The 122,263-nt window shown below is 41.6% G+C and overlaps 4 protein-coding genes across 8 annotated transcripts in view; 2 read left to right on the top strand and 2 right to left on the bottom strand.

The window, feature by feature from the left end:
• Nucleotides 1–7,745: 7,745 nt before the first annotated feature.
• Nucleotides 7,746–104,815, bottom strand: LOC126390101 (transcription initiation factor TFIID subunit 4-like). Of its 2 annotated transcripts, XM_050044233.1 has the most exons (15): nt 103,444–104,815; nt 100,937–101,097; nt 90,902–91,051; nt 89,375–89,527; nt 88,485–88,607; nt 86,441–86,530; nt 85,193–85,402; nt 79,937–80,012; nt 78,679–78,793; nt 71,087–71,256; nt 64,478–64,608; nt 59,133–59,258; nt 53,887–53,943; nt 38,461–38,583; nt 7,746–10,780 (listed from the first exon to the last, which is right to left on the bottom strand). In XM_050044233.1, exons 1-15 carry the CDS (start codon nt 104,813–104,815, stop codon nt 10,607–10,609), a joined length of 3,231 nt encoding a protein of 1,076 aa, XP_049900190.1. In that variant the 3' UTR covers nt 7,746–10,606. The 2 variants fall into 2 exon arrangements, with proteins under 2 accessions (XP_049900190.1, XP_049900199.1); XM_050044242.1 differs by lacking the exon at nt 90,902–91,051.
• Nucleotides 104,816–106,185: 1,370 nt separating this feature from the next.
• On the top strand, nt 106,186–117,121 carry lsm14ab (LSM14A mRNA processing body assembly factor b). Of its 2 annotated transcripts, none has more exons than XM_050044308.1 (10): nt 106,186–106,542; nt 107,414–107,577; nt 109,041–109,191; nt 110,095–110,289; nt 110,381–110,461; nt 110,724–110,900; nt 111,428–111,581; nt 114,112–114,138; nt 114,686–114,926; nt 115,052–117,121. In XM_050044308.1, exons 1-10 carry the CDS (start codon nt 106,419–106,421, stop codon nt 115,070–115,072), a joined length of 1,335 nt encoding a protein of 444 aa, XP_049900265.1. In that variant the 5' UTR covers nt 106,186–106,418; the 3' UTR covers nt 115,073–117,121. The 2 variants fall into 2 exon arrangements, with proteins under 2 accessions (XP_049900265.1, XP_049900256.1); XM_050044299.1 differs by having other exon boundaries at nt 106,188–106,542; nt 115,049–117,121.
• A 1,321-nt stretch (nt 117,122–118,442) lies between these two features.
• On the top strand, nt 118,443–119,602 carry ss18l2 (ss18, like 2). Its single transcript, XM_050044348.1, has 4 exons — nt 118,443–118,629; nt 118,893–118,969; nt 119,159–119,243; nt 119,325–119,602. The coding sequence occupies exons 1-4, from the start codon at nt 118,561–118,563 to the stop codon at nt 119,382–119,384; spliced, it is 291 nt and encodes a 96-aa protein (XP_049900305.1). The 5' UTR covers nt 118,443–118,560; the 3' UTR covers nt 119,385–119,602.
• A 148-nt stretch (nt 119,603–119,750) lies between these two features.
• The window catches only part of LOC126390084 (granule associated Rac and RHOG effector protein 1-like), a 37,001-nt gene continuing 34,488 nt past the window's right edge, over nt 119,751–122,263 (bottom strand). For all 3 annotated transcript variants that reach the window (XM_050044213.1, XM_050044220.1, XM_050044204.1), the window contains exons 13-14: nt 122,116–122,191; nt 119,751–121,818 (exon numbers count right to left, since the gene is read on the bottom strand). In XM_050044213.1, coding sequence (XP_049900170.1) covers nt 121,471–121,818; nt 122,116–122,191 — 424 coding nt within the window. In that variant the 3' untranslated portion in view covers nt 119,751–121,470. The remainder of the gene's footprint in view (nt 121,819–122,115; nt 122,192–122,263) is intronic.

Here is a 122,263-nt window from a genome sequence, read left to right as displayed (position 1 = left end):
TGCCATGAGGAGCAAATGTCTTCCAGCGCCTCCTGAGAGGTGATGCGAGTATATGCACTCCGGTGGCCATCAATATTGCATCGCGCTCCGGTTTTCAGCCCTCATCCACTTTGATTCCTGCCCTGCCATCTTCCCTGTGTTGGAATTATATACAGTGCTGTGAGGTTAGAGGAGTGAGGCTGATATATCCCCTCCTCATCCCATTGCGACCCTAGATTGAGTGGCAGCTCAGTGAGATGGTTATATGCTGAATGGTGCACGTGTGTTTTGGGGGCAGATCCCTGTGCAGCCAAGTCGACCTCGTAACAGTGAGAATGGTTTATTATGTCTCAAATGTACAGGGATCACTGGAGATGAAGAGAGATTCTTTTATTCAGCTCTCTGCTCCGTTCACACACAAGACAAGAAGGCAAGAAGAAGCGCTTAAGTTCAGAGTAGAACGAGCAAACTTTGGTTAAGTATTGTCACATCTGCTGTACTTCCTGTTCTGAAAACAGTAAGGTAGTGACATACTTCAAGCACGGTCACAGCAATACCAAAACTCTACCAAAGGTCTTCTCTAAGTTCAAAGAAGTGCACATGAAAAGGAATAATTAGCTGTAATTCCATTTCATCCAAATCATCATGCTCGGAATGAAACTTCGACCAATTGGATCGTTCACACGCAACTCGCTGTTGGAGTATTTTGCTATGGTTTCGCTCAAGTGAGGCAGGAAAGTAAGCAGAGAAATCTGCATAAGTTCAACATAAGCTGGGATCTGAGAGCCTGCAGTCACAAGTATGTTGTGCTGAACTGAGCCACCAGGACATGTTTTAGCTTTTTAAGAGGGTGCTTTACTCTCTGTCGTCAGCTGGGACTGATTTCAGGACATCGTCCTGTGGACATCGAAACCTTTTGCTTGGATACATCTTAATTATTCAGTGTATTGTTTATTCCCCCACGGCACTAATTCACTGTGTCAAACTCAATGTGAAGTTTTTATTTTTAATGGCTTCTTATAGTCATTACAGTATCCTTGAATCAGTTAGCTATCTATAATAATATCCTTAAGTCTTTTGTGTTGCCATGCATTAATGATAAAAGTGTTTTCAGACTATCTTTATTGATCAGGCCATTCTCCTCTGTGACCAAATTCATTGCCGAACATGACAGTCCCACATGCGTTAAGAGATGATGGGGGAAAATGCAATGTGATGCAATGATCAAAGAAGGCTATGTAATATCATTTCCATAATCGTTAGGCTCCTCCGTCGTCTGTCATGGATTTGGGAGTGTTTGATGCTTGGGCAGGTCTCTTAATTAGCCATCCTCACCATCAGCTGTCTGCCGCCCCTTCTGTCTCACAAATTACAGAGTTTGTCGTCGTCGTATGGCCAGAGGACGAAAAAGGAGGGGTGGGGGAGGGGGGGTAACTTTTCCAAGTGGTCCTTTCTGCTTACAAGCAGCATGTCAGCCCACATTTTAGTTTAATCAGGAAGTGGGAGGGGGGGTTCAGGTCTGTTCAACAAGTTTGTGTGTGTATATGTGTGTTATGATTTGCATTTTTAAGTTTGCGTTCTTGCTCACATATCATCTCTGTGCATTTGTGATTTATCTGCTCTCTTCTGTTGTGCTAATCCCCAGTCAGGGGAGGCTGCAGCCCCTCGACCTGGAGGCCTAAATGCCCCACTTTACCCCTCCGATGGGGCCCTTGCTCCTGTAATTAGAGGGGTCACCCTGTGCCATGAGTGTATGTGTCAGTGTGTGTGTTTGGGCATCTGAAGAAGCTGATCTATTTTGTGTGAACTTCTCTGGCTCTGTATCTGGCAGGAGGGGTTAGCCTTCGGCGAGACCTTTCATTTCCATGCGCTGCACACTCCATTAAAAAGGACGGGGGGGATAAGTAAATACACAGCACTCCTCGCACTGGGATTTAGATATACCCCCTCCAAAAAAAAAAAAAACATCCCACAAGGATTACAGCAGATGAGGAGAGAAAAGTGATTTTGGAGTTCACGTGTTTGTGTCTGAGCAAATCTGCATTTGGACTAGTGTGTGTATCAATGCCCAGACTCGAGGGATAACATGCATCCCTGTCTCCTGTTCTCTCCCTGCAGCTCCAACACTTTGTCCTCACACGGATCACCCATAACTCCCTATCCTCATTCCCCACACGTCGCATTCTCCTTCGCTCACGGACCTCACTTCTCCTCTCACCCCGGCCTCATTACTCAAATTAGGAGCTCCAGTAATCACTGCGCTGAGCTCCACTCAGCCCCTTAACACACCTCACTCACACTCTGCTCTCCTCATCCCTTTGAGCTCATGCCCTCGGTTCAGTAGCCAATCCAGCACAAGCACCATGAATATTGCAGAGGTGGTGTGATGTCGGAGTGCCCTGTGGTTTTATTCCATCACTATGTGTGATTGGAGGAGGGAGAGGTTAATGACACATGGTGTATGTTGTGACTGATGAAGATCGGAGTGTGAAGTGAGTATGGATGGTGATGGTGCAGTGGTACCTATCCAAGACTCACTCAGATTTGCTGCTGATATTCCATCGTTGAAAATGCATCTGAAACTTTTAAAATTCTGGTAAAGAAATGTTGTTAAACTTTCCTATAAGTCACCATTAGTTTTATGGAGGAAACATCTGACTGTGGTGTGATTCTGTTTTAAAGGCACACATTTCAAGCAGAAACACATTTATCGCAATAAAAATTACAGACTTTTAACTACCCACAGGAGAAATAAACACGTAAGAGTCTGCCCATTCTTGATTAAAAGCTTTGTTTTCCCTGTCTACATTTCTCTCTTTAGAATACCCATCTGTCTATATTCTGTAAACGCTTACCTTCATAAGGTTGGTAGAAAGGCTGAAGCCAATCCTAGCTGACAATTGGTGAGAGTTGGGGTACACCCCAGACAGGTCGCCATATTATCAGAGGGCTGACAGGTAGAGACAGACAGCAAACACATTCACACCTATGGGAAATTAAAAGTCAACTACAAGTCTTTGGACTGTGGGAGGAAGCTTGTAACCCGGAGAAAACCCACTAGAACCCATAGTAGAACATGCAAACGCCACAAAGAAGAGCCCCTATCCTGGGTTCCATCCCTCTCCATCTCTTCCCCTGAGGTCACTAATAGGCAGGCCGCAGTCCGAGACCAGAGCCAGACACTGTCCTTTAGAACACACCATGTGAAACTTTACGATTCACTTTTTTCTCCAACTGTTGTCTCTCATCTTGTCTCTCCCCTGTGTGTCTATGCTTGTGTCTCACTCAGTGAATTGAGTTGCAATGCTTATTGGAATGCAAAGATTTGATTGGCTTGGCTTGATTGAAACTCTCTATCAGTAATACTTCTCAGTTCGATTTAGCTCTATTGACATGACAAATATATTATAAATGCCCTTGTCTTAAATTTCCTCCTCTCTCTTCCCTCTGTCTTCAGGTTCTGGAGCGTCTTTTCCAGAAAGGTTTCAGCGTGGCGGCGTCATGCGGAGGTGGCGTGGACTCATCCCAGTTCAGCGAGTACGTGTTGTGTCGCGAGGACCGGCGGAGTCTTTCCATCAACACGCCCATCAGGATAAAACAGGAACCCCTGGACTAGAGCATTTTGGGAAGAGGGACAGCGAACCCCCCCAATACTCCTGTCATCTTCTCACACCACCCCACCCAGCCTACCCCTGCCCCCTCCCTGCCCCAACAGGACCACAACCACCCCCAACATACCTAAGTATTAGCAGAGGCTTGTTAACCTTGCCAGCTCTGCAGAACTCTAAGGGGAATGTAGTACCAAACAAAGGAAAAAAAGCATCAGCAGCAAAAGCTTTTGATTATGTTAAATAACGCCCAAAGAATCTGGGACTGTGATGAAAACAACAATGACGACGACAAATAGACTCAACAGCAGCTCACTTGCACCATTTTAGCACCGTGACTGGTTGATTTCTCCCTCTTCTTCTTATGAAAAAGGTGTCCTGACCCTTTTGGAGTGGTACAACTGCCCCCTCCTATAATCCCAATTCATTCCACTCCCCAAAACACACACACAAACACACACCCTTCTAACCCTCTTTCATTGGTGTATCATCCGGTTCTGTCTCTGTATGAGGACCAATGTCTGGCCTGCTGTGGGACAAGAAAACGTTGGCAGACAGGACGCTGTTAAGGATGACAGGAAGAGGACATAATCCCATCTCACGAGTCCCCGAAAAGGCCCCAGTCCCGGTGACCCTCCGACCCTCCAACCCCATCCCATCTCACTCCACAGGGCCTTGCTACAGACGGCGGGGGCCCTCGCTGAAAACAGCATCGTTTGCCAAACTGATTGTTTATTACAATTTTCATTGTTGTTTCTAAAGTATGTTCTTCTTGCTCCTTTTGCTGTTCTTATCATGACATGGTGTAAACAATTATTATTAATAGGATTATTTTTAATGTCTCTTTTTTCCTTTCTCCAATATGAAGGATGTATGAACGTTGTATTCATTAGGCTTTGAGAGCTTGTGAGGGAGCGTTTCTTGGCAGTAGCTGCAGAAACTCAGATGTCTGCAGGCTATGTGGCTAAAGCGATCTGGCTGGCAATGCATTCAGAGCCGGAAAAAGTCCCATTGTTCAAACGGGGATGGAAGAGAACCTGGATCTTTCAAAATTGTTTATAGTCAAATGTGTAGCACACATAAAAAAGTGCTCTGGAATTTCTGCTTATTAGCTCTAAAACATATCTCGGGTCTGTGATCACATTCTCTCTCCCGGGCACAAACCTTTGCTCCTTTTTAGCAGAAGTTTAAGAAAGTCCGACAATTTTAAATTCAGGTTTGACTTGCACAAGCTCCAAGTGTATTGCAGTTTTGATGAGCTAGAATGTTAAGGACTTGAGGACCAATGTGGACTTTACCAGTATGTCTCATGATCAGCACGAGATGTACTCTAAATGCTTAATGTTTCTTTGCACTTAAACATTTCCTACAGAGCTGCCCTGCCTTGTTTCCACACTTGTTTGAACCCAATGACCAGTGCCAAGTCAAGCTGTTTATCTTCTCAGAACATTAAAACATTAAAAACAAGCAAAAGTTACAACAGAACCAATACCGTAGCTACCAAAGGAGACAAGGTGCCTATGTTGTTGATTGTACAAACAAAAAGGCATCATCATCGTCATCATTGCGTCGTTTTTAGCTAGACACTGTAAGTGTCTAGCTAAAAACGACGCAATGCATTAGAAAAAACTGTGTGAAGGGTACCAACATTTGTTCCCCAGGCCTCCAGTCTTCACAGTTTTGTTAAGAATAGCTCACAGTACCTTCAGACAAAGTTTGAGAGACAAAGTCTCTGTTTGTTTCAATATTGTCACTTCTAAGCCAAGATTATTTCGATGGTTCTTCACATGTATGTATGGCAGAACCCAAAGTGAACTGTACTCCCAGCATCAGCGTCTTATTCACAAAGAGGCGAGTGGGCGGCATTTACTCTATCCTGCTCTCATTCTTTTGGTCTTATTCTCAACATTTCTGGATCAAAGATAGAAACAAGAAAGGCCAAGTTTTCATGCTTTGTATTTGTGTGTAACTTACAGATGCTGTTTCTTCTATTCTAAAAGACTGATAAAAAAAGAAGAAGTCCATTCTGATCTTTGTGAGCTCTGGCATTTGTTTGAGTTAAACTGGGGTTGTTTTTGTAAACTGGTTGTTCATTAAAAATGGGTGGTAGTTCTTCTGACCATGTTGTCCTAATATCTGCTCTCTCCGGATGGCCGCTGATTAAACAAGGCCAATGAGTGGATAAAGATGAGCTCGGTGTAAGTGTAGCTCCCAGTCCAGCGCACTCCACCCCGGGGGTCTCTCTCACAATCAAGCCCATCTTTGTTCTGACCTGCCAGTGGCCTGCGCCTTTGCATCCAGTCGCCTCAAAGGGAATGGTCAACCAGGCCTTTCATGTGCCGAGGCATGTTGGGCTCTTCACAGCGCTCCTCACCCCCCTCCGCCTCCCCAAAGGCTCCCAGCTCAGTGGTGCCAGTAGAAACTCGGGTTGCACCCCCTGCTGCTGTGTCATCCCCATGCCCTGGTTTTTCAAAACCTCTCCTACACTGTGGCTTGCTGGACCACACTGCAACAAACCAAACTGATGAGTCAAATCTGAGCATACTCAGAACTTACTGACTTGACTCTGCTGCTGATTCCCAGATCTTTGATCCAGTTGTTACGAGGTGTGGAAACTCATCTGGGTCAGTTCTTGAGGAAACAGGGGTAAAAAACAATCAGTGTTGTACTAAAACCACACATCTGCAAGATTCACTGTTTTTTTCAGGGAGGAAGGAAAGAAGGCATATTTTCTCACTGATGTGGCATTTGGAAATCATAGAATGGGCTTTTATCAGCTTTAAAGAGCTTAGGGGTCATGCACATTAGGATAAAAACATAAATTGCTATTCAAACCTGCACATACAGTGAGACAAAGAAACAAAAATTGCAGTTTGGGGTTTCTATCTGCAATAACTAAACCTGAGATGCCCCTTTCGACTCAACAGGTTAACTCCAAAGCCAGACAAACTTGACAAGACTGAAAACTTCACAGACATGTTCACACATGCAACTCTTTTAGATGAAGTGCTGGTCAGTGTTTCAGCCAGTTCACATGGCATTCACTCCACCTCTGAGGCGGGTCAGTTGTACAGTTATTGTATATTGAATTATCAGGACTCTGGGTTTTACGGGGACCCTCGTGTTTTTATGAGACCTCTTAGTCCTCTTCACAAAAAAGAATGAAAAGAATTCAAAGCATTACATTATGTACATATGGATTAAAACATTTCAAAGGGTATAATAAGGTGCAAATGTATATTATTTAAAGTGTTTAAAACAATTAGACTGTGGTATTAAAGGGCATGTGTTCATTTACAGTGTCTCCATTTGACTTTTCTTGCATATTTGCGATAATAAAAAGATGTACTGATGTATATCTGACGTGGGTCTCATGTTCTTCTATTGACCTTAAAGGGACAGTTCACCCCAAAATCAAAAACACATACTTTTTCTTTTACCTGTGGTGCTATCTATCAATCTAGATTGTTTTGCTGTAAGTTGCTGAGTGTTGGAGATACCGGCAGTAGAAATGTCTGCCCTCTCACGCATATAATGGAACTAGATGGCACTCAGCTTGTGGTGCTCAAAGTGCCAAAAAATATATTTGAAAAACTCAACAGTAATGTCTCTCCAAAAACCATGACCTGGTTACTCAAGATAATCCACAGACCTTGTTGTGAGCAGTTTCATGTAGGAACTATTTTCTTTCAACTGAACTACACCCACTAACAGTATCACTGCACAGATGACAGCATGCATCTACCACTAGCTCACCTAGCACCACTGAGCTAGCTAACATTACAGCTCAGCTGAGGATGATGCCATTAATGCTTACATCTCGCACTATCACCAGCACGAGCCTCTTGTCCGTGAGTAAAGGCATGCTTTCTTCTGTGCAGTGATACGATTGGCAGGTGTAGTTTGGTAGGAAGAAAAGAGTTACTTCATGAAACTGCTCACAACAAGGTCTGTGGATTATCTTGAATTATCGGGTCATGATTTCTGAAAAGAGAGTTTTTCAAATACATTTTTTGGCGCTTTGACTACCACAAGCTAAGTGCCATCTAGATCCATTATATGCAAAAGAAGGCAGACATTTCTACTGCCGATATCTCCAACACTCAGAAACTTGCAGCAAAACTATCTACATTCATAAAAGGCACTACAGGTACAAAGAAAATATGTATTTTTGATTTTGGAGTAAACTGCCCTTTTAAAAAAAAAGGAAAATAAGGTTTAGTTTAGCAGTCACCTCTGTCACGATCTAGAGATGCATTTATTACAGATGATGGCAGCATTTATGTGGTTGCTGTACTCAGCTTGTCGACCTCTGTGTCCTTTAATTGAACTGATAAAACTCTGAGAAATCTTTCCAGTCTACTGTACCCAAGCATATGCGAGCTCCCTGTTAATTTTTGCAAAGCAGGAAGGTCGTCTTCAGGGCTGAATCCAGATCAGTCTGCAGCTCCAGAGGGACTGAGGAATAGGCCGAGATCTTGAAAAAACCAATATGCTCCCAAACTCCAATATTTTGCACTGAGTTAAACAGTTTGGTCTTTTCAAAAATGCTTCTGCTTAATTAGCAGCAGAAACCTAGGGGGACTTTTCATAGTTGAGCAGCAGCGCTTGACTCAGTTTGTACTTAGCATGTGCAATGTTAGAAATGGAAATGAAGCAGGCTGAATTAGTCGTTGACTTTGGTAAAAAACATAACAGCTTATTTTTCCTTTTAAAGAGTAAGGAATGAAGAGAGGGGGGGGGGTATTGCTTAGTTATTAAGTCATTTCAAAGAAAAAAAATTCACATTTTCTTTATCCCTGTTAAGACTTCAACAGTATCTACCGACATCCTGATGTGTACACTGTTAGAGTAAAAGAAGGAATGCACAAAGTCAGCATCTGCTCAGTTTAGTAAACAGCTTATTTATTCCTTTACAAAATAGGTACAAATACATAAGTATTGTTTTTTCACACAAACAGGAAATTTTCAAGATATGTACAAGAGTTTACCAAAAATAACGTGGTTCTAATAAACACATAGTTTTGTAAACAATATTTACAAATCATCCTTACACTGAAATGTTATTTCCCCGTCTGTTTACATCAGTAATATTGTCCTAATATTTTGGCTAAAAAGCTGTAGTAGTAATAGAAATATCCTCCTGTGAAACCACCAGAAACCATAGAAATCACTAATAAAACCATTTGAAATCATCACAATCGATATTGTTGTGCTTGTTTTTAAAACATGGTATTTTGGAGATAAAATTTATGAAAATGTGTTAAGCATAAAAGCCAATCCAAAAAAAAAAAACGAAAAGAAAATATATTAATTGTTAAAAATAACTGTCTTTTGACAGAAGGTGGCAATACCGTTTACTACTTAAAAGATTCATTTCTTTGCTATAATACAGTGACAGCTTTCAGTTGTCAGGTAAAATAGATATAAAAAAAAGTGCTGTCAAAATGTACAATGCACAACAATTGTTCCAAATGTCACCAATATTTAAATAAATTTCAATATGACAAGAAAAGCTGCATAGAGGCCAAGATATTTAGTTAAATAGAAAAAAACAAACAAAAATACATAATGGACAATATTACATAATACAATAAGGATTTGTAAAAAACCCAAAACAAACAAACAAAAAAAATAAAAAGAGGCAACAATGCAGTACGACATGTAAAAAGCAGGCGTTTTATCCCATTCCTCTCTTCAGTCAGTAATACAAAAACAGAAACAAAATGGGAGGAAGTAGAAATCATTTTTAGGCTGCTTCATTCTATAGTTTAACATGACTCTACAGCTGTGATTCTTAATCGTGAATCAAAATACAAACGAATAAGTGCTTTTGTCATTCAGCCATTACCAATGTAGGCTGGCGCTGAAGGGGCTCACCAGCACAATTGAGATTTTGAAACTTATTTTTTTCAAACATCAATAATGTGCAGATAGGACAGTGAGAGGAAAAGATGAAGGAATGTCTGTTTTGATCCGAGTTTTCACTCTCCCACATCACGGCCCCACCTACAGTACAGTAACACCAAAACCTTCTATACCAGGTAGGTTTTTGAAGAAGTGAGCATGATAGTACACAATGTACAAAAATCTAGTCATAAAATCAAAGTTCACATTGGGGTGGGTTAAAAAATAAAATAAACACTGACACTGGGTGGCCAATCAGAAACTAGTGTTTCTAGGTGCGACCATGATTTTGTCTAATGACCTTTTGCAGAAGGGTCATGGGGACTCTGCCTTATAACAAATACTCTACAGGTGAACAGAATAAACTGTCTAATTTTGACTCATTCAAAGCACATGGTTTTACAAAACATCAGGTTTCATAATATTGACACATGGGTTATTCTTTTTCTTACAAAGCTTACATGTGATAAAAATATACATGCTGTAAAATAATTCAATACGAACTATTTACACATACAGTGAGGAAATTGAATGTGATGCTGTTATTTGGAATCCTAATGTTTCAAAACGATGTCTCGGGATAGAAACCAGTAAAGTCTCTGATTTATTGTGTTCAGCTAAACTACATTCATTGAACTACGTTCAACAAATAGCTCATGGAGAATATCGTAGGCTGTATCGAGGTGTGAGCATAATTCTCTTTGCCCAAAATAATCCTTGCTTTGAGGTGGTTCATTGAAGCTACTGCCGACAACGTCAAATAAACAGCTACCTGACATACATGGAACAAGTTCTGGGTCAAGTCCAGCGACACCAAAACCACTTTGTTCCTTTAAAAAAATCCAACGTCAACACAAAGAATTTGATATGGCCTTTAAACTTAATGATCTCACCACAAACCGTGAATCTAAACTGAGAAGAAACAGAACAACAGTTTTATTTTTGTATGTTTTTCTCTCTCTCTCTCTATCTCTCTCTCTTCTTATTAAAAGCTACATCAAACGTCACTACAGTACATATGGAGACACAGAGCTGAAACATTTAGACCTGATCTGAAGGCACGTGGTTGGGAAGGAGGAGGAGGTTGAGGTGGGCGCTGAGCGGAGCAGAGGCTACTTGAGCAGGGCACGGTAAAGGAGGAGGGAGTGGGCGGTCTCTCTCTCCTGCTCCATGTAGAAAATTAAGTCCCTGAGGTTGACGCGAGTGATGCGTTGCCGTGTGTACTGGCGCGATGAGGTGGACGGGGTGGAGGAGCTGGCCAGGGAGCCCGCCGTGCTGCCTGAAACCTGAAAACGAAGGAGAGGTCAAAAGGTGAGATCTGGGACTTCACACTGGTTCCTTAACATTTTATATTTAAGTCCATAGTTGTCAAGGATTAATATTGACTTAAATGTAGCTTGACAGTGATTCAACCAATATTCAGTCTGTTTCCAACGCTGTGCTTGGAATAAACAGAACAACCAGGTAGCCATTGTGAACAGGGATGTTTTTAAGTAGGTGGAACATACAAATGAAACTTGTCCAATGTCCGAAAAAAAAAAAGAGACATAAAACTGGTTGATTGACAAGAAACTACTGTTAAGTTAAATGCAGAAACACAGCAGCAAAGATTCCTGCTGAATACAATTTTGAAAAATGGCCTCATGTAGTTCACTGTGCTTACAGGTGGTACTTGTTCAGTTCTACAGCTGTGTGTAATTTTTCATGTAATCAACAAATATAACAAAATGACAACACTTCTAGTCATGCATAAAGGGACCTAGCAACACTCAGACATACTAGTGGCATGGCTCTAGGGTTATGAATGTTGGTCAGGACAACATATGAATTTTATTGACTTAAGTGATCAACTGACTTTTCCTCTAGCTCCAACATGAGGTTGACACAAGTTAGATGGATTACCCTAAAATTTGAAGCAGACATTCATGTCATTCATGTCCCCCTCAGGATGAACCTTGAAGTTTGGTGATCAGTTAAGATTTCATTTAGCGCCATAATCAGGTCAAATTTTTAATTTGTCCGATATTGTGATTTACAACCAAATACCTGCAGAGCTTGCTATGCTCTGTATTTAGTGCTTAATATTGTGTTAACATGCTAACAAGAAAAACTAAGATGGCGAGCATGGGGACACCTGTACCTGCTTAGCATCAGCCAGTTAGCACTTTCACTGTGAGCATATTAGCATGCTGATGTTAGCATATAGCTCAAAGCACTGCTGTCCAGTTCCAAACTTCTTTCAAACACGAACTGATTACACTTGTCCAAAATTGTGTAGAAACCCTGAAACTTATCAGGGGACATATTCCAGCTTTGAGCTTTCAACCTGCGAAAGGGCTTGATGTTAATCAACAGTGGCCATCATCACTGCTCTAGTGACTTTCGGCGACACATTGATTCAACGACACTCAATTGCTTGAGTGTGCCGACTTCATTGAGGAAGTGCTTTTATGTGTCATGCTTTTTCTGCATATGAGTTTTCAGGGCCAGCTGAAAATGAAATGATTGTGCTCTTTATCAGAAACATCAAATGACTGTGTATTTCATTAACTTTATTTTCTCCTTTACAGATGTGTGTTTTGCACTTTCTCTTTCAGGCAATTTGTTCCCACTTTGCCTTCAGTGAGGTAAAAGATCTATGTGTGTGTGTGTGTGTGTGTGTGTGTGTGTGTGGCGTAGCCAAAGGGATAGTTTCCATGGTGAAACATAGTAACAGTTCAGAATTAAAACAATACTATGTTTCTCATTTCCCAGTGAAGTAATCATTGCTGAATGGCTAACACATTGACGGTATCAATAGTAAGGAATGTTGTGGCCTCTAAGCAAGTATACACCTTCAATTAAGAAAAGTAATCCCTCTTGCAGAACATGAATGAGATCAAACAGATGCACTAATAACGTCCAGATATTCAGGTGCAGCAGTGTTTGGAGATTTTTTTCCCTCAACTAGCTGAACACAAGGCCGAGAAAAAAACATTGGCGACGTTCTCCGACAGCAAGGGAAACTATCATTTTTAGTTAAGCGTGTTCTATGGCTCTTTGCATCGCCATGAATATGAAAAGATTTTCCCTCTAAATGAACAACGCTGCTGACATAGATCTGAGCTGACGTCCCACTCTGAAATGGAGCTCTTCTTGTTTGTATTTGATCCAGGAAAAATGAGAACGATAAAAAAGGGAGTGTATACAGAGGCTGATACAAATCAAGGGATGCATTTACATTTGGAAATGAGAAACACTGGGGAAACAAATCCAGCAAGTGCCCACTTGAACCCAGGCAGAGAGAAATAAGACAGACATTTCAGTCAGGAACACCCTCTCACAATTACATTGATTGCACCACTCTGTAAACACACAGTACAGACAGGCCTTAATTGCAAACATATGATGGGTATGGATTTACAAGAACCAAACCAAAGTCCCTCCAGCACCCGCCCCCTCATATGCTTGTCTTTGTGTTCACTGTATGACGGTGCTTTCAAATTTCCCTCAGTACACTCTCTGACCCCTGGACGCTGGATGATGAGTGAGGGTAGCCAGGCCACTGTTCCCGCCAATTTACCTCAACCACATCTACCATCTCTGACAGGCCCTGACTGGCCTTCAGGAGCATCGGGAGAATTCCCTGCCTGACAGGCTGATTGGCCCAGAGTGTCGGGTCAGTGTTAAAGAGGAACTACACACAAAAGATGGCAACAGCCAAAATGCCAAACTTGAGGCTTCGAATGGGGAGTGCACAAACCAATGGGTGATGTCACGGTGGTTAGCATTAGCAAGACTGTGTGGCAAGTGCCAGCAGAAAACACGAGATTGGGCATATTTGTTTCACTGCAGTGACATTAAACACAACACACGGGTCCGACGATAAATGTACTGTATTCAGAGATTAAAAATATATTTAGAGTCTATGAACAGCAACATTACTTAATGAACAACATGGCTATGGCTATGTACTGACCCACACACACAGGGGAGCCTCTCATAGCTGAGCCATTAGCCAAGCTACAACACAGGTACCCAGACAGTGACTTTCCTCAAGTGTCATATATATGCTTTTAGTGACTGTCAAAGCTCCATCTGACTCCCTGTCTGTCTAGTGGAGAAACAGGGAGTGTGACTGTAGCTACTCATGGCCGGCTAGCTCTGACTAGAAGCTCTTCACCGCTGTCTGTAGCATGTAGTGGTTAGTCAGTATCCCCTGACCATCTGCGTCATACACTACAAAAAGGAAGGAGAAAACCCCTGCAGGAAAATGATGTAAAAGCCACAAAATCACAGATATGTTCACAAGCAATGGACGTGGTTACTGTTTTTCCATGCTAGCAGGGATGCCCTGAGCATGTCATAATTTCACAGCTACTCTTTGATTCTGTGTTTTTTTAAAACTTTCAACATAAAGGTTACATTACATGTGGTGTTGTTAATGTGTCAAGATTGGACTGGGCTCATGTCAAATTCCAGGGTCTCTGGTCAGTAATGCTGACATGTTTTGGGGGGGACAGGGCTCCTCGCCCCTCTGGGCACACCAGACCCTCACTTTGGGGAGTGACCCCAGCCTAATCAGCTCAATCATGGCTGACCACATGTGAAAGATGGGCCTGCCTACTGCCATGCCAATTACTGCCACTCACAAGTAAGCCTCGTGACAGGGCCACAGATTTTACCAATCAAAGCCATCCATCCACCTGGACGGATGGGCAGTGGTCGCCACAGGCAGTCAGTGCTGGGGTGGTGTCGTCCCTGCAGTGGTTGATGGTGGGGAGGAGACAGACAGTGTGTAAAGCCAGATATTGGTGCTCAGGTAGTGCGCCACAGCTCCCAGAATGCCTCATTCCCTTCAGTGACAGGGGCGGCCTTAAGTGATCCGAATCCAGGCAGAAAGGTCAGCGCTCGTCCAGGAATTCACTCAATGTAGCCTCTCCTCTCCTCTTCCCTCCGTCTTTATATGCCCTCCACATGCCAGCAACCCAAACACGGGTATGTTGTTGTCGGTATCTATGGAGACCAATCCCTCTCGCCAGCACACGCAGAAAATCATGTTGTGGAGGAGGGAGTGGGGATGGGAGGGGTAAACACCAACGCTAAACAAAGCAGATGGCTGAGTGTCAGTTAAAAAGGAAAGCGAGACATCAACAACCACGCTTTCCCTGTCGCCAGCAATTACACAGTAATTGTGTCTGAAATTCAATGAAAAACAAAATGGCAGGCTTTGTAAGGTCACAGTGGATAAAAAGAAAAAGTGAGAAGAAGAGAAAAAGCAGGAGAGCAGAGGCACAGGGAGAGAGAGAGAGGGGGGAGAGGGAAACTGAAAGTCTCAAAATCAGCTTGGCCAAGAAAGATCCATGAGGCAAAAAACAGCATCTGTCATTTTATCTGTGATGGGCGCTTGGAGGCATTATGTCATATGACATATCCATCGTACAGAACGCGCAGGGATACTTCGATACATCTCTTCAGACATTTGACTTGTTTGGAGCGGGGGACAGAGAGAAAAACAGAGAGGGAGAGAGCGCAGTGGATAAAACCTGAGGAGAGGAGAAGAGAGGAGAGGAGAGGAGAGGAGAGGAGAGGAGAGGAGAGGAGAGGAGGCTTGTTTGTAATAAGGCCTCCTTACTGGCTCTTGTCTTCAGCCATGTTCTGCTGACATACATGACAACGTGCCAATGGGCCAGACACATTACTTTGCACTATTTCACCCTTCCATGGTTTCCCACACACACATGTTCATGCACACAAGGGCAGCAAGAGGAAGCCTGAGTGTGGTTGTGGAGCTGACAATTAGTATAATAAACTGCACTATGACAGACTAAATGAAAAACAGAAATACATACCAAATTTTGCCCATACCCACTCTGACATGGGAACCTGGGCAAACAAACAAACAAAAAAAACACCAGATATTCTAATAATTCAAATGTATTAGTAAATATTAATAAATGCTCCAATCATGACTCAAGAGTATTGGAGTCATGATATAAATAAATGTATTAGGGTTACTTATAAATGATGCAACTTGCCAATATTCAGAGAGGTTATCCACAAGACATGATGAATAAAAACGATAAGGGTAGTGACTCCAAAACCACCAAACCCATGAGTTCCTACTGAAAATGCTACTCTGCTACTGCTAACAAATACAAAATACCTAAAAAGTAAATACCTTAAAACAACTCGGGACTGTAGTTTATAGTAAATGGTACTCAAACAGGAACAAAAGTGTATTTATGGGGCCTCTGTTCTCCCAGGGATTAATACACATTTTGTTTCATAGCATTATATGAAGCACAATTCCAGTGAAATGTAATCTTCAGTTTGTGCATTGCCTATTTGTCCCTTTTAGTCACCTTCATGGCTCTTCTTACATTGTAGACTGCTGCTTTATACTTGTCCATGTTTCCAGACTGGCTGCAGCAAAGGTGTTTATGGCATCCTGCATTGGTTCTGGTAAAATGGTTCCTGGTTGTTGAATAACTAAACAGTAGTTTTAGGCACATTTGCTTCTGTTGTTTTACAAATTAAATCCACCATAGACAGCGAATCCATTGATGTCATCTGTGACGTAGGGCAGTGGTTCCCAACCTTTTTACCTTAAGAAACCCCTTTTCTATCAGTAGACTGACGGCCCCTGACATATTTTGTGGATATTTCATATAATATTAAAAGCATAAAAACAGTACAGAAGACCTGATAAACTGTTTGATAACTGTAACAATAACTGCAGGAAGTTTGTGTAAATTGAGTGATTTGTAAGAATTTTGAGCAGATTATTTCTTGTGAATATTGCACAAGAGATGAGTTTTCCTGATATTTTTGGAAACTTTGTGTACAACTTTCTGTCTGTATTATGTATTTTTTATTTTTAACAATCATACATACTTAATAGGCTTCTATTTAGTCAAATTCAATGTTTTCTTCTCCCCGACTGGCTATTGTACTATTAGCTCTTTGGTTGTTTGATCTGTGTACTTCTCTAATGTGGAATGAGGCTGTTAAGCAGATAGTGAAAGCTCTGTGAATATAGTTTGTGCTCAGGTCTTCACCATGCCCTTATCATCTGAGATTTTTTTTTAAGTTTATATCTTCCATAATGATCTAAACTTTGAAAATAACAATTTCATTTTATATCTTTAAAAAAGTATTCTTGCAACCCTAAAATCAAGAAGGCCTCACGACCCCCCGTGAAGCTAGTGGGGGTCTGGATCCCCAGGTTGGGAACCGGTGACGTAGACAGCGGTGTCCTGGAATGTGCTGCAGACTGCATCATGTAGTACAGACTGTAGGGGGGCCTCTGATTGGCCTGACCTCTCATGTCACTGGGGGCAATCTAGTTTGTTTACATATTTGACCTCAGCAAGATGGGCGTTCTTTCTGAAAGCAGACAGCTACTCATGAACAGCATGTAGCAGTGATCCAGAGTGTCCATTCCCGTTGTGGTAGAGGGTCTGTGGGACATGACAGCATTTCAATATTCCTACTGTCACAACAGTCTTTATTCACCATAAAGCACATGCCTCCTCTGTCTTCTTGCCAGAGTCCTCCGTTTGGTCAGATCAATATATAGAAAAAGAGACACCTGGGTCAATGGTGCTGTCTGGTGTCTGAGGATCTAGCCAATTTTCAGTGAAATAAGAGATATAACAAATTCTGATATCCCGTTTGAAATTGATGCAGGCATAGAGGTCATCCGGTTTATCAACTAACCAGCTTGCACATTGGCTTGACGGAAGCTTGGCAGAGAGGATCCACGTGGCTGAGATTGCAGCTGGTGTTTAATTTCTCCACATTTGCCATGGTGACTCCTCCAGTGGAGGGAGATGGATGCAGAGATGGTGTTGCTTGTCCATGTGGTTGAAATTCATAGCTGGCGCCCATCTCCTCCTCCCTTTCTTCAATGTTTATTTTTGTTTACATTCGAAAACCTTGATCGGCCAAGTGGCAGAGTCGGCAGGAGGAGAATGGAGAGTTGATTTCCCATCCTGATGAGTGACCCCTAGCCATATGCTGAGCATTTGTTACTGAAATGACTGGGGGGCCATCCATTGTTTAATACATCTATGATACTAAGTTACAGGGAAAATCTGAATCTCTTAGTTGAGGGTCAAAGTCAGCAGGTCACACTACCATGTTTTGGCCCTCCAATGACCGGCGCCATTCACCTCAAGAGAACTAAAATTAATTCCTGTTTTGTTAAATTTACTTTCTATTAATAATGTATGTTTTTGCCTCTCTCTCTTTTTCACTCTCTTTCTCTGCTTTTGACTCCCTGTCTCCAATTGTGCAGCGGCAGCAGCGATGCTTGTAGGTGTCTTGAGGAATTTACATTCAGTCCTTTATTGTTTGAGAAGGGAAAGGGGGTTGGGGCAGGAGCGGTGGTGGGGTTCTTGCTGATCTGTGGCTTTGAACCCTGAGTGGCACCTGTGCCTTGATGCGGGAGCCAATATTGGATTTGGCCCAGGTCACACCTTAGGGCGGTGGGTTAATGGCCCACTTTGCCAGGCACACAGAGCTGCTCGGCCCCGCGCAGGCCAACCTGCTGTCTCAGCACTCCACTCCTCACAGCAGAAGTTGCAGACGGGCTGCATGGTAAGAGACTACACACTCACACGTGTACTGTATGTACCGGTATGTTACAACACCCTGGCTAACATACCGTGTTAAATAAAACTGGGGAGGGGGGGACATTGCTCAGCATTCATGTTGAAGGATAAAGACTAGCCCCATGTTGGTTGAGAAATAGATAAGCTGTTCATGATGCAACATTACTCTTTTGTTGTTATTACTTTGATGCTGAAAAATCCGTTTAAACTCTAAAGTCTATGCTCCAGGCAAGGAGGACATATATAGCACAACAGAGACAGACTGTTGACAAGCTAAACAAAGAAGTGAAGCAAAAGCTGAACCAGGTGGTGTTTTTTTAAAAAGTTGAAGCCAGCGTGGAAATTGGCAGCAGCCACTAGTAAAATACTGATGAATTCTGTGTATGACGCTGGCCACCGTGGCACGTCGCCAGCCGTGATTCGGTGGTCTGGTTGTGTTAGTGCAACTGGCTGGTAGAACCTTTAAAGATGCTTGCAGGTGCTCCTGATGGGCCTCCTCTCACCAGCAGTACCTGACTGACTGACAAACTTATTTACATGCCGGCTGACTGAAGGACTCGCTGACTTGCTGACTGACGGACCAACTGAAGAACTTGCTGTTTGGCTGACTGGCTGAGGGCCTGACTGACTCACTGACTGGCTGACTAATTTACTGACTGAGGGACTGACTGACTGGTTGACTGACTATGTGCCAGGAAGCAAAGCTTTCCCACATGTTCTCCTCCACGCCGCATTTCAGTTGGGGAACGCCGCCTCGTCCCTTCACAGTGTTTACAGTGTGGAGCCCAGCCGTGGGAGTGCGGCCCCGCTTCATCTCCACATTCGGCCTGAAACGCCTCTCCTACGGCCGCCATTAATCAGCAACAGAGACTTTCTCTCTCCCTCTCTCGCCTCTCCTTTTTCTCGCTCCTCTACGCCCACAGACATGCTGGATGAGGCCATTTTGAAAGAGTTAACAGATGTCGGCTGATTTGCCCCGGGCTTTCTGACATTGCCCGAGTGATGTATTTGATGTGGAGTTTATTCAGCTCTAATAAACGTATAAAGAATTAGAATAATAATTCACAGATGTACATACCCAGATTATATGCTGGAGCCTCTCTTTGAAGCAAACAAGGCAGCCAAGATTAACAGAACCAGGGGAAAGGATGAAAAGGGTTTTGGTTCAGCACACTGATAATCAGGGAGGTCAGGATGGACTAATACCACAGCTTTATGTTCATGCAACGACACAGACGGCCTTTGTTCCCATCACAGGTTCCTTTTCTGTGCAAAGCCTAAACACGAGGCTGCCATTGTCACTGTGCTTTTTTTTTTCTCAAAAAGGAGGAGAGTGAAACACATTTGCTATATCTGTTTTTTCTTGTCTCATACATGCTTCTGTTAATTTGTCATTTTGTGAACAGCAGAAAGAATAAAGGGAAAAATACAAAGGGATAAGAGTGAGGTCTAGCATTCTGATCATGGCAAAAAAATGAGGGAATTACTTTCAAAACAAACAACTTCCATTTGCTTCACAGCTAAAGAACAACAAATCTCAAAAATGGCCAGTTGCAGAGCATCTTAATACCCACATAAACCATAAAAACAGCTACACAGCTCCATGGCAATGCATAGCAACCGTGCAGAATTTCAGTCAAGGAGAAAGAAGGCAAAAAAACACCTTATTACTTCTAACTCCTGCAAGCCATTTTGGTCTCCAAAGGTTTTAGAGCGCCGCAGGCCATGTGTCTGCAGTGTTTCGGGAAATGACTTGCCTTCGCACGAACACTGCTATGTTCTGCAGCACTGCTGCCCCCAGCATCCCCGCTCAATTTCTGTTTAACCCCTTCCTGCCTTCCCTCACACTGACTCACTGCAACAGAGAGCTCACACCCAGCACAATACTGTCACATTGTTCAGCCTCCCACAAACCAAGGCAAATCAGACCAGCTTTTTCACAAACTAACACATTAACTCCACGTCTAATTTGGCTACTTAAGCATGAGATGGCTCTTAACAAACATGGTGCAGGAGAGGCGTAAGGTTATATGGGGCAGAGAAAGACGGAGCAAAAAAGCCCCTTCACCATTCCACTTGATCTACTACAACGTGCGACACAGTTTGCACACTTGAGTGTGTATCAACGGTGGATTAAATCTGCAAACTCGTTGACACAACACATAATTAAAACATCTTGCTCGAGGTCAGGAATTTTCTAATTAGTAGTGTACTGACAAAGCTGCAATTCCATCGCCCTGAGTTTCAAAGTCCACAGGTTACTGCTAAGATGAAAGCTGACCCTGGAGCACTATTCTGCAGGGCTGCTCATACAATTCCTCAGAAGACAGTCACAGGGTCACCAAGCTAAACAGTGTGCTGCACCCGGAACCTCGCTTCCAAACAAAGAACTTCAAACTTTCCTGCCTGGAAACACAATGTTGGCTTTTTTTCCCTCCCTCTCTTTCTTTCTTTTCAACCTGAGAGAAACAAAAGATTGTGTGAAGGCAACCAGATGAAGAAACCATAACATTGTTTTTAATCTGTTTAATTAAAATGCTCTAAGCCTGGCTAGCTGAACAACTTGTTAAACACTACAAAGGCTTTTCTAGCTGGGTCTTTGTAGCGTAGGTTGGCAGCAGCATGTAGGATGTGGGGTAATAACATTTTGTTCACATATTGGTTATAATCATCTATTAGATGAATAAATGATCATAAAATCCAGTTGTCTACAATCAGTACAGTACAACAGCAGTACAGCAGCTAATAAAACAACAATGCAGAAGATGCTTTTGTCGATGTTGTTATTTATAAATCAGCTTTATTTGTGTGAGGATCCTGATGCAATCAATAACCCACCAAACGATGTGTTCAGTGTCTTTCCTCTCTGGTTTTCTACAGGGAGAGCAAAAGCAGCTGAGAAATCGCTAACAGCTTGCCTGATAACCTGGACAATTAACGCAGGCCAAGTATCTTTGGCTACATAAAGTATCAGAAGTAGAACTTTTTCAACATTAAATATTCAAGGCGTTTCATATATAAAATGAACCCAATTAGAGTTAAAATAGGAGAAGTGTAATGAGTCTCAAGTCAGAATGCTTGTCTTCAGAACTATTCACTAATGAGCCCTTGTTGGTTTTGCACACTTTACTTTCAATGGTGTGGCACTGTCATTTCTGCTGGTTTTTAATTTTTAATTCAAGTTGAATGAGAGGGTGGTGACTGAGTTAATAATCAAGGCACCGGGGTGTTTTGCAGCCGATGGATAGCTGGGAGAAGTTGCCAAATGAGGCTTGTGGTCCGCCCTTTGATGTCTTTGCGAAACATTCCAAATAGGAACAACCAGTTAACAAAAGCATATCAGTTCAGAGTGGTATCGAACATAAATGACCACACTAAGGGGAACGCATCCTGCAAATGGCCTAATTAGGGAAAAGAGTAGGCTAACAAAATAGCATAGCACTAAATAACACAGAATCTAAGCATTATCAGACACTGACTTGAGAATGAGATAAGAGACCAAAAGGCGGCACTGCGGATCCCGCCGCTCTGCAGACATGTTCTGTGAGCCGAACTGTCAGTCTTCGCATAAATCCTCATATGAGCAGTGACAATTTTCACTTACAAGAAAAGGAACGCACCAAGGGGCCACAGTGGATATGCAGATGGAGGAGGTTAGAAAGCACATTTACAGTGGAGGTTCGCACTATGAATTGGCCCTTGATCTCAAATTGACATAAATGGGGCCATTTTTGACATCATTTAGCCATCACAGGCTCCGTTCCGGCGCCGCTGTCTCTGGTCCCCATGCACCTGATGTGACGCCTGCTAAGTATAAGAGGCAGGAAAACGGCTGTCTGAAGAGCAGGTCTGATTAAAATCCAGGCTCTTCTGGGGAAAGAGTAGAGCTTCATGTTTTATATAGATGGCCCAGAAAGACGAACCAAAACTTTACTGGAGGATTTTTTAAATAGAGTGCCTCTGTGAGCACTTGTGACCCCCAGTGTCATTGTTTTTCATCCAACAAGCTGCCAGGGTGAGAGGCTGACAGAGTTTTTATAGATACTCAGAAATAAATGTTTCCTTTTACCATTTGCAGCTTTTGGATATGTCAATTAAACTTTAACAGATAACAATATATAGTATACTGCTTATACTACTACTACCACCACTAGGATTACTATGACTACTACCAGCAGCAGTTCTGCTGATAAATATGAGAAAGACATAGAAATCTAATGATTCCACAGTATGATACATTTGGCACTGCAATGTCAATATTAAAGTCATATAATACACTGTCAATTAGTAGTCTAGGTGGTTTGGGGATGAGGGTGGGAGGAGGGGGAGGGTAATAATGGCAGGCAGCATCACAAAATTTGGACTCAGCTAAAGAGTTCCTCATTACAGTTTTTCTGGCACTTTCCTGGAGGCCTCATTCCTCCCATCAGGTTCCTCTTCCACAGGCCCAGAAGGCTTCCTTCTTACCTGCACAGCATTTTGGCAACCTGCTTTATTGTACCACATACAACAGCATCATTTTCCAGGCAGCTGTGTGTGTGTGTGTATAACGCTTATCTACATATTGACTCGGTTTAAATCCACACTCTTGTCTGCCATAATAATTACACATTTTGTAAAAGGAAGTACTCAGTTCTTCCTGCACCTGAGGCGGGCAGCTGCAGGACTTGCCCACCGGCGCCCAGCAAACACACCTCCGGCACTGCCTGGTATCCAAACAGCTTCAGCATACACCCAAAGCCATTGCCTTCCATGGCGTAATGGCGCCTTTCTGTTACAACTCCAACTGAACAGAAAGCGCCAACGCAAGCACTGTGAAATGTGTTTCTATGTATCGCAGGGAACAAAGCAGTTGGGATAGGCCCGACAGGTAATAAAGACAGCGGGGGCCTGTTTTATAGTTGTCAACGAGTCAGACCACACACACGCATAACTGCACACACTTCAATACACACACATACACAAACACACAACAAAGCAGGAGTGTGTAGTGACACAGGCCAGCCCAGGAGGTATGTTTACATTTTGTGGCTCTCTGGACCTTGTTGTATAAAAATTGCTCCAAAAGGCCAGGCAGGTCTTTTTCCAGCCAAACCACATCTTGCTCAGAACTGCCATGACACGTAATCAGAACACTGATGCGGGTGATAGAGGCCATAGCCAGCTATTCACAACTCTCCCAAAGTTCTATCAGTGGAGGGCGTTCATTAGTCCAAAAAATACATAATTTATGCAATCTAAAAAATACATGTGATCATGAATCAAAATGGGAATGAGAGACACAGAAACACTGAGGTTCTCTGGTGATGCCAATTCTTTGTTTCAGGAAAAGCGAATAGAGGTCAAGTGCTGGGCAGATGCCCTGCCAAACATCGGCAACCGCAACATGGTTGCTCTGCTGCTTAGAGGCCAGACAAGAGCCGAACCTGGTGACACGCTGCTGCAAAAAAGGCAGCAATCTGTGTTTATTACAGTTCTTTTTCTCTGAGACTACACTGCAGTATTTCAGAGTCTATTGCTTCCTCTATTATCCATGCAATGCTTTAGTACATTAAACAGCAGTCATGTCAAATGTAACCTATTGTTTAATTGTACTAAATTCACAGTAAGGCATCAAATACGTGGATTTTAGTGGACATATACAGACTTGAGAGACATTATTTTAAACTGCAGGCTAACTGACATGAACAGCACACCACTGGGAGCACACACACATTTTCAGCAACACAAGCGAGCATCTAAAACAGCACCGGAGCCAACAGCCTTTATCCTCTCTCCATTCAGGACTGATAACATTCATGTGCATGGTGATGTCTGAATTCTGCTGAGATTATTTGTCAAAAATGCCTGAATTTCACAGTTAATTGGCCTCCCTAATTAGCACAGGATGTCTAATTCCCATTGCAGTCAGTGTGCTAAATGGTAAAGCTTTAGCAAGCGGATGCCATTCCTTTTCGTTTGAGCAGAGAGAGTCCCCGTGCAAGCCGAGCTACACCGTACATTACACACTCAATGATCGATTCTAAATCTTAATTAGGGAAAGGACAAACAAGCAAGGGGACTTAATGAACTGTGTACCTTGTCAAACAGCTGGCTGATTATATTTATTGAAATATATGTTAAATTTAATGATTTGGGCAATTAACTGTAGACCTCGCTGTAATCTCTGAGGGACATGAGGGGGCCAGGGAGGCGAGCACCGGGGCCACGGACCTAATGGAAAGCAGCTGACAAATATTTGTCATCCCCAGAGTGCTGAGACAGGCATCAGTGCCTCAGAAGACCTTGTGCTCAGGAATAAAGATATCATACAAATTTCACTCCCTTGTGTGCCTCAGTCCCAGTCATTTATATGGCCCCGGTTTACACTGCTCTGATGCTGTAATAAGACATGTTTCAGGCACTCTCTGCTTTGCTGGGACCTCATCCCATTTAATGATCTGAGATGTTCTGCAAAAACAATACAGAAACATAACAAAAGATATCTAAAAGTGGGCACAGTCTTTATTATCAGCGCCTTTTTTTTTCATGGCCATCCATTTCTAACTTTTTTTCTAAATTGGTCAAATGGAAAGCAGTGAAAAGCGAGGAAAAAAAAATTAAGCCGAGCCGAAAAGTGCGACTTGGATTTAATATTTTATAATTGCCAAGGGACATTCTAAGATCAATGAATTTTTGCCCGGGACGCACATCAGAAAGAGATGTACTTCAGTCTTTTTAGGGAACATTGGTCTATTTAATTCCAGTGTCTGATGCATGTGAAATATGCCTTCCATGGCCTCCTTCTTCTTCCCCAGGCACTGCTGCAGGCAGACATTACCACTTTTAATGGGCCGCCATGAGAAGAGGCAAGCCAGCCAATAACCCATCCTCACTAATGGATCGCCTTGTTTGTTCTCTTTCACCATTTTCTGAAGCTAATTTTAGACGTTCTGTTTTTCTGTTATAAGACAAAATAGAGGACACTGTATCACAACAATATTTTAGCACAAAACAATTAAATAAATGGTCCTTAGACTAAAGGACAGACAAGAACTGTGTTATTTGGGCAATTCATTTGCATGGACCATCTCTGTCGAGTTAAGTAGCTGGTGGTTGGTCCAGGTTATGAGGGGTAGTTCAAGTGTAACTGGAAGCTTAAACAGGGCCTCTCCCAGTGGGAGGCTAAGAGAAACAGGCGCTTCTGGGCGGTGTAGTAAAAAGCTTAAAGTGGAATAAAGGGGGTAGTTAACAGCAGCAGTTTTAAGGGTGGGAATGATCAACTCACTGATTGAGTTATCACCAGCTGCTGAACCAGTCAAAAATATATATTCACTGTTCATACTTTGAATTTGACCTTAATAATCCAAAAACTCCTCATGATTTATTAAACAAATATACATTCGCAATTACAATTCCTGCCATACAGGAATTAAGTTGTCAGGTTACGTGGAGTTGCTATATATTTTTGATAAACACAATAAATATTGTTCTTTCATACATCATCATTCAACGAACATTTGAAATACTCACTGCATTTGTTAAAAGGGTGTCTGTGGCACTGCAGCCTTTTTCATGTAGCAATGGCACTTTGCATCACTTAAACATACCATGGTCAGCTGGTGTGCAGTTTTACTGAAATATTAGGAATTCACCACCAATGATATCCCCACATACATTATTAAAAAGACATCAAGGTTATGAGTGAAGAGAATCAACCACTGTGTAGTATATCATACAATCCTGCTTTTGACAACAATAACAAAAAAATTAGAGAACTACTAGAGATAAGTTACAATGCAGTAAATTTAAGGATGGTGCCCTACTGTTTAGTATTGAGTTTTAAGCAGAAAGCTGCTGCTCACAGGATGCATAATGTACACCTCCACAATGAAAAGTCCTGATTCAGATTCTGAAAACTCAAAGTACTCTCTATGTTGGCATTTCTGCCAACCAGTTGTAGTATTTTGCCTACTCCGTACATATTACCACCTCCCCCTCCGCCCTCCTTGGCATTCTTCTGCCCCCCCTGCCAGCACCTAATGAAAGATCTTTTCCAGCTTTTTCTCCTTTCTTTCCCCAGGCTCAAACCTTGACAGCTGACAATGGAGCTGACACAAAACTTACAGTCAAAGGAAAACAAACTTAAATACATAGCGACAAGAAAACGCAGTGTTCCCTGGTAGTGCCACGGTGCCGTTCTGCACAAAGCAATCAGGGTTAAATCTAGGAGCATCACAGGAGGTCCTATAAAAAACGACAGTAAGTCACACAAAGACACAGGAGTTTCTTAAGTGAGCCATAACAGAAAAAAACTCTCTGGGCTCTCCAGGGCTCCACCATGCAAGTTTCAGAGGCTCCGTGTTGACAACTTCATTAGCAGCGCCCGCGCTCTAAAACTCTCAAGCCATTCAACGACATTATCACATGTTAAGAATCTGGAGGCCCAGAGTCTCCATCTCCTCCAGGATGGAGGAAACACAAGCAGGCGCAGAATGGCAAAGCAGTGATTGAGGCGTTTTCTCTGCCTATCCCTGTGAGTGGTGCAGGCGTAGGATGAGGAGAGTGGGTTTGCACAGTGCGGTATAGCACAGCATGGGGCCCAGGATGTTAGGCTGTCCCCATGTCCCTGGCCAGCAGGCTAGCTAGAGAGCCAGCCATTATCGGCTCGCCTCCATAGCAGCGAGGCGGAGACGGGAAAAAAGGCAGCAAATTTCATTCTTCAGAAATTTAATTATATCAAGATTAACAAGGGAGGTAATTAATTTCTTTAAGATGGGTATCTTTTAAGTGCCTGGGGCTCAACTTTGTTGTCAAAACTGTATATTTAACCATTATTTCAGGGCAAAGTTTTAAAGGCAGAAATGAGGGGGATCACTACTTCGTCATGAATATGGATACATAGGAGGCTCTTATCTAAATAAGAAGATTACAGTGTTAACACTAATGTGTACATTTATGTACATGTATAAATACAAGGTCCGTTTAAGAATTTTCAAAAATGAATCATTAAAATTGGGTTGCATTAATTACATTTAAATAATTTTCTAAATTTATAGTCACGACAGACTGTTTTTAGCTTCGACTAAGCTTTTATATCCTCAGCCTGTTTCTTAGTCAGAGCTTGAGGTTAAAATCATAGAACAGTGTGGACCATGAGCCCAACCTGGTCTTGGGTTTGAGGCTTTAGTGTAAGTGTGAACTGTTTTCTCTCCTTTGGGGGACTCGAGATTTATTGTTGTAGTGCAGATTGATTTATTAATTTCCATGAAGCACTGTCAGCTAAATATAGTTAATCTATATCCACTGATGTATTACAGATATTATAATACTATATTATATCTATGCAATCAGTGAATTCTATATTTTCTTGTATGGTCTGGTTGGTTTATGGTCAATCTACCTTTGATATGTAGGAATCCTCTCTCTTTCTCTGTGAATGTTTAATTACTGTCTTATTTCTTTAAGTGTGACTAACTAGAAAATTTAACCTAAATGAGTGGTGGAACGTGGAGAGCCCGTGTGTGTGTGTGTGTGTGTGTGTGTGTGTGTGTGTGTGTGTGTGTGTGTGTGTGTGTGTATTACTGATCTTGGAGACTCTTTAAGCCCCTTCCACGAATGAAGACATTAAAGCCAGTGATGCTGAGTCAAGTTGACAGTTACCATATATTCAAGACCCAACAGACAATCATGGCTGCTACAGTATCTCTTCTGCTCTCTCATTCTATACATATTTCGATTCATGTGCAAAGAGCAAGATACAAACATGTCAGAAAGTAAATTATTCTCTTTATGCCTCACGTCCGCTTTACAGTGGAGAAACATCAGTCTAAGCCACACACACATAAACTGACTGGTTAAGAGAACAGAGACAGTGGAACAAACAGGCTATTCAGAGATTCTGTTAAATACAAAAACACAACTCCATTTGTTTAAGTCTTGGGCCTATTCCATCATGTCAATGAATTTATGTGGTAAACAATGTGAAAATGTCTGGTTGTGTTAACAAAACATCTGAATTTTTTCTGTCAAACTAAAAAACATCGATGTTTAGGATGTAAAGAACTATGTTTTTTTAAGCTGCCCACTATCTTTATGACATATTTTGCTTTTAAGTCATGCCAGCAGTGTGGATCTATGGATGGCAATGTCAGTTGGTCAGTTATTCTCTCCACCACCGTGGTCCAGACTAAAATATCTCCACAAGATCTGGATGGAGGAAAAGTTGTATAGGCATTCATACTCCCCATAGGTTGAATCATAATAATTTTGGTGTTCCACTTACTTTCCCTTTTATGCCACCCTGAGATTGAGATTTAGTTTCTGGTTAAATATCTTGACAACCAATGGACAGGTTACCATAAAATTTGGTACAGATATTCATGGTGCCCAGAGGATGAATTTCAGTGACTTTGGTTATCCCAACTTTCCCTGTAGCATCCCCAGCAGGTCAAAGTTTTCACTTAACCTGTGAAATATCACAACATCTACAGGATAGATAGGCAAACATTTTGGCACAAATATTCAAGGTACCCAGAGGATGAAGCCTAATAGTGATCTCCTCACTTTTTCTAGTGTCACCATGGAGTTGAAATTTCGGGTTAAGAGTGAAATGTGTTGAAAACTACAAGACTAACCCATTTACCAAATTTAAGCATGCTCTTAGTTTAGCATGCTAACATGCTAAACTAAGATGGTGAACATGGTGCAACAAACCTTGCTAAACATGAACATTGTCATTGTGAGCATGCTGGTATGCTATCATTAGCATTTAGCTCAAAGCACTGCTGTGCCTGAGTACAGTATCATAGAGCCGCTAGTGTGGCTGTAGACTCTTAGTTTGTTCACAATGCGACTTCATATTCATGGCTAAATTGATAAACAGTCGTAACACCTTGTGTCACACTTTGTGTTGTAGCTGCAGTAAATTAAAATAATATGAAATAAATGCAATATGTGTATATATTTTTTTTAAGATTTTTTGGGGGGCAATTTGCCTTTTATTGGACAAGACAGATCTAGCATGAAAGGAGGAGAGAGAAAATGGATGACATGCAGCAAAGGGCCAAGCGCTACAATCGAACCAGCGGCTCCTGCAGCTAGGACATAGCCTTCGCTCTACCAGGGAAGCTAGTGGGTGCCCCATGCAATATATAACTTTAATGTATTGTAATCAGGGATGGAAATCAGCACCTATCAGTTGGTGAATGTGATCAACCTACCAGCCACAGTGGCAAGTAAAAAAGGGTATGTAACAAACAACTGAATTGTTCCATGCAAAGCTGGATTTGCACTAGTGTGTCAGCTCTATGCAGAGACTACGACATAGCCAATGCACATAGCCTACGCCAATGTGAGCATTTATACTTGTGCAGTGGTGTGTCTGTGTCACTCTGCAGTTACACCTCCAAAACACTTGTCGGTGGTGGGGTTTCTGTGCAGTGCTGTAAAGTTGAGTTGATTCAAAACACACTAAAGACACACATTAAACATTGTTTAAGAGAGACAATTTCAAACACAACTACACAAATCAGCTTCACTATAACTCGCATGATTCACAGACGAAGCACTTGTCTTTTGCGTGACACATTTTCTCCACAAACAAGACATGCTAATGTTTTTAGCAAAAGCCTATGGCATTTTACATTGTATAAATTAGCCTAGCAGCCTGTGGACTTTACCTCTACTCATGAGGCCCGGAATAACAGCAACATTTAACAAAGGTAATGTTACAAAATTCAGCTCCATAACAACTCACAAGGTTCACCAACAAAACAGAATCAACTCAATGGTCAGGTGCCCTACCTATTCAGTGTTGTTACTTACTAGCCTACAAGGTTGCAGTAAGGTAAAAGTTAACTAGATCTCCCATCTGCATCTTCTTGACCAATCAGGATAGCATTCTTCTTCTTCTTCTTTGTGTTTATTTGTGGAATGCAAACTTTTGCAAACTTTAAGGGTGCATACTGCCTCCTACATAAAGCCACTTTGGCTGGTGGAGGAAAAGTTTATTTCCAACACTGACTGTAACTATAATGTTCAGTTGAAACCAAGTCAATTTCAGGTATTTCAAATCATATGTAGTTCTATCTATAACACGTGTGTTCCATATTTTTCAATATAGAAGTAAGTATTTTCCCTAATGTGGATAACTGTATTCAACTTAAGGCAAGAAAAAACAAATGTATTTTTCTTTTCATGCTAATGCTATAGCTGCATTTTAAATGCTTTAACCCACAGACCATAGTGCAGTAACCACTGGTGGGTACTGCTGTGCTCTGCATTGTGCAGGGGAAAGGAAAGTTGGCAAAGTGCATTGTGTTAAAGCTCTAAGAACGCATGGCATCCGGCCAAGGAGCCCCCTGTAACCATTCTGAAGACTCGACTCCGTCTCCTTTGTGTCCTCGCTGGAAACACAGAATTGCCTTGAGACGTAAAGTCAAACTAATATTACAATCTTCTTGACATTATGAAACCAATAGCAGCCTCTCTGTGCCCTCTTTAATAATATTTATGTAGTATGTAGAGAAGGGGAACCCACACAGGAATCCGTATGCTTCATTACAGTCCGATATAAGTCACGCTAAAGTCACTGCATTTTACTTCACATCCCACCCCGCATTATTGTAGTGGTAAAATAAATTTTAAAAAACAACGGCTAATCGGGGGTTAATGTCAATGCACCCAGTGGAATTAAGAAGAGCCTCCATATTGTTTAGAGCAAAAGTGGAGCTCAACATGAAAACTGAAAAAAAGAAGGTCAAGTTAGCTGTCTTTTCCACTGAAAATTCCCCACTGTGTGTATCACTTGGATATGGAGAGGAGTAAGAAGAAAGTAAGAAAGAGCGATGATGTGGTGATAAAAACAGGAGGAGGACGCTGTGAGTACTTTATACTGCCACTTCTCCTACAAGCAGGCAAGACTTTTTAACCAAATACTATCTCTAGCAGCTTGTGAGCAGAAAGTGGAAAGAGATGGAAAGGAAGAAGAGACAGGGAGGAGGAGCAAGTGGTTTCCTCCACGCTGTCCCTTTCTACTAGCGTTCAGTTGGCCAGTCTCTTTCTTAACCAAACAGCCTGGTTGGTCCTAGTCCTCTGAGTCCTTACGCCCCCCCCTCTAGCTCCGGAACCCTCGTGCTCTGCAAGTTTCCTGTTTGTCTGGTTGAAGACCTGGCCGTTTTTACTCCCAGGCGGCACACTGGGAGGGACGCAGGAGAAGGAGAAGAAGAAAAGCACAAGAGAGAAGGACAGAGGGGAGGTTGGCGGGGAGAAGGCAAAGGGAGAGACACTGAACACTCCCGAGTTGGGATTGATTTACTTCATTAACCGAGATTACAAGTTTAACTTACAAACCAGAGGTCAAAATTTCTCATTAACAAGGGGACCGTGGAGAACCTCGGGGCTTGGAGACCACTCTTATTACTGACTACACATTTCAATCTGTCTTTGATGTTCCATGTCTGCCTTTCTACCCCCTCTTTCCCCCTCCTATTTTTTGGCAGCGAGGTTGATTTTAATTGTAGCTATAGAACAGAGCATAGTTTGCCTGTAAGCCAGCCTCCACATCTGTAGTGAGTGCAGCTTTAGTGATATTGGGTGCAGTCCATAGCTCGGGGCTAATTTTAATGGTCCCCCCCCCCTCCCTCCTTCATTGGAGACTCAGATTGTTTTCCACGTGATTCCTGTTAATTTAGCTGGAGGAAAGGGCATCAGTTTTCCTTGTGCTTTTCCCCCTCTCTCCCCATGCCTCTCACTCTATTGCCTCACTCCTTCTTTCTGATCTACAGCCTCAAAGAAAGAAGGTGAAATGAATTCAAATGGAAAAATAGACTGTGCTCACTATTAAATCGCTCGCCTACCTTTGTCCTTTGCATTGCGCCTGGTCGAGACAGATAGGAGGAAAGGCAGTGTGGCTGTACAAACTGGGGCAATTTAGCTGATATTGTTGCTTTTACGTCAACAAACAAAGCTCTTCCTTTGATGTGATAAATGGCCTGAGTGCCGGGATGATAACTCTGAGCTCATAAATGTGTCAAGGATGTTTCAAAGCTCTGAGCATGTTTAACACTGCAGGACATTGTGCGTCGAGGCACATTTTACATCGCAGAACCTTTAAAGCTAACCTTAGATGTACTGGAGGAGTCTCTATCTGTCTTTCATAAGCTAGCAACACAGAAGCCACGCAGTTTAGTTGAGATGAACCAAATAGGAAGAGAGGAGATCATAACACACAAAAATCGATGAGGGGAAATGAAACAGTAAAGTGTTCGAATAATGTTAAATGTGTGAAAGGACAGAATATAGAGGGCGTGATGGAATAATCATTGTCAATAAAGCTCCATTTGACAGACTGTCCTGTATCCCCAATTCAATGAACTAAAATCCATTTTTATCTCTTCTCTGTGTAATATACAAATACTGATGTGGCTATAGAGGAGCATGGAGCTGAACATAGAATACAGTCTAAATATGTATAAGCAGTTGCCACCTCCGGTATCGTTCAATGGCAGCAGCACTGTATAAATGCTAATACTTGAGCCGCAAAATGTATCCAGAGAATTAATAAAAATTCATCTTTTGGCAGCGATGAACATTTCGTGTGTATTTTCTTAACAGGTGTATGTCTTTCTGGTGCCTAATAAGGAAACATACACCAGGAATTAAGTTATCCCATTCAATAGCTCAACACTTTTTAATCAGGCATTAGAGTAATAGTGTCCACATCTTCAAGCTAATGTTTGGAGGGTATTTGAGTCTGCATCCCATTTCCATCCTCCTTCATCTGCCCTTTGTCACTGCACTTCATCCCTGTACCTTCTTAGACATAGCTCACCCTTGACTCTTGTGCTGAACTTCAAAAGCCTGTGTGTGCTGATTGGAGGGTCTGGGCTGTTGGATGAGGACTATTGAGCTGGAGGGGTGTGTGGGGTGTGTGTGCCTCTGCGGCCCCTGCCTGTGCAGTGACCCACCGCTGGGGCCACAGCAGGCCCTCTTCCAGCGAGCCAGCCAGCAGCCCCAGCCATTGGCTCCTTGGAACTAATCCACCCTGCGGAGCCCTGTAAGGCCCCCTTTGTTCCCTCCTGCAGACTAGATCAGGCTGGAGACAGACACTCCAGTCTTGACTGGCTATCAGTTTCACAGCCCATGGCGATCCACATCCAGGCACAGGCCCAAGCCCGGCCAAGCCACCATCAAATTAAAGGTGGGAGAATGGGGGCTGGGGGTTGGGTTGAGGGGGGAATGGAGCGAAATTGTGTCACCTGAATTCCGTCACAGTCCGAACATGGTGGAAAGGTGGTCTAATAAGGAAAAGAACAAGCAGGAGGGAAGGAATATTGAAGAGGAGGATTTCAACAGGAGCTCTGCCTCTCGGTGAACAGAGCAGGATCTCAACAAGGCCATTATCTGGCTCCTAATTTGAGCTCTGGCACAGCACTGAAGGGCTGCCTTTGTCTGGGATTAATGCGGAAAGCTCAGGATGCGATGTCAGAGGGAAATAATCAGCATGGGCCCTTCATAACGTTGCTGCTTGTGCTCCTGGCCAGGGCCCCCCGGCTCATTTCTGTGGAGATGAAATCTATGACAAGCCCCTCAGTGAAGCTAAGAGCAGGCAACAGTCCAGTAACACCCACAGGCCTCCAGGCATCCTGTGACCCCCTTAGAAAAGTCACATTCACTTTGCTCTGGAGAAGGGAAAGAGAACGCCGCAGGCGCTTCCAGCCCATGTGAAATGAAGAAATGTGAGGAGGTGAAAACGAAGTGAAAATAAGTTAAGATTCCTCCTCCGCCCCCTCTGCAATCACTCCAGAGGAGGGGCACGCTGTGACTTCACTTCATTATGCCCCTCTAATTAAACACGAACAGGACATTAAAAAAAGGGATAAAATGGAAAAAAAGACAACAACGCCAGCATAATGTATATTCATGTTTATGTTGTGTAACTGCATTTGGGAAAGCAGTTTGAGAAAGCAGCTTTTTTTTGAAAGCAGCAGAAGGTCGCGGGCTAATACCCATCAGGGTAAAACATTCTGAAAGAGGTTGGCACTGCACTCAAGGACCAGAAGTAATGCTTTTATTTTGTTATTTATGCTTTTTTACCGGGTGCATTACTATGCTCCTCTGCAGCATATTGCTGCTAAGCGAAGGATGTGAAGATGCAACTCGATAAGCAGGTTATTAAAATGACCACTTGACATTCAAAATTCAGGCTTATTTTAGATTCATCATATTTACAGATGAATATGTGGAATTTAAATGTTTTCCCTTCTGCCTCAAGGAAATGTGACTTGGTACAGCAATTGTGCACGACTTCATGTATGACCCTGTGCTGGAGAACTATGGTACTCAAGTCAATGCTTTTCCTCAAACAGGAGACGTTCCTTTATAAAAAACCACTGTTCAGCTTAATTAAGAACAGACTAGGAAAATCACATGGGAGTATGTCACCATGCTCCATGCAGAGACATTTCCTACCTTCTTCATCACCTACACCAACTTAAATGGTGGAGAGTCTGTTATTAGACAGATTCTTAAATTTGGCTAATGCTTAAAAGGTTAAACACGAAGAGGATGTGTGGTATTAGAAATACAAGGGTTCTCAAAACTAAAGTTGTGGGGGAAGGGAGAACAACTAAGAACCCTGTCCACAAAACAAACTCCAGCCCTGGTGCCCCCAGAAAGGTATTGGCTGACGACTCTAATCAGAGATCTCAGATTTGTTCATCTTCATCCATTTTGTAGATGAATAAACATGAGAACAATAGTTCAGAGGGCTGCCCACTGTGTCCCCAAACCACCAGTGCACTTCACAGCTCCCTGGTGGCTGCACACGATCAGCTCAATTCTACGGGAATAAGGACGCCAAAGTGGAAGTGAATTCTCACTGAATTGGTGATCTGTGGCCACTCAGCAAAATATAAACACGAACACATAATTATGTCATAAAATGAAGGCGAGGCATCTGCTTCATCTCATCTGAGTTGTGATCATTAATATGAATTATTTCACTCGGTCACATGGACAGTAAAATATTGTAATGCAGGATGTGGATAAGGACTGTGGCCTCTTATGGTTGTAATTCCAGGTGCAGCAGCTTATGCACTTTTCCCTACTATTTTCTGAAATTTTTGTTGTCTATGCTGATCTCTATTGTTGCTTCTCCATATTGTATTGGGGTGTTTAAATTGCAGTATATTACTATTTCCCCCCAGTATATCCATTGCCCTAAACCCATGTCTATTCTTCTGCTCAACCAATAACCAATATTGAATCTATTTACCATTGTTGCTGGAGTACAGAGAAAAAACCCCCCATTATCGTTTAGTTACAGTCATGATTTTTATCCTCTCTCATGTTCACCTCAGTTAACACTAGAGCGTATAAAACCAAACCGTCTGTGTTTTTTATATGACAACTGAATAGCCAGCCAGCAAGAGAAGACTGTGAGAGAGGTTAGGGTCAGACTCCCTCAAGGATTTTATTTGTAAATCCAATTTCCATTTTTACATCTTCTTACACATTCTGACATCTTGACTTCATTTCAAATATATTACATAACTTGAAAGAATTAAGCACTTACATTATGTGTTCAACTCTGAGACATTTAGCCTGTTTTTTCTCTGCACTATAAAAACTTGATCAAGTGACGAAATATAATTTGGGTTTGTTTAAAGGATTTTTGTATGTAAATTTACAATAACTTGAGAAAGCATTTAACCCTATGGGCCCGAACGACGCATAGTGCGTCCAAATTCACACCTGTTCTTCTCTATCGATTTTCTCCGTGACCGTCGTAGCGAGAAGCCACGCATATCACGTGAAACAGCTGAACCATAGCTTTCTGACAAGACCAAGCACTTGTCGGTAGTCCAATGTTTTCACAGCGAAAAAAAAAGATAAAGTTACATTAAAATTATGTATAACAGAGCTTTCATACAGCTTTGCACACACATTACTCTTGGATGGATTACTCGTGAATGCAGGCTTGCACAGAAATGCCACGCATATGACTTGAAAGTGCAGGAGCAGAGCTTTCCAGTGATACCACACACATCATTGTGCTGTCATCCCATCACGCTATAAATACAGATCAATTGTCTACAAAATGAAAACCTGACGAATTTCTTTACAATCCATTATACAGATCTTGTTATCAGTCACTTCATATAGTGAGGAATATCGTATCTTACCACGTCTTAGGCTTGCGTGTGTTTCTCCCTGTCTATCCACATTTGTAGTCCGGCTTTCAAGATGCAAATATCTCCATATTGTCCAGTTGACACTCCATCAAACTTTGTATGACAAGACCAGCCACTTCACCTTTGCGCATCCAGAAAACTGAGGCCTAATTATGCATGCATGACAGGGCAGTAGTCACCATTTACATTGAGATGTAAGAACTTAGTCACACGGATTTGTTTATATCATTAATATAAAAATTAATATAAAATCCATCAGGATTCCATATCAACTAATGTCCCCTTCAGTGTAATCTGAAAATCTTTGCTACTGCTTTCCATGACTTTTTTTATTTTTTTTTTATTTTTTTTTTACCTTTTGCCCATAGAGCTTAAGGTGTATTTCACTTAACTGCCATTAAGACAAAGCCAAGCTGGCTGCACTGAGACACTAAAATTTTTGTAGAATCAGGTAAACATGAAACGAGATGTGCTGATGAAACACTCATAAATAAGAATTTATGATAATAGCTTTTTGGTAGATGTATAAAACAAGGCAGAAAACAAGAGTAGGTAAGCAAGAGTGCAAACATAGTATACTAGTTTATTTATACTAAATTATCAGGGAGCAGCTGAGAACAATCATAGACGGTACAAAATAATGGACGATGCCACTGTGACATCAACCATTGGTTTGTGGACTCCTGTTTTGAAGCCCTGAGTTTGACATTTTGTCTGTCTCCATCTTGGATTTTTGGAGCCAGAAGTGAACATATTTGGACGACAGGGTGGAAATAACCTTAAAGCTAGCTGTTAGCTTGATTGGAACAAATCACTCACAGTTGGATAACTGTGATAGTGCTAATGCTAATTTTCACTAACAAAAAATAGGCTTAAAATCATTAAAACAAAATGACGTACTGGAAAAACTAAACATCTGATTCCTTAGTGGGTCTTTTAGTACAACCACACCCTAGGTGGTTGGCTTGAAGACTTTTTTTAGGTGACCAAAACAATACAATTCACTATGGCCTGACAACACACTGAAATAGTAACACCTATGACTATGCCTATACTCTGGGTGAATCTGGGGTTACACCATGGTTCCGTTAACTAACCAACATGGTCGCCATGGTAGTGACTTGTCAATGATTGGCACCCAAGCTGTCACTCAAAGCAGCTATGCCCTGGATTATCCATAACTTCAAGCCTTAATAAAATATACAGGTTATACAGTTATATAAAAATTCACCTCCTGTACAGTTGGGAAAATAAGCTACAGAGACCAAAACCAAGCTTTGTAACAGGTCGTAAACATGTTTATTTCTGCTGTAAAGCTGGACATTTTGAAATGGGGGGTCTATAAGGATGGATTCATGTCTGGAGCCAGCCTCAAGTGGCCATTAGAGGAACTGCAGTTTTTGGCCATTCCACATTATCTTTATTTTTAAGCCCTGGAGGTTGCCACTTGGGAACAACTAAACAAAAAGGAGATGGTCTGTACAGTGGCCTGCCACCAAATCTAACTGTGGTTTTACCTTACCTCTGACTACAATACCGCAGCCTATTGTAGATTATTCAATAACGTCCTATGAGAAATGAGCATCTGTATAAAGGGACTAATGTACAGCTTAAATCTCCTGACAAAAGCACAGTAATTAGATCCAGAAAAATATCCTGCATTAAAACAAAAGCTTCTAACAAATTTACAACCTTCAACATTCCAGCAGCTGGAAATGGAAACCACTGCTTTACCTGCAGTGATGGATTTCTATTTCTTATTCACTGTCTTAGAGATAGATATTCAATGACTCATTTTTTGCATATCTAGCAACCCTCTATGTTTGAACTTACTACAGTCAGGGATGACAGGGCCATGAAAATTACCATCGAAAGCTGTCTACACAAAAAATACACTGTAAGAAAAAAAAAAACCTTGGAAAATACATTATCTCAGGTTACAGTATCCTTTTTAGAAAGCCCAGTTGGAAGCAGTAGGGTGGAAAGGCAGCTGAGTCAAAGTCAGATAAAGTGAAGATAAAGCCAATATGTCATCATCATAAATGCACTTCAGAAAAACTTTCTGAAAGATTACCACAAACGTTACCTTACTGATGAAAATGGTGCTGTTGAAGGTAGGTATCAAGTCAACACTAGCAACTGGATAAGGACAAAAATTTGACAATATCGCCATTAAGTAGGTCTCGTTCTTACCTCGGTCCCTGATGGGGTGGCCCCTGGTGAGTCCACTTTACGTTTTTTGCGGGGTCCGATGGCGGCTAGTGCTGTAAGGTTGGCATCTCGCTGCCTCATCTGTGCCAGTTCCTGTTGTTGCATCTGGTGAAGACAACAGAAATATTAGAACATAACCTCTACATTATATGTGGTGTAGTGTTGCCCCAGTATCACATGCATTTGCTTGAGGTAGAAAGTACGTCATGCACCAAGTGTCAATACACACCACTGATCCAAGTGCCAACCTGACAACTTCAGTCTCTAAATAAGTGAATTTCAATATTTACAACCTTTGATCAATCTGATCATGTGAGACATGAGAAGGATTAAATGCAATAGTTAAAATACAGGAAAGGAGAAAGATATTCCTCTATTACTTTCTATCACTCTGTGTATTGTGTAAGCTTTCCAGAGCCAAACAAAATGGAAGCTTGTTGTCAGCCATTAACAGAGCTCCTGTCAAAGATCGAGAGAGAGTGTGTGTATGTGTGTGTGTGTGCAGTCACATGGTCCCATTGTGATTTTTGCAGTTTGTGATATATACGGGGGAGGTTGTGGGGAGGCACTGCCCAAGGTAATGTCATGTCTAGCCACAGGGCTGAGGGGGGAACCCAGCATCGCTGGGAGCTGCCCTTTCTATTGGGTGGATGTGTGAGGGCCTGGGGCCATGGCACAGAGGGTGTCAGCACTCCAACATGCAAACACATTATACACACATACACACATACACATACACACACACACACACACACACACACACACACGTGCCTATCAATCTTGGCCACAGCACAGGGAATGCCTACCCACCAGCTTGCCTGCGTGCCTGCCCGCTGGGGGGAGAGAGGCCTGGGTTGAAGCGAACAGGGACAATCAATGTGCTCTTTCATGTCTTTCATGTTCTTTTATGTTATCTCTCAGCATGTGTGCGCTGGGCACTGGTGTTTGTGTGAGGCACGTATGTTGTCTGATCGGGGGAAAATTTCATGTTACTTTCAGATGGCGCTCTGTAAAAGGTTGCTTTGGTGTATAAAGTCTGATCTAAAATGTGCATGCAGTTGCCTCTGATTTTTTCCTAAAACCCCCCTGGCAAGGCATGCCCTTTAGGGTGTTGCCACTTCACATTTAGCACGGCGGAACTGTTGAAAGATTCAAACACGCTGACAACACAAAGTAGGGGAAATAATAGCAGTAGTAGCAACCAGCTGAATATCTAAACCACATTTATTTGTCGAATTTTAAATGTATACGTTGTAGTTAAAACAAATACTAATTAGTGGCAACAGAACAGACGAGTCCATGAAGTGATATGAGGCAGTGTTGAGTCGGGAATCAGGCTCTCAACACTATGTAAATGAAGGCAGAGGGTATAACGGAGCCAGAAACTGCGTATCGTGGCTGGATGTGGGTGGAGATGATTATTGCCCCTGTCCACATGGCAAATGTAGCATTAATGTTATCAATGCTAACCCTATTAGGCTGTGCCACAAACAACACACAAATCTCTCCAGGCCTGACCTTAAAGAATCCTGCTGCAAAGTGAGTGGGGAGAGAGCGATACAGAGATAGAGATAGAGATAGAGATAGAGAGATAGCGAGAGAGAGCGAGAGAGAGAGAGAGAGTGAGTGAGAGAGAGAAAGAGAGAGAGAGAGAGAGAGAGAGAGAGAGAGAGAGAGAGAGAGGGAGAGGGAGAGAAAGAGAGAGGTCCGCTATCTCACTGATGGCACCAGGATGCCGGCATCTCTGCCTGGCAGTTGGCACCAGGCATGGGCTCCCAGCGCCCACAGCAACTGCCTGCATTTTCAGATTTATGACTGTATGATAAATGAAGACTTCATTTTACCATCTGCAACCCTCCAGTCTGCGTTTCCCGTCAGTAAAACGGCCGCCATGACACTAGGAGACTGATTTCTGATTTCAATCTGGTGCCACTATGCCGAGTCTACCTTCCTATAATGACTGCCAACTGATACAAGCCAGATTTGGGCCAGGCTTTGATATATTTGTTTCGCTTTAGGAGCTGTTTCGATTACCATTTAATTCAAACATTTACATAAAAGTATGGTCATTAAGACACACACAGGTGGACACATGCTATGAGGTAGTAGCCGTGGCTATAAAGGAATGTGGATACATGTTTCCTCCAATACAATTGCTCCATGCTACTGCAAGTGTTTTCGATACGTAGCCTTCACTACTACATGAGGCTACGTGTTAACATCAGGGAAACGTGTAATTTTGGTTAATGATGTTGTTAATTTCTCCTCCTCGATTCCGGATCAGATTCCTGATGGAACATGTCTGGTTGACTTTAGAAGCTTTTATTGGTGATTGTTAACAGGAGGATCTGCTGCTATACCGAGTCGTTATTGGTTACAAGTACATTGCTACATGTAGCTACATGCTAACGTCAGGGAAACATGTAATCTTGTTTTGCCGATGTTGTTAATTTTGCCCAAATGATGGGGCAGAGATGCCTAGATGCAAAAGACCCGGAAACGCTGACCAATCACAGCAGACTGCTTTTTCGGGAGGAGGCTTAAAGATACAGGTGGTTAACGGAGCATTTCAGATAGCGGGTGAATACAGGTGTTCTAGCACAAACAGTATGAGGAAAATAAAATGCTTTTTGACTATAAAAGTACATAAATATGTTCTAGTAGAAATCTTAAATACAAGTATAGACCTGAAAATTAAAAATAATAGGTCCTCCTTGTATATGATTTCAGAGTTTTGATAAGAAAATCAAAACTGTGATATACAAGTACAAGAACCTCTCTCTACCTTCTAGATGACCATGTTGGCAATGTTAAAACACAGTTACAATCAGTGCCAAAAACTGCAAAGGTCACCACAGAGATTTATCCCAGACTGGAAGAATAACCAACTGGCAGGGTGCATACATTTGCCAGGTCCGATCAATGGTACAGCATTAATATCTGCTGTTCCAGAGTCACTTAAATACCAGTGCTTCCAGTCTGCTCGTGTGCCCTTTTAAAGCAGGGAACTAGAACTTGTAAAGTCAAATTATTAGAAAAGGTCGCAAGATGTAGAACATTGTCAAGATGCACAACAGAATCAATCTGCAGTTTTGTTAGAAAGATGTTTCAGTCCTGATGCAAAAATGTCAGATGATGAAGTTGTGCTCAGTGTGGGGAAACTGGAAATATGTACACTTCTGGGGAAACACTTGTCGCAGTTGCACACAGCTCCTTTACAGATTTTGGGTGCCCTGCTAAGTGCGTATCAGTTAACACTATGATGGTGCAATATGTAAGTGCAAACACTGAAGCTCAGAATTTGATATTAATCAGATCAGGGTCTGTTTTCATCAAGGCTCTCAGAGTCACTCCTAATCTGCGCTGAAAATTTGATTACAGCTAAAAATACACTGTTTGATTAACACACACTCTGCAAGAAGTAGACGCTCTCCTTTGAGGATGAATGACATCACCCAATGTTTAATGCCAGTAAAAAAATAAAAATGAAAATAAAAAGACCCACAAAGCACTATCAAAATATCTTTTTTTAAAGTATGAATCTGAATTAAATATGCTTGATATGCTTGAAAAATCCAGATCAAAGCACATGTATTCATCAGATTAATCGTGCCATGGAGTTAAGTCCTGAAAGATTCTTCCAAAATCATATCTAAATAAGACTAAGACCTCTAGTTTGAGGGCAGTGGATGTTGTCATCACTGGATCAGTGAAAATGGATGGTTTGCAAGTTTAATACGCAGTTGCTGAATCAGCACAGCTGGTGATAACAAACTAAAAGGTTGGGCTTGGGCTAAGTAAACTAAACGTTGAATTACGTTTTACAACATTAGTGATGTTTTCATTACTACTACTACTCCAACCAGCTTGTCCATGATGTTGCATTGTTGCAATCACAACATATAACACAAATTCAACCAATCCCCTTGAATTCTGCGTGACCTACCAATTTTGTGTTTCAACAATCATAGCAGTCCTCTGAATAACGTCACCAGGCTCACTTTCTTCTGTGAAGACGCACACGTGCGACATGAATGTTTTACATTCACCAGCAAAAATGACTGCTTAAGACTGTGCAAGGCAGTTCCCTGATGCTCTGCACAAAAGCGTGGGTAAACTCGTTTGCATTATGTGCAATGTTGCCGTGGAACACAGAATGACATTGGGTGACACCACCCAGAGAATGGCTGAAATGCCTGGACAACAGACAAGACATATCACCAAGACAAAGGCTGTTGTACCTAGATCTATTGTATGTGCTAGAAGAATCAAGGTGAGTTAAATATGAATGGTTAGTGGTCATTTTTTAGAAAAGCTACTGTGAAATTAGGCATTTTAGGCTGCAGCAATCCCCCCCCAAAAAAGCCTGTGAAATCCTGGAGGGACTGTTCTACTCCTAATAATAATAACTGATAGTTTGGATGAAATCGTGATTTGATTGTATAGTAGCCTACGACACATCAGACTGTATTTTTTGGTTTTATTGCCATTCACATTATAACAGATACTTTAAACTGAAAAAAACATGCATGAATTGGACCACAAGTAACTGAAAATGATCGCATCCATTTGGCTATCTTTCTACTGCTCTTTTAGTTATCTGTCTCTCAGATCTTGAATTTTTACGAGTATAACTTTGAGCTCTGCACCCTAAATCAATTGGTGAAAATGTCCATCTGTACACAAAAGAATGAAAAGTATGTTCACTTATGATGCAAAAATGTCCAAAAGATGGCAAAAACCTTAGAGTGGTCTGATACGCTTGGAGTAAAAGGGAAGATGAGCTGCAGGAGCCATGATGGCCAACCTGCCGTTCTCCACCTCTGCTGTTTTTAACAAAGGCTTTTCACTCCATCCTCCCTCCCTCCCTTCTTTCCTCCCGCCTCCTGGCCTGAGGGGCTGCTCGCGGCCCCCCAGACGCTTACAGACAGATGTCCTTGGTAGAGCAGAACACGCTCTGCTTGACGTCACAAGCAGCTACGGGGCTGTGAAGGAAGCTACGGGGCTCTCTGCCCTGCAAAGACCACAGCATAAAAGCCAGACCATGGGTTTTGAGTTGGTCTGTCTCTTCCCCCCTCTCCCCCTAGAAAGCTCTGGTCCAACAGCACACAGCAGGGAGCCTCTCAGTATATAGACATAACATATGCCACTTTTATGTGAATGCTTTTTTTCCCCCCAAAGAGATTTGGTAGAGTGCATACATTTAAAACAAGGCTTCAGCTTCAATCAAATCTCTTATCATGGCCCTAACCATTGCGCTGTTATCGGTCCATCTACAACATAAAAGTGAAAGTGTTTATTGGAGTTTGTTGACAAAAATGAAGCTGCATCTACATCAAGTCATACATTAAATATGATTTTAGTATGTGGTAGAAAACCTGGATATTATCAATGTTATGGGGAGGCTCCTCAAGAGACATATTGTATACAAAGTACTAGAAGGTGCAGTGAATGCACTAAAGATGGTTACTGGATAAGTAAACCTTGCACTTCCTGCATTTTAACCAACCGAGTATATATTTGTATAATGGTGTGGAGATAGCTATTAATTAAATACAATGACATAATGCAATGTACTGTAAATGTATACTGTAAATGTACTGTATGAAAATGCTGAGACCAAAAACTTTGCATCTGCAAACAAAACAGTCTCATTAAATAATAGCTGTATTGAGATTTTAGTTTGATACACAGCAAACTATTCAAATGAACTCTGCTGGTATGGTTTATATACACACTAGCACAGTGTTAAAATAACACCAATAATAATGATATTCAGTGTCAGTAACAGTCACTCTATTCAAAACCTCAAATGTGAAAGATAAAAATCAGAGGCTTGACGAACAACCAGAAACCTTGAAAGGTTTGTCTGCTGTCAGGTATATAAGAGTCATTTGAGCAGGACAGACAGTTTTAGTGCCACTGGACATTGGCATCCCAACAGCTCCCCATAAGTCAGCATCAATGTCAAGGGACAGTCAAAACTGTTTCTGTTACCTACAGTAAAGTATGTTCATCTTGGTTGGTCCTGGTGGCTTAACGGTGTAAGACTCGTGTGATCACAGCAACAATGGTGTGAGTCCAACCCGCTACTTTATGGCATGTTGTCTTCTCTCATTTGCTATCACCTCTTGAGCAAATAAAGACAAAATTCTGCCCATTTTCAAACCGTGCACCTTCTCATATCTAAAACATATATTTTGGCAGTATGCAGATTGGTTGCGAGGACATGAGCAGATAAACAAATGTACGTCATGCAGGACCTTGAGCTATGCAAATGGACACAGAAATATTTTTATGATTTAAACCATTTTAAATGTATGTATGAATAAAACCAAAACCTGAAGTAGTAACTCTTTGGGAATGATTAATATCTTATTAGTTTTAGCCAAGATAGAGGCATGGTACTCGTAATGGCAATGTTGGTCTGTTCAGACTTTGGTCCAGACTAAAATATCTCAACAACTGTTCAATAGTTTGCCATGAATTTTGCACTGTTATTCATGGTACCCAGAGGATGAACCTCACATACCCTGGTGATGTCCTGATTTTCCTTTAATGCCACAGTAAGGTTCACATTTAGGATTTTGAGTGAAATGTCTCAAGTCCAGTCAATCAAACTTCTCTTGAAAACTATTAAGATAAGATAAGATAAGATAAGATAAGATAAGATAAGATAAGATTGGATTGTCATGAAATTTGGTACACAGACAGTCATGTTCCCCTCAGGATGCACTGTATTTAATAACTTTGATGACAACAGACTTGTCAGGCAGCACCATCACCAGGTCAAAATTTCAGTTTGTCCTACACCAGTCACCCTCAGCTGTATTTTATGTTTAGTGCTAATTATCAAATGTCAGCATGCTAACATGCTAAACTAAGATGGTGAACATTTTAAACATTTTACTTGCTTGACATCAGCTATACTTATTTTCATATTAATTGCTCTTTATTCACTGTTTACCGACATAGGCCTTGACACAAAACACAAAAACTAAAAAAATGTCTGCACATTGGTTATTACTGGTTGTAACTGCACAAAAAACACTGGTTCATCTAAAAAAAGTTGTTAGTTTGTGTTTTAGCACGAGTTCAGATCTGTGTGTACAATTTTTTCATGAATGAGGCCCAGTGGACTTTGTTGGGTGAAAGCAAAGATATTTCTTTTCCCAACTGCAATACTAATTTCAAATGCCCATATCTGAAAAACACCTTTTCTTGCGTGAGCTTCCCACTACATCACATAAGGTTGTGTGGACATTTCACGTATGTGTTTTATGCATGTCTGTAATCCATGGATCTCATTCACCTGACATCCACATGGCCGACATTACGTGAACATCTGGGAGTTGCATCTTGAGGCCTTTCTTCATGTGAAGTGCCTGGCAGTTAGTTTGCTGCAGGGAGAAAGGCCATTTGCAGGAACCAATCAGGTTTCACTACTCCATCTGCACTCAGACACTACAAAGCGTGGAGTTCAGTCCTGACCTGCTAATGTAGGCAAGTCTTTGTGTTATAACTGAATAGAGGCTTGTATGACATCTTCAGCAGAACTCAATAATTACACGTAGCAGTGTTCCTCAATAAAAAATATAGAATACTGTATTAAAATATGAAAATATACAGTATGTGTAATGTGTGCGTGATGTTAAGTGCTGTGCCGTGAGCTGTAATGTCTAGTTGCCTTTACTGTAGGTATGCAATATATACATTAGAGTCATATGCATACATTTAGTGCAGTATGTTGTTTTCATGCCACATGCACCAGTATTGACAATTATCGCAATGATCACTATATTTATCAGACACAGCACTTAAAACAATCTGTGTTTGCATTATTATGGTGACACCAATTACCTTGAATAACAGATAATAAATCAGCTGAGACTTAAAAGAAATCTGTCTTTTTAAACACACATAAATCTCCTTAAATATTCTGGTAAATCTGTTTGTGATTTTATTATTTTACCTATGTAGATTAATTCAAAATACATGCATGAGTTAATAGTCTTGGCTCAGAGTGTTCCATTTCCTCTGAAGCTGAGTATGTCAGAAGTGTTTCCAGGGCCAAGGACCAATTATTCAGAGCCCTCAGTCATCCCTGGAGCTAAGGTCATTATGTGAGTGTCACTATCATGACCCTACGGGTCCTCTTCATCTGCAACTTATTTGCAGGAATTAAACCATGAAGAGGGAGACTGTGTGAAATACATGGATAAATTGAAAGTGTCTAAACCACTCCATGCTTTTCCGTTGGAGTAAGTATTATTTTTATAAATAATAGCATTTGTGCTACACATTTTGCCAAGGAACAGTATTTAATGAAGAAGCCAGAAATCAGTGTTAAGCAGATTCTGACGGCCTTACACCAGAGTGTCGGGGGGAGAGTGGTGATCATTAAAAATACTGCTTATCTAAGGGAAAATTTCTGACTTTAAATGTTCTCTCGCTTTGTCTCATTCTATGCTGGCGTGCTTCGTCTAGCAGTCTTCTCTTTTCCTGTCTCTCTCTTTTTTTTAACATTTAGATTCGCCGCTCGTCACCTTCTATTGATCACGCCTAATTTGCATCCAGGAAAAGATGAGAACTCAGATATTCACACTCCGAGAGAGGACGATCTCAATGATTTATTCATTTCCAAATCAAAAAAAAAAGGAGTGAAAGGTAGATGAGAAGGGGAATCTTCATAGGCAGCAGGCGACTAGCAGGCTCTGAGGCTGGGCTCCTCTTCCCCACACCGCCCCCAGGCACATGGTGTGCAAGTCCTCCTAATTAACAAGGTGAATCATGCTGCCGCTCTCTAATTAGCCAACATGACAATCTAATGGAAACATGCAGGCCGAGCTGGCACACTTAGCATCACCTCACAAAGACCCCCGCTACTGTCCTTCCCATGTGAGTTCCACAAAAATGACACCTCAGATTTTAAATGGAAAGGAAGAGAAAAGGTGGAGCAGAGCGGTTCAGGGAAGTGTGTTTTTAGGAGAGGTCAGAAGGGAGAAGTTAGTTAGTGAGGGTGAGGTGTTTTTTTCCTTCGCTCCCATCCTCTGTGTGCGGTGTTTGTTGCCTAATTGAAACGTGTCCTGCCTCCTGCCTCCCTCTCACTTATATCCCAGGCACAGGAGGCTGGCACCTCGCCACCAGCGTAGCTCAGCATGCCCAATTCCCCTGTCGCTTGAGTCCCAAGGAGTGCTCTGGCGCACAAAGAGAAAAGTGAACCTACAGGCTTGTACAGCGAAGAGACGAGTCGCTATCTCCCTCTGAGGCAAAAAAAAAAAAAAAAAATCTCCTTTTTTTGTTGTTTTCCTTCTCATTACAGCACTTTGTAATATTCGAAAACACACAGGAACACCAAAGGTACTTTTAAAGCCTGCTTCTATTTTTTTCTTGTAACATGTCTTGAGGTGAAGAAGAAAACTGAAGTTGAGACTACCGGCAACAAAGCAACAAATAAAAATAGGGTTACAGTGTACTATTTAGTAGCCCGCACATCTTTAGGATCTGCAAAACAGACCTTTCTTATGTGATAATTTAATTATCCACATCAACCTTGTATGATCTTTACAAAAAAACACTGAAATGTAGTTGAAATTATGTCACATAAAAGGACACCTGCAGTAAATTCATAACCTGGTTTGTGAAAATGAAACAGGTTTAAAAACACATGATCTTTCCACTTGAGCAGAACATGTGCATAATGTTCCTCTACTTAACAATTCCACAAGCTGACCATGAATGCTGCTGCTCTGTTCCTATTAAGGTATTGTATATCTGTGAGGCTGGAAGACAAGAATATAACAACTATGAATTGGGACACACAAAACAGCAGGAATTCTCTTTGAAAGTCAGCACAGACAGGGAGAGAACATGGAGGAGGGTAAGCAGGCTTTTGCCCTGGGGCCTGCCCGGTGGGGGAGAGCGCCTCTTTGAGCAGAGCAGTTTGTGGAGGGCCAGAGGATGAGAGCCTATGAACTCACAGATATAACTGGCCCAATAAAAACTAAGGGGCTGCTATATTGTCCTCTGATACACAAGAGCCTCTCCTCTCTGGAGAAGTGTGAGGCTCTGGCTAACGGGGCTTTCAGTGTGGGTGGATTCCAGTCTCTCCATGACCTGGTCACTTGTGGAGGATGCCAGGTCAATCAAAAAACATGTATGTGCGCATTAAGGCCCGGTGCATACCAGCTGAGCAAAGGGTTATGATTTAAATACGATGCACGACAAAAACAGTTCTCTATTATGTGAGCTGTAAGGCTAAAAATGGTCAGTTTGACCACGGTTGTGCATATGTCACATAAGTCTAATCTGATTCACAGATTCTAACATACATGTTCGTACAGCAAATAAGGATGCATAACTGTGGACTTTTAATTGGAGTCATGCAAGGTTCAAAGTTGAGCTAGGGCGGAATTAATTCAGTAGAGTTCAAGACATTTCAAGCAATGCTGGTACGTCAAAATGGGCAAAATAAATCTCTGAATGCCTGAAGAAGAAAAATAGTTAAGGAAAATAATTCTAACAAAAACCTTTTAGATTCCTACTGGACAGCTCTCGGTTTCCCCTGGAATCACTCTAGAAGTGTCTTGCTTCAAGGGCATGGTAATATAGAAGACTGGAAAAACACCGATAGGTTATGACAGTTGAGTTCTTAACCAACTCATATTAACTATGCTATACAATGGAAATATTAGTGTTCTGAAAGAGCCCTAACAGCAGCTTTCGGACAGATTTTGGCCAGCTGTAGTAGCCAATTTGTCTTCCACCTCTTCCCTCGTCTCTCTTCGCCTGTCCTTGCTCCACTCCTCTTCTCCAGTTCACTCGTTTCCTGTGTCCAGTTGTGCCTGCAGACGCGGTTGCGATGATGAATCTGTGGCTGCAGTGTGTCTGTGTGTCTGACATCGTGATGTATCTCTACTGGCCTTAACTCCCTCTCTATCTCTCTCTCTGCACCCCCCCCCCCACCAAGTCTCCTTTTCTCTCCATCCCTTTGTCTCTGTCTCTCTGTCTCCTTCCCTCTCTCCCTCTCTCATTCTCTCACTCTCAGCGATTAGGCATTGCCTGGCCTCCCGCCTCAGTGATGGAACAGACAGAACACACAGACCCACCAATACCACCACCACCACCACCACCACCACCAACAACAAACAGGAGCTGAGCTCCACGATTTGCCCATTGATTTTCACTGGGGGCATTTTTGAAATAGCCCATCTGACCTTTCGGCCAAATGGTAGTGAATGGAGGAAACAGGGGCGCTAGACCGCTCTGCCTCTCTCTCACGCAAAAAACCTCTGCCAGCGTCTCTCTGAACAGCTTGGTCTGCTGGCGATGAGGTTTAGGGTTAAGTTGCTGTTGCAAACACAGAAACACAAATAGAGCCATAGATACATACATAAATATACAAGACTAAAATCCTAAAGCCCTGCTAGTGACACCTAGAGCCTAAAATGTTCATTACCCCTCAATACAAAGCTACTGGACATAAAACTCTGTGGTGTTTTGGGGTCTAAAATCACCATCAAGTTTCTCAGACCAGGTCTAAAAGACAGACTATGGAAATCAAAGGTTTTATCCTCTTGGGATCATAAATCTACTCTGTAAACTTCATGGCAAATTCATTTGCCTGTAGTATTATGAGTTTTGTTGTGTCTAAAGACTTTGAATGAGGGTGGCATAAGCAGAAAGCTAATGGATTTTCCACAATATAAAGGTTTCATCTGCTGGGGAGCATGAATGTGCCCCGTTAATGTCACTGCAAATCTACCTCTTTGATTCTGATAGTTCTTTTTTACAAGTAAATATTTGGGCCTGATAGCTGCACTAAAAGAAAGAACAAGGGATGACAAAAAAGGAGGTAGAGCAGGTCGTCCACTTATCAGAAGATCAGTGGTTCAATCCCTGGCTCCTCCAGTCTGCATGGGTGTCTGAGTGCGTATGAATGTTTAAAACTGATTGGCAGGGAGCACCCTATATGGTAGCCTCGGCCACCAGTGTGTGCTTCTGTGTGTGTATGGGTGAATGTGACTCCGTAGAGTAAAAGCACTTTTATTGGTCAGAAGTATAGAGAGGCGCTATACAAGTACGAGTCCATTTACCATCTTCTGGGGAATATGAACACCGAATTCATGGCAATCTGGCCAGTAGTGGTCAGAAAAGGCGGTGGATCCCATGGGTATATTGAATCAGAGTTCCACCAAACAACAAATTTTAGATTGTGAGGTAACAAGTGATCTAGTCTAAACTTTATTTTTTGTGTGTGTGTGTGTGTGTGTGTGTTTTTTTTTCTTTCTTAAATTAACCCGCCCTTACTGTAGGGCTGGGTATCGGTACTTGATCCCATTATGGTATTGACCAAAATAAGCTAGTGGCAAGTACAATCGAAACTTTGCCAGTCAAATGGTATTTGCATTTGATCCTGTTCACAGCTAATGTGGCCCACTGCTGTAGCAGCTACAGTCCAAGCAATCTGCGGTGTGGTGGATTCAAGCGCCACATATTTGAGAGTTGGAACTTTAGCATGTTGAGATGTCACCAAAACGTTAAAAAATTAGGCTATACTACACGCCTATGGTGTCTAGTGTTATTATACACAGCTGAATGCTTCCATTCACATGATGGGTATTGAATGAAGAATTCAAAAAAAGCTAACTAATGAAGTACTCTACTGTTATCGGCCTCACTGTAAAGGTACTGGTATTGGTACTGGTATCATTATTTTCAAATGATATCCAGCCCTTCCTTATTGTCAACATATTAACATTTATGGACTGTGAAAGGGTAACAACTAATAATTCTGTTATGCTGTCTGGCTAAAAGAGAGACTAAGAACATTGCTAGTGAGTTAACTGAAACCATTTAAGCACTTATTATGTGGCCTGTGTGCATCTACAGGGTGTAAGTGATATCACTTCATCAGACAAATTTATTATTTCACCTGTTAAAACCTGAGTACGACAACGGATCATGGACACACATCTGACAAGAGATCCCCACTGTTGCTCTTCTTGAGGTTTCTCCCTTTAATGTGGAGTTTTTCCTTCCTTTAAATCGAAGGTCTACAGATGGAGATTTTGCAAGTTGTGCAGACTGCAAAGCCCTTTGAGGCAATTCTGTGATTTTGGGATATGTAAATGAAATTGACTTGACTTGACTGGACATTAAAACTGAGAGTGACCTTTCAGACCACTCATTTGTTGGTCATGGATTAAAACCTGGTGGTTGGACTACACTCAGGCCTGCAACAGTAGTTTCACAACACACTACACCTGCTTTTTTAATAACAAATCATGTGCCAGTTCAGTTTACCTGCCAACACTTGGTTCAAGTATATAACACGCTGTAATTCCATCTCTCCAAAATGATGACAGTTTGGTGGTGGTGGTGGTTGGTTTGGGTGTGTGTGTGTGTGTATGCGTGATCAGGGAGAGGGGCTTTAAGAGAGGATGGCTCCTCTGCCCGTTGTCGCCTGGAAGAGTAGCACGGGCTCATTATCCTGATGAAATTTGCACAGATGTGTGAGCTGCCGACAGACTCTGCAGTGACACAAACAGCCAGCTCAGGTGATGAAAACCGGAGAGGCACGGGGACTGAGAAACGAGGACCATTAAGCAAAAAAGAAAGAGGTGAGGGAGGCTGGGAGAGGGGTGGTGTTGTGTGTGCCTGTTGGGGGGGTTCAGTTGGGGGGGCATCCGGAATCCTCCTCGTCTCTATCTTGCGGGAGAAAGCATTACATAAAGTAACAATTTCCAAACCACCTTCTTAAAATTCCACATGAAAATGAAAATGTGCATACGTGCACACGGCGTCTCCTCACGAGGCGCTAATCTGGCCGTATCCAGATGACGAGCGGACTGCCACTTAACAGGGAGGAGATCCACTTTGATCACATGGCCCCTGGGGCAAACCTATCGCGCTGCCTATTACGCTGCTTCATTTGCATATGTGGGGCTTATGGGTAGGCTGAGATGTAGTGTGAATGTTCTAAACTGCAGCAGGGCTCTCTGTTGCTAGAAAGAAATGTCCGGGAGAGATGAAGAGAAAAGACAGAGCACTGCCAGTAGCCAGAGGTAAGAGAAGTCCACTTGTCACTTCAAGGTCACAAGTTCAACACAACACACTGGCTAAGAAAATCCTAAAAATTAAATACTTCAAAAAACAATACTGAGTTGCCCTTGAGCAGGGCATTTATAGCTACCCCTAAATGTAAATGGCTGAGTGGCCAACATTAAAAGACAGCGACTGCACTGAGATGTCAGGTGGAAAATTGTAGAACTGTGCAAGTACAAATTTGGGTGTTAGTGAGAAAAGTGCATACGTGCTCAGTAAACTTTACTCGGATGAATAAAAGGCTTTTTGAAAAGAGCAACTTAGAAGAAACCACGTCTGCTGCTTAGGTTCTACATCAACAACAACAACAGGTGAGTGCTGCTTGTTTTATCCTCTTGCCTGCATGCTCAGACTACTCTATGGAAGCTCAAGACAACCCTCTTGATCCTTGTTAGCACACCAAGGACTGAAAGCACCCAGTGAAGTTATTCTGGAGTAAACAAAGTCAAAAACAAATGCAAACTTCCGCTGCGACAGAACTATTGCGTTTGCGTAAACAACATTAACCAACCACTGAAAGAAGAGTGGTCTACTTTCCGGGGTCCACTGGGAATTTTACGATATACAAAACCTGCACTTAAAATAAAGAGGATATAACAGCGTACTGCCAACAAAAGTGCACTACATCAGTAAAACATTCTCAATTTGCAACCGTACGTGTTGTGCTGTGGCATATTACTTGAAGAAGGAAATAACTCTTTATTCCTTTGTAGTAGTTAAAGTTAATGTAGAGCATGAATTGGTATAAAACCTCATCCACCATTCACTTGCTTTTCTTTTTATGCTCTTACCGAAAAACTGATGCAATTTGACATGGAATGGACATGGAAAAAAAGGTTTCTTTGCTCACTTTTAACTCATAATGTCGAAAGCAGGTTGAGAAGCAAACAACACAACAAAATGGAATTAATAAATTAAATAATAAGAGGACTGAGATGAGAAAATGCAGAATAAACCTACAAAGGCTACTACAGTTACCAATGTATATCCTTCCCCTGATAGCCCATTGACCAAAAAAGGCAGAGCTCAATGAAATGCAGTTAGTCAAAATTCAAAGCAGTGCAAGATGAAGCGGCTGAAATAGACGAAGAAGAGAAATAGAAGGGGGGGGTGGAGGAAGTGGAGGGTGTCTTTGGTGCGCAGAAAATCATTTTCCACACATGGGCATCAATCGGCGCGAATAATTCCTCAAACTTTTTTTAAGTCCGACTTTAAATGGCATTACATATGTAGTGAGGCATGAAAAATTAATACGCTGGAGTCGGGGAAATGTCAAGGGTAATGATCTCCGCAGCAGCTTACCTCCTTAGCTTTCTGTTTCAGTCGAGCTTGCTCTGGGTCCTCTTGCCTGGAGCGACTCTGTGGAGCAAAGGGGGGGAAAAACACAGGTTAACAGCTGGTTTAAGGAGCCCACGCCCCCCCCTCACTACTCATCTGTTGCTGCTGCAGCAAAAATAGTGCAAAATGGGAACAGGATACAGAGGTGTCAAGGACATCGTATTTGAATTCAGAGAAGTGCAATGGAGCGCCCCCCGGGGGGTGGTGGCCTTTAAACCCGCTCCAAATCCAGCCCTAAATAAGCCGCTGGAGGGGGATTCTAATCAAAAGAGGTTATTAAAAATTCTGCAGGAGCCAGCACACACACACACACACACACACACACACACACACACAGAGTCTCTCTCACACACACACACACACACACACACACACACACACACACAGGGCAAAGGATGTTGGTGAGTATCAGTGGCTGTGTGTGTGTCACTGTGAGCCAGTGTGGCTATCCGTTGCTGTGTGTGTGTGTGTGTGTGTGTGTGTGTGTGTGTGTGTGTGTGTGTGTGTCCCTGGCGTAACAACACAGCACTTCTATTTTAATCAGCAGCCAAGATCTGGGTGAATGTACTTGTCCCTGGGAATCCTTCACCACACAGCCAAATGTACATGTACGGCTGACCACTGCAGGCAATACGGGCAGATTATGGTTCTACACACTAACTGAGTGTTGTTACTGCTACACTGGATATAATCTGTGTGGTTTTATATTTGCAGGATTTGCCAAAATTAGGTCAGACCCAAGAAAAACCATTTACATTTTTGTGCAAACATATCTGTCTCTTATTGTCCAATATGTCTTTTGGCAAATAGTGTCAAAAGGTTTATCATGTCAGCAAGTGTCAAGGATAAAAGAGTAAAACGTCCCTTGACACACTCTATAGATCATAGAGCATTAATATCTATTTTGGTTTTATACTTAATTTCTCCTTCTAATACTGAATCAATCAGAGTAAGAGCTGGGCCTTCCTCCAACACCCCTACCTCCCCCTCCTCTCCTCATCCTCTCTACCTTATGGTTGGAGAGCTACTTCTCATAACCTTCCTGCTAATTGGCTTTAAATATATCAGGCGGTTCACGTACTGGTCGGTATCTCAACTAAGACTAATGTGTTTGGCCTGCGGTCAGCCTGAGCATCCCTCAAGACTTGAGTCATATTCTAAATGGACAGTGTAGAGGAGGGCAGGGCTTGTTGTGAAGGAAGGAGGAGAGAAGACGGGAGTGGGGGGGATTATTTTAGCGGGTTTCTTATTCAAGAGGTCAAATTAGCGGGCACTCGAGCAGGAGTGAGGCGGGTAAGCGGGGAGGTGGGTGGCGGAGAGGCAGAGGAGTGGGAGGGGTCAGTACAGATGGACTGTTTACAAAGGGCAGCGGTGCCACTGGCATGCTTTACATCTCCTCTGTCAGCTGCCCTGGTTTTCCCACTTACAGGAGAGAGCGGAGGGGAGAAGGGGAGAAGAGGACTGTGGAGTAGATGCTGACAAGCTCTGTTGGCTGAGTGGAATGTACTGTACTTAAATAATAAAGCAAAAACTCTACACCAATACAGTGTCCTGCAGTATATAATCAATCTGTGATGTTGATCATATTCCAGGAGTTATTTTGTGATGAATTTTCTTTTCCACCTCGACAAGTTTTGTCTACTTTTACTTTGCTGGTTGTCTTTCTATCGTTGCCCAGATGATTTCTGAAAAACCCCAGAGGGTTGTACTTGTTTTTATTTAGCTGTGGGTTGTATGTGGAAAGAGTAAAGTTAACTTGTTAGTGAATATTCTGTCAATATATTCTCCCAAATATTAAGTCCAGTGGGTGAAACTTTTATTCCTATCACTGCTCTTGCAGTAATCTCTGAAACATTTATTTATCTATGTGTTTTTTTTTTCTCATGTGCTTTACAGATGACTGACAGTGAAAGACATTATTATCCACCAAACAGCCAATAATCAATATCAAGCTTCACTTTATGTCTGTTTTTAAAATATGAGGCTAGTAGTGTTGTATGTAGAGAAAAAATGAGACGAGCCACTTACACAATATGTCTTCTGGCTGTATAACATTATGAAGTTTTCAGGTTTATGATGTATTCAGTGATGGATTCATCCTTGTATAACGGTCTAAACTGGAGAACACAAAAAAAGCCTCTTTTTTTGTCTTTTTATAGCTTTTTTCAAGAACTAATGCCAAAACATGACATTTATGGTTTGATGGTTATCACTGTGAGTAAGAAAGACTCACCTTTTCACAGTGTGTAAGTGTTTTAGGATGGATTTTCCCTGTTTCCTTTAAATCAGCCTGTCACATAGACTGCAGGGATCAGAGCTGGTGTTCTGATACAGCAGATGTGATACATATGTTTGTGTCCACACAATAACATGAATGATAAAGCAAACATGGACAAAGAGTAGAAACAATACTAGTATGTTACCAGGCTGTGTGGTGGTGTAATATATCACACAATCATTAGGCTCTCAAAACACTTCCTTGAACTGAAACGCCATGGCAACAGGGGCCAAAAAGCCACCGACATGGCTCGGAGGTGAAGTCAAACTATGCTAACAATGCTCGTGCAATCCACACAGCCCCGAGGTGCGCCCTTGCAACGAGAACTTGGCTAAATTTACAGAAGTTCCTCACTAATCCTGTTAATGAAGAGAATGCTTCACAGTGTAAAAAAAAAGTAAAGATTACACTGTTCAGCCATGTAGAACTGGGCACTGACAGAGGACATAAAAGTGTCACTATTCATTTTTTTAACAACACACTTCACAGTGTCGTTTTCCTGCTGAGGCAATGTCTTTTTTCACAACCAGGAGCGAGGCTATCTGGTTTCTCCTAAAAGAAAGAAACAGACAGGTCATGAGGTTTGGTGGCCAGTGTTCATCAACTAGAGGATTTTCTAATATCCTGCATGGCAGGACCGGAGCGTAATAATGCAATTAAGACGGTGAGGTGTGCTGCAATGAGAATCTTTACTGTGGGACATTTGCTCCATTCAAAATTAATTAAATTAACCTAGCTTTCTGCTAATGTTGCACCGCGAGGCATTTTCATTTGGAAAAGATTCTCTCTTTTTTTGGTCAGTGGTGATCTTTCCAAATTTGAAGACCTTTTTTTTAACTGATAAACAAATGTCTCTACATGCACAGGGCTGAAATGAGGATAGAGGGCTGATAAAAATGCAAGGACCCTTTAGGAAATAAGTACTTTTAATACATAAAAAAGTTGATGCAGATATTTCTGTTTCATATGTTTAACTGTTTCATGAGCAACAATTTTTGCTTGGCTGCAGCCTTATACCACAGCTAATCAAAATGCTAATATCATGTCACACGACTTACACTCAAATACTACTGGACTCAACTGCAAATTAATACAATCAGCTATGAGCATAAATAACAATGGACAGCAAGATGCTTGTGACATGGAGCCAAGAAAAAGAAGCCACTACATTTTCTGAGGTTTTTCTGAGGTGGTTTAAATTATTCTCTGCCTTGGCAGTAATGTAGGTGCTAGGAATTGGGAACTGTTGAAATATTGGTAGGCTATTAGGTTCCTGTTTATACTCATTACAGGTTCATGAATTAACCTTTATCATTATTCAAGATTCAGTGAAAAGTATCGCAGTTGGTTGGGACTGTGTTTGAAATGATTAGTGGAACAGTGAAAGGGAAACTTTTTTTTTTAAACCTGGACCCTATCTTTCCATGTTTTGTGTCTAGTGACTAATGGGAACAACAATTTTTTAAGATGGTCCAGGGTGCAATGTAACGTTAAAAGGCAATTGCATACCATCAATGTATGTCCACGGAGGTTAACCTTTTTGTTAAAGCGTAAGATCCTTTTTGTTTAGCAAGAAACACCCCCAAAAATTGTTTTCACTTTCCACCAGACTCAATTTAAATAAACAGTAATTTTATTATCTTAAAATTCACTTTATTCCAAGTCAAAGAAACAAAATAAAACTTGAAACTTGAAAAAAAACCCTCTTAATTCACCCAGTTACCGGTAGATGTGTAAATACGCTGGGTCTATACTTGCTAAAATTACTGTTGATTTCAATTAAGGATGGTGGGTTTGGCAAAAGCGATTTTGGTGCTTTTTCTGATAAAACAAAAAGGATTTTACTCTTAAACAACAAGGTTTACCCCTGTAGGGAACCTCTCCATAATGTTGTCAGGCACTTAAGCTGAGCCGGCCACTGACAGCACACTGAATGTAAATTGACGGTACACAAACGCCCCAAGTGGTTACATTGCAGCCTGTTTCGCTGCTGCTGTCTGCAGCACTCTCTCTCAATATTGGATCAATTTCAAAAGTTGTTGTTGCCATTAGTGACTGACACACAAAAACATGGGAAAATAAGGTTTAGGTTACCAAAGTAACTCTTTAAGACTTAGTGCACACTAGCCTGCCAAAACCAGAAAGAAAACCTGTGCAAACAATGCATGTTGATACATGGTAATCAGAGATAGTTTGGGAAAGGAAAAGTAGTGTGTGTTTAAGGTCTTTGGTACTAAATGGTTATTTCTGTAGTATATTTGTACCGTCTCTAAAGACCACCTCTGTATCATGCAGTGCAGCCAGTTTTATGAGGCTTTTTTGTTTTGTTCAAAAGGTTTAAACAAAGAAATGGTTATGGTTCATGGTTATGAATGCAATTTAATCCAAACAAAACACTATTAGTGCTGTTTGAAAACTGCAATACGTTATGTGCTGAAATACTGTATATACTGTATTGTAAGTTGAAAGATAGCTCGACAGAACAAAAACATGCTAGCTTCTCTGACACTCTGAGAAAACTGTCCTTTTTCATAAAACTGATGCTCTGTTTTACCTGAGCTGTCAAGGCTTGTGATAGAGGGATGTTTTGTGGTTTGTTCATGGGGGTGAGTGAGAGTGTGTGAGTGTGTGTGTCCCGGCTGCATGGTGCATGGGGGTTGCGTAGTGTACGAGGTACCCCCTCCCTCCTCACTGTGTCCGGTGAGGAAGAGCCAGGACAGAGGAGCCCTGGGGCCAGGAGCCTGGGAGGACGCAGGGAGGTCACTTCATCCACTGGTGTCACACTCTAATTCATCTGTCTGCGCAGGAGCAACATGCACGAGCATACACACAGCAGTACACAAAAACACACTGTTGCATAGGGACATAACAGCTCTCTCTCACTCACACACACACACACTCACAGAAGGATGGTGAGGTGACAATAACTTACTTTAGCGGCTTTCAACAGGATCTCTCTCTCCTGCTCGTCCTTCCTCTGCTTTTCCATTCTCTCCAGCTGCTCGAAGAAGCGCAGCTGAGAGCGAACGTCTGCAGACTGCTCGTAGCACTCATCATCCTGACAAGGAGATAGAGAGAAAATCACTGCGACGGCAACAGCTGAAAAAGGCTAAGAGTCCAAGTCAGTGGCTGCTTTGGAGGCTTTGGCCACACATTTCACAACTTCAGGGCAGCCCTCGGTTCATCCATGCATACTAAATTACCTCAAAACCAAAAATCCTTTACTGTAAATACGTTTCTAGTGTGCAAAGTAATGATGTAAAATGTCGGACACCAATAAAATAAATAAGGAAACTTGAACCAAACTCCTCACAATTTAGCAAAACAATTAGAGTCCTCTTCTAGTTGCAACATATCAATTATTGTCACACATTAAAGGTGAAATATACAGGTTTATTGCTTGAAACTATTATTGTGAAGTAAATGATGAATAATTTGTCTGTCACTGGGTACGATGTCAGGAAAATGAAGGCTCAATTTATGGCACAAAGGAAGTGCGTCAACCATTGTGCAACCAAATAAGGAAGAGGACAGCGCTTTTGTTTTCCCAGGTAGCTACTGCTAGCTATCCTCAGTCACAAAAGAGAATCAGTCTAAGTACACTGCAGTTACTTTCTCCAGTAGCCGAAATGGCGGACTGTGGAACAACTGCAGTAAATGTGGAAACTGTGGTAGTTTCTTGACTCTGAGGAAACAGAAAGTGATGTATTTGCGACAGCGGCACTGACAGTATTACCACTTGGAAACACTAGGGGGGAGAAAAATTGTCTGTTTGCACTTTAAGGGGGTCTTACAATATTAATAAATGAACGATAGTGCTGAGCAGCAGATAAATAATCAGCTCTGTAACTAATAATTATTTCCTTTATTGAATAATCCTTTAAATTTTTTGTTCGATTAATGAATTACTGTATTATGTGTCAGAAAACTGTGAATACCACACAAAGAGATCTGGCAGAGCCCACGGGGATGCCTTCAAATTCCTGCTTTTGCCTTGAAAACAGTCCAAAGCCCAAAGATATTCAATCTAAAATGATGAAGCAATTTCTTGACCATTTTACTTGAAAAATGAGCCCCGCCAAACAAAGAGTAATGGATTATAGATCAATTTTCTGTCGACTGATTCCTCTGTGAACATAAGTAATCGTATCACATTCTGTTTTGACAATACATGGAAACACTGTCTTACCATAGAAAAAGTGGTAATGAATAAATAATTCTGCATATTATGTGAGAAGATCTGAGAAGGTGGTAGTAAGTATGAGCTTTCTGCTATTTTCATGTGCTGCTTGAAGTTCGTAATTATTTTTGTTGTAAAGCTTTAATACATTTTTCTGATACCAAATTAATTAAAAGACTTTGTCCAGGTGTGATTTATTGTACGCATCAACTGTAACTGAGTTAGAAGTGCTTCCTGTATCCTTGCCAATTCATTAATTTAGCTCCCAAACAGGAAAAGCGTAATGGATTACCATCACCATTAAAACATATTATAACAATCACCAATTACAATAAATAAGTTAGACATGCTCTGCTGATGATCATAAAAAGTACCTTCATCATTAACTGCACATTTGGTTAAAGCAACTTTAAGGAACAGCGTTTCTTTAACACCAACACACACTAACTTTTTCTATTCAAAGACAATGCTTCTCTTTGCACATGGTGCATCACCTCCCACTTGGGAAATGCAAAGGCAAGTGTAAAAACAACTTTTGTAGGTCATCAAAAGTTAATAGGATAATTGCTTATTTCACGTTTGTGTGTGTCTGTCTGTATGTCTCCTACGCTGCTCTGTTCTCCTCTTGCACTTGATTTCTATATCACTCTCTTCTCTGTGTGTGTGTGTCAGGTCTGCGTGTGTGTTTCCATGAGTGGATGAGAGACGCTGGGTGGCACAGAGCACAAAGACACATCAGAGGAGGCTCATCGCCAGCACCCCTCCTCCCCCCTTCCCCCCTTCTCTCTCTCTCTTTCTCTCATCCAGCCTCCCTCCTCTTTGTTGCAGCGCTGAGCCTGCACTCTTGCCGTAGCTCCTGCCGCCGCTGCCGAAGCCCGGTTGCTCTTTAAGGCCGCTTTGTCTTTTGGTCTTTTCTCTTTTCTTTTTTTTTTCCGCTGATGTCAACAGAGTGGCTTCACAGAGCACCGTGCCTCTCTCACACACACACACCTCATTTACAAAACCACAAAAAAGGAAAAGAACGAAGGAATAGAAGAAGAAGCACCAAACAAGATGGGGACAGCTGCAGCGATGCTCTTCCTCCCTCCTCCTCTTCCTCCCTTCTTGGTGTCAGGGAAAAACACATTTTCAAAGTTTCCCCCCAGTTCTCCCAACAATGCCAAGATTTAGGCTTGTAGTGGAGATGGATTTGCGCTTTAATGTACACCAATTAAATGTGGTTTTATAGTTGCAGTCAAGGACTACGGGAGATAAAGTCACCAATAACGAGAAAAGTATGCAGGTGTGTGCAGACGAGCACTTAGAAGTTCTTTTATACCCCAAGTTTTGGCTGACTGACTGAAAAGTCTGAGCTCTCCTGTTTATCAACTTAAAGGTAAAGACAGACTTCTCATAATAACTTTTATGTGTTTATATTGCTGGTACACTCACACTTCTGTCTGTGAGTTCATGCATGAGACAGATAAAAGTGCTTCTGTGTGCACGATGCTGCTATGTGTCTGTGTGTTAACGTTGGAGCCCATATTTGAGTTTGTGTGTTTTAGTGTGTGTGCTTTAATGTCCTGATGAAGTTTCTTTCCCAACTCGAGCGACTGATCCAATATTTACTGTACATTTCCCTACATACATCGGATACATGCCATCAAGGTATACACCAACAGAAGTTCATGATTATGTACTGTCATGTATGTAGTACTGTGTTTGGTGCGGATCCCAGGAAGAATAGCTGCTGTTTCGGCTGCAGCTAATGGGATCCTAATACTGTAAATGAAACGAAATCAACAGAGGTTCATGAAGACAGTTTGATCATATGTTTTGTTCTGTCCCACAGATCAGTGCACGTATATGTCATTGTCCTCTCTTGGTAATTTAAACAAAATGGCATTCAGTGCTTCATGACACTGCTTAAATAACCGTGGCTGTAGTGCATGCCAGGGATTGTATCGTTGGGATTCTGTTACTGCCTAACAATACTTACATTTATTGATGCGGTTAGTGATACGTCACAATGATGTGGCAAGAGATTTTGTGCAACAAAATAAACAGGCTAGCCTTTTTCAGAAATCATTTTCCAGAATTTGAAAGTTTTTCAACTGATATTGGTGGTGCTTTCACAAATAAACATGAATTTAAATCATAGCGTGTGTAAAACAAAGCACATAGCAACAGTGATGTCACCCATTGGTTTGTGGACTCTTGTTTTGAGCCTTGAGTTTGGCATTTCAGCCGTCGCCATCTTGGTTTTTTGGAGCCAGAACTGACCATATTTGGACGAGAACATGGACTAGCAACGGGTGGATCTGACTGAATCCGAGAACAGAATTTGTCTCTTACTTTCAGCCTTAATAAAATGTCAAGGGGTGAGTTATATAAAAACTCAGCCCATGTGTAGCTGTCATGAAGAGGGGAAGCTGTAAACATGTTTATATCTGCTGTAAAGTTGGGCATTTTAACATGGGTATCTATGGGGATTGACTCACCTCTTGAGCCAGCCTCAAGTAGCCATATGATGAACTGAACTGTTTTTGCCATTCCCACGTTGGCTTCATCTTTCTGTCCTGGAGGTTGCCGCTTGGTTTTAACTGATGTTGGTGGTGCTGCTTTCTTAAGTTAACACATTCATTTGCACCATTGACTGTAAAATAAATATTCATAGCCACCATGACATCATCTACTGGTTTGTGAACTACCACTGTGAAGCCTCGAGTTCAGCATTTCTGCCTGGAGCCAGCCTCAAGTGGCAATTGAAGTGCAACCAAACTGCAGTTTTTGACACTTCCACGTTGGTGTCAGTTTTAAGCCCCGGATGTTGCTGCTTGATTTGAACACAACCTACACAACTTATCCTTTAAAACGCTCTAGCTGTTGTCACCAGATTTAGCTTCTCATTCTTTTCAATGAGCAAACTGACCCTACCTTCTTCGCTTTGTACACTGACCTTGACTTTGAATGGCGAGGCTCTTAATGTGCAGCCAGTCTGAGACACAGGTGGGACTGACTTCACTTTCTTCTTCAGGAAAAAGTGATTGTGTGATACTGATTTTTTATATTGGTTTATTTTATGCATGACAAAATAAATGGTAAAAAGGACTCTATAGCACTTTCCTACCTTAAGAGACAAAGAGCTTTACATTTTGTTGCCATGTAATGTGCAGGCCTGCCCATCAGGGGCAACTTGGGGTTCAGATCTTGCTTAAGGAAACAAGGACACTTCAACATGTGGACAGTAGTTGAGGACTGAAGCACCAACCCTGCAATTAATGAACCACAGCCGCCTGAAGTAGTGCATGCAGCAGAGAAGGAAGGATACTGCTTGCCTGCAGTGAGTACAAGACCATTAAATGAGGGCAATGAGATTTGTATAAACAACTGTAAAACAACTTTATCCTGCTCACCTGTCCTCTGCCTTTGAATTTTTACAGATGAATACAGATCGAATATTTAAATTTCCCCAGTGACAGCTGCATGTTAGCTAATAGACAAACCAGCTTTAAAAAATGTAGCAGGAATGTGAAAAATGACGCATCTGAAGAAATTTGAGTTACAATAAAAATCAAAAAACAATTGCAAATTAATTAGGCTTAGAAAATGCATTGGATGACTCCAATGGGATTCGGATGATATGAAAATTTCTCGATAATCATCAAAACATGCTTAAAATTCTTAAAATGGCACTAAAACATATTGCAATCACTTACATTTTGTTAAGAGACAAATATTTTTATTGCATCACAGATATGACACACAGCTTTTTTTGTGAACAACCTTTTTATTGGAAAAAAAAAAAAAATCAAAAAATCTTAAAAAGCCAGGCTTTTCAACTATTTCACATGGCATCATATCTTTCCATATGAAATATGCCAATGCTTGATTAAGAGCTTTTTTTTAGGTTGGTGGGTATGCAGCCTGTTTTTATGGAGACTCTTTGGCTGCTGCTGGACATTATATTGACAATTATCCTGATAATGGAAATTCACCATGATCAACTTATTCTGAATATTTTTTATTGTGATGTGATAAAATCAAATATGGTCCCATCCCCGACACCTGTAGACATCTCTACATAGTGTGTGTGTGTGTCTTTGTGTTCTTCCTACCTTACAGGAATCCAGTCGGTGCTGTGCGATGGTAGAAATCTTTTCTACCACAGTTCGAAGTCGTGACTGTGTGGCGTGTGAGATAAATGTCACCGCCTCCATAGGGACCTCTGTGACTCCAAACTTCTTAGCTGTGAAGGATATATACATACACACATTTAGTTGTGACCAGTATAGCATTAATATCAATTCAACACCTCTTTGTCACACAACAGCTAGAGTTAGTACTTTAGCATCTCATAATTAAAACCAGATTTCTCATTCAACCCACTGATTCTGTTGAAATTACAATGTTGATCCTCTACATCACCATCTGGGAGTTTTACAAAATAGCCTTTATTCATTCAATTTACTGAAGAGATGAATAGGTTGAAAGTTATGGTTGTGTCATCACTTCACTCTGCCACTATTTGCCGTTTCGAGGAAAACAACAGCTAAGCAGGTAGAAGGTAATTGTTTCACTACAAACACACACACGCGAGCAAACAACTCGTAAAAACACGCCAGCAGATAATCATAACATTCATTGTCCACTTATACACACCTACTGTACTCACACACATCCACAAAGAAAAACTGTCTGGATTAGTATGTGCAATTAAATCCCAGAAATAGGACTCATTGCACAGAAAAGTTAATTTGTTTCACAGTCTTAGTGCAAATTCCAGAGTGGCTTTACTAGCTAAGCTCCTTCAAGTGTGTAAACGACATTGACCATCTCTTTTCATATGAAAAGGATAATTTAGTTTCCTTGGAGCAAAACTCATCTGAAGTCATAACAAAAGAGAGGAGGACAGACTTTGGTAGGGTTACTATCTGTTTCCAACTTCCTTTTAAATTATTCCATTACCATAATTTTCTCTCTGGCACCCTTTTAAGTAAACCACACCAATTATTTAAATCAGCTGAACAATACATATACTCCTCATCCGCTCAAGCTTTGAAATGGATGGAGGGAGCCCTGTTAGCCTTATAATTACAGTGGCAATACATGTGGCAATGTCACAAGGTCAAAGAAAAACACTAATAGGCTTCTGCTTCCTGAAAAATAAGATCTTTCAGGGACATTAATATTTCAGAGAAAGTTTAAGAGACTTAGCCAGAGAGCCACATTTCTCTGGGGCAAAAACACATTCTTGAACTTGTACTGATACAAATCACTATTATTCACCAAGAAAAAGGGACCTATAGCACAGCTAGAAACAGACTAATGAACTGAACAGTTTTAATACTTTGCTTATTTTTACAAGACAGAAAAGATAACAGAAATAACCTGATTGTAACATCTGCAGTTGGGTGGACATTTTGCATTTTTATCCATGCATGTGGCATGGCTGTGGGTCAGTCTGTCCAGCACTTTGGTCCAGAATAAACTACGAGAGCAATTATTGAATGGAATGTTATATCCACAGTTTCCAGACAATGTGTCTTGATGAGTTTTGTAATCCTCTAACTTTTCTTTAAGCACCACCATGAGGTTCACATCTGAGGTTTTAAGTGACACATCTCACGAAATATTGGATAAAATAAGGTCGATCCCAGCTGGGCGAGAGGCAGGGTGCATCCTGTATAGTTCGCCAGACAATCACAGGGCTGACACATAAGCCCCTTTTACACCACCTTTTCAAGGTGAGAATGTCTCACCGTAATTCAGCCCCACCATTCTGTATAAAAGGTACATCCGTAGAATGTGGGGATAGCATTGTCTTGCCTATAACCTGGCAGCAGAAATGGTAACAGCTGCGAATCGATGTCTGTGTAAAAGGGACAGCTGGCAGGATGTTGCGGGTATGACATTTTGATGACTTGTAATGTGTGCAACCCACAACCACAAGATTTAAAAGCAGCTAAGTCAAAGCAGAAGAACAGCAACCAAAATGTTCTCAAACTGGGGCGACAATGAGGTTCAGGAACTACTTACCCTCTGAGCAGAAGGCAAGATCAGCCGCCATATAACAGGGACGATAAATTATTGTTATTGCCACCTTATGCCATTGTTATTGTTTATAAAGCACTGCCTGACATGTGCATTATATGTCGAACTAGAAGCTGACGTTGTTGTGTCACAAGTCACGCCCATCTTGCCTCTTCTGCTTCTGGAACAGCAGCATGCTAAGTAAAATCACACACTGGGGCGACATTAAGCCTGCCTTGTTTAGTTCTGTCCTGTCCCGGGACAGACAACCATGTCCACAACCATAGGCAATTTAGAGTCAACCATTAACCTAACCAGCAAAGATATGCAGGTTAGATTAATAGTTGACTCTAAATTGTGGGAGGAAACCGGAGAGCCCGTAGAAAACATATTGAGAACATGTGAACTCCACACAGAAGGGCCCCTAACCTGGGTTTGAACCGGGAACCCCTAAACTAAGATAGTAAACATTAGCATGTTAGCATTGCCACTGTGAATATGTTAGCATGCTGATGTTAGCAATTAGCTCAAAGCACTGCTGTGCCTAAATACGGTCTCACAGAGCTGCTAGTGTGGCTCTTTGTATGTTTGAGATCTGTCTGATGTTGATTATATTAATCTTTATAGCCTTCTCTAAAGGTGCATAGAGATACAAAGATGGCTTAAATTTGTGGAAAGAGCCCACCCAGACGGTGCATTTTGACTCTTTAATGGGTGCATGTGGAGAACGATCACATAGTCTGACATCCAATGTTGTACAGAGCACTACATAGCCATCTGCTATCCACATATGCATACATTCCTTTTTACATGTGCAGTTGCAGAGCTTATCAAGATAAGATAACACTTCTTAGCAGGTATCTGCAATGTTTTGATATATTTGGTATGCAAAGAGTCAATTATGAGGCTCATCATAGATCATGTAATTTTCACTTTTTCTATGTGTCATGCTGATCTCTTCACATCACACAAAACTGTTAACACTACACATCCTTATGCCGCAGCTGTCTGCTCATCACTTTAAACACAACAGACAACATCAAGAAACCCAAAGGAAAGACACAATCTGCATTGAGGCCTGGTAAATTGAATATTTATTTAGTATAGAACTGAATGGTATCCATAGCAACAAGGGTCCCCCTGAAAAATAGCTGGCAGTGAACATGGAAAAGGTCCTGAATGACCCAACTATACTCGTTCATGTCTATAACACCTACACCCATGTGATTAGCTCTTTTCTCTGCCCAAAATAACCCAAGATCCTGAGATACATGGACTCTTCTCGGGGCAGCTGCTCCCCATCACCCGAATTGATCAATTTACCTTTTCTGGGAAGGAACCTTGATCTCAAATTTGCACAGGCTGATCTTTATCCTGATCACGATAAACTCAGCTGAAATCATTTCCACTGCACATCAGGAGTCAAGGCCCAGTAAAGCCACAAGGACAACTCCATCCTCAAACAGAAGAGATGCCATCGCACAAAGTTATATCTTGTTAAAGTCAACACCCATCTTTAACTTGATGCCAACAGTAAGAATACAAAACACAAGGAACAAATAGCTCACAAGGGTAACCAGTGGACACCATACTTCCATAGCCGAAGTGCTAAACAGGCTCATAAACTTATTCAAGATCTACAAAACACAAATAGACCTTATTAGCAATTTCTAATGACCCCTTATCATCAGTGGTGAATTTCACACTGTGATCGTTGAACCGGAGGTTTTTAAATCTCCTTTCAAGGACCCTGACTTAGCCTTACCTGAGCAGTGTGATTCTGCCTCCAGTCCCTCTTTTTTAAAAAAGGAAGCAACAACCTTTTGCCAAGGCAAAGGCAATATTCCTGACAAGTTCAAGCTGCTAATATTAGCGTCAAGCAAAGTTGAGACTTAAGTGACTGCATCGTTCCCCAGCTGTTATGTTCCATTTAGACACTGTAGTTTAATAGCTGTACTGGTAATTAAAATATCAGTTGATTATACACAAATTAGAAACCAAGAGACCAGGCATGTTGCTTAATGGTTAAACACCCTCTGCTATTTTTGATACCAAGAGAGAGGCTGGACTCCAAATCTTATAATAAGAGAGCTGACATGTTTGTGTTGACCTGTGTTTTCCTCAGTTACATGCTACTTACATGGTAAAGCTGACATGATGTGAGCGCAGTATGAGGCACTTCCTTTATTTTGAAAGTGAATCATGTTCAAGTTGCAGGAAATTACACTTGAGAACATGTCAGATCCCATCAGAATGAACCACTGACTTTATCAACGCTCTTATCCCTGTTCAGCCATGAGACTATGCTATCAAAACATATCTGAGAATGATACTGAATTAAATGATAATGCCATAATCAGAGCATATCTTTGATTCAGAGTCTGAGCAGAGGTTGTCTGCACATGGCTCTCAACATGGAGGTGGCTGAGGCAGCAGCAAGCAGCTAATGGCACTAACAATGGTAACAATGGTAACAGTGCTGACAGAGTCAGCGTAAACAGCGGTGAAGAGCGGTGGCAATTACCTAGCTAGTGGGCTACACACACAGGGACTCACATGCACTAATGTGCACATGCCACCAGACCGTCTACCACAACAACAAACAGAGAGGCTCAGATTGAGCTCGGCTCAACACAAACATAGAGGGAGCATGACTTCATTCTCTGCTCAGGATGCCATCACTCCACTATATTTTTATATAGCAAATGGTTGTTCACTGCTATAGTAATGATCTGAATGTCACATACAACTCATTCAATAATCCATGCACAAATTATCTTAATATATTTTCAGGTCTTCGAATTTGATTAAGACATGTTAGTGGATTTGAGAACCTTTGCATTCCCTGTCATGTGTGATGTAGTGAGTGTTGCATATCTGCTCTGTGTATCAATGTCAAATCAGTCTTCTTGTGTCTGTCCACATTTGTAAGTTGATGTGATATGCCCATGTCTGTGTGTGTGTGTGTGTGTGTGTGTGTGTGTGTGTGTGTGTGTGTGTGAGGACCTTAAAAGTATCACTGGACTATCATTACTTTGAGGAGCTTTTCTAGGGAGCTCCAGCTGTGCCTGTGTTCTGGTTCCTGAGATGGGGGGGTGGAGTGCTGTTTTGCAGCTTCAGAAATGAATCCCCACCCCCCTCCACCTCAAGGACCAGCCTGAAGAGTTATGAGGAGAGGGAGAGAGAGGTTTGGGGAGAGGAGGGCGGCACAAGTGTTTGTTTGGAGGGGATAAATAAGAGAGAGGAGGAAACGAGACAAGGAGAGACATAAAGAGGAAAATAAAGAAGGGGATAGAGAGAGGCAACTAACATCCTCTCTTGGAATCAGTATTCATAAAAAGAAGAAAAAAATAAAGGGGGGGAAGAATGGGATATCAGGACATCTCCACTGAAAAATAAAAAGTAAAGAAAAGAAAGATGTTGGAATCTATCCTTTTATGGGGGCAACCAGAGGGCAGGAGAGGTCACAGTGAAGTTTAGCGGGATGCTCCACAGTGAATGAGAAGGCTGAGCAGAGTCGAACTCAGTGCTTGTACAGTAAAGAGGTGCAACCAGGGCTTTATGATTGAGTGGAGCTGGCAGGCCGGGGGAGCCTCCCTCGGACTGCTGTCAGCTAAGAGCGCGGAGAGGCCAATCACTGACACAACAAAGCTGCATAAGTGCCACTTCCCCAGCAGGGGGCGCCCTAGCCTCCTGCCCTGTATCATGCTGCGTGCCCCCCCTGAGGAAAGATTTATATTTTTAAACAAGCCTTCTGCCCCGAGGTGACGCGTTAACAACCACGCCGAGAGTCCACGTAACGAAACATGACCCGCAGGCCTCCGTGCTACACTAAAGATACTTTAATTGAGATGAAACAAGATGAGGGCGCTAGACTCCCCGTCACGTGAAATTATGCTGTGTGTTTTTTGATCTGATGCACAGGAGCAAGATGCTAGGCACAGTTTTATTTTGAGTAATAACGCTCATTATACGTTTTCACAGGTTTCACTGTGCAGCGAGAGCCTAAAGTATATTTCAAGCAATAAAATTGACTGCCGGTAGCAAAAAGAGGTAATGAAGACCCTATCACTCTTGTGTGATGCTGCAAACAAACCAAGACCTCTCCGCCTGTATCGATTAGCACACGCAATACTGTGTGCCTTCAGAGTGTCAAGATCCACTAAAAAGAGAGAAAGAATCAAAATCTCACTGCCAAGTCTCATTCCTCTAAACTCTGTTCCTTTAGTCCAGAGGACAATCTGACAGCCAGCCTTCAAAAGACAAACCCATAAAGTATTTATGTGTGTGCCCGGGGTCCAGTGAGTTCAGACAGCCACTGAAGAATTCATTAAAGGAGGTGAAAGAATTGTTAAGTGTATCAAATTTAAACCGAGGCCAAACAAGAAAAGGCTCAGACTGAACCACTGAAGGAGAGAAAATCAAAACTGTCTTTAGTGATGACACTATAAATACAGAAACAACATGTTCCCAACACAAAAGACAACAGTTAGCGATTTCATCACCACTACAGTCTGGGTTTTCAGCTTTGGTTTGTTGTTTAGAGTAGAAGGGTGGGGGTACATTTTTTCTGCTGCTATTATAACCACTTGATATCTGAGAGGCCAGCATTCTCCAACTGCAGCTATGAACATCTAAGAGTCTGAGTCTCAACATTGCTACATTGCAACATGGGCAAGGCGCACTTATCTTACCTGTTTCCAGAATTCGTCGATGAAGCAGTCCTGGATGGAGAAAGGCCTCGTCTTTACATGAGCGGATCTGCGTTCCCACTAGTTCAGAGTTGGTGGCAAGTATTCTTGCGCTTTCCTCATTCAAGTTCACCCCGGCCATGGAGGCGACGTCATTGATGTCATCATCATCCCTGCAACATGAGAGATGGATGATTAGCAAAGTACATACAATGGAAAACATTAACTTCTAATTCAGCATTCCAACTAAGTGATCTCATCTGCATATTACACAAGTATTTCTGGTGGGAAGATGGTCTTTTCATAAAACTGGGCTGTCTATGTAGTAGAAAGATGCAAATACTTCTTGGTGCCATATGAAGAGAAAACAAAGGAAAATTCACTTTTGCTCATGAGGTAGAAAGCCTACAACTCCCACAATGTACTGCACTGCGCTGCACCAGACAAATAAACACTTCTGCTGGTGGTAGCTTTATGCGAGCTTGTCCATTTTGACACAGGAAACAATATGGCAGCCAGCTGGTAACAAATGACCTTGAACTACAGTTAAGTCATAATTTAAAATATGTTTCTGTAAACATTTTAGGGTTAAAATCTTAATTCATATTTGATCAGCACTGCCTAGTTTAACTGTATGATCTCTGTTTTTTCAGCCTTTTTTTAGTATGGCGCCCACTTCCTGTTCACATACTCTTGTATTACAGTCAAACAGTGCACTAAAAATGATTCTAAAGACATTTTAGCAAGAAATAGGCAATATAGTCACAGAGTTTTGGTTAATATTTGATAAGCACCACCTCGTTAAGTTTGATTGGAGTTTGGTCAGAGTTCGGGAGAAGGAGGGGGACAGCTCTGTTTCTCGATATGCTTTTATACTCTTTCTGTCCATGGTGGCGGGCATTCAAAAATGCAAATGTACAATCTGCAGTTCAAGCAACAGCCCTACTCCGTGTAGCCCTAGAGCCAGCAAAAGTCTGCGGCTTGACCTGGGAGGTGAGCAGGGAGATCTGGGAGCTGGTAAGCTGGAGTCTATTACAGTTCATTTACACAAACTACCCACATTGTTATGTTACAAAGCTGGTTGGAAATCAGCAAAATGTCACTTTAAGTGATGCACTGGTGGTGAGGATTTTATGATTTTGGCAGATACTGATTGAGTAAACACATATTCTAGAAACCCCCAAATAAAAAAAATAGGCCTACCATCTTGGTGCAAAAGACACTCCACAATAGATACACAGCAAAGTTACAAGGTATTTTAGGTTAAACTAAAGTTACTAAAGTCAGTGAAGGTTACACACTGATTAGGGTGCCCGAAAAGCGCAAGGGAAAGGCCCATTTGGGAAGCTGTCTTTAGGGATTTAGCATTAGCGACTCCTACTGGTTGGTCTAGCTACACTGTCTCCTCCTGGGAGAAATGATCATTATAAAATGTACGAAAAAAGCAAAAAATCCAAAAGAGAAGAGGCATAATGCTGCTTGATCCACAACAGAAAAAGAATTCAGCTTAAGCATGGAGGACAAGCCTTGCACACAAACCCTTACCTAAATCAGTATTCAAGTCTTAACATTATCAAAATGTATTCCTGCTTTTATTCATGAGTATTTCCTTGGATGACAATATGCATTCGTTTTGTTACAGAGGGCTATGCTTTGGTCATAATGGCACAGAATTCCCATTGCAGGGTCTATTTGTGTCGGTGCTCTGTGAGGCAGGGAGATGAAGAGCGTTTGGACGGAGTTTAGCTCGGTAAGGATGCTCCTGAGGATTGGCACTGAGCTGTGATGAATCTGGCCATATACTAATGTCAACAAACTCTATTTCCACACCGCTTTGCCGCACTTTGCTTTGTATTTTCAAGATATACTGGTCGTTTCTCACAGGCATAATGCTGACTTCACACTGTTTACACGTTATTATGTATTAAGAGAGACATGGAGGAGGGTAAACATGCAGAATTTGTGTTTGGGTCATTGCTTTTGACAGTAAATGAGGTCCCTACATCCTTTAAAGGCTTTAACTTTCGCTCTGAGTTGTCACCAAGACAAATTCCCCTACAATTATTGTACTTGGCAAGTAATGATTGCGATTCTGGCCTGAATTAGCTGAGCGGTGACGTGTTGTGCTTACAGGACTGGCCCAGAGCGAGCAGCAGATTTTCTGAGTGGCTTTGACGGAGGGAACAAAGAACCACAGAACACACACAGAGTGGCCTCTCGCCACTCACTGGCTCACCTCCACAGTCATTTATGTTCATGCCACTGATGTTGGTTGCGACAGAGCTTTGCTTTTGTGTATGCATGTGTGCAGCACGGGACACTGAGTTCTTTCGGGTGCCCGAGTGTGGGCACACGCCTTCAGCCAACTCCACCCCACCGAGGCCCTCCTGCTCCTTGGTGCGGCCACAGAGAGGCGATATGAAACTTGACACCACAGCGGGAGGTTGACAAAGACGATTAGAGCATCTCCTTGAACCTCACACACCTCTACCTTCTCTCCTCTCTTCCTCCTCTGCTCCAGCACTCAGTCTAATTATGCCTTCATGGGGAGGATCTACACAACAACACAAGCATGGATACACAGGATTATACCCTGTTGCTGCACCTCAGTCTGTGCACCTTTCTTCATCACGTCTTCATGGATAACTTGACCTGTCCTAAATAGAAACACGCCTGAGGCAATGTTCACTCTGGGAAAAAAAAGAAATGCTACTATCTCAAGAGCTTAAAACTATACATGCAGTCGGGTTACATGTACTAGTCGAGGAGATGACATTATCATTTCAGATTTTAAGCAACACAAATGAAACACACTGTGGACAAATCCACAATTCTAATAGATGTAAATGCTTCACAACATAGATCTGCTAAACAACAATCTGTCTCTTTTTGCACAAATCTATGAGCAAGGCACCCAGAAATTTGGTTACACAGATTATATTAGATTACCTTGGTAAAATGGGGCATGTGATATTTACATCAATTAGACATGATCTGCATACTATCGATACACATGTAAATGTCTCAGTTGCAGGGTGACCTCCAGCTGACCTGGTAGAGAGTGCGCCCCAGGCTTCTGCAGCGGCCAGGGTTCGATTCCGACCTGAGGCCCTATGCTGCGTATCATCCCTCCTTGCTCTTCCACCTTTCCTGTCTATCTGTACTATCAATAAAAGGGAAAATGCCAATAAAATAATGTTTAAATATCTAAGTTGCTATTCATATTTTCTGTCAGATATAACCTGGTTGAACAGATTATTTACCTCAGGGGTTGTGAAATCTGAAGTATGGAAATCTTGGTAGCTCAAACATTTAATATCTTATTTTTTATGAGAAAGACAGACTTAAGACTATGATGAGTGTTAACAAGTGCAGCAGACTGGCTTAGGTAATACTGTACAAACTGTGATATGTTATCAGTCTATTTAGCACAGGGATACTCAACTTGCCTTGACCAGGTGCCACTTTAGTAAAATAACAGGAGACCAGAGGCCAGTTAATAAACAAATATCAATAATGAATATAAAAATATTTAGCTAAGACCTCTGTCAGGGGGCCCAGAGGACCCTTCCCTGGCCCTTTTTTAAACAAGCTCTATTATTATATTTTCTATGCACTGTGGCACCTTATTTACATTCAAAGTTAAAAAAAAAAACATCCCAGTGTGAATCAGTTTATTTTTTAATGCGAATTAGCAAATGGTCGGCGGGCCACACTTGGCACCAGTCGTGGGCCATCGGCTTTAAATTGAGCGCATCATATGCTTATGTATACCTATAATACAACATTAAAGTGAATTTATAATTTTGTCCAGTGGCCTCTAGTGATCGGTTCATATACAAATAACCCCAATGAAATAGGGAATAAACTACATAAAGCCATAGAAGTAGTCTTCTTTTTCCTTTCTCTGTTGTGCTACAATTTAGCTCAATATCTAAGATGAAATTAGACATTCTTAATTTCCACCAGGCAGAATTTACAGTACAAGAGTAAGTAGTGTTGATGCACAAATCTACATTCAGTCTATTAGGCAGCATTCAGAAAATGTCAGCAGTAATACAGGGCAGAGTGATTAAGGTGGTACAAAAAGCATAAACGGTATCCAAGAACACTTGTTATATTCTGAGTGTATTATGTGTCTTTTTCTTGGATGGTCTGATTCTGGCTATTTAGGATCAGTCAGGTCCAAATCAAATGAGAATGCCAAAGACAGGTCTGACATTAAAAGGAGGGAATGAGATATGAAATGCAAAATATTCCCGACTACACCTCTGCTGCTAATAAAGCAGAGATGTAATTAGCTTCCACAGAAGCTAAAGAGCAGCCTCTCCGTTATTGGTTTGGGTTGGCTCGAGGACATGGAGCCTGCGGTCACATGAATACATATGCATGTCGTTTCCATATCAAGCTTGTGTTTCAGAGAGGGCATGCCATAGGTGGTGGTGAGAGGATTGCGTTGCCATTTAGAGGTTGTGTGTTTGAGTGTGTGGATTTGATGGGGGGCGCATCCACATCTCCTGCGCACCCCCTCCATCATCACACCAGCGCCCCCCCCCCCCCCCCCATGGATAAAGGTCCCTGTGCTAAGGCGGGGGGCCCTGATTGATCCCTGTGACTAACACTCAGGCCATGCAGGCTGGTTGCGCCCACACTGAGAGACATGGACTACTGGGAGCCGCCAGGGTTTCACTGGGCAGCTGATGGGATATGTTTCCATGATCCAGTGTATGACAGCACTGGTGGCACAAGAGAGGCCAATAAACCCGGCTAGATGTTTAACAAGTAACTGTTATTAATTCAACAGACCACCCACATTCAAGCTGCAATTATTCACAAGCAACCCAGCTGAGTGTAATGAAGATGATGTTCTGATGAAGGTGAACGCCAAAATACCTTGGTTTGATGTGGGTGTCAATAAAAACAAATTAGCATTCCAGACTTTCCTAATTTTTGTTAAAGTGTTTTGGAGTTCCACCATTTTCTCCATGATTTTTTTTTTTTTTTTAGAGAAACTTCATAGTGGCACAGCACTTAATCTAATCTTGTGGCCGCTGTGTTTCCAAGTCTCTGCATCAACAATTTTTGGGAGGTCACTTTTAAGTTCTAATTGAGTCAAATTTATTTGTAAAGCTTTTTTTTTTGCAAAATAGGCACATCACATAGCAATTTACAGAGCAACAAAGGATGTAACCACAAAGGCAGAATGAACTCACTTTACGGGTAAATGATGGAAAAGGGCTGGTGGACTTTTAAATCCGCTGGCATCAGTGACTGGTGAACAAAAACTTTTGTTCATTATGTGTATCTGTGTGCGTCTTTTCCAGTGCGGGTGCTTGTGTGTTTATGCGCACGGATGTGTGTCCACCGTGTAGGACAGGGTTGGATTTGAGGGGCTGAGGCTGAGCTCGGAGGTTGGCAGAGGGCTGAGGGCCTCGGCTGGCTCGCCTGTGATTACAGCGGATGTCGAGTGTTTACAGAGAGATGAGGAGGGGAGGAGGGGGGCACAGAGACAGCTGCTTTCACTCTGTACTGTAAACTACACACACACACACACACACACACACCCACACTCACACACAAACACACACACACCAACACAAGCACTTACACAGAAGGCTGTAGCTGCACTGGAAACCCCACAAGCCCTGCAGTGTGTATGTGTGTGTTTGTGCTACAGCTGGCCCGCTGGGACCAGTGGCTCAGAGTGACAGCCATACACACATCAGTCCCCAACTACAGCTGAACACAGTGCAGGCTGGATGGGTGAGAGGCTGGGGGATGCTGACTGACCACACCGGCCTTACCCAGTGGATTTTTTTTTCTTTCTCAGCATTCACTTTTATACTTTTTTTTTAATGTTCCATCCTCCCACTTCATTATAGTGTGTCAAATACACTTTTATGAAGGAAAAAAACACACACCTGAGCTGACCTCATTATGCTAATGGAACGCTGCGTACACTAACTGATCAAACTCCAAAGAAAATCTTAAGTAACTTTGAACAACTTCTAAAGCAAGTTTAGCTTCTATGTTTTAACCACTGTGATTTACAGGAAACACAACGGCCACCTCTGTTCACAGGTCAAGTCATTATGTCCATGTTGCAGGTTTCTGGTGTAAAGACACAACGGTGTCTGACGGATCGCCTCGTAACACCAGCCTCTGTCCAAACACGTTTGTATCCTCAGGTAAGAAAGACGACAGCAAACAATAAACAGTGAATAAGTCTGGGAGGTTTTAGATGACAGCAACCAACTAAGGTCCAGCTGAAACCTAAAGAGTTTAAAGCACACTGTTTGTAGTATAAACTAAAAATAATGATAGTGACCTCATTTTGTACTTTATTTAAAAATGTGAGTCAAGGAAGTTCAGCAAGAGTGCTTTGTTGCAAAAAAACAAACCACCTGCATGTGGAGATAAACACATGGATGGAAGCAAGAATGCTGTTTAGGGAACCAACATTGTGTAGCTTATTTAACATAAATGCAGAGCAGGCAGATTATCACCTGACCTGAATAAAAGGAAAATATGCTACAAAATGTCAGTGACATGTATCTTCCGTGACAGTGGTGCTGTAAGTTATTGGGCTTATGTTGAAACCAGTACGTTTGTGTGTGGAGGGCCACTGTGATCACCGCAGGGGGAAAAAGGTCGTCAGTAACAAGCGAGCCTGACAGCTTAATTACCAACGCAGCTAAAGATTTATTGGTTTATCAATCAGAGCCTCGGGCGCTGCCTTTCCCCTCAGGAGACGGGAGCCATTACCATGAACTCGTTGGCCCATGTGACCCAGACTCTTCTTGCCCCGGCCCGGTCACACCAGGGCAATCCTAAATCCCCCCTGCTCCTGTCAATACACGCATACACACATTCGATACACACACATAAACAATGTTCTCAGATCTTTAGGATATACACATATGTTCATGTGCACCCAAGCAGGGACACAAGCACAAACAAACAGAGAGAAACAGAGGCAAGCATGCAAACATATACACACACACTATATGCTGCACACACACGGACAAACACAAATACGCAAAGACTCACACAAAACATGAACCACAAAGGCCAGCATGTGGGCGATGAACCTTTTATGTTTTGAGACAAAAGCCCAGCTGAAGCAGAGACGAGACCAGAGAGGGAGAGAAAGAGAGAGAGAGCAAAGCTGCAGGCTAAATACCGTATGTTTGACTTAACCAAGAGGTATTTTCAGAACCGCATCCAGAAATTCCAACCATCTGGACACAATTACCTTATTTCTAAATTAAGATGTAGCTCATTTGTAATTCTGCCGATGAGTTGTGACACTGACACAAGGAGGGCGATAGCAAGGGGTGATCTATTGGCTGGCAGCGTGTTGCTATGTGGTGGGCGCAGAGAGAGAGAAAAGGACCACCGATCAACCAGCCAGGCAGCCGGGGCAGGCAGGCGGCCAGGTGGCCAGGAAGGCAACTGGGATAAACACTCATAGCCTTAGCTGAGAGTGTAGCCTGTAGTCATGGGGAGGCATCTTAGTGAAATGCTGCCCCCATGTGACGGGAGCCAGGAACAACAGGCAGTCTGCAGTCAGTCTCCTAGCGAAAGAGTTGTACCTGAAAGAACCTCCTCCGGGGTCGTTGAGCTTGTTTTTCTGATTCCCAGAGATCTGAACAGCCAGGCCCACGGGACTTTTGCCTGCTTGGATGATGCCTCCCTTCCCCATTGTGCCTGTTAAGAAAAGGAGGATAAAAAGAAAACACTAAACAAAACAGGAAAAGGAGTAATGTCATCATTGAAATGTCCCCTTCTATCTGTGTCAAATATCCTCCTGTCTAACGACTACCTTCAACTGTCTCTACCATCCTAGGGGTAGATGAAAGGAGGGGGGAGGCAGTACTGTCGCTCTCCCCAGGTTGGTGCGGAGAGCGTCGCTCTGTCAATATCACTGCGCTTCACCGGCTCTCCTTACACTCCTAAACCGCATCCTGCTCCGAGACACGTTTTCCAGAGAGGCACAAGGACTGCCAGAGTGAATTTAAACTTGATTTTAACAGGCATGTTCCTAGCCAAGAGGCACAGAAAAGTATTTTTAGAACTATCCCCGCATTCCAATTTATGGGCATAAAACAACCTACAGATCTTTCACTGCAGGCAATCTTGGGGAAGGGGGCAGATCAAATTTGTATGCACCTCCAATCGCGCGCACACACACACACACACACACACGAGCAAAAAAACAGGTACAAACACGAACACACATTACACACACCACCTGAGAGCACACAGCTCTCTTAGGGGAGCGTTACGCCCGGTTGGTGTTGGGGCGATATTTGTGGGCTTCTGTGGGAAGAGTGTTTGTGAATCAGTGTGAGTAAGCAGCGCAAATGTTTGAGAAGGCTTTATAACCAGACAGGAGAAAAAAAACACCTGTTCTCTCTGTGGCTCCTGCCTGTTTACACATCTTACAGCCTACTGAGAGAACATTTAGGGTTTCACTAATGGCTATCTTTGTTTAACCTGTTTCGCTGGCTCTTTATTTAACCAGAAGGTCAAGTTGAGTTTGAAAATCTTGAAATACCCGGACGAGCACGCAGCCTTACTGGGAGAAGTAAAAACTGCAGGCCAGAAACGGAAGAAAAGTGTGTGTCTGAGAGGAGGACTTCTTAAAAGATGGCAAACTGAAACTCAAACCTATCAAAAATGCATTGAGTCTTTGTTGCCCTTGACTAAATTTTAGTCTTGCCCAATTTTAAGATATCCTTTTTTGAGAGAGACATAAAGATTGAAATAAAAATGGCAGATATTGTACATGTGATTGAATTCAGAATACTCATTTAAAAGTGGTGGGAGAAGGTCTGCAGATGTTCGTACCTTGCGCTCTGACAGACTGTGTGATCACCACGGGCATCCGGACCTGGCCACTGACAGTGCCTGCTGCCTTGATACCCTGAGGAAGCAAAGAAACCAAAAACAAACAGAGATTATATACTTTACTGTAGTATTTCAAAGAACGAAACAATTCATAAAGGAGAGGGGATATTAAAAAGTATGAAAAGGCATGCTGCTGAACTGCTTCTGCACTTTTACGGCATCCCCAAGAGGATGTTTTGGGGGAAAAATCAACTTTTGCTCCCCTTGCAGACTTACTTAGTTGCAAGAAATGACCCACAGTCAAACTGGCAGAGAGCCACTTGAGTTTTGTTTACTGATTACTATTCTACTGTCGGATATTAAACACATCTGCAGTAGTAACGCAGGATAGATGCAGAATAGAAAACAAGATGATGCATTCTACAATGACTACCCCTACGCACTGTACTGAGAATGTGGAGATCAATGTAAATGCTTAAGGAGGATGGATTTCTGTCACTGTACATGACCTACATTTGCTGGCATTTCCAGATAAGACAAAGGCAATGAGAAGTCAAGACCGCAGTGAAAAAGTAGTTTAGAAGAAGGAGAAGTAGTGGTGGTAGAAGAAGAAGGAGCAGGGGGTGGGGTGTGTGTGCTGGGCTATTAGAGTCACTTCCTTCCTTGGTAGCAGCCACAGGCCCAGCCTCGGGCTCAGCCATCCATTCCTACCAGTTTGCTTCTTGCTGCATATTTTTTAGCCTTGTTTTCCATTCCCTGACACATGCTATATTACTGTTCAAGCTAGTGAAAAAAGACAGAGGCCATTTTTCCCAGAGATCCACTGCAGGGGCCTGTGAGTGTGGGAGGGAAGGGGGGGAGGGGGGAAAAATACATTCAGCACAGGCACAGATAGCTAACACCTCTGGCCAGCTGGCGACACAGTTAAGAGGGGAAGAAAAAAAAAGTCAGGTAGAAACTTTGGGAATCAGAGGTTAATAGGGAAGACACTGAAACTGAACTCACTGCACAGTGCTCATGCTTCATTTTAAAATTATTTATGTCTACCTTTAAACAGTAAGTAAATATAAAGTAAAAAACAAGTAAATAAGTAAAACAAGTAAATATAAAATTTGATATTAAATGTTACATGTTATCATAATTAGTAAAATGATATACAGTGTATTTTAAATGACTGCTAGCATTTCTCACATACTAGTGGTTTTGTTAGTGCTACAATTCCTAAAAAAGCCCAATCCTTCTTCAATAAAACTCTTTTATTAGCTGTAAGAGCACGTTCATTCTGTGTAAATCTCAATCATAGATACTTTATTAATCCCTGGAGGCAAAGTGGGTCAAGTTACAGCTGCTTTTAGATATAAAATCATAGAGAAATTATGAGAAAAATAGAAAATAGAAGAATAAAAAGTATGTAAACATATATGCATTATGGTACAATATGTAAAACACATGTAAAGCACGGGTTTGGTTGTACAGTAATCACGCAGATGTCCCATTAAATTCAATCCAGAAAAATGGAATTAAAGACGGGATGTGTCTGCCAATTGTCCCTGCATTGGCGTTAGTTTAAAGTATTTCCACTAATATTTCAAATTGTATGTGTGCTTAGACCATACACATTGGACTCATGCAACTTGCAACACAAACAATCATGCTAGCACACAAACAGCGCATACAATGCAGCTTATCTATGACTGCATACATGTATCGGAGCCTGTGAGGTTGCTTTGTTGGCTTCCCAAGAGTTGTGGTAGTTATGTTACTTGAGGAACAGGGTCGAAAATATAACTGTTGCGTTTTTATATATATAACTCAACGTGTACTAAGGCTATACATTTGTACATCAACACACATTGTTGCAGTGAAGAATAAACTGCTATGTAGAGATGTGGCCTAGTTGCAACTCTCTATTCATTCTTCACAGTTTTGTCAAGTCCATTCACCAAATATGTCATTTGCCCTGAGGTGGTTTAAGGTCCATCAAGTTTATTTGACTCGTGCTGTAAAAAAGTTTTTAGATAAATTTAAATTTGACCTTTTTATTGGATCTTCTTCCCTAAATGTGTTAAAGAAACACTGTTTTATCTTACAATAAAAACAAGTCGTAATAAATCTATACCACGTCATGCTATCTACAGTAACAGTATATATATATATATATATATATATATATATATAAAATAACATTTTGAAAATCAATTAAATAAAATATCACTAAATCTATAGACTTTAAGTTACAATTGCTACACTTTACAAGTCATTTATTACACTTACATTTCAGAATTTTCCATGTAAGAAATGTTACCCGTACTACTGTTGTACCAGAGTATTTTTTAGCCTAATTCAACTAGCTGTCTGGTTTCAGACTGTTGATGTGCCAGGGGCGATCATTTACTAATGTTTTGTGTGATAGCTTATGTTGGTGTTTTATGCATGTGTGTGTGCGTGAGAGAGAACGGGAGAGATGGAGAGAGACCAGAGGCGTGTTCTGGACATAGACTGCGGCCGCCACATTGCTTTAAAATTGACCCGGGGCTGACCTAGTTACCTCGCTTCACCCTTCAACGGTTAACGGGTAGAGGGAGGGAGGGAGGGAGTGAGATGAGAGAGCGATGCGGGGGTAGATACAGTGAGAGAAACTGTTGGAAAGAGATGGAGAGGGAGCAGAGGATGGGAAAGAGGAGAAGAGAGAAAGCAAGTGAGAGGGAAAAAAACTAGTGAGGAAAATGGTGAGATGAGCTGGAAAGAAGGAAGGAGGAGGAAAAGTGAGAGAAAGATAGAGAAAAAATGCAATAAAAGAAAGAGAGAACCCTCTAGCTTGCCCACCCTTCTGCCTGGACGAGACCACTCTTGAGTCTGACCTCGCTTGACCCATCCGTAGACTGCCTCTCCTCTGTGTGAACACATCGTTTTTACTGTGCGTGTGCACACACACATTTACAGTAAACCCACACACCCATGGTAACTTGATACTGCTGTGAGTTGAATGAGGCTGTCGGTGTCCAGTGCAGGACCCTGCAGGTTAGCTGGCCTTACTTCAGCTGTATCCCCACACTATCCCTGGATGAACTGCTCACAACCTTGGGTACTACTTGTCCAGTTGCCAGGGGAAAGGCTGGCCAAAAACATCTTGAACTGGGATACAGTATCATATCATCCTTGGTTGAAAGGTGTCGTCACTATAATTTTCTCTTTCTGACTTGCGTTTCATTTTCAGTGACAATCTGCTGAGTAATATAAACACAGTGAAGCAAAAACGATTACAAAATAAACAAATCAATCAATCAATCAATTAAATGAAGTAACTATAGTAAGAGTCACTATACAATACTGCATATCAATAATACGCAGGACAGATGACATGCCACTGAATGCAGCAGGGTATTAAAGGTGCAGTCAGCCATTTTTTGTCAAATTCATCGAATATCTTCTCACGATCTGCTCGCTGTCTCTTCTGTGTGTGTGCTGGGGAAAAAAATCTGGTGTTTACACACAGCCCTGGCTCTGTAGATGGGAAACAAGGTGGCTCGGACCAAGCCACACAACACAATTCCAGCCAATCAGCAACAGCGGGCGTTCGTGTTAGTGCATAGGACAGGAGAATTGCCATGAATATATAAAGAGAAAGGCAGTGGGAGCAAGAGGGAGGTTGACAGGCAGGTGTGTTTGTTTGGGTGTTGACTTCTAACATTAAGAAACTTTCTCCAGAATCGCTGACTCCATCTTTAAGGGTGTTGTCATATTAGATTCAATTGATTGGTATCGTGCCCGATTACGATTGACTCACACGTACACTTGTGTCATCATCTATGTGACATTTGTTTATGTTGTCATAAGACAAGAGCGATGATTGCAAGATCCCAAGCCCATGTAAAGGAGTCGACCTTCTCATTATGCCTACTATGGTTTATATTTTGGAGACAATGCCAAAAACGACCCTCTTGCCTGCCCTCCTCCTTTATCAGCAGTACAGAGGATGAGATCGGTGTGTGCTGTGCCCATATCCAAGTTAAACAGCATTCCACTTCCATGTTTTGGTACAGCTGTTTTTCACATGTGATGCGAACCATACCCGAGTACACATGAACCGTACTCAAGACCACCTTTCCAAATGGACCTGGTCATGGGCCAATGAACCATGGTGCACAGTGTTCACACAAATTAAACGAACTGGACTGTGCAGTCAAGTGTACTCAGATCCAGGCCTGGGTCATTGAAATGAAAGCTTCCAAAGCAGAGTGTGTTTTTCAACCACAGGATAGTGGTTTGAACCTGTTTAAGAAAGCATCCTAATAAAGTGTACTTAAAGGCCTAATGTGTGAAGCTTTTATGTGACTATTAAATATAATTTATTGCATTAGAAAAGCTCAATAATTGAAGCACTTTTGTCAAAATAACAGTTAACGTAAATGATAAAAATTGGTGATCATAACTAGTGTATTATAATTTCATCATACTAATGGCAAGTCAGAAATGTTACTGGCCTATAACAAATAAATAAGCATTACTGTATTTATATATATCACCTTCCATACACTTCTAATGGGCTGTAAAATTCTTGGCAAAATAATAATAAACAATAATCATCAAGGTGCCTGGTTGAACACCATCTGCTCTGATCAGCAGGCAGTGGTACAGTTTGGTCATACTGAGCATCTCCACAGTGTGTATAGTTTACAGGTTTACAATATGTGTCCAAGAAAATGTTTCTGTGTTGAGTTTGAAAGTTCTTCCTGTGTCCGCATTACGATCTGTCTAGATTGTACTTGATCTTGTTTAGATCACTTTGCATATCTTGTCCTAAGCCCACGTGCTACTCACATAAAACCACTCCTTTTTTCTGCTCAGTGTGACTCCTCAGTGAGTCTGTGAGCTGGGTGTGACTCGAAGTCACTGGTGGCTGTGTGACTCTCAGCCATGACACTGTGACACTCTCTAGCCTGATAATTCAGCCTTGTATAAGACCCATCAACCCCCGCAGGTCTGCATCCATCACATATTAGCACTTGTATATTAAATGTAGGAATATTGTGGGTGAATATTTGTCACATTTATTACCTGACCTCTGTAGCTCTTAACCTCCCCATCCTCACACACCTTACATAAGCATAGATATTGACCGTATGCATACAGATATATCATATAGCACCATCGTTGAAAGTGACACTGGACCTCAGTTCAATTTCAATATAAACTGTAAAGGTAAACAATGTGTCTGCACTGGAGTCTGTTCCATCTGCTCTGCTCCATACATACCATGCCAGCTGCATGTCCGAGTGTCCCAGCGGGCAGCGCGCTGGCACCCGTAGTGATGCTGACGCTGTTAGGGTGGCGTATGCGGACAGCTGGCCCGGCCACGATGGCAGGAGGGGGGCCGCCGGGTGCTGGTTTGACTCCCTGCTGCGGAGGCTGGGTCAGGGACTGCTGACTATTCAGCAAAGACAGCCTCAGGGCCGGGAGGCTCTTCTGTTGACGGGCAGAGAGAGGCCAGAGTTTGTAGTCAGAGAGCAAAACGGACATGCATGAGAAAATACCACACACAGCTGCACAAACAAACAGTGCTGTGGTCACCGGCTAATTTAGCATAATGTTATCCAACACATGGCAGCTAAAGAAACACCCTGCTGAGATGTGACAATACCTGTATATATGTTGTTAAGAACATTTACTTCTACAGTCAAACTGCTGAATTTCATTTGATGAAAATGTATAGCCGTACATGAAACATAGCCATTAGCCATTTCCCACTGTCAAAGTCGACCTGAGGAGCTGATGTTGCTCCATTCAGACTATTTCAGGCAGATTTTTTGACGCAAGCGACCTAACATTGCATGACAACATGTGTTTATGGCCGGGTTGGGCGGTCGGCCGCCTTGATGTGACGCTCATCACGGTTGGCTGGAGAAACCTGCTGGCTACTGGCAGGGGCGGCTGCGGGGGCCACTGTCACACACAGTCAGAAGTCAGGCCAGAGGGGGGTGTGTGTGGATGTGTGTGTATGTGTGTGTATCATTCTACTGTCAAGCCTGGCCATCACTGGCCTTGGTGCCAGGGAAAGGACTACTTTAGGGGGTCAGTTTAGGAAAATACATGAGAGCACCAGCTTAAGGAGACACGCTAGGGGATTTAAGGGGCAGGTAAGGGAGCAGTTCAGGAAACAATTTTATTTTAGGGGTCAATTTAGAGCAAAGGGGCCCAGTCTTCTGTCAATGTAGGCCCTAGTGAAGAGGACTACCTTATGAGGCAGGTGTATGTGGCAATATTCACATTGATTATTAAGTAGCCAGTTTAAAAGAACAATTTAGAAGACCAGTTTTAGGAAAAATTTAGAAATAAGGGTTGGAGAAGTGTAGTGAAAGGGCATTTAAAGCCACCAGTTCAGATAACCAGCTGCAGGGCAAGTTTGTTGACTGTTGCCACAGTCAGTAACGAAGGCAGTTTTAAAAGTTGATGGAGCAAACTTACAGAGAAGGTTTAATAAAGGTTTACAAGCAAGAACCGCACCTTGAGAAAGGGCACCAGGTAAGGCTGCGGAGACGACTTGAGCTCAGTCTGCAGCCGGCTGGTGAACTCCTCCGGTTCAATCTTGGCATCCTGTCAGATGAAGGGTAAAGTACAAACACCAGTTTACAAGAGAACCCAGTACAGAACAGTAAGTTGAGCACACCATGGTGACACAACAAGATGACATCCCATCACCGGGGCTGATGATCAGCTACTCAACTCCCATCCTGTCACCTCAGGGTGCAGCTCATGAATGTGTAACTGTGTATAAGATAAAATTTCCTGACAGAGCAAGGAGGGTTTCTTGCTGCCATCTACAGGTTTAACATTTTCAATGCAACAATACATTCAAGAGTCAACTTTAACTTAAGTCAAGACCTTCAAGGTTGACTCTTGAAATACTCTTCTGCTTTGCTGAAAAATGCTGCAAAATGTGAATGAACATGAGCTGACAGGATCCAAAACTTTTCTTAACTACAAAAGCACAATACTTCTATGATGCCCATAAGAACATTTCATTCACCAACTGTTCTTAAGAAGAAATTTCCCTCTTAAACCCAGAGATTCTGACATTAACCAATGTTTTCTTATTTGAGATTTGTTCTTAGGTAACAACATAATCTACATTTGTGCAAAACAATTGGTTATTGTTTTTTTCGCAGTTCTAAAGCTGTGTAACATTATAGGATGTGAATTACTATGCTAGTATTATAATTAATAATTTTGTTTAATAATTATTTTCACCATGTCATACAATAATTAATAACTGGTCATGCCATTACAGGCCTATTTCTGCCCCCTAGGTCTACTCACACAATGGCATATTTACTGCTGCTGCAAGATGTTGGAGATAGTGCCCTGAAGAGTGGACGCATCCACCAGGATCATGCAGATCTACTTGCAGAGAGTGACAAGGGGAAAGCCTGTCCTAATTACTGTATGTAAAGATGGACGACATGACTCCACTTAACCCCACTGTACAGAAATGAAGCCAAAATATCCCTAATGAGGCAGCTTCCATCTTGCGCTGGTGACGAAATCCGGAGCCAAAGTCTGGGATCTCCACAGTATCAAGTTCACGCTGTCTGACCAATCATAAGCAACACCGCTGATCGCGAGCAAACCAACTGACATCAACCCACCTTTTTATATCATCAAATAACTAATTAATAACAAACTTATCAAAAAAATGAACAATTAAACATAGCATGAAAATAACTATTTAGAATGACAGAAACCATCTTTGGGAAAAATTTACCTAAGTTGTACTTTGATTTTCGAGTTTGGCCTGTGTCCCATCTGCTAACATGGAGTGGAGGTTTATGACCTATAATGCAGCCAGCCTCCAGGACGAGATTGAGATGTTTTGGCTTCACTTTTGGGGAGCTGTCATGTCGTCCATCTTTATCATACAGTCTATTGTCTGTCACCCACCAGTGGTCAGCATCTCTCCTTTTTATTTGGCAGCAATTCTTTGGTCTAAGATTCAAGATTGAACCTCTTTTTTCTGTTTTACTTTATCAGTTGTGCGCCCATCTCCAGATACAGCATTTACTAGCATCCCATGCATCTTTTTCTGTGTTATTTTATACTGACTACTGACACTACTAAATATGACAACTTGTTTGGCAACCCCTTCCTGCAGAAGTATCTCCACTTCAGAGATAATGATGATTTTTTTTTTATCGTTTGGAGTCCGGTGCTCCACCCCCTCTAGACTTCAGTTTGGGCATTCTTGACCTAATTCTCTTGACTTATCTTTTCAATTTCTGTGTGTGTACACAGCCCTGCAGTCTCATGCCCTTTTATGGGGATTGATGGGGTTTACCTATGCTAATTAGGATCAACTGGTAGGAGCTCTCAATTTGCAAGGACAAGGGGATTCATTATTATAAGAACACAGGTGCACACAAATCTGCGGTTTATGAGTGATGATCAGACATAGACTTTCTTAAGATATTTCTCAAGAACAAATTTAAGAAAAAACTTAAGGAGAAATTGGCGAATGAAGCCCAGTGTTTGGTTATCTGTTTTTGGAGCTCACCAACAGGTCCTGAACCAGAGCCTTGACGTTCTTGGAAGTCTCAGGGGACGGAGAGTTGTGAGACGCCAGCTTGATGAGCGTGGCCAGGAAATTCTTACACTTTTTGACATTCTCTTGCATTTCCTGTGGAAGACAAGAAAACAATTATCAGAAAAAAAAAAAAAACTGGCAGCACGAGCTACAAATTGCTCACTGTCTCGGAGACTTTAGGATCAAAGATCTTATTCCACAGAAATAATCTTCCTTTGTTATTAGTCTAGGATAAGTGCCAATTTCGGATCGGTATTTGATGTTAAAAAAAAAGGCGCTGGGTCAAATCCTGAGTAGAGAGGGAGAGCTCTTGTTTTTGAGCTGCATGTATTTTATTAATACTTAACAGAGATACTACAGAATGAAATTACTTGGAGTGATAAAGAGGCTGACAAGCATCAGTCACAAATCAGAGCATATTGCTCGCTGGCCAGTCATCTTTGTAGCCAAATGAGACATGGCACCTGTCCACTCAAAATGCCAGTGGCTACAAACTGTAGCCTGAATATATGAAGAGTCTGTGCGCGTGATTCTGTATCTCTGTGTTAATTATGTGCATGTGAGCCTGCATCTATGGCTGTATCTGTACGTCTATGTGTTCCTGGATGTGTACGGGCATTTATGTGCCTTTATGTCTGCTTCTGTATGTCCTTGGGTTGGTATAGACTTGTGTGAATATACGAGTGCGAACGTGTGTGGGCATGTGTGAGACTCTTGGTGTACGGCCAGCTGTGTGAGGCTGTGGGTCCGGGGCTGAGCTTGTGACACAGCCAGCCTGCTGGCAGCTGTGACAGTGCCTGCGCCCTTGAGGGTGGAGTGTGGGTGGTGGGGGGTGGCAGGGCAGCAGAGAGAGAACGGACCTGGGACACGACAGGACCTCCGGGGTTCGCGGTGATGCCCGTCTGCGGAGGCTGCACTGGCTGGGAGGCAGCCTGAGCCGGGGCCTGGGGGGCCATAACCACGGGGGTCTGCTGCGGAGCCGTCACAGCCACGGCCGGCGCCACGGGGCCCTTCTGGAAGAGCAAGAAAGAGACAGAGAGATAAACAGGACGTGACGCCTCGCTTGCAGCAAGGCCACAGAGAACAGGAGGCAGGCGCCACAGCGCTCCTGTCACATCTGGTGTCCTGACTTCGGTGGACATCGCTTAACAGACAAGGAGGAGGAAGGGGAGGTGGTGACAAGCTAGAGGCTGAGAAAGACAGGAGGCCATCTGAGATTTTCTTAATAGTCACCTACCTGATCTGGGAAGTTTTCTATCAAGATTTGTAACTGGCAATTCCAAACATTAGCCACCTATTGTCTACTTCTTCATAATATTATGTGAAGGGATGAATGAATAGAAAATATCTCACATCCTAAACACAGATTTTGCTCAACAGATGAGGTGCCATCAGCAGTCTCTCACTCTAAAGCCCTCATCACCTCTTTGGTATCTCTCAGGGCCTGTTCACACTTGGCAATAAAATACATCTTATGTGATGCAATCGGAAGTGGACAGTTCTAAATACAGGTGTGAATGCACCCAAAATGCATACAGGACACATTAGGGTCTCATCACTCAAGCCACATATGGATGGGGGCAAGGCCACACGTACATCCGCATATGTGATGTAGTTTTGTGTAGTGTGAACTAAAATACATTTCTATCTGCACTGAAGAGCTGCCTGGTTAGTGCTTGTTTAATGAGAAATCTCCCAAACACAGAGGGAAAGGTATTTAATCCTAAAGCACAAATGTACAGTATACCACATGTTTTCGGTCAAAGATCACAGCTTCTCCTCAGATTAATTCAAATATGGGAAATTAAATCTGCACTGCATCTCAGCTGGGCCTAGATGCAATATGGATACTCAATATTTGGATAGGAAACACTGGGTCTGATCAAATCCCCCAGAGCCTCAGTTCCTTAGGAATGGAAGAGTTCAACTTAAAATATTATCTCCACCAGTGCCAGTGTGCAGCACATCATGTTATGATGAGTAGCCAGGGCAGCAGCAATACCCCGCAGCTATACTTGTTGCAGTTGGTGGAAATCAGTTATTATTTCCATTTTTCTCTGCAAACAAATACCTTGCTAACACGATTATGTTTACATCATTGTATCTCTAAAAACTTAATGATCACATTCCGAAGTAACTTTGAAGGATATTTCAAAACCTCAACAGTAATGAATTATGATTGCGTCTTTTAAGCAGTGACATTCACAAACTCCAGAAAAAAGGTCTTGTTCATTTTAGCCCCACCCTGGTTCTCCACCTACTATGTAACCTCTAAACCAACACTTAGCTGGGACACTATTTTTTGGCATCATTCATCAAGGATGCTAAAGGAAGAAAACATAAAGCAGAAGACTGAAAAACAGGCGAGTAAAGGAGGGTTATCTCACTGGGCGGAGTGCAGGACAGGAGGAGGAGGAGGAAGAAGAGGAAGAGGAGGAGGTCTGGAGGGCAGGGCTGGAAGGAGTGGGAGAGGGAGACGGTACCATCTTGGCCGGGGTCAAAGGACACTGCCTGGTGGTCTGAGAGGTCACAGGAGACTGCAGGGAAAGAAAGAGAGCGAGACAAAGAGCCAGAGAGAAGAACGGGGGAAACAGAGAGCATTCAGATATCAAAGAAAGTGGGTGAGGAAGAGGAAACGGGGGAGATAAATGAATATAAGGCACCTCAAAAGATACCAAGGAAGAAAAACAGCAAAGGTGAGCATGTGTCAGTTTCAGAGGCGAAAGAAAGAGTGAGGAGGAGGTGAATGGAGGGCAGAGAAAAGACTGGGACAGCATGAAAAAAAAAAAAAAAAAAAAACAGAACAGAAGAGGCAGAAAAGAGCAGTGGCGTGCCTCGCAGACAGATGAGGAAAGGTCATGACAGCAGGAAGGAATAAAGAAGGTGGCAGCATGTTGGTGGTGTTGAAGACTGAAACAGAGAAGAGCATGTGCGATTGGTTGCAGTGGGTCAGGGTGTCACACTACTGGGGTCTCATGGCGGGCAGGGAGGACCATGTGTGTCCACAGAACCCACAATACCGATGACATTTACCTATACAGAACCTAATGTAGAGGAGAATGTCATTTGCTGTCCCGATGGTAAGTGTAAATCGGACCAGCAGGTTCTAGTCTTTAAGAAATTTGGTGGTTTGTCTGGCAGAGGAAACAGCAGCAGATGCCTGATTGGCTCTGCACACACTTCTTTTTTGGCTAAATACTGCTGCTAAACCAGCATAATACTCAACAGATAAACTGCCATTTTCAAAGTGTGATTTTAGCATAATTTAGCATTAAGGCATGATTTTTTAATCTCTAATGTCACAACTGTCAGAAATGTTAATTCACTGACTCCTGAGGCCTTTGGCAAAAAAAATCATGAGTACTGTGTAGGTAATGACAAAGCCCCATGTTGTCTTAATTTCATTGCCCATGTTTTAAGTTATTCAAGGTCTCAGCATTTGAAAGCTTTTACTATTTAATACAGACATGAGATGATTATTTTGTAGAGGCTGGGGTTTCTTGGAAACCATTATTTGTCCAGTGAGAAATTAGCTTATCTAACTGGCATTTGTTTTAATGAAACCTGCAGACACCATACTAATTGGTATGACTAATGCAACTATTGAAGAAATTAGCATAAGACGCCATCTACAAAGACCCAATTCCTCCGAGAAACATGCCCGTGTATCTATTATTCCTGATGCTGTCTATGATGAGAGACCTGACTTGAATGTTACAGCAATAGAGGAGTATGAAGATACGGCCCATCAGTTACAGTAAATCAACAGTATTAACTCCAAACATTGCAGCAAAATTTTAGACATTATAACCAAAATGATAAACACTTTCACATTCAAGTGCTTTTTTTGCAGGGGAATCTCCTTTACTACTGGTCACCAAATGAATGATAAAAGTACAGAAATGAGTGAACATTATTACCTGATGAAGGAGTAAAGAAATAAATATGTTTGAATCTGAACTCCCCCGTGAATTAGGGACTAATTACTACAGTACACAGTGGCGTACAAGTCTGGCAATCTGTTTTGATGACACTGCCTCATGAACAGTCACACACCACATGGAAGACATGGCAGAGAGATAAAACCTTGCTTACAAATGATGAAGCACGACATACATGACAAGATTAGATTGCCTATATTCTTGTGCACATGTGTGTTGCTTTTAAATATTTGAACAGATTCTTTTTTTGTATTTTTGTGATGGCACAATGGATTTGAAACATTAACTGGGAGGTTTAAGTGTTGACATTAAGCTTTAATTTAAGGATATGTACATACAGTTCTTTTTATACACATTCCCCCAGTTACAGAGGACCAAAAGTAATTGGACAATAGGTTGCACAAATACTTCTTGGGTTGGTGTGTTTCATTTCATTGTCAATTAATGCACAAAATAAGCAAGATGTCAAGTATTAACACTAGGTGAAATCTCTATAAACAGATAGCCACATATGAATGCAGAATCTGTACGCAACAGGACAAGATTTCAATACGTCAGCACTCTGGTTTCTGTTTGTAGTAGTACTGACCAATCACATGTGAGCAGGCTTTGGTTGCCTAGAGTTGCAAACAGTCCGTGTGAAGAGAAAAGAGGCAGTATGCATCGGCTGAAATGCAATCTTGGAACCCATCAGCTACTGTCTGACGACAGTTTGTCTTTGTATTAGCTGTTTTTTTTATTTGTCTGCATTCATATACCCATAGCTCTGTATAGAGATGAACCAAAATGTTAAATGGTCCTCTCTCAAGTTGTTAAATGAACTGTAAACAATGACCAGTGTACGGAAGTGATAGTCTTGGCCCAGATATTCGTTGGCTACACCTCCTCGAAACACTGGCCGTTGCCCCCAGGGGCTAAATCATAGCCAGACTGCAAGCCTATGGGTTCCCAGATTGTTCTTGGTGTAATATTTGTATTTGGAGCCTGACATTGTCTGCTATCTCATTCAACCTGTGTACCAAAATGTTAACTATCAGGTCGAAACATCAGATTAAATCAGACACATGGAGTATATGCAAAGTATATACAGTGTATATACAGTATATACAGTGTGTGGAACAGGCACGCTAAATTTCCAAGTGGAACACCGGAACAATATTTCTCAATCATGACATATGTATTAAAAGTTGGTTGCAAATATGTGGAATAAGCTTAGAGCATAATGAAGAATGGAAGGTTGTCTGCGACATGAAAGACTGTGGAAACAATAATAACAATAAACAGCAAGTGGAAACAAAATAGACAAAGAGTTTTTTTAATAAAAAGGATTTATATAGGTGGATGCTGAAATTTATCATAACTCAGGTTTGTTTATTAGTGTGTTGAAAACACAAGAGCAAATGGGAAGGCTTGGCAGTGAGTGCCAATTGCCACAAAACCCTGGTGATGCCCAGTGGCTCATCACACACACACACACACACACACACACACACACACACACACACACACACACACACACACTTCCTCGCTGCTATGCTGTCTATGGGCCAAGGCAACCCAAGAGGGCCTCTGCCCCGACCTCTGGCACACAGCCTTCCATTCACAGGCAGGCCAAACCACTCACACACACACATACCCACACATACTTACTTCACAAGCACTAACACACAGACAGCAGAGAGAACAGGCAAACACACAAACATTCAAGCACATGATAAACTGCACTTGTCTTGCACACAAATGAAAACACACACAAACAGACCCACAACCGTGCCAAGGACAGAGGGAAAGAGGCAAAGAGCACAGAGGAGAAGAAGTAGGATAAGAAAGAGGAGGAGGGAGTTTCCCCTCCACTAAAAGTTTTGTAGGATCCGAAAGACTGTTGTACTGAGGAGTTGGGGGAAGTGGGTGTACGAGGGATGAGGGGATGGGGGTGATGGCGGGGGTGGTAAGAGCCACGGGGTGCATCCCACCGCCAGCTATGCCTCTCTCTTGCTCACGCTCTCTCCTTCTCACACTCACAGACAGACACACACAAACACACTCGTGAACCAAAGCCTTGTTAGCTTTTTAAAATAATCAGGCAGTTGGATGATGAATGATTTAACAGGTATGGAAGGAAGGAAGCTCAGGATGCCTTCCGTTTCTCCCCTCAGGGTCATGGGAAGAGTGACAGGCCGACAGAGGGGTTGAGCTCTGGGAATAAACACCATTCCCTTTCATTTCCCTGCTACTGCTTTTCCTGTCGAGATGGCAACGCCGCGGCCCGCTAATTTGTCATCAGCGTGACTGTGAGAGGCGATGACAATCTGCGACTCTCTTTCGTGAGGGGTTCATATCAGGATGGATCCAGGTACGAGGAGAGAGGCAGGAGGGGGCCGTCATTGTGTAACCGATGCGGACTTTTGTCTGTGAAGCCAGTGGGCTACTGTGGAGTCTACGGACTGGATGGGACTGATTTTGGCATTTATCAAATTACAGCTGTCGTAGGATGTATCAGCATGAAGTTTTTCGGTCTACAAAAGCATTGGAGTGGAATTTTCTATTGACAAGAAAAACTTTATCTCAGTTTTGAAAGGTCTTACATGGCCTCTGAAAGCTGTAGTGTAGCAATACTGCCAGACAAGGGTACACCAAACACTACTTTGGCATATCTGCACTAATCCAGGACATACTGCTTTATATATAAAGGTGTTTGGTACTGTAGGCTGTATTTCCTTGTCTGATCTGATATTACTACTGCCACGTCATTTTAATCTCTGTTTCCTTTTTGCATTCAGACATACCGTTTATAGTACTCATAATGTAAAAAAGGATGACACATGTCTCACTGTGACCCTGAGTACAAATGTTAAGAGGAGCAGGAAACCGTTTAATTCTTAAGTGAAAGCAGAAGTAGAACCAAAGATGAAAGTTTAGCCGAACTGAATAAGACAATGAAATGCCGCCCTCTAGTGTCAGTCTTTTGTCCTCGCAGTTAGTGATATGATGAATAGGCGCCAAAGATCTTTAGAGGGCCTCTTTACTGCAGCCTTGAGAGGCCAGATCAAAGAGTGCGTTGTAAGAAAATTAATTCTTAACATTTGAGATAGGACTGAGCACTCAGCCTTGAAATGGAAAAACAGGCTTCTCTCTCAAGCGCTTATTTTGCCATCCATAATCTGACCGAACGACTAAAACCAGGAGTTGCTTAAAAGCCACTTCAATTCCATTACTCACTGTATTATTAGAAAACTTGTGTGTATTCTTTTCCTGATCCCTAAGATGAGTTTAAAATAAATTGTCAGGCATGTCTTTAGTCGTCTGCAAACTAAATGTAAAGACTTCAAGTGCAAGATAAATGTTGTTTTCTGTGCCAGACCGATTAGATGATCACAGGAGTCTGTAGAGGACACGCTACCTGATTTTATTATAGCGACAAACAGTGCCAACAAATGCCCACATTTCCTCCTCGCTGACGTTCTAAAAAATGTAACCGAGGCCAAAGATGAGTTTGAAAACAATGTGTGTTGGGATTTGAGGATTGTTCTCTGACAACGTCACCTGATATTAGAGCTAAAACACTTGAATTAACTGATGATTAACTGATTTAAAAATGTATTAAGCAAGAATGCCAAAGATTAACTGGTTCCAGCTCTGTGAATTTGAGTCTGATCTGTTTTTCTTCATCTCTTGTGATAGAAAAATAAATAATAATATGCATGAATAATGTCTCAGTATTTGGGTTTTGGACTTTTGGTCGGGCACCACTAGCAGTTTGACTGAATCTTGGAAAACTGCAACGAGCACTGTCTTTTTCTGACACTTTATTGACCAAACACTGATCAGTTTATCAGGAACATAATCAGTAAATCAATTGATAAAAAATATAATCATTTGTTGCAGCGCAGCCTGACATTATCTCAACTGCCCCACTGAGGTGAGCTGTGATGTTGCTGAAATGTATCTAAAGGGAATTAAACTCACGCCTTGAAGAAAAAATAATTTTTAGGTCAAAGAAAATCTTTTTTTTGTGTATTTATTTCTGTAAATTTTCTAAAAACTTGCATAGCACTACAGCACACCAATGTGAACAAATCGCCCTATCTGATGTCGGTGTCATATGTTCTGAGGTGAATTAGGGAGACAAGAGTTAGTTAAGATGCTCTAATCAGAAGAAATATTTATCAGTGGTATTTCACCTGTCTTACTTGATTTACAGAGAAACTGTGAGAGACAAACTATCTCGTAATGTCATTATTAAAATCAATTAAGTTCCAAAGGTGTGGACCCAGCAGCACAAGCTCAGGTTTCTGCATGAATGATGTATCCACAGGTGATAATAAGCAAATTCCAATTAATGTTTCAGTGGCTCGTTAAATTTTGATGAGAGGACCCCATGGAGTCATTAAGGAGCCTTGAGACATTAATTCACCTATTAATCTCAGTTTAATCTATACGTAAAATAATCAAGAATATTCATTCCTTATAATTACACGGTTAAACATATTAATCACATCCCAATTAGGGTGTCGAGCTAAGCTGTTCACTTAATGAGGAGCTGCCCAGCCTATATCAACTTTATGAACTCGCACGTAATTAGATCAAAGTTTCTACTATTTAATCAGTCGAATTTGTTTGGACAGAGGTCACCAGTTGTACCGTTAACACTGACAGAAATCATGCAGAGCTCAAGAGACTGAAACATAAGGGAAATATGTGCAATGTCACAGTTTCAGTCATGGATGTTCTCGCACAAAGAGGTCTGACGTCATTAGCGCTGAGTGAAATAAAAACGAAAAGAACTGGGAACTGGTGCGTCCCATACTATAACTTAATGCCTAAAACTGAACATGAGGTTGTAACATATTATTGTCTTGTATTTATTTTTATTCCACTTCACTAATCCCAGTATAGAAAACCATCTTCTGCATTAAACTCATCCTCACTTCCTAACAAGGGCAGCCGTTCTGTAGCACTAATGTCAGTTCTGAGGTCCTTAGTTAGTTAAGGGCAATGACAGGACTATACTTAACAGCTAATATGCCTTTCATTAGTGTAGGACAGGGGATGGCACTTAGTGTATGTTGGGAAGTGTTCATTTAGGGTACTAGCAAAGCTTTACAGGTGGAGTGAATACAAATATCTGTATGGTTTAAATTATTTTGTTAAAGTATATATTTTTCAAATTGGTTTAAAATAAAATAGCTACATTTCTATAACTGGATGGTATATGTCAAATATATGTATCTTACGTTTGATGCCAGGCCACTATTTTCTGTTACTATACAGTAGTATAACCATCGCTTGTGTTTCTGGCACACAAATCTCAGATGAATTAGGTTTGTTTCAAATGAAATGGTTTTCTTTGTCTTCTGTTATTAATCTGTAGATTATTATTTCAGCACCAGGAGCTGTCCATAGTCATACAGCGCGTCTGTGATCAAACTTTTCTTTGTTGTCCTGGATAATAACTCTTCTTCATCTTCAAATCTTAAGTATGGTGTCCCACGTTTATCATTTTTCAGCCCTTTCCATTTATCTTCACCATGTCCACTGACGACCATATGTCTCCAAAATGGGGGCTTTTCCTGAGGTAAGAAAAATGGCCCTGTTTTCACCTTTCTGACAATGCAGTGCGTCTTTAAATATGGCAAGTAATATACACAAGGATGTCCTGATGGAGGTTTTTGGCCCTGGTCTCAAATGTGATATTAAGTATCTATCAGGCTGAGTACGGTAAAGATGGGATCTGCATTTTTCAGCTGTATTTTAAACGGCCAAAACGGATCCTTTAAAATATGCCCAGATCTGCCCTGACACACATTCTCATGTTGAGTTCAGGCTGCCGGTGACAAAGCAACAGGCTAAAAGTCATTTTCAGTGGAAGCTGGTGACACGAATCTACAAATTGCTGCCCAACACTTATCACTGCATGACGAGCATGACATGCTACAAATCCGGTTGAGCTGGAACTACCTTTTTTCAGTGCTCCAATGACACAGTTAAGCATCAGCCTATTGTATGTTTTTATTTTTCTTGCTGTGGTACTGTGTTATTTAGCTACATTAGCTGATGCTATGCTAGCTTTCTGTGCATTGCAGTACACACAGGGATACAATTAGGTGGTGAAATGTGATGATAAAATGGAGCTCAGATATTCATCCAAGCATAGATATTTTTTTGACCAAAGACAATCTTTATACGAAGTTTAGTCAAGGGGCTTTGTTGCAAGTTGCAGACACATACAAGCCCATGACAACATAATTACATCAACACACGCTTAAGCAACACTTCAATGGTGTCTCTGCAACAATGCAGCTGGCCGCATTGTAGCTTTGTCGCTTATAGTGTGAAGAGGGCATTACCATGTGATCCCCCAGTTTATCTAAAAAAAATCTAAAGTATCAAATTTGGAGACACTGTTTTCACACGCAGCGACAATATGCTCCCCCGAGGCCACATTATTTAGCAGCATAAAGTCCCTTTATGCTCTTATGCTGACGATACAAAGTTCTATGTCCACTGAAAACCCTTGACCTGAACTGATCTGAGCTTATCGTCACTGAAAAGTGCTACTCACTATGCTGCTTAGATAAATCAAAGACAAAAATATATTTGGCTTCATACAGAGGAACATGCACTGGAGAATATGGATAGTACGATTCGGGGATATTTTTCCTAAAGAAAATATTCTATTGGCTACACAAGGAAAGGTGGCATATGTATTATTGGCTCAAATCCACAGAATCTGAGCTGACCCGTGCATTTTTTTTTTTGCAATTTGCAATGCACTGACTGAATTTACTTGTGAACATTTTTGTGTACAAGAGTTGGGTTGTTTTGCTGTTTTGACGGTCTGGTGTTCAAGCGTAAACCAGTTTGATTTTATGCAAACTAGCTGAACAAGCACTTGTCATTATGACACATTCATATTGCCTTGGTAATAAGCATTATGACAACGTGATTAATATAATATTATGTTGATAAACTGACTAACAGAACCACTAGTGTCTGACAGGCCATGTGCATTTTAGAGCCCAGGCTGGTCTCTACAACATGAAAGTGATCAACTTTCAGCAAAGGTGGGAGGAGTGGCGCACACTGTCTTTGTTTATTCTAATGTTTGTGTGTTTTTTGGGGTGATGAGTCGAGACATGGCGGAGTGAGTCTCACAAATATGGCAACAATTTGGATTTGAAACAGATGGAACAGGTGTCTTAACTGGCTGCAAGCACCGCTTTGAGCTGAACTTTCATCAGATGCCGTGTTTCTATTTATTCCCATTTTTCGCCTTAAAAGCACAGCAACTGACAAAGAACGGCCGATTCATGATGCTGAAACAAGGAATTGTCTACACAATGCCTCCTACTTTCCCTAGCAAAACCAAAGCAAGGCTATTTGCTGTTGGCTTTAATATATATCATTTTCAGTTAAGAGCACAATATAGAATGTGTTTTCTGTTTTTAAACTAACGTTACAAACGTAGGAAGACAGCAAGTAGGCTACTCACCCATCTTTTAAGTGGTTACCTTCCCAGTCTGATCTTGAGCTACATGGTTTATTTAATGATGAAACAGAAGTGCACATTTAATAGATTCAAAGTGGACAGAGAGCTCCCGTGCTATGTGATGATACACAATAGTCAGGCGGCCGTTTTTTGTTGGGATGTGGTTTCATTGTGTTGCACTTGGGAGCAGCGACACTTGGTAAAATACGGTACACCGATCGCGTCAGGTGTTTGGCTTACTATCAAACCAGTTTTAAAATGTTCACATCAGCCCACACACATCTGTATACTGAATAAAATGCTGATATTTATGCAGTGTTGATATAAAATTTATATCAAATTATACTTTTGATGAGTTTATCACAGTAAAGATAGCAAGTAATAGCAACATATAGCCATTTTTGGGTCGCATTATACATGCACTTAATAGTGATTGACTAGTACAGGCAAGATGTAAAAGGGAAAATAACTGCTAATTTTGGGTGTTTCCCTCAGGCTTATTAGTGACACAAGCCAAGTGTTGCAATATATCTACCAACAGGCAGCAATGGGATCACAGTTGATCCAGATGGCAGCCCTTCTCTTCTACTACTTACTCTCCTGTTACTGTCAATTTTATTAACAAGCACAAAACACTTGTGTGTTCTTACCCACCGAAAAATCACCCACTTAAGATTAAATCTCAGCACAGGAATGTTTCATGAGCAAAGCCCATTGTGTATGCCGTACATGTGGACAGACAAATCACATGATCCATTATCTGTTCCGCCATTGGAAACAAAGGAGAAACAAAACAGTTATGGCGTGGTTCCTGATAAATTCCAAAACCAGGCCATGTGTATTTAACAGCACAGCTCTTTAACCTGTCTCCTCTTCTTGTTCTTGTCAAGCTGAAGAGAATCAATAAGGAGCAGTAATGCTCTGTGCTGTGGTCATGCTAATGAAAGACTTTAGGTGGCAGCTTCCACCTCGGATCTGTGGCAGAGTCTCACCTGTGGAGTTGTTACTCTGAAGGATGCTCCTGTTGTGGGGGTGGCAGGTCGTGGAGAGATGCTGTTCTGGGCTTGAGCCTGAGCTTGAGCCTGAGCTTGAGCCAAAGCCTGCTGAGGAACCATCACCAGCTGGCCCAACTCTGTGCGTACCAACACCATCCCTGGAGATACACGGGTACAGTCATTAGAATAACACTATAACATGACAGTCACTGAATGTTTTTTTATGTAGCTAAATACATATATACTATATACTGGATGTGAATGGTAGATTTGTGGATTCTACTGGCAAGTGTCATCCTAAAAGGGAGATTTGTATTCTAAAATTCTGGCAGCTTAAACAGTGATTAAAAGAAATACTCTACACAGGCAGTCAGTGTAAATGAAATATTTAACCTGCCAATTAGAGTCTCATTACATAATGATAAATGGGAAGAGTTTTCTAAGTGGCAAAGGCACTTCAACACAACTTTAAAACTGAGAAAAGAATGGAAATAAAGGTGTAGCAAATGAGCAATAAGTAGCATAAGGAATTTTAAACTGCATTTAACCTTTGCAACAGTACTTGGCTTTGTGCTACCTGCACAAAGCGAACATTACCATACTTGAGACACGGCAAACCATGGGTTAAACTGACTGCAGACAAAATGCTGAGCTTCTTCTGTGGTAAGTGGACATGGTCTAAGTGTAAGGCATCCTGACATAGGAAATAACATCTGTTATTTTCATATATCAGGACAATTCATCATGATTTAGTGTTTATTTCATTGCACTACAACACTACTTACAATGCTGCTTCCTCATATCAACCTTCCAGGGAAAGATCTAGATTGTGCTGGCAATCAGACTAAGGCACACATGAAAGTCAAAGGATTAGGAATTGAGTTGAAGCTCTGATCATGAGCTAATTACACTGACTCTTTGCTCTTTCTGAAAGGCTACGACTGCAGTTAGCATAATGTCACGCTTGTGAGGTAGCCCATGTCAGGTCAAGATAAAATGTTTTATTACACATGTGTTTATCTTTGCAGGATTTCCATAGAGTAAAAAAAGACATGAGGTCAATCGAGAGGTTGATCGCATTTTCTGATATCTCTCTCGGCTATCTGACCGAGCCATTATTCCTGAGGTGAGATGACTCAGAGCATCATTCAAGACAAAACAGCTGGGGAGCACACAATCCCACATGACCACTCTCCACAGATATTACCTGCCAGTCTTACTCTATGACAGAAGAGCAGCTTTATAAAGGCTGGCTACCTGGCAAATGTGGAAAACATACACTTATGCCAGTTTATTTTGGCAACCATATATGTTTATAATGTATGTTAATTGAATTTTTTACATAGGACTTTTGATACACTTGATAATCTTGGAACAATTTAGATCAGTAATTCTCCCAGTATCAGAAAATAAAGTGATTTACACTTACAAAAATTATATTCATGTTTCAAAACAAGACACTCCAGAGTGATTTAAAAAACACAGAGCGCCACTTCTCCATCTGAGTTGCCCAAAACATTTCCCTGTGCATCCCCAACTTTACTTCGATTGAAACAACACAAAAATTGAGGGCAACAGGTCTCCACTTATTGAGCTGCATTTTCTCAGGCAGCAGTAACAATCAAAAAGTAAAATGCACTGAAAGGGAGGGTCATTGTTTTACAAGCATATGCCACTTTATGGAAAGTAATTCTACCACACCGTTGTCTTGAATCATCTGATTTTTTTTCACGTGGCAGAGGAGCTCTTTTTTTATTACTATTCTTGGAAGTGCTATTAGGAAAAATAAGTCTTTGAAATGTTGGTGACAGTCATGAGAGTTGTTACCATTTTTACAGTACATCATGTGTGACTACATTGGTGGCAAGATTTCTATATGAATTCATTGGAAAGAGTCCTGTCTTTTCCTGACAGTGAGCTTATCAAATTATTTGCCTTAGGCTATAAACGTAACAGAGTTTACAAGCTTGCTTTCTTGTGGAGACGCATCACCTAAATTAGTAAAATGTACAGATACTTTTCATTTGACAGTTTGACTGCAAACTTGCAAAGTTTTGTCTTATTTGCTGTTGTTTATTTCACAATTGTGATATTTGTTGTGGGCTGTTAAGGATGCTTGGTGTAAATGCAGTACTTTGCACAGCTCAGCTGTCTGTCACATCACGGCTGTGTGAAGTGTTTGATTCCCCATGGGGCCACCCATGCTAAAACTCACAATACAGCTACTATGAATAAAAGCATATATGAAAAGGCTGGTTTTACCTTAGGAACGGGCACCGTCCCATAGCACACACAAACACAGGACAACTGAAAAGCTTCCCCAATACAAACAGACAAACATGGGACAACAAGAGGATGCCACACATGCACGTGGATCCTCATACTGAGGACAGTGACACAAACACTCTATCACACTGACAACCAAACCCATGAGACGCAGGTACTTTAACACAGGTGTGAACAGCATCTTCTTGCTGCTCTCCTCCCCATCCTGCAAACCTTACCCGGTGGGATGGTAAACCCAGGGGGCAGCTGAATGGTCGTCTGCTGCTGAGGTGGTCTGACAATCAGCTGGGGGGCTACGATCCTTTGAGGTGCTGTAAGTCCAGGACGGGGTTGAGTCTGTGCGGAGGTGGCCACAGCAGGAGTTGGAGAGGGGGCTGTGGGCCTGACCATGCTAATAGTGGTGGTCACTGATGTAGTTTGACCAGTAGCACATACTGAACTTGCTGCCACCCCTGTAACACAGGCAGCAGCTGTTGCAGAGCTCATAGGCTGGGTTACTGTTGTGGTGGTTGTAGCTGCTGCTGTAGTAGTTGTTGGTGGTGGTGTGACAACAGAAGGCGCAGAGGAAACAGTGTTTATTACAGAGTTGACACTACCAGACTGGCTTGACATTACAATTTTGGACTGACAATCGTCTGTTTTGGAAGCCCCAGTTTCTGTGACCGTTTTGCTGTGGTTCCCCTGTGGAGCTGAGGAGGTGATGGGTCCTATGCGAGCGCCCTGCTGGACCAAGGCCGACACACTGGTCCCGTTGCCGTTCTGGGCTATGCTCGCTACAATATGACTCGGGAGTCTATGCAAAGCAATGGTAGGAGTCCCCCGGTCGAGAGCAATAGCCGACTGACCTAAAGGGAGGTTAGCGTTTGATAGGGTGAAAGTCGAAGTGTTAATAGAGGAGGTCACCGGTCGAGTAGAGTTCGGTGTGGCTGCACTGATATCCACAGAGCTAACGTTTTCCGCCACCACTGTGTTGCTGTTCCTTCTCGTCGTTACAGCTGCGCCGTTCAAACTCTTTATCCGAGCCGAAGCGCTCCTCCGTGGGGTGCTTATGCGTTTCCTCGGTGGGTTAGCTTCCGTCGACGTCTCACCTGTGCCCGGGCAAACCTTACACCCCCGGCTGGATGTGGTGCTGATGCTGGCTGGCGTAGATGCCAAAGTTGACACACCAGATGCAGTCAGTGTTGTGATGGATGCTCCATGTGATAGCGAGCCGCTGCTAGTGGCGTTCACACAGGCAGCCGAAGTGGTGGAGGGCTCGCCAAAAGCAGGGGTACAGCCCAGAGACGGAGATGTGACAGTTTTATCCAGGCTAACGTCTTTAGAGTTGATCTCCTGGCGCATCTCAGGTTTATTACGCCGTCCTTGTTGTTGTTGTTCTAGTGTTGTGGTGCCCACTGGAGCTGGTAGCGTTTTTCCTAAGTGATGGTTAGCGGGGGGCACTGAGCCAGCGCCTCCGTTTTCGTCTGCTTTTCCTGCTGTGTTGCTTTGGCCAGCAAGCTGTGACTCCAATGAGCCCACTAGGTCGCTCACAGCTTTTTCATCCACCTCTGAAAAGAGCATATCTTCCAGGGGGTCGGAGGCGCCCGCCATCTCTGATCACAGATAGCTGTCTTATATTTTTTTTCACAGTGCGCCTGCGTGTTACTAGGCATTGTGGGAATGAATCTGACGTCATTAGAGGAGGGGTGGGGGGGCATCCCGCATCCTAGTTGTATATTTTTCGTATTTCTCCTCCCAAATATGTTTTATCTGGAATAATATGCACAGTATGTTCAAATATAAATCCTTATCCTTTTTAATAAAAACGGTTTAACAATAATATAATTCTAGGAAACCAATTAATTACCTTTAATGGACTGTTTGAGCTTCTCTGAATTCCTCAATACTTTTGGCATTCCTGTTATCCCAAAGGGGATTGCCACTGTTATGGATGCTATTCCTTCTGGAATTCTGATTATTCTAGGAGAGGCAGAAAGACCAGTTTTGTTAACCAAAACACAACCCGAGGGCAACTTCAGTGGGTGAAATCTGCCTGACTTCTACCTTATGTAATGGGATAATAACAGTAACATATGTTCATCATTTCAAAAAGATGTTGTTAGTATTTCTGCTTTTGTACCATATTCTTCTAGATATGTTGATAATTTCAACTGGAAAAATATTTGGAATCTTCCATACAAATATCTCCTTACCAACACTGTAAGGGAAGTGTACTTCAAAATCACACGTATTATCCTGCAAGCCATTATCTTCTTAGATTAAAGAAAGACATTTGTGTTATCTGTTCATTTTGTGAAATGTATCCAGAAGCAATGCTGCATCTGTTTTGGCAATGTCCCTCCACTTAGCAGCTTTGGAAAGATGTATCCCATTATATTGTTCACAGCATCGACTTTGAATTTTCTCTTTACAGGGAAAATGTACTGTTTGGTATCTTCAATAACACTATTAGAAAACTGAATGGATTACATATATAAAAACGATGTTCATTCTAGCAAAGTATCATATTCATAAATCAAAATTTAGCCATTCTAAATCTTTAAAAGTACCTTTGTGTTACGTAACGATCGCAACGTAGGCAATTAGGCATTCATGATATATTTTCGAGACGAATAAGATTCAATTTTTAAAATGAAAACCGTGCAATTTAATGTCAAAAGCAAATTGTGCGGTAAAAATACATATTCTACATTTAAAAATGTATTATCTGGCAATATGGGGGCAGGGTGGAGAGAGGCGGTCTCGTGTAATCTCGCGATATGCTAAAACGGCCGAATCTTAAACCTCCGTTAAGCACCCTATGATTAATAATTAATTGACTATTTTTTGTCATCGAAAAATTAATCATAAAAGTGAACTAAACTACACGTGCGGTCTTGGTTTTACCGAGCGCAACATGTTTTTGGTTATATTGCTACCGTAAAGCGGAGAATTGGGAGGAAAAGGATGTAACTTCAGAGAAATGAGGCGCAGCCTTTCTCCCAACATCCTCAGCGGCAGGCGAAGGAAAATGAAAACGGCCATGTCGTGGTAGAAATCACTCCTGAGACGAGCGAAGCTTATTCACGGCGTAACTTACCAACTAATGTAATGTAGTTTTGAAACTACAGCTCTGAAAGAAACACACTTGACCTCTCGTTTGACAGAAACAGATTCCGCGGAAATAAGTGCGTTATCATAAAAGAGGACAAACATGAGCGGAGGAGGGACGCCGTATATTGGCAGCAAAATTAGCCTAATCTCCAAGGCCGAGATTCGCTATGAAGGAATTTTGTACACAATTGATACTGAAAACTCGACAGTAGCTCTTGCTAAAGGTAAGTTAAGTAACCAAGAGGTAAACTACAGAGTTCAAAATTGTTATAATATAGCTTACAAAGGTGTTTAGCGATGGAAAGCGGTAATTAATTTCAGCGCAGTTAGCTGTGTTAGCTAGCTTAGTAGCCAACTAATAGCTAAGTGGTGCTGTAGTTAACACTCTGCGTCCTTTGTTTACCTTGTTTGGGCTTACGTTAAATATACAGCCCTTCCTGCTGAGTCCTAAATAGCATACCGTATCGAAAGTTAATCCCTTGTTACTATAAAATATCCCTCGGTAAAGTTTTATTTACGAGTTAGCATCTAAATTGTATATTACGTCTTTATCCTGAACGTCTGTGAAGTGAACTTAGATAAAGATCCCACACTTTCCTACACAGACGGTAACTTATTATGTGAAGCGTATAGAAATCCTACAGATTTAAAAAAAAAAAAAAAAAAAAAATACCAGTCATATAGTTGATTAAAGCAATAGTTGATTCTTTAAAAGCCACTTGGTGTGATTATTTGGTTACTTTTTATTATTGGGAACCCATTTGGCCATTGAAACCAAATGGAGGAAAAAAAAATCTATCGTTAACTTCTACTAAGTTACCTCTGGCTCACTCACAGTTCCTTGTGTGTGTCTGTGTAAGGAAGGTGTTTGTCTAAGTAAAGTTATGAACACTTAAGTGACTTCCTATCATATAATTAAACAATAAAATTGTGCATCTTTATTTGTAGTTCTGAATGGTACACTTAGACAATATGCTTTAAAAGTGGCAGTATTGCCCAGTGCAAGGATCTACACAGGAAGCATATCTACCAAGCCTCAGTAAATATGTTAATAGAGGAGAGTCTTTTGAATTATCCTGTGATTTTCTCCAACAGTTCGCTCTTTCGGCACTGAGGACCGGCCCACTGACAGGCCTGTTCCACCTCGGGAAGAAGTGTTTGAGTACATCATCTTCAGAGGAAGTGATATAAAAGACCTTACAGTTTGTGAGCCACCCAAGGCTGCCAGCTCCCTGCCTCAGGACCCTGCTATTGTTCAAGTAAGTTTATGTATATGCATTCTTGTACACTAAAATGGGTGTATGTATAGCAGTTTGTCACATTTTCTGTATATTTTCTGTATAAGTCATAGGAAGGCTTAAATATTTTTCACATAACTTCTCTGGGGTTAATACACTGTGCATGCTGGCTCACTGTCATTCTGTCATGGCTTACTGGGAAGCTTGGTTAAAAGAGGCTCGTCACTTACAGTTATTAGTAACACCTGTGATGACAACTCAAATTGTCTGCTGTGTAAAAGGGGTGTTCTTTCAGTTTGCCATGTCCATGAACTTTCCCAAATAGGTTCAGTGTTATTGATCAAACTTTAAAAGTTGTGCAGAAACATGCAGATGGGCAATATGGGTAAATTATTATTATTAGTATGATGTAATTTTTTTGTTAGAAAGATGGCTGCTGTTCAAAAAACATGCTGTCAAATAGTTAAGATCTTACACTGTTACTGATTTTCATAAAATTTGACCCTAATCCACATTATTTCAATTTGAGAATGTTGTCAAAATACTATTGTTAAATTATCACCTGCTCGAGCTTAAGGAGACCTTTTTAAATGGCATACATTTTGAGTTGTCAGAGCAGGAAAGGCACAGGTGTATCTAATGATGTCAATTATGGCTTCATCTCGTTAAAGTCTACTAGTAAACCAGCGTGTTAGAGACAAGGCTTTGAAACTGGCTCACCTAAATAAAATTCACCTATCATTAATTAATGTTATTATATACACATGTGCTTTTCATGTAATGATGAAACAGTTAGTACATAAAAAATTAAAGCAAGATAAGAAATACGTTTGGACCATAGCCAGTCACAGTTTAGCTCTTAAACTGCATGTAAAGTAAATATAAATTTCACTTTGCACACATCAGTTTGAACAAAAACATAGTTCCACAACAGAGTCTAGATTCTATTGGTCCAAACAAATGTTAAATAGATAATAAATAAATAAATAAATAAATAAAAAGTTTGCAGACACTGAGTACTTGAACACTTGCCCTGAACAGAGAAGTTGGTCTTCTACTGAGACCAAAGTAGTATCATAAGGTGGTCAAATGATAATATAACAATAATAAACACCTCAATCTCCATGTGTCAAAATGTTTTAAATTCAAAACCTTCCATTTACAGCTGATACCTTTTGTCTATCATTTCTGATTTCATGGTGTCAATCAAAATGTCTTTTATGTCAGTGAGGCTCACTGAAGTTTTTTTTTTTTTTTTCTTCTTCATTAGGTTTATTATTATTATTACAGTTATTTTTTAGGATTACACATTGATGTCTTGAGGATGATGACTTTATCTGTTTCAGTTGTATGACATGAATGGATAATAAATGTTAATTATCCTACATGAACCACATTTGAATATGTGTGATAGTGTGGTTTTTGACAGGTGTTGTTATGGTTTTTCATTTGCATGATTTTGTATGTGGTTTGTTTTTTCCTAGTCATCACTTGGATCCAGCAATGCTGCAGCAGCACCATCATTCCCGTCGGCTAGTTCCTATGCTCCACTCAGCAGGACCTCTGTCCCACCATACAGCCAGTTTGGTGTTACACCCCTTGCAGCTCAGCAGTTTGGATCTGCTGGAGCGGGAGGTATGGAGTCGTTCTTGTTGGAAATAAATGTCTAACTACACTAACTTTGTGGATTCACAGGATGCGCTATAATGGAGAGCTGTGAAAATGTTTCCTCTCTGTACATGATTATATGATTTTATTTATTTATTTATTTTTGTGACATAATTAAAGGCAACAGATTGTTAAGGGGGATTATTGCCTGTTTCAAATAACTGTGCAGACAAGTCAATTTTTGTACTTGTTGTACTGGTTAGAAGCTCTAGAATAGTTTTTTGTATTTATTGCAATGATTTGTTTCAACACTATCTAATGACTACTCAATCAATTGAGAAATTTTCAAACAAGCCCTGTAAGCAAAGCATCTGATTCTTAGATATATTTGGAGCAACACCCGACTCCCGCTGATTTGCATATAGAGTGCAGCTGCATGTCATTTTTCAGTATCCTGCTGTTCACTTGATCTCTTGTGTGCTTAAGTGGGATTAGTGAAGATGATTAAACAACACATTTCTGATTAACTGTTCTGCTGAATCTTGGAAATTTTAAGGTGCTTAAAGGAGGAGACATTGACAGCTGCATATGCCATGGATTGTCTTACTAAATATGTAAATTCCATTTCTGTCTTTTTTGTCATACTGTGACATTGCTTTGCAAATACGTTGAGCCAGAATTGCATTTATTAAATATTAAGTGTCAGTGTCGTCCGTTGACAATGTAATGGAAGAACCTTTGTGGTCAGAGTTACAGTTAATACCAGGTGTTTTGCCGCATTCACCATATTGTATGTCATATTGTATCCGTCAATGTCAGGTGTATACCCCAAATTGTCCACGCTCCTGTTGGGTGCTGCAAGACAAACTACGCTGCCCAGGCTTTTAGGAAAATGATATAATTTAAATTTTACTTTGTTGTTGTCTGCAGGGCGCGCCAGTCCCCAGCTGGATTCTTTAACAAAAAGTCCCCCTCTGGAGCAGACAGTGCAAACCCCACCATCAGCTGCCCCAGCACCACCTGCGCCTGTAGGACAGAGGAGTCAGACGGTGGTGGCACCTCCCAGACCCACCAGCACTGCGGCTGGCAGCCAGAAGCCCCCAGACCTCCTGGAGCAGAGAAAAGGTGAGAATACCTGCTAGACTTGTAATGGTTAATTTCTTCAAAAGGTAAAAGTTTGCTAAATCTATGGTGAATTGTGTTTGTTACTGATCAGCTCCTGAGGTCCAGAAGGTGTCGCAGCCAGATATTGAACATGGTGCTCTTGAAAATCGCGATCCCAACAAGCGTCAAGCTGGTAAGTAGCTCTACACCTTTAATTAATCATACCCAGTAACACATTTAATTACATGTTCTAAAATATTTGCTTTCATTATTTGTATTATTAGTAGTTATTTTAACCTCAGGTATCTACAGTGCAATCAAAATGTATTTGGACAGTGATATGTTTTTTCACTTTTCTGTCTCTGTGGTCTAACACATTGGATTGAATGTGATTAAACATTGAGGTTAAATAAAATGGCATTGTTGGATTTCATTTTCCCCCTGTCGTTTCTCAGCTGCTGCTCAGCCCACCCGCCGTGGCCGTGGAAGAGGAAACCGCAGCAGAGGCAAAGTGAATGTGCGTAGAGATGGTGCCATGAAGTTTGAAGAAGACTTTGACTTTGAGACTGCCAACGCCCAGTTCAACAAAGATGAGATTGACAAAGAGCTCCAGAACAAGCTGAAACTGAAAGGTACGGCTTCAACACACTTCAACCACAGGAAACCTGCCAGAACGTTAAAGGGAAAAATGCCTGTCTGCATCATGTACATTTGCTCAGCCTGATATTTTCTCATGATAAGACACTGACACCAGCTATAAATTAAAAACAAGGGCAGAAAATGTATCATAAGTTCCACTGGCCTCATGGTGTAAAACACAGATGCACTGGTTGAGACAGTACATGTGTTACTGGTGCAGTTATTGGTATATCGAAAGAGCAAGACAGTTTGAATTTTGTTCATCATATCACCGTTTTTGCCAGCGAAACCCAAGAAAACATTTTAGCAACCAGAAGTAAATCTGTGGTAGAAGTAAAACGTTTGGGATACAGTGCTGAGATACACAGTAATATACTAGAGTTTTGGCATCTTCAGTCTAGATGCCTGTAGCCATACGGCTTTACAAATCCCAGCATCACTTTAAGGTCTTTTCCAGCCCAGATGATGGTGTTTTAACAGTGTTCAATGTTTTACAAAATTTCTTCCAACATGACCACAGATGACAAACCTGAAAAGGCACTTAATGGAGAAGAAGCTGCTGAATCAGAACATCCAGCCAATGAAGGGACCAATGAGGAGGAGGAGACTGTGATAAACACTTATTATGACAAGTCCAAGTCCTTCTTTGATAACCTGTCCTCGGATGATTTAAGGTACGTCAGTATGTACATTGTTTTTTAATTAAGCTAAATATATTCTGAGGAATTCAGATTATAACTACTAAAGTGGGAGTTATACTTGTGCGTCAGCTCTACGCAGAGTCTACGATGCGTGAGTATGTATATGTGTGCAGTGGTGTGTCTGTGTCACTCAAACACTAAGCGCCGGTTTCTGTCAAGTGCTGTAAAGTTTTTAGTTGATTCAAAACGCACCCAAAAACACACATTAAACATGGCTTCATAGCAACACTTTCAAACACAAGTACACAAATCAGCTTCACTACAGCTCGCGGCATTCACAGACAAAGCACTTGTCTTTTGCTGGACACATTTTCCCCACAAATACAGCATGCTAATGTTATTAGCACAAGCCTATGGCATTTTACATTGTATAGATTAGCCTAGTGGCTAGAGGACTTTTCCTCCGCTCATATAAAGCCAGGGACAACAGCAACATTTAACAATAGTAACGTTACAAAATTCGGCTCTATTACAACTCACAAGGTTCACTGACAAAAGAACTGTCTTACACTAAACACGTTTTCCAAAAAAAATACAACATGCTAATGTTATTAGCACAAGCCTATGACATTTTACATTGAAATAAATAAATAATAAACATGAAAAAATATTTTACGTTGTCTAAATTAGCCTAGCTCTGCTCATATGAAGCCAGAATAAATCACACACGAGACTTAAAATGCTATTTTTGTGGAGGCTTTATTGTCTTCACAATTTTTGATTTCTTATCTGTGAAGTTAAAGTCAATAAAAGCTTTGTCTCCACTGAGGGAAATGGTTTCAGCTGACAGAAATGACACAGAAGGTCTGCATTGCCACGACGTGTAGTTACATTTCTGGGGAGGTGCACGTCAGGCTACGGGATAGGGTATGGCATAGGCTCTATGTCGATGCAGAGCCTACGCTGTAGGTGCAGCGTAAGTATAAATCCTGCGTAATGCTTAAGACTGTGTTCAGACTTGATAGCACTGCTTCAAAACAAAGATGCAAGGGTCTATGTTGGTGCAGTTACCTATTGAAAAACATGAAATACAAACCAGGTGCTCTCATTGAAGGCTCATTTATCTCTTGATTTGATGCTTGCAGGTTAAACAGTAGTATCGGCACATTATTGGCCACTAGGTATGATCCTAAGTGGACATGTGTTTGCATGTGTGATTGGACTGCGCTGCAACAAAAGTTGAGTCAGGATCAACTTTATGCCAGATTACCCTGCAATCTTTTGCCGTAGTCTCCATGAGGGCTTTACCATAACAATTCAGGGGGTTTGTGGGACAGTGTTGCTGTCGGTCTGAACAGTGTCTGTGTGAAATGTTCTTTAACTCGCTGCATGACTTTATACAATGAACTTAAGCCTTAAAGGGACATTGTGTAACATTTTCAGTTGTTTATTGGCAAAAATTGATGTCTGCATTCATAAATATGTCATCACTGGTGTATTATTACCTCCACCAATAATCTGACTTATTCTCGTAAAAGGAGAATTTCGGATTTGCTTGTACATTGTGCGGGTAAGTCGTCTGTGGGGTTCCAAAACGTTTCACCATCTTGAGAATACATCCGCCAGCAAGGGACATACAGCCCCGCCTTCGGCATTTTCGTTGAGAGCCAGGCCAGCGCTGCGTGACTGAGGAGCTGAAGGAGAGGAGCAAGAGGCGCTTCACTACTACCCCGGCAAATTTGAAACAAAGTCCCACTCTTTGAGCATAATGCAGGATCATGCATATGCAGCATCATGGGAGACGGAATCCTCGTCGCCAAGAAAGCACAAATGGGAATAGAAAAGGCAACGTGACCGGTGAATTAAAAAAATGAGGGTCCACATCGGGGTAGCCTTTCCCAGGTGGAGAGAGCTGCTGAAGGAGAATGGTAATGCAATCGCCGGTCACGTTGCCTTTTTGACTCCCTTTTGCGCCTTCTTGGCGACGAGGATTCCGTCTCCCGTGATGCTGCATAATACATGATCCTGCATTATGCTCAAAGAGTGGGACTTTGTTATGCTGCAGTAGTGCCGGGGTAGTAGCGGCGCTGGCCGCTAACAGCGGCTAACAGCTGTTAGCGGCGCAGTGTTGCGAGGAGAGGGATGAGGTGTGTGAGGTTGAGCCACTTGTCAGTTGTCAAAGGACAAGACGTGATTGGTTTGTTAACATTTACACCCACCCCAACAGTCCTACGTTGTAAACACAGCCAGCATGGTGAGGAGGGGGTTTGTCAACTCACGTCACGTGTGTCTGTGTAGGAGCCTAAATGAATACTCCATGAAGTATCGGATGACATGGTTTCATCAACGTTATCATAGCTTTTTGGTACACAGCGACTACCGTTGTTGCAATACGCGTTTGAAACAGTGAGGCACTAGAGTTCACTATCCGTTTGAATGCAGTATATGATTTCAACGTTAGACGGGAGAAATCCCTACACACTGTGGCTTTAATGCATTTATTTAAACATGGAAATTATACTCTGTTAACACACTAAAAGATTTTTGTTTTTATCTCTTTCAGTAAAGGGGGTGACAGAGGATTTTCAAGGTTTGTCTCACACTTTATTAACTGTTGAGGGAGGCACCTCAGGTGAACGGGACCAAAGGTATTAAAGTTATAGTGAAAATGCACAGGAATACAAATACAAACACTTTTTGGATTTTGACTTTACATGATTACATGACTGTACAGATTGGGGTTTGTGTAAACTATAATACTATATAAAACTATGTACTCGTAACACTACATAACAAAGTACGCAGAGACACTGAGCATCGTTAGCTGTCAGTTGAGTGACCAACAAAATGTCACTGAATGTTAAACAAAAGTTCTGTGTTGATAAAGCTGCAACATTAGACTCACTTTTTATTGCAGAGAGAACTGAACCAGGTTTTTCATAGTGATACCCAATTTGTACTTTCTGATTGTAATTCTTTTTATCCTGAATATTGAGATACAGTCTGCATGATATGCTCAAATTGAGCGCGAAATTTACCGTAGTTTCCTGTGGTGCCTCCCTTAATGTCACATTTTTGTTGAGGTATGTTTGTTAGCCAACAAGATGGGTGCTGATGCGGCTTTGTGTTTGTGTCAGGGATCGAAGGCCGACCTGGGCAGAAGAGAGAAGAATGAATTCTGAGACATTCGGCATCCCTCTGAGACACAATCGAGGAAGAGGAGGTTTCCGCGGCCGAGGCTTCATGGGACCCCGCGGAGGCCGAGGGCGACCGCTGAGCAGAGGTTCCTTCGGGCCACCCCGGGGTCCTCCGCCTGGTTTCAGAGGCGGATTCAGAGGTGGCAGAGGAGGCCGGGATTTCTCTGATTTTGAATACAGGGTAAATCCATTAGCTTTGTGACCGCAGATATCACAGAAGTATTGTTAAAGTTCAGAATGTTGAAAAAAGAGAACATCTATGGTTGTTCTAAATTTTTGTGTTTTTTTTTTTTTTTTCCCCAGAAGGACAACAAGGTGGCTGCGTAGTACTGCTGCGACGGATCCTTGAAGAGTCGTCGCCCCTCGTTATGAAATGGTTCCTGTTGAAGAAATGATTTGGTCTCAATATTTTGACAGAAAGAATGAAGACATCCTCTCAGTCACCAGCAGGCTGCTTTACATCAGGGGCGTGAGAGTGCAGCTTCCTTTTCTCCACTTTGGGAATTAGGCTTTTTGTTTTTTGGCCCTGACATTTAGTTTGACAAACAGTCACCAGACGGACAAGAGTGTGTGTAAATACCTTGCTTTGGAGTAAGTCTGTATTTTTGCATCAACCGAGTTCATTTCTTACCGAAGTCGTCTTTGATATTGAAAGCTGTATGCAGAAAGCCCACTGATACTGTGAGTGGATCACGGTTCATGTGATCGATAGCTTTATTTTTTATTTTCATTCAGTGTTTGATCTTTTGATGTATGTCGGCACCAAAATCCACTTCAATGCCCGTTGCACCGTTTTTTTCTCTGCTCACACTTAGTTTGGTTGCCATGTGTTCAGTATTTCAGTATTTTTACCCAGTTTGCAGGATTTGTTTTTTGTGTTTTTTGGGACATGCATTCATTCTCAATGAAGTAGTGAGTTTAAGCCAGCTGAAAGAAATAAAATCTGAACTGAATATTTTTATGAATGTATATCTAGCTCATCTTCAACTTAGTGTGCCCCTGCAAAATGTGGCTTATCAGTCAGACTCATTTGTAGTTTTTAGCAATGTGCGTTCAGTATTTAGAATTGCGTAGATCATACTTTGTTCCCCAAACCTCCCACGCCAGATGAGTTATGTTTCTGCTTTATGTTTGTGGCTGGAGCTGTCCAGGCAGCCTAATGCAGGCAATGAGATAGGAACCAGCCATTTGACTGATATACGGGGTTCACAGCATTAGCTTTAGAGCATTTGTCGACTTTAGATTTGTTTTGTTGAGCGGGTCTGTTTTTATATCGTTGACTAAAAAAAGAGCATTCCCGTGATTTGTCTGTGAAAGAGGAACATCCATTAGTATTATTGCCTTTAGACATTCTTAGGAAAGGAGAGCCTTGAGTGTTTTCAGTTCTGTAGTCACAATGACCTTGAACAAGTTGGATTTGGGTTTTTCAACAAAAAAAAAATGCTCCGCTATTTTGCCAAAAAGAATATGTGAGCACTTGGTTGGGATGAGGTCATTGTTGGTCTAAAAGTACATGTTTTCTCAGTTTAGTACCTGTTCTATCTAATCTAATCTACCTTATATGTCCAACACACACTGAGCCATCTGCTAACGCATGTTCTGTTTGTTATCAGCGTCCTTTGAATCGTCTTACAGTTGTGTCATAGTTTTTTACTGTCGGCTGTTTCCACTGCAAAACTGTGCTGCAGTTTTGTACGGATTGTTTACTGAAAATGGGAAATCTCGTCAATGATTGGATGATGTCACAAAATGTATGTTCAAGGTTTCTGGTAGGTATCAGCCCTCTGACAAGTTTGTAGCTCCTCTTGTTTCATTGTTGTCGATGGATCATTCTCCGGAGTGACATTTTTTTTTTATTTTTTTTTTATAACCGACTTGTGAACAAAGGGACGTGGCCTGGATGTGGTGCCAGTGTGATGATGAGGGGGAGGGGAGGGCAGGTTTTTTTTTCTTTCTGGCTCTGATTTGTTAGTACTTTAGGGAGTGCCTTCAGAGTGGTGAATTCTTACAGCTCTCCCTTTAACGTAAAGGTTGACACAAGTATTAATAGCACTACAGGGTGAGACTAGATCCTTCTCAGTAGCTGCGGTTGTTTAGAACAAAGCAGCCCAGTTGGAAACGTGCTGTTTGACTGGACACTCTTGCACAGGTTGCTGATCACTGCATGATAGCCGTAGGAACCATCACTTCATATGGGCTTTCGCAATAACCAGCAGGCTTGAATTTGAGACAAAAAGTATTACTGAACTATTACAAACTGACATGTTTTCATATGTTTGTTACTCCTTCCAGTCACTGGAATTGTAAACCAGGAATTGTTTTCATGAGAATATCAGCAAAATTGAGTTTTTACTTAAAATAAAGAGTTGTACAATATCCGTGTGTCTGATATTTTATTTTTAATCCACAGTCCTGAATTTTCACAGTGATGCTACATCTACAATGTGTGTCTGTCCTTCAAATAATATCATGCGTGCTAAATCAAAGGAACGCAATATTTTCATAACTTCCCCTGATTTGGTGTTTTTGTCAAGATTCAAGTATGCAGTACAATTTGAAAGTAGTTCGGAGAATTAAAGGATGAAATTTGTGTTATGAGAAGGTGGTCGATAAATGTTCAGCAGCAGAAAGTGTCTTGCTCATTTTTTAATTGCAAGATATTCAAATGCAGTAAATGTTGCAAAGGGTATATTTTTGCAACTTGTGTTTTCTGCATAGATAGAAGCTCGCCCGCCTCCTTTCTATCCTGTCCTGATGTCCAGGAGGGGGCGATGGTGAGTGTGATTGTGGATGGCAGAGTAGTGAGACATCTTCCTGTGACTCAAACATTGAAACCTTAGAACATCTTTTTTTTCTCTTGTAATTTGAGACTTTATATGGTAATAAAACACAACAATAGGACGGGTGTTTATTATTACAATAGCTCTACCAGAGGGCGAAATTTGTATAGACACCACCTGAGTTAGTGAACTCTAAGGATTTTAACAGATTTTAATAATGAAAAGTTAAAAACATTTGTAAGTTTTATTTTATTTGTTAAAAAAAATGTCCATCACATGTCATAACAGAATCATTATTTTTTTCTTTTATTGAACAAAATTAATTTACAAACAAGGCAGAATCCTTAACCACAAAAAAGCACATAATATACACGGCACATAAGGACAGAAAGATAACTTAAATGATATAAAATATGATAACATAAATCAAAATAAAAGGTAAATTAAAATCAATTGTAGTATGCACTCTTCCATAGTTACTCGAGAGGTCCTCAAATAGTTTATGCTCCTCATAAGCTCTGCAGAGACTTTTCTTATTGTCATTTCATTAGTCTTAAAGCACTGAGAAGTATCAGAATGTTTAATATCAGGTCACTCTCACTGTCCTTCATATTGATATCAAACACAATATTTTATCTTGTGAGAGGAGCAAGTAGTAGGATCTTAGTCCTGCACATCCTCCCATAGTGTCTAAGAGTATGTAGTGAAAAAACGGATCAGAACAGTTTCAGTTTCAGTGTCACAACAGTTGCAGTTCTCATGATCAACATTAAATCTCAGTCTCAGCAGTTCATCGTTATCAGATGGATAAATAGTACAATTAGGTTAACTTTTATTTGTCTTTGGGGAAACATAACTTTACTTTTTTGTTCAGGGTTGCTAGACTGCAGCTCTCCACAAGGTGGCGTTCGTACAACAAAATGACACGACCGTCAATCAATAGAGTCGAAGAAGAAGAAGAAGACGGAAGGACCGTAGAAGAAGAAACGTTTCGTCGCAAAAAACAAATTATAAACAAACTGTGACTACACGACGATGTCGATAGTCTTCGTGCCTAAGAAACTACGAGGAAAGGCGAAAATTAACCAAGAAACAATACAGAGGGTGAGACACAAGCGACAAACATTTATTGAAGCAGCTAACTAGCTGTTAGCCTTTTCCCGGTACAACACCCTACGGTGTTAGCTTTAGCATGTAGCCGCTAGCTAGTAACTTCACTACATTATCAATATATTAACTCTGGTTACACCCAAACAGACTGCGTGCAAGCAGTTTCTAATGATGGCTAATGCCTGCTAAAACCAACACATTAGCTAGCGTTATCGCGTGTTTTACAGTTGGTTTATCTTCTGTTTTATCTCTCGTAGTTGCTGGATGAAAACGACCAATTGATTAGATGCATCACTGAATACATGCAGAAGGGACGAGCAGTGGAGTGTGTACAGTAAGTCAAAACTATCCTCAGTGCCCTGTTGCCAATTAGCCGTTTAGGTTTATGCTTAATGATTATGTAGCGTTAGCGGTTAGCTCAGTAGTGCAGCATGTGTCTCTGCACACTGCTGAGTTGTGTGTGTACACAGGTGCGCGTCTCATTTCTAGTGGGTTCTTCAGCTGCTGTTTTTTTCTTCAACAGATACCAACAGATCCTGCACCGCAACATCGTCTACTTGGCAACCATAGCTGATGCCAGCCCAGACAACATGCCTTCTTCTTCAAATGTAAGTACACATCGCACGATTCACTAATAAATACTGCTGTAATGATGCTGTGTGTAATACTGTTATTGTTTCTGTTTCCAGTCTACATCAGATGAAACATCAGCCTCAACACCAGCTGTGAATGGACATGAAAGGACGTGACAATGGGGTGTCAACTATTTGTTATCAGTGCTGTTAAAAATGATTTTACTTACCAGGAAAATGTAACAATTATTTGTTTCAGCAATGTAACTCACTCTAGGCTCACTGGTGTTTTAGATCAGTGATGCTATATTGAATGTACATGTGGAACAATACTGTGAATTCACAATGTATTTTTTTTAAATTCAGAGTTGTACATTAAACATTTGTATTTATTAAAGCTGTTGTTGGTGTCAGTTTTTGAAATCACTCAGTTCAGAGACATTTTATCAGTGCACAGAGTGCTCAAACATATTAAGTGTTTCCAGCAGGAGTTGAGGACAGAAAAGTGAGTGACTTGTCAGCAGAAAACTACGACGACAAGGTTTCGAATTGCTAGTCTTTTTTTATTCATTTTTTGCATTGCTGGTACACTTGGAAAGATTCAGTTGCCAGCTCAAGAGAACAATAAGCAACATAAGCCAAGCAGTCCCCCTTCATATCTTCTATCAGGGCAACATGTTTTTATTATAATTTTTTTTTTTTTTTTTCATTTTGTAGAAGCCACTAGTAAACCATTTGACACAGCTGAGAAGCTTACAGTTACAGTCCAAGGTCTGTAATGATGTCTTTAAAAAAGGCTGCAACAGTTAGGGAGATAACACAGACAAAAAGCAACAAACCCTATATCTTGATTGTGCAAAGCACATTAACTATAAAAAGATATATATTTATATGTATATACAGCAAACAATTCTCTGTAAACATGTTAAGTATGTTAGTTTTCTGAAAACATGGTGTCATTTCATAAATACAGGCAACATTGGCATCCGCAAACATCACAAAAAGATAACATTCTGGGCTTTTAAATACAGCCCATTGCCATAGAAACCGAAGAAACAAGGGCTCGAAAACACCCTCATCACACAATGTTTTAGTGTTTAGCATGGCATATTTGGTAACCTTTATAGATAGATGGTGTAGTTCAACTCTGTAGGAAAAAATGTGCTTTTTCACATATTGGGAGGTGGAAAATAATGTTTTTATGTAATATGCCTACAAGAATACTAACATACAGTAATGGTATAACATGTAAGAAAATACAAAAATAAGATTAATACTGTCAATAATTGTACAAGAAAAATATTGTATTATTAAACAGAAGAAAAGTTAGGTGTATGGGAGTTAGTGTCAATCTGGAGCAAACAACTGCCAATTAGAGAGGAGGAAATGAACGCGCTTCTGGGTGTGGAGATGTTCCCGAACGCTTTCATCCAATAGGGTGTGTAACTTCACTGTTTTTCAGTAATCTCAGACCGCCTCTTATCTCTTCAGCACCATTCATCTTCTGAACAACGCTTTGGTTGGGAATAATATTCTGCAAGTGCTATCAATACCAACATGGCACATAGTTACTGCTATAATTCTTAACTCTGGTCAGTTGTTGAAAAAGTAGTGTATTTCTCTCAAATTACACCTCTGCAGTGACTTACTATATTTATGCTGAGCCTGCTCAAAGCCTCTTAATAAAAAGAACTAAATATTTATATTTCAACTTCAGTATTTTACAAGCTATGAAACAGTAGATGGTAGCTGTATTCTGAGTCATCTTGCGTGAGATTTGGCAGTTACAGCTATGTAGACACAGTATATTTAATATGGGCAAAATGAGAGCATTTCCAGCCCCTGCCCCCGTGTAATCCCCTCATTTACACACACACGTTCAGCTGCAGAAGCAAGTGGGTGACGGCCGTGCACGTCTCCAGCTCTTGTCTGAAGAGACGTCAGCTCGACAGACAGAGAAACAACCACTAGACTAACTGCTGCCAGCATGACACATGCACCTGTCGTAGTTAAAACATGGCAGTTCGAAAAACTTCAAAATACGTCTCCTTTTCAAATGGGGATGTTTGTCATGGAAAAATATAGATACAAAACATGTTGAGCCAGTGTGTATACTTAATTTTGCCTCTGAGGCTTTGAAATCTTCCAATTCAGTGGGTGTGGACTGTAATGGCTGCAGCTCGGCCCACTCAGTGGCTCATCTAACAGAGCTACAGGCCCTCGGTGGCACTTCACCGCGGACTCGCTCCACATTAGACTGTGATCAGTACTGGTGAAGGTAGGAGGGCCTGTGCTCGTGTTTGAGGGGGAAGGATTTAAAGCCCTTGGTCATGGGTTTGTGTTGTTGCTGCTGCTGCTGCTGCTGTTGTTGCTGCTGCTGCTGTTGCTGCTGCTGCTGGGTGAAGGGAAAACCAGAGGAGATTCCAGTGGAGGGGGAGCAGTCGCTGGCAGTGGACCACACAGGAGACTGCAGCATCTGCATGGAGTCGCTCCACTGGGAGGAAGGAGGGATGTTCATCTGGTACAAGGAAGAGCTGGGATTGGGCATGGTGTTTGTGTGGGTGGAGTGCTGCCATGGCGCTTTAGGAGGCCAGGTTTTAGTTTTGCTGTCCTGTGGAACACAGCGGACAGTGATCAGCAAAGTTGAACAGGTCAATAACCCATTAAAAAGTCACAACAAGATTTCACCAACACCATATCAATAAATGAAACATTTTCAGATTAAGATATGTGGGATATGCCGATATTATTCGGATTTTAATAGCATGTACATTTTCAATTTTTTTTGTGGTATTGGTAAAAACTTCTCCCAGAAAAAAATAATACCATTTAGAAACATGTTTTGAACACTAGTTAAAAGATCAGCTCTGTGCACAGTGCTCTAAATACTGAGGGGCTCATACTTTACCTGGTTATCATCGCTGATGTGATGGAGTGGTGGCGAGGGCAGGGTGCACACCTCTGGCTCACCACAGCTGTGTTTTCTGAGAACAGAGACATTCACAGTAAACCTCATTAGTACTTATTTCTCACATACAGTCGGGTCCAATCACTAT

Source organism: Epinephelus moara, chromosome 1 (assembly GCF_006386435.1).
Source record: "Epinephelus moara isolate mb chromosome 1, YSFRI_EMoa_1.0, whole genome shotgun sequence".
Taxonomy (NCBI): domain Eukaryota; kingdom Metazoa; phylum Chordata; class Actinopteri; order Perciformes; family Serranidae; genus Epinephelus; species Epinephelus moara.
The sequence above is the reverse complement of the archived record's forward strand: the minus strand, read 5'-3'. Positions and strand labels throughout refer to the sequence as shown.

Excerpts from the sequence above, each read along its gene's own strand:
- LOC126390101 (XM_050044233.1), bottom strand. The coding sequence starts at position 104,815 with ATGGCGGGCGCCTCCGACCCCCTGGAAGATATGCTCTTTTCAGAGGTG. Across the intron at positions 101,098-103,443 it reads TGGGTTTACCATCCCACCGG|GGATGGTGTTGGTACGCACA; the intron begins GTAAGGTTTGCA and ends GTGTATCTCCAG. Across the intron at positions 78,794-79,936 it reads ACAGTCTGTCAGAGCGCAAG|GCACAATGGGGAAGGGAGGC; the intron begins GTACGAACATCT and ends TTTTCTTAACAG.
- lsm14ab (XM_050044299.1), top strand. The coding sequence starts at position 106,419 with ATGAGCGGAGGAGGGACGCCGTATATTGGCAGCAAAATTAGCCTAATC. Across the intron at positions 109,192-110,094 it reads TGGATCTGCTGGAGCGGGAG|GGCGCGCCAGTCCCCAGCTG; the intron begins GTATGGAGTCGT and ends TGTTGTCTGCAG. Across the intron at positions 110,290-110,380 it reads CCTCCTGGAGCAGAGAAAAG|CTCCTGAGGTCCAGAAGGTG; the intron begins GTGAGAATACCT and ends GTTACTGATCAG.
- ss18l2 (XM_050044348.1), top strand. The coding sequence starts at position 118,561 with ATGTCGATAGTCTTCGTGCCTAAGAAACTACGAGGAAAGGCGAAAATT. Across the intron at positions 118,630-118,892 it reads ACCAAGAAACAATACAGAGG|TTGCTGGATGAAAACGACCA; the intron begins GTGAGACACAAG and ends TATCTCTCGTAG. Across the intron at positions 119,244-119,324 it reads ACATGCCTTCTTCTTCAAAT|TCTACATCAGATGAAACATC; the intron begins GTAAGTACACAT and ends TTCTGTTTCCAG.